This window comes from Physeter macrocephalus, unplaced genomic scaffold, assembly GCF_002837175.3.
Source record: "Physeter macrocephalus isolate SW-GA unplaced genomic scaffold, ASM283717v5 random_42, whole genome shotgun sequence".
Classification (NCBI taxonomy): domain Eukaryota; kingdom Metazoa; phylum Chordata; class Mammalia; order Artiodactyla; family Physeteridae; genus Physeter; species Physeter macrocephalus.
This window is the reverse complement of record NW_021145328.1, coordinates 1-102,491: the sequence shown is the minus strand read 5'-3', so window position 1 is coordinate 102,491 and position 102,491 is coordinate 1. Positions and strand designations below refer to the sequence as shown.

The 102,491-nt window shown below is 52.2% G+C and overlaps 2 protein-coding genes across 2 annotated transcripts; one reads left to right on the top strand and one right to left on the bottom strand.

Moving 5' to 3' along the window:
• Positions 1–23,860: 23,860 nt before the first annotated feature.
• Positions 23,861–85,270, top strand: ZCCHC24 (zinc finger CCHC-type containing 24). The gene is made up of 4 exons (XM_007126332.4): positions 23,861–24,193; positions 36,539–36,739; positions 74,486–74,650; positions 82,609–85,270. The coding sequence occupies exons 1-4, from the start codon at positions 23,948–23,950 to the stop codon at positions 82,720–82,722; spliced, it is 726 nt and encodes a 241-aa protein (XP_007126394.2). The 5' UTR covers positions 23,861–23,947; the 3' UTR covers positions 82,723–85,270.
• Positions 85,271–92,601: 7,331 nt separating this feature from the next.
• On the bottom strand, positions 92,602–101,883 carry LOC102979394 (peptidyl-prolyl cis-trans isomerase F, mitochondrial). The gene is made up of 5 exons (XM_028483533.2): positions 101,795–101,883; positions 101,190–101,326; positions 100,576–100,651; positions 98,769–98,895; positions 92,602–93,099 (listed from the first exon to the last, which is right to left on the bottom strand). The coding sequence occupies exons 1-5, from the start codon at positions 101,881–101,883 to the stop codon at positions 93,085–93,087; spliced, it is 444 nt and encodes a 147-aa protein (XP_028339334.2). The 3' UTR covers positions 92,602–93,084.
• Positions 101,884–102,491: the final 608 nt, after the last annotated feature.

Below are 102,491 nucleotides of genomic sequence, written 5' to 3'. Positions count from 1 at the left end.
TTTATTGGAGTATAGTTGATTTACAATGTTGTGTTAGTTTCTGCTATACAGCAAAGTGAATCGGTTATACATATACATATATCCACTCTTCTTTATATTCTATTCCCATATAGGTCATTACAGAGTATTGAGTAATGTTCCCTGTGCTATACAGTAGGTTCTTATTAGTTATCCATTTTATATATAGTAGTGTGTATATGTCAATCCCAATCTCCCAGTTTATCCTTCCTCCTTTCTTTCCCCCTCTATATATTTTAGTTGAGTAGATTCTTCAAGGCGTTCTAGGTTCCAGCTAGCATTATCTAGCATTTATTGTTTCTATGGATTTAAAAAATAAAGTTTCTATTTAGTATTCATGTCTCCTTAGGCTCCTCTTAGGTATGACAATTTCTCAAACTTTTCATGTTTTTTAAAATTATCTTTACAATTTTGAGAAATACTGTTCAGGTACTTTGTAGAATGTCCTTCAACTGGAATTTTTCTGATGATTTTCTAGTGATTAGACTTGGGTTATGTGTTCTTGAGAGAAAGACTACAGAGGCACAGCACCATTCTCATCATATTATATCAAGAGGACATGATACCAACATGGCTTATCACCGATGATATTAACTTTGATCACCTGATGGAGGTACTGATTGTCAGGTTTCTCCCTTCTAAAGTGACTCTTTTCACCAGTTCCCCATACTGTAATCTTCAGAAGGAAGTCACTATGCACAACCCATATTTAAGGACTGGGATGTTATGTTCTACCTCCTTGAGGGCAGAGTATCTACGTAAATTATTTGGAATTCTTCTGTACAGGAGATTTGACTAGTCTCCTCTGCTTATTTATTTAATCATTATTTATATCAGTATGGGCATTTATTTTATACTTTGAGTTATAAATCAATACTACTTTATTTAGTTGCTCAAATTGTTCCAACTTTGGCTGTTAGGAGCTTTTCCAGTTGGTGCCCTTGTCCTTGGACACGCCCTCACCATTGAGTGTGCATTATGTATGTGCGAGCACTTTCTTACTTTTCCATCCCAGGCTTGTTTGTATATTTCCTAACCCAGTTCTAGAACCAGCCATTTTTCCAAGGAGTCCTGGTTCCTTTTATTGGAGAGAGGTATTAGAAACCAAGATCTGGGTGCTGGGTATGTTCATTGATATTGGGATGTTGTAGCTTCTAGACTTGCTCAGCTGACAGAACAAAAATTGTATGTGTGTACACTAAACCATATATATATACATATCTATAAATAGTTCTATATGTAACCATCTGTATGGTATCTATACTAAGTTAAATATAAATTCATACTGTTACCTCCCACTCTAATCCATTAAGAAATGGATCATCCTAGCCTCTTCTTACTTGTTTGTAACCTCCCACTCAAACGGTGAGAAACCAGTCTCCATGCATTTACCACATTATTCACTTCTACTGCACATGTATAGCAGTATCAGAACTGTTAACCTGTAGACTCATGGGAAAGAATTAGAGTGCAGCTAGAATATAGTGATTATGTACAATTTCTTTTGCCTTTAGTCTTGTTTCATTTCCAAAGTTACTTAGGTCAGCAACTTCTCCCCACCCGCCTCCCACCCTGGCCCCTTTCAATCAGGCTCATTTATACGTTTGCAATAGAGTTAGATTGTTTTGTCACATTATACATTCCATCCTGGGGTCTGATGACCTCCTAAGTGATTTTTAAAAAATTTTGCATATGTTAAGTTTCACTGTGCTATAAAGTTCTATGGGTTTTGACAAATGCACCATTACAGTAACATACAAGACAGTTTCAAACTCCTTAAAAAAATCCCCAGTGGTTTACCAATTCAACCCTCCCCTGCTTCCTGGCAATCACTGGCAATTACTTTCTCTATAGCTTTGCCTTTTTTAGAATGTCATATATTTGGAATCATACAGTATGTAGCCTTTTCAGACTGGCTTCTTCCCCCTAGCAACATGCATTTAAGATTCACCCGTGTGGAAATTCCCTGGCACTACAGTGGTTAGGACTTCATGCGTTCACTGCCGAGGGCCCGGGTTCAATACCTGGCCTGGGAACTAAGATCCCACAAGCTGCACAGTGTGGCCAAAAAAAAAAAATTTATCCATGCCTTTTCACAATTTCATAGCTCATTTCTTTTTATCATTGAATAATATTCAATTGTATGGATATACAATTTTGTGTGCTTGTTTATCCATTCGCCTATAGAAGGGCATCTTAGTTGCTTCAAGTTTTGGGCAATTATGAATAAAGCTGCTATAAACACTTGTGTGAGGGTTTTTGATGTAAGTTTTCAAATCAGTTGGATAATAAACAGACTTTTAATCGATCATTCCTCTTTTTGGCTTCACCTTCACACCCACTTCCAGAGGAAAGGGATGTCTTCTGTTTCTAAGCCTTTGAGGGGTTCTGCAATGTAGATGGACTTGCTTCTTGGCTTCCTACCTGCCCGTTTGTGATTCCGCTCCCTCTGGTCTGCTAAGTCATTTACACTCTCCCGTCAGCTTTCCACCCTGGAAAATTATGTTGCATAATCCCCTCTCCTTGTCCTATTATTTTTGTGGGTTTATATCTTGACCCTTTTATTGTCATTTTAGTGGGATGGAGTGAACGCTAATGTCAATGTTCAACCCACCAGTTTCGGCCAGAAGTATCCCCCCTTCTTTTCTCAGAGGCAGAGATTTGATCTCCCTGGAGATGTAAAGTCAGAGCTGCTGTGACTCCAGTCCTGTGAGAAGACCCTCTGCTGCCAAACTCTCTCCCGGTGCCCGTTCAATCAGGGCCTCAGTCCCAACCCCCTGCCCTTAACGATCCCGACCTCAGGGTTTTGAAGGCCCGAACCTGTCGGGAAGGGAGGAGAAATGGCTCAACATTCTGAGCTGGAGGCCTCAGAGCAAGGTCATGTGTATCGGATATGGCTCAGCCTGGGAAGATGACACAAATGGCGGGGCAGGAGGAAAGGGCAAAGAGAGCGAGACCCCATGAACAGACTGGAACCCAAACATTTTCTAGTCCCTGTTTGGTACGTCCACCCTCACCTCCCTAACAAACAATGTCTTGCAGCAAACCTTCAGGGGGACGTGACAGAGGTGATGAAGCCACCAAAGAAAGGAAGTCAGGGTTACAGTGAAGAAATTACATACTTGGTCATTGAACAGTCACCTACCTCCGCCCAGCCTCTGATATCCTTCGCCCTGATCTCTTTTCACAGAGTGACTTCTTCCTCGGTGATTCCATCCCCTCAGAGCCCTCGCTCACAGCCAGGATCCTAAGGCCTCCCCACGTCATAGCTCTAGCCACAGTCCCCTTCCCGAACTCCAGCTGAGTCGAGATGCCTTGCCGTGGACGTACCATGGCTATCATAGCCATGTATACCCTGTGCCATGCTTTCTCTCTTCCCATCAGAGCCCATCATCTGTTTTGGGTTTCCTAAAGGTTCCTCCAAGTTTCTGGTTCACTTCTATATCTTCTTCTTATTTCTGAAAACTGTGATGTATTTATTTCGTAGCTTTTAAATATCTTTGCAATAGTTTTTTAGGTCTTCGGGTGAAGGGCTATGTGACATGAAACTTGAAAGAACAGTTATCTCCTTTGCTGGAGTTCATTTTTGAAGGGTCCCATGGTATTCCTTCAGCCCCGAAATCATCCTAAGATGGGTGAAAGTCTGCCTTCTTTGGAAAAAGATGTTTCCCAACCTCTTATGAGAGCACAGTTCAGGGTCTCACAAGCACTCGGAAGTTTTTCTTACTTTATTTTATCTTTCATTCTTTCTCCTACATCATCTCTTATCTTTCAGAGGGGTTAAGAACAGCTTCTCAGCTCTCTGGTTTCCCTTTCGGAAAATGCACTGGAGGTTTTGTTACCGTGGGAAGAATGGGATGAAAATCTGGTTCCTGGGATGACTCCATAACTATTTAACCAATTACCAGGGGTTTATACAATGTTCTCACTGTCCCCAGGCCAGTGTCAGTAAAGCTTTACTGCCTATGGGTAGAGCCCAGACGCCTCATCCTGTAATGAAAACCATTCAACATTTGTGGCATTTCCCTTATCTTGGAGCTGAAAAGAGTCAGTAGAGGTTAAGAGTATGGGCTCTGCATTCAGACCGCCTGGGTTCCCATCTGACTCTGCCACATACTTACTGTGTGACCTTGGGAAAGTTACTCAACCCCTCTGTGCCTCAGTTTCCTTCTCTGCAAAGTGGTGAGTGATGGTAATACTAGCATGTGCCTCATAGAGTTTTTGAGAAGACTAAATGAATTTACAAGTGAAAAGGGCTCAGAACAGTGCCTGGTGCTGAGAAAGAGCTGTCAGCTCCTATTATTACCTCCCTGCATCCCAAGATAGACCCTCTCCAATCAGTCTGGACAACGCCCTCTTCCCCTCCCCGATTCTGAACTTCTGTTCACTAGTGTATTCAAGGGCACAGAATAAATTCTCTTTCTTCTCTTTTCTCTCTCTCTCCTTCTTCTTTTCCTTCTTCTATTATCAATGATACCTATGATTTATTGACCATTTGCTACAGGCTAGCTACTTTTCAAGTGTTATTTTTTCAGAACTCACAATAACCCTGAAAGGCTCCTATTTTATGGATAAGAAAACTGAGCCTTAGAGAGGAAAAGTAAGTGCCTCATCCACTTAGATGCTAAGTGGCAGAGATGTGAGTTTAACTGCGTCCATCTCCTCCGTCTCCCACGGCAGGTTGTCTCTCCCTGCCTCATTATCAAACGTTCACTGTCCATCACCCCAATCTGCAAGGCCATGCTTGAGGTTATCCACATTGTGAATCACATCGCTCACCATGCTTTCAGTTGCAAGTAATAGAAAACCAGCTCCAGGCGGCTTAAACTAGAAAGGGAATGTGTTGTTCACAAAAATGAAATGTCTAGAGGGAAAGCAGACTTCAAGCACGGTGGATCCAACAGCCCATCAGTGTTCCCAAGGACCCACTTTTCATTGTCCTGCCCTGCCTTCTTCCATGTCTTGGTCTCATCCTAACACTGGCTCCCATGGAGGCTCAGGATGGCTGTCAGCAACAATCCAGGTGCCTTAAGCTAGATCCCTTCTCCCAGCCCCACCCCCGGCCCCAGATTCTGAGATGAGAATGTGAGAATAAGTAGTTTATTTGGGAAGATATCCCAGGAAACACTAGTAGGAAAATGTGAAACTGAGACAGAGAAGGGAAATAGTCCATAAAAGGTTATCAAGAAAATTATCTTTGGAAAACTAGAGTGCAAACCGACTGAGGAATTTTGGGGAACCATGTATCAGAGTTATCTCACCGAGTGGACCAGCTACTCTGGCCTGTCCTGGGAGCAGGCAGAGGGGGCTCCAGCAGCCAGCAAAAGCTTCTGGCTGAAAAAAGAGAAATCAAGAGCTGGCAATGGGAAATGGGACAGGAGATACGGGGAGGGCATGGAGTGCACCTGTTACATTGGGTGTGTGCTTCTTCAGTCATGCCCACGGGGACAGGGAGGGATCCTTCCCACACAGCCATCACGTGGTAGTCCTGGGCTGCCCTCCAGTTTGTCCTGCTGAGGTCCCGTGCCCACACCTGAACCAAAACCTGTGTCTGGGGGAATACTCTGCCCTGGTTGCCTTCATCTTCAGTTCCTGCCTGCCTAGTAACCCAGCACTCTGGCAAGAGATTGGCTGTCATGCTGATTGGCTGAGGCAAACCAAGGCCTCTTCCCAGTGCTGGGGGTAGGGTCAGTCCCACCAGAGCTGCATGGCAGCTGTTTTGGAACGCTGGGAGAGTGGGAAAGATGCTGGGAAGCAAACGGCAATGTTCATCACAGAAGTATTCCCTAGAACAAAAGGAATGGAATGGAAATAAAGCTCGGAGGAGGAGGAGTACTACTTGAGTTCAGGGCTGGTAGAGGACTTTGAAAGTCACATAGCCTAACCCACGGGCGTGGCTGCAATTGCCTCCTTGTCTCTCCTCCATGGTGACATTCAAGCTCAGCTGGTTCACCTCTAACCATGAGGAGCCCACTCACTCACAGAGTAACCCATATTCGTTCACGAGATATCTCCAACCACTAGAAGTCTCTCGTCCCATCGGGTGGGAATCTTCCTTTCTCTGTCGTCTCTGGTGTTTCCAGGACACATCTGCTACTTCTGCCCTAAATCTGAGCCCTACAGGGACGTGTAGGCAGTGATTGCATTTCCCTTAAGACTTCCCTGGAACAAAGTGACCACTTCCAGGTCTGTCACCTCAGAGACGGTGACCACAGAAGGGCTCCAACATCTGGAGTCGGGGGCTGGGGGAGGCCCTGCAGGCAGGCATCTTGGGGCTGGTGGAGCATCAGATGAGTTTCTTTCCTGGAAGCATCAGCCCGTCTCCCGGTCAGCCACAGTTTACTGCTCAGAAACAAATGGCCTCAGTCACAGGGAGGTGCCCCAGTTCCCTCACGGATGTGTTTATTTGGAGGATGTGGCTTCCCAGACACACACATACTCCGCCTGCCTTCCGCCCCTGCAGCTCCCACAGGAGCTTCGACGTGCCTAGCGACGGCCACATGCTCTGTGACTATCGTTCCTGAGGTCTGGGCTTCTTCCATCTGGCCGCGCACATCCAGGCTCCACACCCAGCCCCGGCCCTGACCCCCCGCACCATCTCAGAGGTCTGCAAAGGGTGAGGCAGTCCACGACAACGGGAGGAGTCTGAGCTGGAGTCAGAAGCCCTGCAAGGAATCCTGCTCCACCATGATGGGTGACTTTGCCTTTCAGAGCCACGGTTTCCCTTATCTGAAAAGCAGGGAAAGGAACTCATTTGCAGAGGTGCTCTTGGCATGTGAAAGTACTGAGCATGTGCTAGGTTCTTACCAGGCATGTGTATTAGGGTGCTTTATTGGTGAAGGCTTCCCTGGATGCTCCTCTGATTATCAGAATCTGTTGAGATGGTTCCCAATGCCTTGTTCTAGTGACTTTGCAGCTTTGAAGGCACCAGATGATAAATCTTCTATCATGGAAATACTCCTCAATTCCTACCTTCCTCCAAGATGCTCTCACATATTGATCATGTAGGCTAGTGGTCTTATCTGCTCTTAATCTCTAACTTTTATGGACCCTATAGAGGACCTTGTAGTTCTGGATCCCTTCCTCTTCTTGGGAGCCATGCCAACCCCATTCACATGTCTATAGAGGGAGCACCTTGCTGGATTATTACCCATCCTCTGGGTTTCCACTGACCTCAGGACCTTCCCATGACCTAAACTCGACCAAACAGAATTCTTCTCTGAGATTCTTTTTTTTTTTTTAATATATTTATTTTTGGCTGCTCCGGGTCTTCTCTGCTGCGTGCGGGCGTTCTCTAGTTGAGGCGAGCGGGGGCTACTCTTCATTGCGGTGCGCGGGCTTCTCACTGCAGCGGCTTCTCTTTGTTGCGGAGCACGGGCTCTAGGCGCACAGGCTTCAGTAGTTGTGGCATGCGGGCTCAGTAGCTGTGGCTCGTGGGCTCTAAAGCTCAGGCTCAGTGGTTGTGGCACACGGGCTTAGTTGCTCCGCGGCATGTGGGATCTTCCCAGTCCGGGGCTCGAGCCCGTGTCCCCTGCACCGGCAGGCGAACTCTTAGCTACTGTGCCACCAGGGAAGTCCTTTCTCTGAGATTCTTCAGGTTGGAAGCAGACGAATCCTTCCTTCTCCAAGGTGTGTAGATCTGGAGCTGCTTGCAGCCACATGGAAAACACCAGCTTGCAGTGAGGAAGCAAAGCCGACACATAGAAACAGAACAAAAGTGATCTTCAGCCCTGTCTGTCCTACTGCGTAGTGGTGCAGACCATCCTTAAGATACAGGAGAAACGGCCCATTTCCCCCAGGCTCTTCTGAGGTACAGCTGATTGGACTGTGGGTGAACATCTTTGACCTGGGGGAATCAGTCCAGAAGCTGGATTCAGTCCTATCAGATTGTGTCTCCTAGAATTGGAGCATGTCGTGTGGGGGTCAGATATTAGCCAGAGCTGAGCTCTTCAGGGGTAGAGCTTTCAGGAGCAGTCATGAGGATTCGTACATAAATAGAGACGAAGAGCATCCCCCGGGGGCTGAGGAGCCTGGAGCAGAGACAGGAGGGAGGCTGGGAGAGTGGCTGCTTTAGTTCCAGACAACTTTCCCTTCCTGTTTTCACACCTTGTGAGTCCTGCACTGCCTGACCTCAGGCATCACGAGCTATTCCTGCATTTACCGGGCAAATCTTCCCCTTTGCTAGAGCTACTTTGAAAGGGCTCCTGTTCCATGGCCCCAGCTCCCCTTCTTTCAACACAGCCCAAGATGGAGGCAACACACCAGAGTCTGTTCACCCCTAGGGGGCGCTGGAGAACGGGTCCCTACAGGACTTGAAAATTTACACTGGGTCTTTTTTTTTAATTGAGGTGTAATTCACGTACACAAATTCATCCTTTTAAAGTGTACAATTTAGTGTTTTCTGGTGTATTCACAGAGTTGTGCATCTATCACCACTATCTGATTCCAGAGCATTTGCATCACCGCAAGAAGAAACCCCATACCCATTAGCAATCATTCCTGATTCTCCCCACTCTTTCCCCAGTCCCTGGCAACCCCTAAACTGCTTTCTCCCTACATGTAGAATCCCCTGTTCTAGACATTTCATATAAGATGGGATCATACAAAATGAATTCTTTTGTGTATGGCTTTTTTCACTTAGCAGAGTGTTTTCAAGGTTTATGCTGTAGCATGTATCAGTACTTCATTCCATTTTATGGCTGAATAATATTCACTTTTAAAAAATTCATTCATCAGTTGATGGACATTTTAGTTGTTTCCACCTTTTGCCTCTTGTGAGTAGAGCTACTATTAACATGTATGTACAAGTATTTGTCTGAGTACCTGTTTTCAACACTTTGGGGTATATACCTAGGAGTGGAATTTCTCGGTCCATGTGTTAATTCTACGTTTGACTCTTTGAGAAAATGTTTTCTACAGCAGCTGCACCATTTTACATTCCCACCACCAACTTCTCCATATCCTCACCAACACTTGCTATTTTCATTTTTTTAAAAAAAGAAATAGCCATCTTAGTGTCTGTGAAGTGGTATTTCATTGTGGTTTTAATTTGCATTTCCCTAATGACTAATTAATGATATTGAGAATCTTCTCATGTGCTTAATGGCCATTTGTATATCTTCTTTGGAGAAATATGTATTCAGATCCTTTGCCCATTTTGGAAAAAAAAAAGGTTGTCTTTTAATTAACGAGTTGTAATAGTTCTTTATATATCCTGAATACAAATTCCTTATTAGATAATATGACTTGCAAAGATTTTCTCCCATTCTGTTGGTTGTCCTTTCACTTTATTTACTTATTTTTAAAATTTTACTTTGTGCCCTTTTTTTTTTTTTAAGATGTTGGGGGTAGGAGTTTATTAATTAATTTATTTATTTACAAATTCCTTATTAGATAATATGACTTGCAAAGATTTTCTCCCATTCTGTTGGTTGTCCTTTCACTTTATTTACTTATTTTTAAAATTTTACTTTGTGCCCTTTTTTTTTTTTTAAGATGTTGGGGGTAGGAGTTTATTAATTAATTTATTTATTTATGCTGTCTGTGTTGGGTCTTCGTTTCTGTGCGAGGGCTTTCTCTAGTTGCGGCGACCTGGGGCCACTCTTCATCGCGGTGCGCGGGCCTCTCACTGTCACAGCCTCTCTTGTTGCGGAGCACAGGCTCCAGACGCGCAGCCTCAGTAGTTGTGGCTCACGGGCTTTGTTGCTCCGCGGCATGTGGGATCTTCCCAGACCAGGGCTCGAACCCGCGTCCCCTGCATTAGCAGGCAGATTCTCAACCACTGCGCCACCAGGGAAGCCCCTTTGTGCCCTTTAAAGCACAAAATAATTTAATTTTGATGAAGTCCAATTTATCTATTTTTTTCTTTTGTTGCTTATACTTTTGGTGGCATATCTAAGATATACTCAGCATAAGTTCAGGTTCTCTCCATCTGTGGAGTTCTGAGGTTTGCAAATGTCTTTTCTGTTACTCGTATCTTAAACAAGTCTAACTGTCTCAGATTACAAATTCCCAGGGGCAGTGACCAACTCTGAAAAACAAGTCCACACTGTGAAATTAATTAAAGCTTTAATGGTGATCATGATAATGACCCAGGGGTCAGTGAGTCCTCCCTTGAGTCTGACCTCTTATTCAAGAACCAATCCATTTCCCCTTCACAGGTTCTGAGGAGGACTGATGTGAAGGCTCCAGAGAAAGGGGAGCCCCTCGGACACAGCGAAGGGGTCAGGAGTGGCTGACCTGCTTGGAGCCTGCCCACTGGGAGCAAGACTTTCCACTAAGCCTGGCTTTCCACCAAGCCAAGGGCAGGGTTTGCTCTGGGATGATGGCGGGGCCTGGGAGTTGGCTGGGTCTCTCTCACTCCGAGAGAGAAAACTGTGCCTCCTGGGCCAATCAAGTCAGCTGTGGCTAAGGGGAGTCACGGATGAGAAAGGCAGACGCAGCGACCTGAGGAGGGTGGCTGCTTGGGCCCTGGTCTGCAGAGGCATCTCTGTGGGCTCTAGCTGTTTTAGGTCGGCCGACTTGGAGCCGACCCCTGTGGGAAGCTTGTGCCTGGGGCATCTTCCTAGGCCGTGCCACAGCAAACCAACCATGAACAAGGCACACTCTGCCAGCGGACATGGACCACAGCTGACCCGCCTCAGATTCCGGGCTGCCCACATCCGTGGGCTTTGGCAGAACTCACTAGCACATTGCGATCTGGAGTCATCTAGAGGACTCCTACCGTGTGCCTGTGTCAGGACCTCAGCACCGGGCCTGGCACACTGCGTGTGGGTGTTTGGGTTGAGAGTCCAATATCCCTGCTAAGCTCAGAGGCCCTGGGAAGAGCCACCATCAGCTCTTGCCTGGATCACTATGGTGGTTTCTAACCAGTGTCTATGCTTCCACAGTCACTTGATTCTAGTGAGAGTCGGATCTTGTCACTCCACTCAGAACCCTCCAGTGCCTCTGCATGTCGCACCCAATAAAAGCCACGATCCTTACAATGACCCACAAGGCTCTGCATGGGACCCCGTTTCCTCTCGAAACCTTATCACTGTTTACCCTCCTTCTTGCTCTCCTGGGTCCTACTCTGTGTCCCTTGAACATGGCCAGCCTAGTCCCACCTTGAAGCCTTTGAACCTCCTGTTTCCTCTCCCTGGAATGCATTTCCTTCTGATATCCCAAAGTTTTACCCCCTCATTTCATTCAGGTCCTCGCTTGTCACCTCCTCAGAGGGACTGACCCTGACTACCCCATGGAAAACTTCGACAGCTAACTTTTCTTATTCTCCTTTCCTCCTTTATTTTTTTTCTCCTTAGCACTTACGCTTTCTAACGTACTATTTATTTTAACTGCTTACCTGTGGTGATGGTTAATTCTGGGTGTCTGTTTGACTGGGCACCCAGATACCTGGTCATACATTATTCTGGGTGCGTCTTTGAGGGTGCTTCTGGATGAGATGACCATCCAGAAGCACCCGCCATAGGCTGAATTAAGCAGATTGCCCTCCTCCTTCGTCCAGTCCACTGAAGTCCTGAATAGAACGAAAAGCTGAGTTAGAAAGAATTCTCTCTCTCCATCTGACCATTTTCTAGCTGGGACGTTGGTCTTCTCCTGCCTTCGGACTCAGACTGCGACCAGAACTTACATCATAGGTTCTCCTGGTTCTTAGATCTTTGGATTTAGACTGGAATTGGATCATCAACTCTCCTGGGTCTCCAGCTTGACATACAGATTTGGGACTTTTCAGTCTCCATAACCATGGGAGCCAGTTCCTTACAATAAACTTCTCTCTATATGTAGATATAGATGATACACATATAGATGATATAGATATAGATATCTCCCATAGTTCTGTTATTAGTGTAATACAGACTAATACACTTGTCTACTGTCTAAATCCCTCCACTAAACTGTTAGCTTGCTGAGAGTAAAGATTTTTGTTTGTTTTGTTGACTGTTTATCCCCAGTGCCTAGAACAGTGCCTGCACAGAGCAGGTGCTTAGTAAAGTCTTGGTGAATGAATAGCTCCTCTCTGGTCTCATGCTTGCTGGCACCCCACCCTCACCCCAGTCTATGCCCTACATTGTAGCCAAGGCGTCCTGTCAGAAGCACATACTCAATGATGCCATTTCCTCCACCAAGAATTTAGTGGCCTCAGACTATGTGATTGTGTGAGGTTCGCCAGCATCTCTTACCAGTCCAGGCCAGTCCAGAGAAGGCTGATGATGGATGAATCCACACTGGAAAATTTCTGGGCGAGTGAGGTACCAGGCCCATGAGACCAGTGGGATGCTGACAAGAGTGATTGACAAGATGCACCAAGACATGTAAGGTGGGTGGGGGAAAGGAGAAAAAAATGGGAGTAAGTGGAAGGAGAGGAGTTATGGTTAAAGAGAGATGCTTGTGTTTTCCATGTCAGAAGTAAGATGGTGCCAAGTGACACGGCCAGAATATGGCCAGGGGAAGCGTGAGGGTCGCAGTGCAGTGGAAGTGATGGTCTCTGGAGATGAGGCAGACAAGGAACTAAGAAGGCAGGGTGGTGATGGGTCACAGATAATTTGTTGTTCACTTTTGAAAGTGAAAGGAGGCATTATTAATTTACAATCCACACAGGAATGCCCGGCAGGAGACGACTTTCATGAGCAAACTGAAATGTAGAGTCCTCCTAATGTTTAGCCACTTGGGCTGATGGCAGGCCTCAGGATGGAGAAGAAAAATCAGTACCCTGGTATGATATCATTAGGGACCGATGGGACGTGCAGGCCGTTGAGGGTAGAGTGGGGGAACGTGGCATGGCCCATGCCAAGAAGCTCACTGAGTGGGGGCTTTACAAGAGGTGGGGAAGCCTGGGTGGGAAGCTTTCCTGGGGATGGTGGAGAACACAGACCCCACCTCCAGACCTGGTGGGCGGTTTTAAACTCCAGGATGAGATTTGCTCAACCTTGTACACAAGTCACACTTTGGGGGGACTTTCCCAAGCATTTTTTTCTTTCAGTCTCATAACTTTCTTGTGAGTTATCTCTTGTGCTTCCTGTTTTCAGAAAGTGAAACCCATGCAGAGTGTGATTTAGGTGATTGACCCAAGGCAAATTGAGGAAAGCCCTGAAGTAGGGTTGCCAGATAAGATACAGGAGGACACGGAGTTAAATTCGAATTTCAGATGAACAACGAATATTTTTTTTTAGTATAAGTATGTCCCAAATATTGCATGGGACATACTTACACTAAAAAAAATTATTGTTTATTTGAAATTCAAATTTCTCTCGGCAAACTTGTTTGTTTGTTGTTTGTTGTATTTTGCTAAATCTGGCAAATCAGGAGTAAGGGGAGTAGGTCTGAGTGGCTATATGCATCCGAGAGCCTTGTTATTGGCTCAGGAGGCTGGGAGGGCAGGGCTGAGCAAGGCTGAGAGAAGCATGTCAGCTAGAGGAGGCAGGACTATGAGGAAAAGGGGTTCAAAACTGGCCGAGGCAGCCTATGGACAGAAGGACCAATGGGCTAAGGAAGAAGACGTTTCTGCTCATAGCTACGGACACATGCTCAAGATCAGATGGAACCTCAGAGCCCATAAAGGATGCTCACAACTACTTGTTTTAACTGCATCCTCTCAGCCCTGGGAAGTAGGCACAGCACAGATCCCTATGTCCAAAGCACTGACAAGGAAGCTGAGGTTCAGGGAGCTTTCGTTCAGGTTCTGGAGTCAGGGCCCACAAAGGAAGGGGCCTTAGGGAAAGGCACTAGCTCACACAGGGTGGGTGGGGCAAGCCCTAACACCCACCCAGCAGGCCCTGGGGAGCATGGTGTTTTCCTCCCAGTAAGGGGGCAGCTGCGGCACAGTGGAAAGGGGATCTGCCTGAGAGGGCCATCGCTGGGGAGGAAGGGAGAGGCAGGGAGAAGAAAAATGACCAAAGCTCAGGATCTACTAGTAAATGATTAGCCTTCACCAGAACACAGAAACTGTGGACCATTATTATAAAATAATGAAATGAAATAAAATACAGCAAAAACAAAATACAAGAAAGCAACATAAAATAATGAAACTAAAAGGGATAAAGATGCCAAACCCTCTGGTAAAGGTCCAAGAGAGCTGGAATTCCTACAGGCCCAGGCATGAGGTAGGCTCAAGGGCAAAACCTTTGGCTACAGACTGGGGAGCCCAGGGCAGCAGGGGACAGTGGTGTCAGGTGGCCAGGGCTGCACGCCTCACTCTACTCACTCCCTCAGTGACCTTATGGCATCTCTTATCTCTTCGGGCCTCACTTTCTGCTGACGGGCTCAGGGAGAACATCAAGCTAGTTTCCAATTGTTAGGAGACATGGAGTACTGCTCCCACATGCTGGGGTCAGTGCATTCACTTGCCAACATGAATTGATGCCCTACTGTGTGCCAGGCAGTATGCCGTGTGCTGGGCAAAGTCCCTGTGTACATCCTGGTGTGTGCGTGTGCGGGGCTGGAGTCGGGGGAGACCCACAATAAATAAATGAACAAATAAATGAGTAGGGAGGCAACGTTTGAGTTGAAGCCTGAATGATCTGTGCAGCCAGGTAAATATTTGGGGCTGAATGGTCCAGGCAGTGGAGATGGCTAGTGCAAATACCCTAAGGGGTAAACAAGCTGAGGGTCATAGAAGAGTAAGAAGAAGGCCAGTGGCCAGGAAGAGAGTGGGGGAAATGAGAGAGAGGGCAGATTCTGCAGCGCTTGTGGACAGGGTCAGGGCTCTGGGCTTTTTCCGAGTGTGGTGGAAGCTATTGGAGAATTTTGAACAGCAGTGTAATAGCAGCTGATAGATGTTTTAAACAGTGGCTTAAGAAATACATGTTACATGAGGAGGGGGAAGGGTAAGCTGGGACGAAGTGAGAGAGTGGCATGGACATATATACACTACCAAATGTAAAATAGATAGCTAGTGGGAAGCAGCCGCATAGCACAGGGAGATCAGCTCGGTGCTTTGTGACCACCTAGAGGGGTGGGATAGGGAGGGTGGGAGGGAGACGCAAGAGGGTGGGGATATGAGGATATATGTATACATATGGCTGATTCACTTTTTTATACAGCAGAAACTAACACAACATTGTAAAGCAACTATACTCTAATAAAGATGTTAAAAAAAAAAAACAAAAACGAAATACATGTTGAGGACATTGTGCTAAGTGAAATAAGCCAGGCTCGGGAGGACAGATGCTACATGCTACCACTTATACGAGGCAGCTAACATAGATTCATCGAAGCAGAGAGTAGAATGATGGTTGCCAGGGGCTGGGAGGAGGTATTGGTTAAAGGATACAAAGTTTCAGGTATACAAGATATGTCCTAGAGATCTACTGCACAGCTTAGTGGCTATAGTTAACAATATTGCATTGTTCACTCAAAAATTTGCTAAGAGGGTAGACCCTAGCAAAGGGTAGAGGGCTCTTCTTTTTAAATTTAATTTTATTTATTTTTGGCTGAGTTGGGTCTTTGTTGCTGGGCGCGGGCTTTCTTTAGTGCAGCGAGCGGGGGCTACTCATCGTTGCGGTGCGCGGGCTTCTCGTTGCGGTGGCTTCTCTTGTTGCGGAGCACGGGCTCTAGGCGCAAGGGCTTCGGTAGTTGTGGCTCGCGGGCTCTAGAGCACAGGCTCCATAGTTGTGGCGCACGGGCTTAGTTGCTCTGCGGCATGTGGGATCTTCCCGGACCAGGGCTCGAACCTGTGTCCCCGGGCTTGGCAGGCGGATTCTTAACCACTGCGCCACCAGGGAAGTCCCTAAGTGTTCTTATCACAAGAAAAAGAAAAAAGAAAAAGAAAGAAATACGTATCATGTATTTCTGGTTATATCATGACCAGGTACACCAGGTATGTATACCAGTGTATGTTTTTTATGAATGGAACAAAAGTATCAAAAAACAATATTTTGTGCAATGTTTCAATAACAGCAAAAGATAATCAAATAATTAGGATGTGATGAGTTTTATGTATTTATTACCTGTGTTTTATTATGTTATTTAATTGTAATATTAAACAATTTAATTTTTAGTAATGACTGTGTTTGACAACTGGCTGACAGAATCCCTAAACATCGAACAGTTGGCTCTGGTGAGCCGGTGTAAGCTGGTCTCTGCACACCACTGCCTAGGAGTCTTCTGGGCTCTGACAGTCTGAAGGTCCAAGGTTAGAAGGAGCTAGGAGCCCGCTGAGGCCACTGAAGGTGGGCACTGAGCCCACCCCCGACTCCTCAGCCCCACGAGGCGTCTTGGCCTGAATCACAGTCTCTGGAAGGAGAGAGAGGAAGGAGCGCAGGAGAGAAGGACTCCAACCAGGCAGGCAAGTGGCAGGAAAGGCTGGCGGCATCAGTGTTATTGTGGGAGCTGTTTTTCTCTGTCTTATCAATGGCAGAGACCAAGGAGAACAATACCCCTGACTAAATATCACTTCATGAGCCAACAGGAAAACCCCCCAAGCGTGGGTCAGATGAGTTGGCTGATCTGGGTGGGCCTGGAATCCTTTCCCAGCCCTGAGCTCTCAGGGTCTGCCTGCGTCTGCTTTCCGTATTCCAGTGTGCTGATTACACACGCTGACTCCTCTCAGCCTCTTGTTTTTTGAAATGGAGAGAACCGCCAGGTCCTGGAGACTTGGGAAGGAGTAGCTGCCTGTCCCTCATTGTGCAGACCATGGCAGAGCAAGGCCAGACTTCCGGCTCCTTGGCTTCGTGTGTCCTGCATGAACACCACCCATTCTCCCTGTTGGCCTCACTTTGGGAGCCGTGTAGGCACTGAGAATATCACCTCCCTTCAGCGGATTTGGAAATGGAGGTCAGGGAGGTCAGGGAGCCTGCCAGAGTGTCAGGAGAACTAACGGCGCACATGTTTGGCAAAATAAAAAAGTCTGAAATCAAGTGTTGGGGAGAGTGTGGACCCATAGGACCTCTTCTGCTGGAAAACATTTAGCAATATCATGTAAAGGTGAACACTGACGGATCCTGCAATGCAGCAGATGCACATACACCAGAGATACTCTTGCAAAGGTAGGTCAGGAAGAGTCTCGCCTGCACTGTTCCAAGAGCCATCAACAGGAGAATGGTTGAGTAAACTGTACTGTAGTCACGCAATGGAATAGAGTACAGCCATCTGAATGAATGGGTGACAGTGGCATTCCTCAATATGATTACCATTTAGCAGTACTATATTAGGTAAAATAAGCAAGTCACAAAGATTTCCACCAGTATGATATTCTTTAAATAAAGTTAAACAACAAATCAAATCTATATATTTTTAGAATACATATACATATATGAGACAAAACTCTATAAGTAGGAAAGCAAGGGAATGATTCTAGACGCTGATTATCTCTGATTGGGGGAACCTGGGGGATTGGCTAAGGGTCGACCTCATAGGTAGATAGAAGGTATTGTCAAGGTGCGAGTTTTTGCTCTGACCGGCTTGTTCATAGGGACTTATTACATTAATAAACCAACAATTAAATAAAAAATAATATTACGGAGTGGGGATTATGGTTAACACCCTCTGTGCGTAGGCTGAGGAAGAAGGGGAAGGTTGGCGCTGGAAATCAGAAGACTTGGCTGCCGCCACCACATAGTTTTTCAGGCGGACAACTCAAAAACCACAGACGCAGAAGCCAGGTGATTTTCCTCTTCTAGGTGGCAGTTTTCCTATCGGTAAAATGAGGTTTGGGGACCAGATCATCTCTGAGCCCCTCTCTTAGCCGAGCTAGAGCAGGCTCTGTTGCTGTAACAAACAATCCCCCACCCACACCTCCTTCTCAGAGGCTGAACACCAGAAGGTTTGTTTCTAGCCCCCAACACAGTCTGAGAGGTCCTCCTCGTCAGCTGTCCTGCGATGTGGATACAGGGATCTGGCCTCTTCTGTCCTGGAATCTTTCACTTCCCACCAGCAGAATGGGAGAGAGAAAATATGGAGAACCCTCACCGACACTTGCCGCCTCACCAGAGACACGCTGTTTCTTCTCACCTTCCTGTCACTGAGAACAAGTCCCATGGCCCCAGCCCAACTGCGAAGGAGGCTGGGAAAAGGAGGGAGGGCACGTATGCTCAGGGAACGGTGACTTTCCCTGCCAAAGACCCCTGAATTTCTGCAATCCTCTGAGCCTCTGAGCCATTCCAGGCCAGATTTGACAGTCTCCTGTCTCTGAGTCTACAAACCACAAAGGCTTTCTGAGTTTATTCGTTCATTCCTTAAGTAAACAGTGGGGCTGCTCTGATGCAGCACTGGGTCAGGCAAAGGAGCTCATAAGCCAGTCAGTGGTGGTGCTGTGAGGAAGGGGGTGAGAGGGGAGGACTGACCTTCTCACGGTATTATGATGTCATAATACCATGCAAACACTGATAGTCAAGAATAAAACAGAAAACATCTAGTGGGTGTGTGTGAGGGTGGAGGTGGGGGTCGTGGTTACAAAAGGCTTCTTGGAGAAAGTCATTTTTTCGACAGTCTTGAAGGGTAAGAGGAGTCTGCTGGGAAGGCTAAAAGAGGGGCTCTTCCTGGTAGGGGAACAGCATGTGCAAACGCATGGAGGCGAGGAAGGCCTTGCAAGAGTGGGGACAGGGCAGTGGTTTCATTTGGTCAGAGGGCAGGGCACACGTGTGGTGTAGGGGTTGGAGGGTAGGTTGAAACTACAATTAAGGTGGAAAGGTGATCGGGAGTCAGAGGTCAAAAGGGCCTTGAATGTTGTGCCCAGTGAGTGTTTGGACCTTATCCACTGGGCAACCATGGAAAGATTCTAAGGAGGCAAGGAAGGCCAAAGGTCACTGGAGGGGCCATTTCAACCCCTCCCAAAGTCTCCATTAGCCAGTTTCCCTTCCATCCTTTGATGTGGACAAGACTTTTCCCAAGACAATGTACAGAGCTCTGCACACTCAACTCTGAGTGAGTGTCTTAACCCCCATCTTCCAAACAGAGGCTCCACAAGCCTAAATACATACAAATCAAAGAGCCACTCCCCCTTGTGCCCCACAAGAGGACACGCTCACATTTCAATCACTGGTCCCGAGTGACCAGGCATCTTCCTTCTAGCCCTGAAGGCCCGCGGTCTCTCCACGGGGTTGGGGTGGCTAACAGACTATTGGTAAAATGTACACGGCTTGTTTTCTAAAGAAAAGTGGATGTGGAATTGGAAGGAGAGGAGGAAAGTCACTGCTGCCATGGTCCCTATGTGAGGAAGGCCCCATCTCTGCCCCACCACTTTTCTGAAGGCCGTTCCTTGGGGAGCAGGGAGTCTGCTAGACCTGCCCCTATGACTTCCAGGGATCGGAGGTGCAGGGTCGTCTGCCAGCTTGCCCCAGACTGAGAACCCTAGGCGTCCTATATCCAAGCCGGAGCTCCTCACGCCCACTTCAAGGAATCTAGCCTTGAAACTGAACAAGCACTCTCTGAAGGCCTCCTAGGGGCCAGGGCTGTCAGGTGCCCAGTGCTTTCCTGCGTCTTGGGATTCAAGCAACCATGGAAAGATTTTACACACGAGGAAACTGCAGCAGAGGATACTTGCCACTGTCACACAGTGAGGAAGGGGGCAGACTCCAAAGGCCTAGGCACTTTGCGCTGCTCTGAACCTGTATGCAGTGGCCGGCTGAGTTCACGGTTCATGGCTCTCCCCACCTTGTGTGGTTCTCTTCTGGTCAAGAGTCTGTGAGGGGGGCCTGGAGTGGTCAGGCTGTCTCTGTGGTTTTCCCTTTGGAGCACTGCACAAAGATATCTGGGGTTGGTAGGTGCCAAAATCTAGTTAGCATTTACTAAGTCCTATGCCCTGGCAACAAGGGGGCTGCATCCACGGGAAGAAGGGGTACCGCAAGCCCACTGGGGTTGAGGGTAGCCTCTTTCTAATTCTGCACAAAGTCCTCATATAGGTCAGAGAGTTCTTTGGGAGGCTGGATATAAGGGATGGCAAATCGTTTTCGCCTTCTGGGCCAACTGCACCCTTAGTGGCGACGCAGAGTGCTGTGTGGAGGTGGAGTCTGGCATCCCGTCTGGGAAGGAGTTCTGCGCTCAGTGATTTCTGTCCCGGGTTGGGGGATGGGGCAATGGCGTGTGCAGGGAGAGTATTTGCCATTTTGCTATCACTGCTGTAAACTGACACCTTCTGTGTCAACACACAGCGCAAAGGAGCCCAGGGCTCAGCCCTGGCCCAGAGGAGAGGCAAACGTCAGTCTTCCCAGTATGTATCTGCTGTTTTAATTCCTGACGCATGGCATGCAGGCAGGTTCAAGAGGGTTAGGGGTTCCTTTGCATTACAAATCACCACGAGATATTTTTTAGTGAAATAAGCAGCAAAAATTTGCACAGGATTGTGAAGTCCCATCTTCTTCTGCTCATCTCTGCCGGCCTTTCAAGCCCAAATTGAAGGCTGATTCCCCCCACCCCATGAAGACCCCTGCTTGCTCTTCTTTCCAAAGTTTCTCCTGCTCTGAGCTCAAAGCTCTTGGTCTGAAACTCCACCAAACACCTATCAGAACTGTTGCCTGGGCAACTTTAGCTGCAGACACTTCCCTACATATTCCCTCCTCCTCCAACCACCAGTCCAGGAAAGTTGAATGCTCTTACTGCTCTTACTGAAATTATTAATACCACACTTCCTTCCCGCATGATGGCTTACTCCCAGCTAGCAAAGCACCTTCCTGTTTGCATCCTCATTTGACCCCATCAGTCACTAACTGAGAAAATTGAGGTTTACAGAGAGGGCCGAGACTTGCCCAAAGCCACCGGCCCAGGTTTCTTTTCTCCAAACCCTGTCTTCTCTCCATTGTCCCATTCTGGAGACCACAGGGTGGATGGAGTCCCCAGAAAGGGCAGGGGACAGGGATCCAAACCTCACCTGAGAGTTCCCTCCTACCTGTGGTTCTGAGGATAGTGTATAGGCCAGAGTGGCCATACAGGAGACTGCCAGACCAGGGCCAAGGAAGGGAGAGCTAGATGTAGATTGGATTAGGAGCAGGTGGCTTAGACATCAGGCTTCCTGGGTGACCCTGGGCCACTCCCTTTCCTTCTCTGGGTCATGGTGCGTCCTCCTCTGTAACGTGAAGGCTTGAGATAGGACCTCTGACATTTTGAAAGCAAGGCTTCTTAATGTGTACACGATGGGGAGTGGGGAGGCACAAAGTCTGGGCCTGGACCAGTCTTCTTATCCTGAGACCCAGGCCTCAGATACCCATCTGGTCACCCTCACCCATCACCTCCTATCCCACGGGACGTGCTGTCTCAGGGACCTGAGGGGCTGGTGAGGGACCCAATCAGCTGCTATCCAGGCAAACTGCCTGTCAGTTTGCTCAAATTTATTGATCACTAACTGGATACAGAGCCCATGTGTCAAGCAGGTGTGCTGTGGGCAAGGGGAGGGGGAAAAGTACAAAAGCAAAGAAACCATTCCGGTTTCAAAGGGGAGCATACTTTGGCCATCTCTCCATCCAACCATTGACCTAGCAAACATTTTTGGATCATCTGCTATCTATGTACCAGGCCCTGCGTAGGAACTATGGGGCAGGGATAAGGTGGGTTTGGGGTGAAAGGGCCAGTGGTCACCAGGTAGGATAAGCAACCTCACGGCATCACTCTTAAGGACAGGGAACCCCAGACCAGGTATCAGACTCATAGTCTCAGGCTGAGAACGATGGCAGAAGGGTTTTATGTGGCTAGCACTTTGGTTCTCCACATGCCCCATCACTACCTGTCTATTGCCTTATACCTAGTGGTACCTGCTTGGCCCCTAAAGCAATTTGAATTTGCAACCCATACTAGGGAAAAATATCAGCACTTCAACACAACAGGACTGGCCTCGTCCAGAAGGAGAGTTGGGGCCAAAGACAGAGAGTTCTGGGCTGGTGCTGGGAGCCTTGGGGTCTCCTCTGGGCTCCCCAACTTCCTGTGCAGTTGGAGGATGTCCCCTCTCTGACCAATTTTCTCTGTAAAATTTAGGGAAAGTCTAGATCGGTGGTTCCAAATCCTATCCAGCCCCCCACCTCGGAACCTTAAAGATAGTATCGGAGTTCCAGAGATGACCTCAAATGTTTCCAAAAGTAAATGGCTATAACATTTATTCCTAACAAGTGTGTACCTTCTCTTTAAACAAATAGGTTTAAAATATAAACAGTACTGTAGAGATGTGTCTCAGATGAATAAAAATATTAAGATATGATTGGTGTGTGCGCTATCATTTGTCCTAATAATCACAAATTGTTTGATAGACAAAATCTTTGAAAACCTGATCAAATGAGACAGAAGACAATCCAAGGGGTACTTGCTTGGTGACATGGTTGGAAAGGGTAGCACTTGGTCATCATTGAAGTCCTTTCCAGGTCCAAAAGAATCCACAGATGTGTGCCGATGCCAGTCGTGGGAGAAATCCTCATGGCGGGGATGGCAGAGAGCTGACCCTTATGGAATATCTTCTGATTACTAAACTCAAACTGGTAAGCTCACAAACATCCCCAGAGGTAGGACAGTGACCCTCCCCATCTTACAGAAGAGAAAACAGGTTTATTCGCAGAGGTTAGGCGCCACGCCAAGGCCACTCATCTGGAAGGTGGCCGAGTTGGCACTTGAACGCCGGGGGGAATGGCTCCAGAGCCAGGTTTGAGATTGGAGAGGCGACTCCGGCTCCCTCCGGGCGCCTCGCCGCTAGGTCCCTGGCGCTGGCGCAGTGCAGGTGCCCGAAGACTACGCCAGTCTGAGAGGGTGAAGTCCCCCTGGAGCTTCGGGGTGTGTTGGGCGCAGGCGGAGGCTGGGGCGGGGGCTCCCCTCAGGCATACTTGGACTAGCTGGGCCGTCCTGGGGCGGTGAGTGGCAGTCGTCTTCCCCAGATCCCCCAGACCCATCTAGGGTCCTGGCGACCCGCAGAGGCACCGGGGCGGCCTGGGGCCGGGGGTCCGGGCTGAGGAAAAGGACGAGAAGTGAGGCGGACCCAGAGCAGAAATAGGAGAAGAGAGAGGGGGAGGGTGAACGAGGGAAGGGGGCGGGGAGTCCTTCCTGGGACAGGAACCCAGGCCCCCCTTGGCTGAGCCGACCTGCAAAGCGATTCTGCAGATGGAAGGAATTAAGTGGGAGGGGGAGGGTCCTTCGATGATAGCGAGGAGAGGGAGGGAGATGTGTGTGTGTGTGTGTGTGCGCGCGCGCGCGTGTCTCTGGGCCTGAGAGGGGAAGGAGAGAGAGACGCATCAGACTAGACGAAAGTAGGAAAGATGAGAGGCAGAGACAGAGACAGAGTCGGAGACAGATCCATAGAGAAAGACGACGAGACCGACAGACAGATGATGGACACAGGAGATGTTAGTCTGAGAGAAAGGATAGAGTATGTGGAAGGTAGGAAAATAGGGGAAAAAAACAGTGAAAATGAAATAATTGGAAAAGATTTGTAAAGAAAGAGAGACAGAAGAGAGCTGAGAGCAAAGCGAGACGGGATTGATCAGGCCCGGGCAGCACTGAGCTCCTGTAGGGTGGGGGAGCTGGGCTGGCCTCACGGAGGGGGCGGGGCCTGAGAGGGGGCCGCCCATGGGCGGGCCCGCACCGTGTTACATATGTAGATGAGCTCTCTTTCCCCGCTCACCCCGCCCCCATCACTCTATATTCAATGAGACAGCCAATGGAGAGCGAGGACCGCTCCAGGAGGGGGGGGCCTCGGAGAACCCCACCCGGGGAGCGGCCGCTGAAGGGGTCAGAATTGAGGCAGATAGCGGTTCGTGGGGCGGGGCGGGAGGCTCGGAGGGGGCGGGGCCAAAAGTTTCCTGCCCAACTTTCGCTGCCTCCTTCCTCCGCCCGCGCGCTCTGCGGCTGCAGTTGGGGGGAGGCGGCGGCGGCGGCGGCGGCGGCTGTGGGCTGAGCGCGGGGTGCAGGCGATCGCCGTCGGGGCTCGGGCGGCGGCAGTGGGCGCAGGCTCCCCGGTGCCCGCCCCTCCGCTCCGGGGGGGCACGAGCGGGCGGCCGGGGGGGGGGGCCGGCACCGCCGCCGCAAAATGAGCCTGCTGTCGGCCATCGACACGAGCGCCGCCTCGGTGTACCAGCCGGCCCAGCTGCTCAACTGGGTCTACCTGTCGCTGCAGGACACTCACCAGGCGAGCGCCTTCGATGCCTTCCGGCCCGAGCCGCCCGCCGGCGCCGCGCCCCCAGAGCTGGCCTTCGGCAAGGGCCGCCCAGAGCAGCTGGGCTCGCCCCTGCACTCCAGCTATCTCAACAGCTTCTTCCAGCTGCAGCGCGGAGAGGTGGGTGCCCCTGCGCGCCCCCGCCCTTAGACGACCGTGCCGGACCTTTTCGTATCTGCCCGGCTCTTCCTGGCCTGGCCCCGGCCCGGCTCCGTATTGCCCGGCCCTGCTTGGCTTGGCTTCGCTCAGCTCTGCCAAACTCGCCGCCCGAAGTCCCCGGGGCGCCGGGAGCGCGTCACCTCCCCTCTGAGCCCGGCCCGGAGCTGCTCAGGCGCGGGCGGGGCCCTCCTGCCCTCTCTCCCAGCCCGGGGCGCCCTGCTCCAAGGGGACTGGGGGGGCCCGACTGGGAGGGTGGGTTCCGGATTCTCTCCAGACAGCCGGGGCGCGGCCTGTGCAGGGAGCCCCTTCCAAGTGTCCTTCCCACGCCCAACCCCATCCCCCTCTCGGCCACCGCTGGCTGGGACGGAGAGTGTGGATTCTGCTCCGAGTTTCTCTGGAGGGGCCTAAAATCTTTTCTCCACCGACTTCGGCGGTTCCCGATCCGAAGGGCACCCTGGAGAGCAGTGACTAGCCCGGAGAATTTTTCTGCTCTTCTCACACTGGGACCCCCACATACATCCTCCAGCCGCTCGCCCTCCCCCAGCCACATAGGAAGTGGTTTTTGAGGGCCTGACCCCACAGACTGCGCTGTCCCCCGCCCTCCCAGCCTGGAAGGAAATGAAAGGGAAATCCTCTTGAGCTCTTGGGAGGGGGGCTAGATAGGGGGAGAGGTTCCAGCTGCCCAGTGCCTTCTCCAGAAACCTGGGCCGGCTGCCGTAGCAAAGTCTGCCTGTTGGGTGGATTCAGTTACAGAATCCGAGGGGCAGTGCATCTTCCCCCAGTTAGATAAATACACAGATTGCCGGGACCTCCCAGCCCCTTTGAGAGGTCTTCAGAGCCTTCCCGAATACCACCCTCTCTGGCTTCAGCTGGACTCCTCCCGGGCCCCACTCCCACTTACTCCTGCCTCATTTGGGAACTGCAGACACCCTTCTGTGGCCTTCACTCACTCTCCTTCTGGCAGCTCTCTCTGCAAAAGTGCAGGGGGAAGGGGCAGGGGAGAGGACACACACGAGGGGCACTTTCCTTCTAGACCTGGGCACACCAATTAGTTTCGGGAGAGTCAGAATACTTGACAGTTTGTGGGAGAAGGCCTGTGTATACACCAGTGTGCTGGGGATGGAGGTGGGGAAGACAGAGGGTCGCCCTTTCTGGCCCCATAATGTTCCCCTCTGCCATTATTGACTAGGGGAGACATGGACATGTAAATCGCTGGCCTGAGGCCTAGAGATGGGCCAATGGCAGGCCAGCAGAGAGAAGGGCTGGATGACCTGTGTTGGGCTAGTCAAGCATAGCTGGGGGAGATGAGTCTGGAAAGCACTCTTTGGTGCCAGGCGAGAGCATTTGTATGCCAGAGCTCTTTGTAAACTGTAAAGCACTCTCTCCACATGAGGAATTGTTCTTGGCTGGGAATCTTTCTTTCTTGTAAGAGACTTTGCCGCCTCTTCAGGGAATGGCTTCTGTGACCAGGGGCTTTGCAGGACGGTGCCTGGGTCTTGTCAGTTGTTTGTTCTCTTACCAAACATTTGTTGAGCTCCGTGTGGCCCCCTGGGGATTCCGCCAGAGTCTCGTGGGGGCCCCAGGTTAGAAGACAGACCCATGTGAAGGGTGGGTGGTTTCATGGGGGTCCTGTGGGATCCCAAAGGCAGGAGGGTGACCATGACTCACACACAGGTCAAGTGAGAGTCCCCTAATCAGCCTCTACTGACTTCCCTCTGCTCCCACCCTGTGGTGGCCTTGTTCCACCATGTGGGTCTCTGCTAAGATGGCCTGGGAGTTTGGGGCCATCAGGAGTCCCCTGTGAGGGTAGGCTGTTGTGCCTCCTCTTGGAAATTTCTGGCATCCAGGATCCCATCCAAGTCTCAGTGAGACCTGCCTTCTGTCACTTCACTGCTGTTTACCTCGATGTCCTCATGAAGAGGAACATTCCTTTGCTGGGGCCACTGTAGAAGGAGCTGGCAAAGGTTATCTAGAGCAGCGGTGGAAGAAAGTCTCTCATGATCTGACTTTGGAGGAACCCTCGTCTCTGGGCCTCAGTTTACCTATCTGTAAAATGTAGTCTCTGCTCTCCCCCAGGGTGATGTGTATGGGATTTGAGAGCTGTACAGGAGAGGATGTGCCTACAGACAGGCTGGGTTAGGGAGGCAAGAGGGGCTTCTTCTATGCTCATGGGCCAGTGGCTTCCTTGCAGGGGCTGGAGGGCTGTGCCTGTTGACTTCCGGAAGACTCTCTTGGCTTCAGACTCATTTGCTCTCACCCCCCACCCGCTTTGCCTCCTAAACCCTCTTGAAGCCCCAGCTGTGCTCCTGGGGACAGGCCTTTCCTGTGTCCAGGGCTTAGCTGGTGACCTAATATGGCTCCAAAATAGCAACTGGTTGAGAGAACAAGAAAAAATACCCCCCACCTGAATGCCACCAAGGGGCTTGTTGGACAGGAAGCAAGTCGTGTGTGGGCTGGAGGGGACTCTACGAAGGGACCCAGGGGCCCAGGAGCGTCGCCATTCTGTGCAAAGCCTGGCAGGCCTGATGGCAGTGCCTGCGGATGTGACTTGCATGCTGACCGCTGACCACGGCCTGTCTGCACCGGTCCCTGTGCCAAGGGCCCACCCCCTCCTGCACCACCCCAGGCTGCTCCCACCACAATAGCAAAACACCATGAATGCAGCTGGGCTTTGGGCGGGGGGAGGTGTGAGGACATGGGGGCACAGAAGCCCATTGTGCCCCGGAACCTCAGCTCTGGAAGCTGAAGATAAGCCAAGGGTTCTGAGTGGAACACTGGCCCTCCGGAGAGGGAGATGGCAGAGTTCATGGGCAAAGTGCAGGAGCAGACACCAGGATGCGACTTGGATGCTTGTGGGGGCTCCTTGGCTTCTCAGTTTGTGGTAAGGCTGCCAGGCCAAAGCACACACAGGTACTCTGCGCAGTTTTTTAAAAGGCCTCTGGGTCTAGAAACCGGGCCCTGTGAAGCCCTGTTTCAACCCCTGATCTGTGGCAACAACTATATGTCTTTGGAGGGAAACTTGTGAGGCCCTTGGCTGAGCCCTTCCTGTCTCTCTCCAAGTATCCGAGGAAGCCAGATCTTAGAGGGAGTGGGGGGTGGGTGGCATGGAGGGGGGGTCTTCCCTGCCAGGCTTTGTTTGGAATTTAAATTCACAGCAGTGTGGGGACTGTGGGACTCCACCTCCAGAGAAGTAGAGTTACCCCATGTTGAGCATTAGCTCTCAGGAACCTCAGAGGGATGCCGAGAGCCCCTCCCAGGTAGTCCCTGGACCCCCTCAAAGGAGACGGAGCTGTCCCACTCCAGGTCAGATGCTTAAGGCAACTGTTTTCTTTCCCTCTTCCTCCAGGGCCAGATGTGGCTTGAAGATGTGGCCCTACTGTCAAGTGATACTTTGTGGAGGTTGGGGGAAGGGCTTTGGGGTCAAATACATTTGGGAAACATAGCATACTGTCCTTCCCTTGGAAACACACCATGCTAACACAGTAAAGGCTCTGAGAAGTCCTGCAGTACAAAACCTGCTAACCTTTCTTCTTCAACCCAACATTTTGCATACCTCTTTGACTGGATTACATTTTTGGCACAGAACACATGCCAGTGTTCTTCTGAACATCTCCAGGCTCAGAGAATGCTCTGTCAAAGCAGACCTCTTTCTTCAAACCGTAGGAGGCTCTTCCTGGAGCTGTTAACCCAGTTGCCCTCCTGGGTCCCAGTACTATCTTCTGTAGCACTGAGGACACCCTCTTCTTTGCAGCTCTGGTCTCACTGGAGATTTGAGAACAGCAGCAAAGGTCTCATGAGGCTTACCAGACAGGGCTTCAGGCTCCGGAACACACAGGGCTGTTAGAACCCATAGAGGGGGGTGACCACAGTGTCCTGCTTTAAAAGGTTGCCACGTATTAGGGACAGTGCTCTCCCCAGGTGCAGCTGAGCTGAGAGACTACCTGGAAGTGTAGAACAAAGCCACATATCTGCTCGAGGGTGGGAGTTTGCCTCGCTGGGGCTGAGTGGGCTTCAGGAACTGAAATTTGTTCCCAGCAGCCTCTGTGGTCTGTGTGGGGTGGTGGGGGGCAGCCCCAGGGCCTGGGAGGAATGGCCATTCCAACCCAGCTGGGAGCTTGGGAGGATGCCCAGCTCCCTCTGGCCAGCCCTGGAAAGCTGAGCTCTGAGTCAGGCAAGGGGGACCATCGTTCGAGGGCCTGTTGGCTGAGGTAGTCTGACCCTCCCTCCAACAAATTAAGTTGACTGGGCGGGCCTAGACTCAGAGGGGAGACCACACCTCGTGGGCCATCTGAGTCAGGTGGGAGGGAGGAAAGCAGGCAGCATTAGTAATAAGGAATTAGCAGCGGCAGAGAGCCAGGCACCGTCAGCACCAAGAGAAGGGCCCTGTGGAGAAGACGGGCCCTGAGTAGCGTCTCTTACTCTTGGTGATGCTTTATTCCTGGCATCTGTTTCTTCGTGGCTCCCATTTTACAGAAGAGAAAACAGGCCTGGCAAGTCACCCAGCAAGACAGTGGCAGAGCTAGCTCTAGCAGTCTTCTCCAACCGAACTACAGTCATGTCTGTGGCTCGTCCAGCTGGTGCAGTTGGCTTTCGCCTGGATCATTCACTGGAGGCCAGTGCAGGGCAAGCAGTAACCAGGGTGTTCTGTCAAGCCTCAGTGTCTTGGATGTTTTGTCCCCGATCTCAAACCTTCTGAGGAGTGATAGGCATTGGTCATGGGTTCTGGGTTTCCTGTCATGTCCTTGCTCCAGGTTGGGGCTCTGTGGGACGTGAGTCCAAGGGTGGCCTGGCTTGGGAGAGGCAAAGGAGATGGACACTGGGCACTTCCTAGCACTCCTGTCTCATAGCATCCACTGTGTGGCACAAACCCATTGTGCAGATGGGGAAACTAAGGCTCTTCAAGAGGAGGAAGATAGAGTTAGGGACATCTCAGGATGTTTGGTCTGTCATGTATGTGTGTGTGTGCACATGTGTGTATGTGTGTATGGTGGTGATGTATAATCTTTTTTTAAAAATTTGTTTGTTTTTGGCTGTGTCAGGTCTTAGTTGCGGCACGCGGGATCTTTTGTTGCAGTGTGCGGGCTCCTCGTTGTGGCCCTCGGGCTTCTCTCTAGTTGTGGCGCACAGGCTTCTCTCTAGTCGTGGTGCGTGGGCTCAGTAGTTGTGGCACGTGAGGGCTTAGTTGCCCCATGGCATGTGAGATCTTAGTTCCCTGACCAGGGATCAAACCCGCGTCCCCTACATTGGAAGGCAGATTCTTAACCACCGGACCACCAGGGAAGTCATAGGTGTTGTCTAATCTTTATTCTGTCCTTCTCTGGCCATCCTGGTCCACTTGAGGTTTCTGAAAACACCAAGCACTCCCATTCCTCTAAGCTTTTGCACTTGCTGTTGCTTCTACTGCTTCTAATGCTATTGACTGTCCCTGTATAACTGACAGATTCCAACTTACTTCTTTATGGCACCAGTGCATGTCTCTTCTCTGAAGGCTTTACCTGGCTGTCATGGGGAGCACACCTCCCTCCAGCTTCCGTGTCCCATGACAGATGAGTGGTACATCCTTCTGGTAAAGCATGTCTTTTTTGTTTGTTTGTTTGTTTGTTTTTTGTTTTTTGTTTTTCGGTATGCAGGCCTCTCACTGTTGTGGCCTCTCCCGTTGCGGAGCGCAGGCTCCGGACGCACAGGCTCAGCGGCCACGGCTCACGGGCACAGCCGCTCCGCGGCATGTGGGATCTTCCCGGACCGGGGCACGACCCCGTGTCCCCTGCATTGGCAGGCGGACTCTCAACCACTGCACCACCAGGGAAGCCCAGCATGTCTTAATAATCGGTATTTCTGTGAAATATGTATCATATGTGTCTGTCTCCATAGCTACATTTCAACACTCTGAGAATAGGAATCCTGTCTTTTTCCACTTCGTAATCACAGCATCTAACGCTTAGTCAGTGCCTGGGACAGACTAGGTGCTCAGTTAACATTCACTAGGTGGATGGGTGGATGGATGACTTGGACTCTTTCCTCCTCTTCCTTCCCCAGACTTGTGACTATTGTGAATGCTTTCCTCAGTCTCTTAGCCTCTTATTTTATCGCACAGAAGAAATGTTTATGGATTGCTTGATAAATTTTAAAGAGCTGACTTGGGAGTCATGAAACCCTATCCCTAGAGATAGGGTCCCAGCAGAAGCTTAGGTGTGCTAACAGTTCTTGACCTTCTTTGGCTATGGACCTCTTTGAGAATCTGAAAGCAGCCCGAATTCCTCTCCTCGGTGCCATGCACATAGCACACAAGTACGTGCACACGCAGAACTCGCATTTGCATGTAATTTCAAGGGGATCATGTCAACAGTGGATCCCAAATCCAGGCCCCCTACTGTAGAAGCTGCAAGCCTCAGTGGTACCCCAGACTGGCTAAATCTTAGGGACCTCTAGTCCTCGAGTTCTTGGATCCATGCTTTCTGCTTTGATTTAGTGAATATATTCTAGAAGCGAGAGGCAGCCTGGTCCCCTGTGCTTATGCTCTAGCTGGGCAGCAGGCACATGGTTGTGAAACGTGAACACCTACCAAGTGAGTAGTGACCTGGGGGGAAGCAGGAGGGACTGAGTGGGGACGGGGAGCCTCCCCGGTGTCTGTTCTGCTCTGTCCTGCTGCCACTGTGCTCCTGTATCCCCTGGTCCTTTCTTTCCCCATTTCTCTCTCCCAACTCCCCCTACCAAGAAGAACACAGCCTGCTTATTTAAATCTGAATCTCCCATCAAGCTCTGGCTGTGTCCAGGGAATTGTGTTTTGCATGCCCCGGGCGAATGGGCCTCTAGAAGGCAACGGTGACCTTGGGGGTCCCGAGTGGGGGGATTGCCACCTCCGTCACGGTCGACCCTGCCACCTTCTTGGCCCACAGGTCAGCTTTGGACCTTGGAAACAGGAGCAGACCTGGGGTCTGACTGTGGCTAGGGAAACCCTCGGTCAGGTGTGGCTTCACTTTCCCATCGGCCAGCTCCAGCCTTGACAATGGCTGTCTCCTTCTGTCCCTGAGCCCAGCCCACATCCGCCCCTGCTTGAGTGTATAGGATGTGTTTGTGTTTGACCCTGCGGACCGGAGCCCCAGATAGACCCCAGCGGGTAGGAGAAGTGCAGATCTCTTTGGAGAAGGGGTAGACTCATTTGTGAGATGAATGGTTTCTTGTCCCAAAGAGAGGAGTGCGGGTGTGTATGTGTGTGCATGTGTGTGTGCGCGTGCGCGTGTCTGTGTGTGTGTATGGGGGTGGCTTTGGGGGATAAGAAAGCAGTTGTTCAGCTGATGAAAGAGCCCCCACAGAGCTGAGGACTAGGACCAGAGAATTCCTCCTCCAGGGCCGTCTCAGGCCCAGGCGCAGCAGGACTCAGCATTTCCTTAGGACAGACCTCCTTGGACACTGCCCGCTGCCACTGCCATGATCTTCCCTGCTGTGCTGCTTCCGCCTCTGCCTGCTGTCCCTCTTCTCTTCTTGCACCTATCGCTTCTCCCTCTGGGCTGCCCTCGGAAGCTTCTGCCCACCTGCCCTAACTCCTGCCTCTCCCCTCCCACTGTGCCCTGTTTCTGTCCTGGGGGGGCAGCCAAGGGGGAGCACATCTTGTCAGGTTGAGTCAGCCCTGGAAATCTCCGCTTGTGTATCCCAAACCCCTCAACAGAACCACCAACCCCGGGGCCCAAGCCCCTCAAGCAGCCCAGAGAAGCTGGTGCCTCATCTTGCCAGGGCTGAGCGGCTTGGCGATGCGATGTCACAGGGCCTCTGTGCCAAGGAGGATGGTCCACGCCAGGTGTTTTACTCTGGATCCCCTTCCTGTAGGGGAAGCCAAGCCTTGGAGGCCATTCGGGGGCTGAAATACAACAGGCCAACAGATCTGGGTGTGACTCTCCTCTCAGCCACGTGCTGGCTGTGTTTCCTTGGGCAAGTTACTCAGCCTCGCTGAGCCTCATTTTCCAGTTCTATAAAATAGGACCAATAAGGCCCATCCAAAGTGTTCTTGCCAGGGATGAGACTAAGAAAGGGAAAGGATCCAGTCAAGTATCTAACACAAGTAGGATGAGAATAAACTGTAGTATCTTCCCATCTAACTTTCTCCAACAGCCAAGCCAGAACCTTGGAGGAGTTCCAGCCATGGACAGGAATCTGATGCTTTGTTCCCCACATGTGGCATTAGGATCCCACGCTTCCTACTAGCTTCTGGGGTCACTGACCCAGGGAGGAAGGAGGGGTGGTTTCTTCCCCCAGCCTGGTGATTTGGGCCCAGATAACCCAGAGCCACACACTAGTGGGGCTGCCCTCAACCACTGCCCAGAGCAGCTAAATCTGAGGTGAAATCACCCTCCGACTTAGTCCATGGGAACTCAGAGACACTGGCCTAAATACCTCAAGGTGTTGGGGCCTCCATACCCTCGTCTGTCAAGTGGAGCTCCCCTCCCGCCTGTGATTATTACACACAGGACAGTCATGGGCGAAGGGAACGCAGAAACAGTCTGGTCTCTGGGGCAACGGAGGGTTGCAGAATCTTTGCCTTCGGGGATATCCAGCCTTGTGGAGAGATGAGGCGGTATCACCGTGTAAAGAGATTAGGGAGAGACATCAGAGCCCCTTCAGGCAAGGACAGGGGAGTCGCAGGGTGGTCCCCACCCCAGCCTACAGCACAGGGCTCTGGCCGGGAGGTCGGGAGGCCCCTGGAGGGGGCTGGAGACCCTGTGGCCAGTGGGGCCTCAGTAGCACCTGAACCTGTGCTTCTCACACCATCCCTTGGCGCCCATGCCTGAGCAAGAAGAAGGGGTGGGTTCAAGGCCACACCGCTAGAGTTAGAGCCATGGCCATGAGCCCGGTCCTGCAGGGGTTTGGACCCAGAGTGGGCATCCCGGGGGGGACAGCAAGTGCAGGCCTGGAGGGAAAAGAGCGGTTGCTGGTGGGACACTAAGGGGAGCAGCCTCGTTGTTGCAGAGTTAGGGGCTGACTGATGAAAGGGAGTCCTGCCCAGCCTTGCCCTCCAGCTACAGACGGCAGGACTTGGGAGAGATGGTGCCCTCGTGGATGAAGTGCCCTCTGTGGACCAGGCTCTGGGGACATCTTTCAGTACCTGGAGTCTGGACCTTGAAGAAGCAGGCTGGCAGGGGTCATCAAGTTTGCCCTCCTTCCCTGGTCCATGTTACATTTTACACATGGGAAACCCAAAAGGCCAGGGCCCCGGCTCCACAGACAGAGGGAGGGAGCTCTGTGCGTCCTGGCCTCTGCTCTGGCCAGTCCCCACAGGCCGTGGTAATGTCCGAGAGACCAACTTGCCTTTCACCTCCATGGCCCGAGCTCCTCGGAGCTTCGGAGAGGAAACAGCTTGCTGCCCCACCTGCCCGTCCAGCCGGCCGGCAAGCAGGACTCCTGGCCCTTAGGCCTGGCTGTGTGCTCTGGTCTGTGCCCCCGGGCCTCGCTGGGCCTCAGTTTCTCCATTGTTACTTGAGAGTGAGGTTGGGCCAGTTGACTGTTCCGCCTTTCGTCCTTTCGTGGTGTCGTCTTGAATGGTGGCTGGGGGAAGGGAGCTGGAGCGCCCGTGAGGGCCAGGCCAGAGCACACTGGTCGGCGATGAGGGGAGCTCTGGCCTCACTTCTCTGACCCGCAGCTGCCTGTGTGACCCCCCTGAGGGGCAAAGCTGTGCCCCATCTGAGGCTATGGGGGGGATGTCAAGCTGCCGGGGAGAGGACAGCTTGCTCGGAGGCCTCTGGCTGCCCAGGGATACCCACGGGGCCACCCGTGGGCAGGGGTGTGTGGCCACAAGATGGGGGAGAGGTTTCTTCAGGGTGTAATTAGTGCTCTTCTGGCACCCACCGAACTTCCCCTTCCTCTTGACAAGTTGCTGCCAAAACAGCCCTGATTCCTGTGGACTTGCTTAAATCTTATCCAGAAAAAAAAAAAAAAAAAAAAAGAAAAGAAAAGAGAAAAAAAATAAGAGGGTTGTTATTTGTGAAACTGCATTTCCCAGCCGTGAGGGTGAGTCACACCATTTGGAGCTTCAAGTTTCTTGTTTGGATGAACTTTTCTCTGGGAGGCTGGGGCGATACTGCCCTCCTCCAGACCAGTTCTGGTGGGGAGAGGTCTAGAGACAAGCTAAGGAGAGACCTTGATAGTTGGAAAGTCCAGGTGCTCCCAAGGCCAGGTAGGGCTGGACAGGTTGTACCTGAGCTGCCCCAGGGGAGCTTTAAAATGCAGACTTGGGCTTCGGGGAGTTAGTGTTTAACAGGGACAGAGTTTCAGTTTGGAATAATGAAAAATTTCTGGAGATGGATTCTGGTGAGGGTTGTACAATAAAGGATGTGAATGTACTTAACGCCACTGAACTGCACACTTAAAAATTGTTAAAAGGGTAGGTTTTATGTAATGTATATTTTACTGCAATGAAACAATGCAGTAGATTTTGGGCCCTCATTCCTAGGTGGCTGCTTTGGTAGGTCTGAGGTGGGGCCCAGAAAACTGTATTTGTTAAAAGTGTCCCAGGCCGTTCCATACAAGGTTGGACACACTCATCTAATCTGTAAAATGGGGACAGTGACTCATAGGGCTGTGGTGAGCGTCAGCTATCTTAACACGTGTAAAGTTTCCAGCACCAGGGACATTAAATTGCTCAGTATATGTTACTATTATCATCTAATCCCACTTCCTTTGGGACCTTCCCCACATCCTTTAAGGTTGTCCAGTCTTGGCTTGCATACCTCCAGGGATGGGGGACCCTCTGCCTTTCAGGATGGACCATCTGGGGCTATCTAAGAGCTGGAGAGTTGCCCTCAGACTGGATGCAGGTTTGTGTGGGGTCTTCCACAGTAGCCCTGGGCAGTGGTAGAGCAGAGATGGTCATTAGGACCCTTTGAGTTCAATGCCCAGTCACTGCAAACTGACTGTGTGTTGGGCCTGGCTGCCCTGGATGTGGTGTCTCTGTCTTTCCTTCCAGATCCCAGGCTGTGGTCCAAACCTACATGGGAGAGAACAGAGGCCCAGAGAGGGAAAGGGCTGGCCCAGGGTCACATAGCAGGGTGTCCGGGGAGCCAAGAAGAGTGAGGGCTGTGTCCTCTAGGGAGGAGTGCCAGACCCCCAGAGGCGTACATGTGTGAGGGGTGGGATCTGTCCTGGTTGGGCGAGGGGTGTCTGATCCCCTGGGGCCAGCTCTCAGCTCACCTCCCTCCCTTCGCACACTGAGGGGACACAGAAAGCACTGTCCCTACCCTGGGCTCCTCTGTCCCATCTTTGTAAGGGAGCCTGAGGCAACTTCCTCTCGGTGGCTCTCCTCCCCTGTGAGCCTGGGGACCCCCAAGAACAAGGCTGTGTTGTCTGTCCAACAAGGCTCCCCAGGGTCTGTAGTTCACTGCTGGGGTTCTTGGGCACCTTAGCTGGGGCCAGGTGTGCCCGAGCCCCGTGCCCAGGTATGTCATCAGCCTCCTGGGGAAGCTGCCTCTTTCCAGCCTTGGCCTGGCCCCAGGAGAGGGGCCCACGGCCATTCCCTGCCAGCCTCACCACGGGCCCCACCTTTGCTAAATTCCAGTGTGCCCGGCCGCCCAGAGCCCGTGACTCCTATAAATAGAAGCTGTATACACCAGGAGGGGGCCTGGGCCGCGTCTGCTTTGAAGCCAGGCAAGACATCTGGTTCCTGTCAACCGGAGGTGGGAGAGGTGAGAGAGGTGGGCCACTTCCTCCCCGGGCTTCCAGAGAGCTGGCCTGGGCCGGGACGAGGGCTCCCCGGAACACAGTGTGCACAGGCCCGGGGTTGCAGGAGACCAGGCAAAGTGCTGGACTTCAGTCTCCTCTTCTGTACGTTGGAAACAGTGCTGCGAGCTGATGTCTCAAGTCACCCCACTAGGACGTGGCAGAGCCCCGGCTCTGACAGGTTGCTTTCTGCCGTATGTCTCGCCCCGGACAGTGTGTAGAGAACTAATGACCATCGTCCTCACCATCACCATATACTGAGTGCTTCCTCAGCGCCCGGCAGGAAATAAAGGGCTTTACATTCCTGGCCCTCACGTTAGCCTCATAGAAACCCTCGGAGGTAGCTATCGTTATTCCCATTTACCGGATGGGGCCACTGAGGCCCCGAGTGGTTAACTGGCTTGTCCTTGGGTGTGCGACCAGAGGTAGGACTTGAATGCAGCCTCCAGGAAGCTGGAGCCCGCAGGCGGCTGAGGGTCACTGTGAATTCGTGTGCGTGCGCGCGTGTGCGTGTGTGTGTACGGGCCTGTGGAGGTTCCCAGGAGGCCAGAGGGGCGCAAGGGGCCAGGCCTCCAGAGCCCTCACGGCCTCTGTCCCCTGCAGGCGCTGAGCAGTAACGTGTACAAGAGCGCCTCGCCCTACGGCTCCCTCAACAACATCGCCGACGGCCTCAGCTCCCTCACCGAGCACTTCTCCGAGCTGACCCTCACCTCTGAGACCCGCAAGCCCAGCAAGCGGCCCCCGCCCAACTACCTGTGCCACCTGTGCTTCAACAAAGGGCACTACATCAAGGACTGCCCCCAGGTAAGGCAGCCCGGCCCCGGTGGGGCTCAGGGCCCCTGCTGACCTGTGGCCCGGCCTCCGTGGGTACAGCAGGTGGAGCAGTCCCCCCAGGGCCCCTTCGGCGAGCGCCTGGCCCCGGGGCTGCTGGTCGCCACCTTTTTGTCCCCTCTGGTTTTTCTGAGGCAGGCTGGCTGGTATGGACGGGACAGAGCCCCCAGCTCGGTGCTGCACTGGCCGGTCAGCAATCTGGGTGGGGGAACCCCAGAATGAGGTTCTGGGCCTTCGAGTCCCCCCAGTCGTCCTGCCGAGGTGGGTCCTGTTGCGGTGGGGCGGGAGGGGGCCAGCAGCGTCCGCACGGCTCTCCGGAGAGCCCGCCGCCTCCCGCTCACGGGGAAGGAATGTGGGCTCTGGGCCAGGGATCCAGATGTGCGCCCCCCTCCCCCAGGCCCCGCCTCTGCCTCCTCTGCAGCCTGCTCCCTTGAGGGGGAGGGGGCGCCCTGCCCGCGCCCTGTGGCCCTGTGCCCCCGGGATAGGTCTAGGTGAAGGTCTCGGGCACCGTGGGCTGGGGGTCGCTCCTTTGGGGTGGGAGGGGCGTTGGGAGACCGAGGCATTCAGGAGCAGCCCCGTCTCTCACCCGGTGCTTTGCCACGACAGGGTGGGGGTCCGGGGGGCAGGCCCCACTCACCAGGCGACCCTGACTCTCTGACCGACATGGCTTTGGAATCCTGGGGAGAGAGAGGTTAAGAGTTGCGCTAAATACCATGCGAGATTATCAGTGATTTTTTTCCCCTATTGTTTTTTCATACTTTCCACTGTTTTTAGAACGTGGTACTACTTTTATTTTATACGTGTAATGGAAATGGAATCCTGGAAACTCAGAAAATCTGTGTAGTCTTGCCCTCCAGATGTTGGCAGCCGAGGGTGTGGCTGGGCAGGGCTGGGTCCCTCCAGGACCAGCGGGAGGTTGAGGTGCGACCGCCAATCACCGCTCTTCTCAGAAATGACCGTGCCATGCCTCAGGTCCTGGCTACTTCAAGTACGGCCGGCCACAGCTGCATCAGTGTCGCCCCAGAGCTTGTTAGAAATGCAGAATCTCAGGCCCAGCCCAGAACTGTGTTCTAGTAAGATCCCCGGTGATTCAGCCGGTGACCTCAGCCCTCCCCCCAGCCCTGGCCAAGAGAGGCCCACCCACCCCGGACCCACTGATGGGCTGCCCTCCAGATCCACACTCCCCTGTGCCCTGTCTACCCTCAGTATACACAGTAAGCAAGGGGCCCTTTGCATGAGGAGATCCTGGCAGAGGGTGAGGATCTGGTTGGCGCTCAGAGAGGTGCCCATGGCTCCCCCAGTGAGCCTTCCCCAGCTGAGCCGCCAGCACAGGGGTGGTCGGCTCTCAGGCACTCTGCCTACAGGGCAGAGCAGAACTCCACCAGGTTTAAGGAGGAGACAGGCAGTGTGCTAAGTGTTCTGCAAGCATTTCATTCAACGCTCACTTCTGCCCGGGGTGCTAAGTGCTTTTAATAGCCTCCTGTTACGGGATGCTTTGTGTGAGTGAAGGTCTCACACTGGACCATCAAGCCAGTCAGTGGGGGAGTGGAGATTTCAACCCCACAGGCAGGTGACGCTCAGACATAAGCAGGGGCTCTCAGGGGCTCTGAAGAAGTGTGCTCGTGCTGGGCAGACAGCCTGGGAAAGCTTCCAGGAGGAGAGGGGCTTGAGTGGGGCTGGCAGGTTGATGGGACAAGGGTGACCAGTATCCAAAGGCAACAGATGATGAGTCAGAGGTGGAGGGATGGCGAAGGTGTGTGTGTATTTGCGCACGCGCTGCTCTCTCCCAGACGGGGCCAGAGCTCTTCCCAATGTGAGGGGTAGGAGGGTCCCTCTCCTAGGTGCCTCACTTTCTAGCACTGTGCTAACCACGGCCCTTCCTTTATATGGGTTACACAGTGTGTTCACTTATCTTGTGCAGGGCTCTTAGTTCTGTGGCCGAAGTAGGAGCAATGGCCCCATTTTACAGATGGAGAAACAGAGTCTCAGAAAGGTGACGTGCTGAGGAGAGGGCAAAACCCTGGTCTTGGGCCCTCTGTGCTCTTTGTTTCCTTGAGCATCCACACCGCTCCAGGCTGAGACTTCCATGGCCTGTGGAGCCTGTTTCTCCCCTGAGCTGGTAGAGTCCCTCTGCTGGCCCCATCTCAAACTTGATGCTATCCGGGATTCCTGCAGACCCAAGGATCTCCCTTCACTCTTCATGAGGGTCACCGTCTGTAAAACGAGGCTAGTGAGAAGACTAACACAGAGGACTGCTGTGAGGCCTCAATGAAGTAATGCATGAAAAGTGCTTAGCACAATGCCTGGCACACAGTAAGCACTCAGTAACTGTTGGCCAGCATTATTTTTGTCTCCCTTGCATCACAATGCAGAGTGAACATACTTAGATAAGTATTTTAGCAGGCTGGAATATGATTGGATGCTCCTCACCCCTCACCTGTCCACAGGCCCCAGGGACATGTGCTGGGCTAGATTCATCTCTGCCAGCCCAGGTACCATACAGTACAGCAGGTGCTTAGTACAAGTCTTCCTGAATGAAGGAACAGGTGGAAATCTTTGTTTCAAATGAACTATTATGTAAGAGCTCAGCATTTATAATATTTAAAAGTGAAATGCTTATTTTTGGTAACAGCTTTAATGAGTTATAATTCAACCATTTACAATATACAAGTTGATGATTCTTAGTATATTCACACAGCTGTGCAACCATCACCACAATCAATTAAAGAACATTTTTGTCACCTCAAAAAGAAACCTCATACTCTTTAGCTATCACCCTCTGAACCCCCATCTCCTAACAACCACGAATCTACTTTCAGTCTCTGTAGATTTCCCTCTTCTGGACATTTCATATAAATAGATTCATATAATATGTGGTCTTTTGTCACCGGATTCTTTCACTTAGCATATTGTTTTCAAGGTTCATCCATGTAATAACATTTATCAGTTCCATGATTCGGGAAGTATTCCATCCTGTTTTATTTTCTGGAAGAGTTTGTGGAGAATTAATATAAATTCTTCTTTAAATGGTTGGTGGAATTCACCTGTGAAGCCATCTGAGCTTGGGCTTTCTTTTGTGAGTAGATGTTTTTTATTACTAATTGAATCTCTTTATTTGTTATGGGTCTATTCTGATTTTCTATTTCTTCTTGAGTCAGTTTCTGTAGCTTGTGTATTTCTAGAATTTGTCCATTTCATCTAAATTATCTAATTTATTGGCATACAGTTGTTCATCATATTCTCTTATAATCCTTTTCATTTTGTTTTATAATGTCCCCCTCTTTCACTTCTGATTCTTATAATTTGAGTCTTCTCTCCTTTTTTTATTGGTCATTCTAGCTATAGGTTTGTCAACCATGTTGAACTTTTTAAAGAACCAACTTTTGGTTTAGTGGATTTCCTCTATTGTTTTTCTATTCTTATTTCCTTACTTTCTACTCTAATCTTTTTAAAAATTGTGGCAATATACATATAACATAAAATTTGCTATTTTAACCATGTTTCAATGTACACAGTTCAGTGGCATTAAGTACGTTCACATTGTTGTGCAACCATCAGCATCGTCCATCCCCAGAACTCTTTTTATCTTGCAAAACTGAAACTCTGTACCCATTAAGCAATAATTCCCTCCCCTTCCCTCCCCAACCCCTGGCAACTATTATTATACTTTCTGTCTCTAAGAATTTCACTACTCTAGGTACCTCATATAAATGGAATCATACAGTATTTATCCTTTTGTGACTGGCTTATTTCACTTAGCATAACGTCCTCAAGGTTCACTCACGTTATAGCATGTGTCAGAATTTCCTTCCTTTTTGAAAGCTAAATAATATTCCATTGTGTGTGTGTATCTGTGTGTCTGTGTGTATGCCTCATTTTGTTTATCCATTTATTCATCAATGGACAACTGGATTGTTTCTACCTTTTGGCTATCGTGAATAATGCTGCTATGAACATGGGTGTACAAAATATCTCTTTGAGTCCTGCTTTCAATTCTTCACTCTAATCTTTATTATTTCCTTTCTTTAGCTTGCTTTATGTTTAGTTTGCTCTTCTTTTTCTAGTGTCTTGAGGTGGAAGTTTAGGATACTGATTGTACATCTTTTTTTAAAAAAATTAAATGTGGGTGTTTATAGCTATAAATTTTCCTCTGAGCTGCATCCCATAAGTTTGGTATGTTGTATTTTCATTTTCATTTATCACAGGGTATTTCCTGATTTCCCTTGTGATTTCTTCTTGGGCCCACTGGTTATTTAGGAGTATGTTGTTTAATTCCACATATTTGTGAGTTCCTCAGGTATCTTTTTTTTTAATGATTTCTAGTTTTATTCCATTGTGGTTGGAAAACATACTTTGTATTATTTCAGTGCTTCTAAATTAATTGTGGTTTGTTTCATAGCCTAGAATTTGGGCTGTCCTGGAGAATGGTTCATGTGCACTTGAGAAGAAAGTATTCTGCTATTGTTGGGTGGAGAATTCTATAGATATCTGTTAGGTCTAGTTGGTTTATAGTGTTGTTCATGTCTTCTGACTTCTTGTTGATGTTCTGCCTAGTTCTATTGTAAATTATTGTAAATAGGGTTATTGAAATCTGTATTATTGTTGAAGTGACGATATTTTCTTCAGTTCTGTCGGGTTTTGCTACATGTATTTTGATGCTCTGTTACTAGGCACATATATGTTTATAACTGCTGTATTTTCCTGATGGAGTGATCCTTTTACCATTATAAAATGTCCCTCTTTATCTCTACCAACATTTTTTGTTTTAAAGTCTGTTTTGTCTGATATTAGTGTAGCCTGCTTTCTTATGGCTGCTGTTTACCTGATATAGCTCTTTCCATCCTTTTACTTTCAGTTCATTCATAGCTTTGGATCTAAACTGTGTCTCCTGTAGACAGCATATAGTTAGAGCTTGTTTTACTTTTTTTTGTGTGTGTGTGTGTGTGTGTGTGTGTGTGTGTGTGTGTGAGCCGCTCCGCGGCATGTGGGATCTTCCCGGACCGGGGCACGAACCCGTGTCCCCTGCATCGGCAGGCGGACTCTCAACCACTGCGCCACCAGGGAAGCTCTTGTTTTACTTTTTATCCAGTCTGACAATCCCTGCTTTTTGTGTGGGTTGCTTAATCCATTCACGTTATTAATAATGCTATTCTTAATGCTCTTTTCATATATGATATTATTAATATAGTTGGATTTAGGTCTGCCATTTAACTTTTTGATTTTGAAATTGCTCGTATCTTTTTTGTCCCTCTGTTCCTCCTTCACTGCTGCCTTTTGCATTAAGTGATAATTTTCTCATGTAACATTTTAACTTCTTTAATTATTTTTTCTCCATTTTTAAAAGCTATTTCCTTAATGGTTGCTCCAGGGCTTATACCTCTTAACTCATCAGAATGTGCTTCAGATTTATACTAACTTAACTCCAGTGAGAAATGTTACTTAACTACAATGTAGAAATGTAACTCCTTTGTAGCTCTATACTTTTTTCCTTGTTCTTGTGGCATTATTGTTTACATATTACATCTATGTATGTTACAAATTCAACAATACTTGTTATAATTATTACTTTAGTTAGCTTTATGTGTTTTAGAGAAGCTGGGAGAAAAAATGAGAGCAATTACATATCCATCATAGCTTATGTCATATTGGCCTTCTTATTTCGCATTTCCAATTCTTATCATTTGTTCCTGCGGATTCAAGTTACCACTTGGTGTTCTTTCCTTAGACCAAGACAGATTTTCTCCTACCCACCTCCTTTGTGCTATTATTGGCAAATGTACTACATTTCTATGTTACAGGACAAGTAATACAATTATATACATATTGTTTTATAAATTGCTTTTTAAATCAGCTTAGAGAAGAAAAGAAATATGCACTTATACTGTCTTTTACAATTACATAATCACCTTATCAGTGCTCCTTGTTTTTTTCATGTGTATTCGCATTACTCTCTGAGGTCCCTTACTTTCAACCTGAAGAACTTCCTTTAGTATTTCTTGAAAGATTGGTGTGCTAGCAATGAATTCTCTGTTTTTGTTTACCTGAGAATGTCTTTACCTCACTTTCATTTTTTAAAGATTTCTTTGTTGGGTATAAAATTCTTGGCTGACAGATATTTTTTAATTTGAACACATTAAATATGTTATCCCACTGCCCTCTGGCCTCCATTGTTTCTGATGAGAAGCCAGTTAATATTATTGGAAATCCATCGTAAGTGACATGCCATTTTTCTCTTGCTGCTTTCAAGATTTTCTCCTTGTTTTAGCTTTCAGCAGTTTTACTATGATGTGTCCATTTTTGGATCTCTTCATCTTTATCATACTTGGTGTCTGTTGAGCTGCTTGGATGTGTTGATTAAAATTTTAAATCAGATTTGGGAAGTTTTCAGCCATTATTTCTTTGAATAACTTTTCTACTCCTTTCTCTCCTCTCCTTTTGTGGAATGACTTTTAAATGGTCTAATGCTTTTAAAATCTTAAATGGTCTAACTGGGGGTGGAATGTGCAGAACACTAGGCCAGTCCTGCCTGGGTCCTGAAGCTGCCCATGGAGCCCCAGGCTCTGAAGAAGGTAGCAGTGAAAATGTGGTTAAAGCATTCACTGCCAACAGCCTGGGTAGTGGGATACAGGAACCAGAAGTTGGTAACCTGTTAATTGATTCTTTTCCAACCTTAAGGGTGGAGAGAGGTGTCCCAAGTTCAGCTCATCAGACTGATGAGGCTTCTCATAGGTACCAGGTGCAGTGCAAGGGGATTGGGCACTACAGGAAGAGGGGTAGCCCCAAAAGCAGAGGCAGAAAGTGCTGGAGACAAGTTCCCAGTGTTGGTGAAAGGCAGCCCCTCTTTGTGGAGTGAAGCTGTGCCTGGGCCAGGGTCTCTCTCCAACCAATGTCAGCACTGGCCCAAGAAGACTGGGACTCAAGAATGTCTACCATTCAGCTCTTGACAAATCTGTCCCTGTTGCTGTCCCCACACAGTGTGCCAGGTGTCAATTCAAGGGTAATAATAATATGAACAACAATAATGATAGTCTCTCAGCATTGAGTTTACCACTGAGCTTAGTGTGTAATATGCATTAGCTCATTTAATTGTCTCAAAAACTCTATCAGGTCAATTGCCAGATGATAAAACCGAGGCCCAGAGAAGTTGGGTGTCTTGCCTAAGGTCACACAGCTAATGAACAGCAAAGCTGGAATTGGAACTCAGGCCTTCCTGATTCTAGAGCCCATGCTTTTTAAATTAGATTCTACCATCAGCTTTAGCGTCCAGACTTTGATCTCCACCATCATTCTCAGAAAGGGTTCTTTAAAAAATGGGTTGCTGGAAATAAAGAGGGACAAAGACAATGTGGGCAAAAGCCATATCAAGCCTGGTCTGGCCAAGTCATTGTGTCTTGTTAGAATCGACCGCTGGTCAAGCCCCAGGGTTTCTGTTGCCCCAGTGCAGTCAAGGAGGCCAGGGGTGGCTGAGGCTGCCAGCTCTGGTGACTGCAGAAATCCCAGGTGGCTGTAGGGACATCATGGGTGCTCTCTGTTAGGCCTGCCTGCAGGGTCACCTGTGTGTCTCATGTTGGCTTCTGCACACTGATGTGGCAGGACCTGTTCCACGTCAGCCACGCTTGCCTGCGTGGGTATGTGTGTTTGTGGTGGGACCTTGGCTCAGTGCCACATCCGTGCCCAGGACACACAATCTTCCAGGGTAGAGCTGGGCCCAGCACTCAGTACAATTGCCCAGCCTTTCCTGAGCTCCTACTGTGTGTCAGGCCTGTGCTAGATAAAGCTCTACCTTCGTCCTCAGTGGAACAGAGTGGACAACAGAAACGCTGTTGATCATTTAGGGTGACCAGGGCTATGGTTAAGGTTTGCAGTGAGATACCAGCTCTGCCTGGGGGTTCATGGGAGACCTCAGAGAGGAGGAGTCTGAGTCTGGAGTGGGGAAGGTTTCCAAGCAAGCGTGTAAATAGTGGGAATTTGCCTTCCGGGAACCCCGAGCCCTTGGCGAAGGCTCTAGCACTCTGGGTGCCTGAGGGGAGGGGTGGGAGATGTGGCTGCAGCAGGTGGTGAAAGACCTGTGTGCCAGGCTGCACAAACTTGGACTTTATCTGGAGGGCAAGAAGAAGCCATCCAAGGCTTTTAGGTGATATGCTCAGATTGGCATTTTGAAAGATCACGCTGGTGGCAGTTGGGAGGCCCGGCTGGAAGAGGCAAAAGACTGCAGACGAAACCAGTCTAGGAACGTGGATAGATGATCAGACCAGATATAAGGCAAGGGCAAGCAAAGGTTGGAGGTGAGGGGACAAATTCCAGACATGATGAGAAAGTAGCATCTGTGGGGCATAGTGACCAGGCAGGTGAGGGGGAGAGGGGTAAAGTGTCAGGGAGGGCTACCAGATCGCTGAAGTGGCCACCTGGGCCAGTGGGGTGCCACTACCTGGTATAAAAATACACCTGCCTGGGCTTCCCTGGTGGCACAGTGGTTGAGACTCTGCCTGCTAATGCAGGGGACACGGGTTCGAGCCCTGGTCTGGGAAGATCCCACATGCCGCGGAGCAACTGGGCCCGGGAGCCACAACTACTGAGCCTGCGCTTCTGGAGCCTGTGCTCCTCAACAAGAGATGCCGCGATAGTGAGAGGCCCGCGCACCGCGATGAAGAGTGGCCCCCGCTTGCCACAACTAGAGAAAGCCCTCGCACAGAAACGAAGACCCAACACAGTCAAAAGAAGTAAAATAAATAAATAAATAAATAAAAGAAATGCATTTCCATAAAAAAAAAAATACACCTGCCTGAGAAGATAGACTCCTCTTCATCTAATCATTCAGCAAACATTTATTGAACACTACTATGTGCCAAGCACGTAGTAGGCGTTTGAGGATGCCACAGTGAACAGACCAGGAAAGCGTCCCACTCTCTTGGAGCTTATGTTCCAGTGGGCGAAGTCAGACAATAAGCACAAATCAATAAGAAAAGAAGGAGCTATGACATGGCAAGGAGTGCTCTGCAGAATATGAGTGCTTTGACCTAGAGTGCCAGGCCGACTTCTCTGGGAGAAACAGCAGGCACGCTGACGGCCCACTATTCTTTCAGGGGCCCACAAAAATGTTGTAATTTTCATTTATTTTAAAACCAGAAGAAAAAAATGAAAGTAATAATAATGAGTATATAATAATGAATCCAGCCTGGGTAATATTTATCTTTATACCAACACAGTCATAAAATAGAATTTTTAATCACTTTTTATGGAGGAGGGGGCCCACAAGTGTCTTCATGTGGCCTTGAAGAGTGTCTGGGCCTGCTTTAGGTCAGGTGACCATTGCAGGCCTCTCTGATGGATGATAGAATGTGAAAACCCCACATACTACCTTTCTCTGAAGCTCAGACAGGGTTGAGGGTCCGTATGACAACAGTAAGGACCCTGATGTTAGTGAAGGGACATCTTGTTAAGGTCAAAGGAAACAGCTTCAAATTTATAACCCCCAAACCAGAGTTCAAGTTCCAGCTCTACTATTTACCAGCTGTGCAACCTTGGATAAGTCACTTAACCTCTCTGGGCCACCTTTCCTCATCTCCAAAACATGTCTGCTATTTGGGGCCAGTGCAGGGCTCCCTGCCTTGATGGCCCACTCAGCACCTCTTTAGGGATGGAGACTGGGGTACAGATGGGGGACACTTTCCCTAAGCCCTTTGTCACCCTTCATGGTGCTCAGGCCCAGCCACACCCAGCTGGCAGCCATCCATCAGGCGCTGAGCTGGGAGCAGGAATTCTCTAAGCCCTCAGCCTCCACCACTCCCAAGATATTCTTGCGGGGGCTGGTTGCTCCTTTGAGGGAGGTCTGAGGGGGTGTCATCACCTGTGTCTCCTGTGTCCAGCTAAGGACCGGGCACCGTCAGGGGTCTGGGGAAGGTCTGAGCCCAGGGGAGCTGCCATTCCTGAGTCAGCATGCCCAGGGCTGCTAATGAAATCCAGATGTCAGACGGAAAACAATCATCGCCCCCACCCATCTGGCAGCTCGGGTTTCTTGGAGATTGCAAAAGAAGAAGAAAAATAGAGCAGTGAGAGAATCCAATCCTAGAACAGCTGAAACCTTAGAGGTGGGATGTGAATAGTTTCACGGTCTTGCTGGGGGAGGGGCAAGAGGCAGGGGGAAAGTGAAGGCTGGCCCAGGTCTCCCCCACCCCGTCCCCAACCCAGTCTCTGCAGCCCCTGGACCCCAGCTCTTGCACCTCTACCCAGGCCAGAGCAGGCTGGTCCCTGTGGGGTGTCCAAAGGAGGCAGGAAGGGCCATGGCCCTCGGCCCATGTCTGGCCTCTGCCTGGGGTTTCCAACCCCTTATTGTGGCCCTGACCTCCCTGCAGGCCTGGGTTTCCTATGGGGCCACAGTGGCTGAGCCTGGGGAGGGGACAGGCAGAGAGGGACTGAGGGTATGCAGGATTTCCTGTGCAGAACCTCTGGGCAGGGACCATTGATGAGTTCAGAGACATCCATATACTGATGGGGAAACCGAGGTTTTCTCACAGCTCTGGCCAGGACTACAAGCTATGAAAGATTAATAGAAGGAGGAAGGGAAGGAGAGAGGGAAAAAAAAGGAAGAAAGGAAGGGTGGGAGGGGGAGAGAAGGAAGGAGGAGAGGACAAACAGTGTCATTTTATGATTCCGGTGAGGAAGGACTGGGCCCAGGGCAGGTGGCCTGCATTGTATGTAACAAGTATCATTGCGGGGGCTTGCTCCGAATCTTGAGGTCTGGGCTCTGATATTCCAGTGCTCAGCACAGAACCTGGGATGTCCTGAGCGCTTGGAGGATATTAGCTGGGACGGGTGTTGATGGGGATGGTGTAGTGGCTGCTAGTTGGTGTCGGTGCTGGTTTTCACGTGGTCCCCCCAAACCCTATGTAGTGACCTCGGTCTTTCCTCCCTCCCCTTCCGAGGCCCTCACTTTGTGGCATGGTGGTTCCAAGCATAGCCCTTAAGCCAACCCGCCTGCGTTCAACCCCCAGCACTGCCTTGGACTAGCTGTGTTAATGACCATCATTACTGTTATGCCTCAGCTCAGCTGTTCCAAACTGGTTTGAGAAGTTCTAGAGGTCTAAGAAAGTGTTTCAGGATGGTGGGGTCATCAGAGAGGGCTCTGACCCTCCCGTCCCACCCTCATCCCACAGGATGGGCTGCCTCTGGGATGGGCTGCCTCTGGGATGGGCTGCAGGAAGGCCGTGTGATGAGGCTGGGCTTTCTCAGGAGCCTTGGGATGGGGGCTGGGATAGGCTCTGATGACTTTGGGTCATGTAGGTTGGCTTGGGGGATGAGAAGTTAGGAACTGGGTCCCGGAAGCTCCACTCTACCCAGGGTGGGTGCTTTGGGATGAGGGACGATGGGCCATGGCTGGAAGGTGTCAAGTGCCACCAGTGGGCTGTCAGCTCCCCTCTGGCCAGGCAGAGGGACGGACCCGCCAAGTGCTTGCCCGGGCAGAGACAAGTGGGAGCAGCTGTTGGGAGGATGGAGGGACGGGGCGTGGGGCTCGTGTGGCAGTCACTTTTACATCCTTCCTGCTGCCCCAAGCCTGGCAAGAAAGAGTCTGAGAGGGCCAGTTTCACATCCTCAGCTGCCAGTTCTTCTTTTAAATGGACCACAGGTGGTGACTCAGGGCCCCCAGGAATCTCGCCATGTCAGTTGGCTTCACCTTCTGAATCCTCTGTCTCTGGTCTCTGAGGGACAGGGATGTTGGCAGAGCCTGGGAGCCAGAACCTGTCCCTGGTCCTTTAGCCACCTGCAAGGCCTAGTAGATGGAGGGCTGGAGCAGAGCAATTGCATCCTTGGGCTGAATAGCTCTCAGGTGTCACCTCCTCCAAGCAGCCTTCTCTGATTTCCCCTTTCCTCCAAGCTCAAAGGGACCACCCTCCCGAGTCTCAGTGAGCTGGGCTCAGAGCTCACTTCTGCCCTTCCCCAGCTGTATCTTTGTGTATGTTGCACAACATCACCCAGGCATCTGTGAAATGGGCTCACCCACTTCTTGTGGGAAATGTGTGGGCAAAGCAGCTGATACTGTACTTGGCATCCCACAAGCGCTCAGTCAATGGCAGCTCTTGTTAGTATTACTCTCTAGGTTGCTGGGCCTCCGCGAGCCTTATCTGCCCTCATTTATAAAGGGAGGCTCACGAGCCTGGCTTTATGGGTTTGATGTGAGGTGGGTGAGAGGCAGCCTGGGATGCCATGGGCCCTGAAGCCTCTTTTTTCTTTTTCCTGCCCCACCCCGGCCAGGCCATTTAACCACACACTCAGGTGCACCGCACACCCGGGGCCCTCCAGCTTCCGTGCCTCAGCTCATGCCGTCCCCTCCAGCCTGCAGTGCCTTTCATTAACCTCTTTTTCCCACCCCCCTTTCAGAGCCCAGCTTGAACTCATCTCCCTGGAGATGCCTTCCACAGCCATTCCAGGCCCACCAGCTCTCCTCTGGAGCTCCACTTTCCATGATCTGCACCCCTATCCCAGGACCTGATTCTAAGGCCTTTGATGGCTTCTCACCTGTTGTGCCTCCCCACCTTGTCCCCAGACGACAGGTGATACCCCCTCATTGTGTGGCTCTGTGCCATGCCCTGGTCCTGGAGTGTGGCCTCAGCCTGGGCCCCAGGAGGTGGTCTTGGCTACTTGCCGTTTGAGTTCTGCTGAGACTCTCACACCCCAGGGCTTTGCCTGGGCTGTGCCCTCAGCTGGTGGTTCACTCTCGTTTCTCCATCTTCTCCTCCACGCTCAGCCCAAATGTGCCCTCTCCCGTGGAGCGGCCTCCTGTGCCCCCCGCCTTACTCCTACCCTGCCTTGCTGAGCCCTGCCTAGCCTGGGGCCAATCCTCACACAACCATCTCTCCACTTCCCGGGTGCCTACCCCAGGTAGGATCTGTGTCTGCTTGGCTGGCAAGAGGTCATGGGCTTTGGGGTCAAAAGCCTCGAGCTCTTATCCCAAGCCTATGGCTCAGTAGTTGTTCAACTTTGGCCAAGTTGACCCTGGCCCTGAGCCTTCACGCCCCCTGAGTGCATGAAATAGGGTCAGCCATTAAGCCCATCAATCAGGGCTTCTGTGACATCCAGAAACAATGGGACAGGCAAACCCATTTTGAAAACTATAAAGTTGTACTGTTTGCCCCACTGCCCAGTGAGCAGCCAAGCACAGGCCCTGAATACAGCAGGCGCTCCCAAAATGTGTACTGAATTGATTAGAGGTGAGCAAGTGGGTTTCTAGGGTGGGTGTGAGCCCGGAGGTTGCCGTGGCTCCTGCCCTCATCTGCTGGGGGGTCTTGGAGGCACACCTTGATGGCAGCAGTTTCCCTTCGCACCACATCTGGGTGGCCCCTCAGGATGGAGCCTGTACCCCATGGCTTGTCTGGGGTGAGAGGTGGCTCAGTCTCTGGGTTCCATGACTTGGTACCATCGACCTGGCCTGCCTTTAAGATCTGGGCTTCCTTCCTCTCACCCCTGCCCCACATCTAAGGTTTGGGCTGCAGAGAAATCAGGCAGCAGATAGAGGGCAGTTACACCCATGGAGCAGGGTGGGGAACCTGGAGAAATGCGCCCCCCCTCATGCCTGGCCTGCAGAGCACCTCCATCTCATTATCTCATAGAATGCTCACTCTAGCCTGGGCGTGTCTGCGGTCCATCTGTCCACCTTCTTCTCCCACTTCATCTTTCCCTCCCTTCCTTCTTTTATTTTGTAATGAAGTGTCGTGGAGAGGTTAAGCAACCTGCCCTTGGTCCCACAGTTGATTAGGATCAGGCCAAGTCTGTCTGATCCCAGGACCCAGCCTTTTCCACTGTCTTCTCTATCCTTGAGAACAGCCCCATCCACCAGGACACACTGTGCATCTGCTGTGCTCTGACCCAGGCAGAAATCAGGCTGCAGGAGGGGGCGTGCCTCCTGGCTTCCTCTCTGCCTTGCATCTGCACTTTGTGCGGGAGGTGAGTGTCTCTCATCCCACAGGTTAAGGAGAGGCGTGTCCTCAAGCACGATAACAAGGGGTAAAAGCAAACACAAGCCCAAACTCCCCTCCACCACACGCCCGCTGCCCCTGCTCCTTGGTGGGGAGTGTGAAGCTTAAACAGGGCCGTGGTCTCCTCCCCCGACAGGCCTTCTGAACCCTCCCATTCACCGGTGCCTCCCTCCTGTGTGTTCCCAAAGGACCCTCGCACAACCAGCTTAGTGTCTTTGTCTTCTCTTTTGACTCTGATCTGGGGCAGGGTCAGGGTGCGGGGAGTGGGCAGGAAGTCCATGAAATCACTAGCACAGTGCCTGGCACATGAAAGTGCTGCTGATTCTGTACTGTGCCCCCAGCATCTGCCATGGCACCTGCTGCAGAGCCGGGCCATCATATGGAGATGGTATTAACAGTACGGTAGCTGACACTTACAGGGAGAGTTCTCTATGTCCCAGGCTCTGCTCTAAGCACTTTACACATATTGACTCATTTAATCCTCACACCAGCCTTCTGTAGGCTCTTATTATCCCCATTGTACAGAGGAGGAAACAGGCACAGAGGCAGTATGTGACTTGCTCAGGGTCACACAGATCAGATCCAATCCCAAGCATTCTTGCTTCAGAGGCTGTGAGGGAGGAAGGGAGAAATAAACAAGGCTCAGCCGGGAGGTGGGAAAGGAAAGGAAGGCAGGGAGTGAACGTTGGCTGAGCAACCTCCGTGTACCAGAGACCATGCTGAGTCCTGGCACATCATCCATGTCCTCAGAGATTTCAATTCTCCCAGTGTCACACGGGAGCCAAGGGCAGGGCTAGGATTTAAGCCCAGCAAGCCTGGCTGTACAGCCTGGCTGATTCCTAACCTTCTGGTCCACCAACCGAGGCCACTAAGAGCCAGATCAGTAGCCAGCGCAGTTCAGTGAGGGCCCCCCGGGGACCCCCAGGAAGCCTCAGAGCACAGGAGCTGTCTGGCCTCTGCCTCCAGGCCCACACAGTTGAGTGGAAGGCAAGATAGGGAGTTGCTGGGTCAGGCCACTCATTGCCAAGGTGTGTGTGGTTCTGACCAGCCCCGGAGGAAGAGTTTAGAGGAGGCACTGTAGCCAGGTGGGTGACCTTGAACAAGCCCCTTGCCCTTGCTACACCTCAGTTTCCCCTTCTGTGCAGTGAACCCAGCGACATGCATCCTGTCTGCCCCTCAGGGCTGCTTTGTGGCTCTCACGAGCTAACAGAGCTGGAAATGAATTGCAAACCAAGCCAGACAAAAGTGAAGGGTTCCTAGGAATAAAAAAATTTTATTTATGAACATCTAAAGGCTTGCTTCTCAAAGTGTGGTCCGTGGACCAGCAGCAGCATGCAGAGCTTATCAGAAATGCAGGACCTTGGGCCCCATCCCAGACCTGCTGAATCAGAATTGGCATTTTCACAAGCTCCCAGGTGATTTGTGGGCATATTATAATTTGGGAAACACTGGTCTAAGGACCATCTGGGTTCCCACCTCCCCATTCCTTGAGACTGCCTTTTGGGTTTTCTTTCCGTAGCCTGGTAGGGGTTCTTAGCTGGAAATGCCCCATCTCGTTAGAGGAAACAGGCTGGCCCAGCAAGACCCCTGCCCTGCTGGACTGCTTAGGAGCTGTGAGCATATCTGATTAAAACTGCAATCAGGAAGAGGCTGTGAGCCTCTGCTGCTCTGGCGGGCTCTGAGGAGTGCCACCCCCATCATTTGTTTGGGAGGTCAGCTCCCACAGGAATCCACAAGCCAGGCAGACCTGCTACAGGGACCGGGGAGAGGGGCACCCTCAGCTGAGGTGCAGGAGGACTGGGGATTTCCTCTGAGCAAGTAAAGGGCATTTGTGCCCAGACAGGCTCCATCTTCATGCAGGAGGGCAAAGGGCTAACACTGCAGCTGGAATGTTTCAGGTTAGACAAAAGAAAGAACTTCCTAATTGATTGAGAACAATCTGGCTAAGGCTGCTGAGGGCTCGCATTCCCTTAAATGTGTGGCCATGTTGGGTGAGGTCAAGAGGCAGAGGCAGAGGCAGAAAGGATTCCCAGAAGTTCTCTGTCCAGCTTCTGCCTTGAGACCATTTTCACTTAGAGAGGTCAAGGAACTTATCTACGGCCACTCAGCATGCTAATGCAGCAGGGACTCCTGGCCTCTTACTCCCCATTCCTGGAACCTTCCTTCATTACTGGCCTCCCTGGAGGCTGGGGATTGACCTTGATGACCTCCACAGTACTCCTCCAGCCCCCCTGGAAACCACCTGGAGGACTTCAAGCATGAGGGTAGGGGGAAGGGAGGGGCTGGCTTTGTGAGCCTAGCAGTTTCTGTCCTGGCCTGCTTGGTCCTCAAGACCACTGGGGATGCCCCTGGAGCAGGAGGACTCTAAGGCAGACACAGAGAGTTGGGCACAGGGTCCCTGGAGCCCAAAAGGTCCAGGTGGAGGTAGAGCACGTCCTGAAGGGCCTGACTTTGGTGTAGAGGCTAGAGACCACTGCTGTATGTTCTGGGGCCAGCTACTTGCATTCTCTGTTTCCCTGTCTGTGATAAGGTGGTGAGGTTTACCAGATCAGTGCTTCTCAACTGGGGCTTCAGAGTAGAATCATCTGGGGATTTTTTTTTTTTTAGTTTGGTGTTGGACATTCTGATTCAGTAGATCCAGGGTTGGCCTAGCCATGGGCATGTTTTCATCTCTCCAGGTGATTCTGATACACCTTTGCCCACGTCTGAAGTGGAGCTCAGGCAGGTATGGGGGAGGGCCCCTGCAGGTGAGTAAAACCATCTTTGTCCTTCTGAGGTCCTGGGGATGCAAGATTAGAAGGTTCCATGAGATGGAAATGAACATTCCAGGAGTTCCTGCTTCCGACACTGTACGAAGTTCAATCCCAGATTTCTTAGATCCTGTGATTACCAAATTTTATTATTCTAGGAAACGAGGCTTCCCACATGGGATGATACTGACACTTGGTTGTTCGGAGTTTGTCAAGAGTCTGAGGTTCCTGTAATCATTCCATATCTAAATGGTGGGATTCTGAACTCTCCCACGTTTTCTGTTTCAACATGCTGTTATTCTTGTTCTTTGAAATGAAGATTCTCCATGTCTATGGTTCTAACACATTATTATTCTGAATTTTAGAGATTAAGAATCTAAGCTATTATGGTACTAACATTTTAAAAAATTCTAAATTCAGCAACTCTGTGATCCGTCATTCCATCCGGGCTGTTGGCCGCCAAGACCCAGAGCCTGGCCTTTGTCTCCCCCAGACAAGGTGGTGATTGTGTAAGCTTGGATATGTGCCCCCTCCCCTGCTTGGCCTGGATGGCCTCTCTGGGGGGAAGAGCAGGGGTGGGGAGAGCAGAGACCCCACAGAGCTCTCTCTGCTCTAGCTCTTGCTCTGTCACTCTCAATAGAGGAGTGGAAGGTAGAGCAAGAATGAGGGGCGTGTTTGACCACACAGCAGGAAGGGCTACGGGTTAGGTATGTTGCAGCATCTCTTGTTGGCTCAGTGCATTGGCCCTATCTCACAGCAGAGTGGTCAGTTCCCAGAAGGTCAGCTGTGACTCAGACATTAGAGGTTATTGCATCCAAAGCATCTCCTCTAAACCCACACACACCCTGACTCCAGATGGGAAAACTGAGGCCCAGAAATAGGAGGTGACTTGCCTGGCAGAGCTGATGCCCAAACCCAGGCCTCCTCACTAAGCATCCAGCTACTGCACGTGTCTTCCATCCCGTCCTTCTAAGGCCTTGCTTTTTGCACAGAATCATCAACCTGCTATAGCAGCCAGTCAACTTTTGGGTCCCCCTGAAGGGACAGGGACCAGTCTTGTGACTCAGTATCCCACATTCACAGCCTGTAGCCTGGTGGATTTCACCAGGCCCAAGAGCAGCTCTCCCTGCCCCACGTGACCTCCCCTGGCTGTTTCCTGCCGGCCAGACCACACCGTCTTCTGTTTCATTGCCCCAGGACTGGTGCCACACGCGCCAGCACACGGAGGCTCAGAGACCAGGAAGAAGAGGGGGAGCTAGGAACAGGCAGGTGTAGGTTGGGGCTGCCACTCACTCCCTGTGTGACCTTGAGAAAGTCCCTTCTCCTCTCTGGGCCCGTGCGTTGCAACTCCCAGTTACTGTAAGGATTACACGAGACCCTCTATGGGAAAGCCTGATGTACTAGGAAGGGGCAGAGGCCAGCCTCACCCACCGCCAGTTCTTCACGCTCAGCAAAGAGCCAGGCTCCGAACAGCAACTTGTGTTTGTTGAGGGAGACTGAGTGGGTTTATTTATATTCACTGAGAGGATGAAATTTGGGATTCCAGAGACTTTCCTGGATTTTCAGAAAGTTGGCAACATAGAGGGGAAAGAGTATAAAGGCCTGGGGCATGTGAAATTTTAGACAAGTGTCCATATAATGCTGAGGAAGGCGATGAGGTCTACCATTTACTGAGTTCCAACTATGTGCCAGGCACTTTGCATTCATGAGCTCATGAACTCTTCTCAACTCCCCACCCGATAGATACCATGATTCCCACTTGAGCGATGGGAAACCGAGGCTCAGGGAGGTTTAGAAACCTCCTTAAGCTTTTGCTGCCAGTAATGGCAGAGCCAGGATTCAAACCCAGGTCTCAGAGCTGCACAGCCAGAGCTCTTTCACTTTGCACTTGGCTGGCTGAGAGGATGTGGGGTCATGGGATAGACAGTGGCCAGGGACTAGAAAGACATTTTCCAGGAGAGATGAGTGGTTGCATTTTTCTCTTCCTTCACATGATTCTCCCAGTTTTCCACGCAGTTATTTTGATGGATTGGAGAAATCCAGAGCTGCCTGTGGTTGCCCAGCCCTGGACCTCCCCGACATCTCCCTGGCCCACTGCAGCTTGTAGAGTTGGGTGCAGAGCAAGGGGCTCTGTGCAGCCACACGCATGGCACACATACCCGGAGCTCCAAGCGTGCGCACTGCACACACACCCCTCTCCAGTATGCGGTGCACACGCCCACACATAGGCTCTGGCGCTGCTGGGCCCCAGGGGTCTGCCAGGTTGATGGGAAGCTCAGTGAACACGCCTCCCTTGGGTCCCAGACAGGTTTAAGGAGCCTCTGCTACCCCCTTGACCACCTGCTTCCCTGTCAGTTGACTTAAAATGGAGCTGGCAGCTCATCTTAAGGTGCGTGCCCCGGAGAAACACCTGTGCATGTCATTCCTTTGTCGTTCCTTTGGGCGCTACGTGAGCACCTGCAGTCTGCAGACACGTGCCCGCCCAGGCTCCGTTCAGGGCCCAAGCTCACTGCCCTTTTGTGGGCAGAATAAGAAGGCTTTGCTCCATGGCTTCCACATGACAGTCTCCCACACCGTTCCTTCCACTCCCGCGATTCTGACCTTATGGGCTGCTGGGAGTGAGGCAGGGGTGGGAGAGATGGGCCAGGACCCATAGGAGCACATGTGGGTGGGCTTCAGGGACTGGAGATGCTGGGCTTCCGGGGGGCTTGTCTTGGGTCCCTGAACTGAGTACTGCCCTGGTGTCACCCCTGGGGAGGAGACGTGCCCTCTTGGGGACGCGGCTGGTGTCAGGTGGCATGGTGTTCCTCTGGGGTTGAGAGACCCTCTCAGGGAGCATGGCCGGGTCCCAGGGCTGAGAAGGTGCTGGGAGAGCTTCTGGAAGTGCCCTCCACTCCTCCCTGTCTGCATCGGCCTCAGGCTTTCCCCTAGCGCTGGACTTGGATCGGGGACATCTGAGCTCTGTCCTGCCCCTCATGGGCTGTGTGATGCTGGAGGTCCCCTCACCTGCCCCGGAGACCCTGCTAATCACCTGCTGTGCACACTGAGAGGCTGGACCACGGAGAGCTCAGGGCACCTTTCCCTCCGACTCCAGCTTCTTCCCCTTCCTCCTGAGTTTTATCCCTCTTTAAGACTCAACACTTCTTCCATTAACTCTTCCTTCTGGGCTCTGAAGAATCGTTCCAGGGCCTAGCAGGCAACTCGAGACTGTGGGCAAGCCTTGAACCTGAGCGCTCATGGCCCAGAGTTTCTAGCTTGCCCCTTCCTGTAATGAGAGCTTTTTGCTTACCTGCAGGGGAGTGTGTGTGTGTGTGTGTGTGTGTGTGTGTGTGCGTGTGTGTGTGTATGTGTGTGTGTGTGTGTGTGTGTATAATTGCAGCACCACACCAGGGTATCTGGCTCCCCCTCCACATCAGCCCTGTGGTGGCCCCTCCCCCTGGGGACAGCTTGTACAGGCTCAGGTGACAGGTTTATGGGCAACTCCTGACTTCTGAGGGCAGGCCCCTGGGAAGGAGCTGGGCAGGTAGTTATGATGAGGCTGTTGCATCCATCACTGCTGCCTGCTGCCCAGTCCACCTTCCGTCCATCACCTCCCCCTGCCCTGCCCTCCCCCAGTTAGAGCCAGGGCTGTCACCAGCAGAGGGGGGGACCCTGACCCAGCCCTCACAGCCAGGCAGGATGGCTGAGGCTTGACCCCTGGCTCGCCCTCCCCCAGGGCCACCCCAAGTCCTGTGGATGGTCCCTCCTGTCTGTCTCCGGAGTCCCTGCACCTTTCTCCTCTCTGCCACCCCTCCCCAGACTACACCATCGCCTCTCACTAGCCATGTGGCTGCAGCCCCCAAGGTGTCCTCATGTTCCACCTGCCCTGCCCCCATTCAATCTATTCTCTAAACCCAGCCAGAGACTTCTTGAAACGCCAGGCTAACCTTGCCACCGCTGATTTTAAATCTTTCCCTGACTTCCCGTGACTCCCACGCTAAAATCCAACCCGGCAGCGTGGTCCCAGGGCCGGTGTGGGCTGGCCTCTCCTGGCCTCTAATCCTTAAGCCCTCCATGCTTCCTGCCATCCCAGCCCTTTGCTCAAGCTGCCCGGTCCACGTGGATCCCTCTCCACTTTATCTTCACCTGGCTCTTCCTGTACTTCCCGGGGCCTCCTCCCCAGCCACCCTGGCCACATGCCCCCAAAACACAGGGCTCTGCTCTCCCAGAGCACATCTCTCGGTGTGTAGATGGATGTTCAAGTGTGTTACTTTTATGTGTTCATTTAGCATGTATTTATGGAGCACCTACGGTGTGCCAGGCACTGCCCCAGGCACTGGGGACAGTGCATAGGGAACAGGAAAGACGAGGGAAGAATACAGCTCACGCGGTGTGAGACGACCTACGGTAAAGACATAGATGCAGACGGATGCGCTGTGGTGTTAGGTTGTGTTCAGGAGGCTTGTTTGGGACAGCCTCCCTGAGGCAGCAGCCACTTAGATGAAGCAGGGAACAAACAGTGTGGAGATCTGGGGGAAGGGCACTCCGGCCGAGGGAACAGTAAGAGCAAAGGCCCTGAGACGAGGCAAGGATGTGCTTGGCCTGTCTGAGGAAGAGCAGGAGTGCCAGAGTGGCCCCCCTGACAGCTCCGGCTCGGTGGGAGCGCTGGTTGGGAGGACGGAGGATGAGGCACAGGGGTGAGCACATCCCCAGCGCTGCTCTCCCTTCTCCCGCCTCCTCCCCCAGCTGGGCAGCCCTGCCCTGGGGGACACAGATGGGTGCTTGTCTTCAGGGTCCCCCTCCCCTCTCACTGCCCCTCGGAACACTCGGCGGCAGGGACAGGAAGTGTCGGCCCTTGCCTCCCAGCTGCCCGGGTGGGACGCCACTGAGCCGGCCAGCCTGCCCGAGGAGGGACAGAGGCCCTATTGAGCCCACTCTCTGGACCGGCAGGGACAATAGCCACACTGAGGACCAGGAACATCGCCGGCGTGCTTGTTCAGGAAGTCACCAGCCTGCTGCCTGCCCCCCTCCCCATACCTCCCAGCCCTCCTGACTTTCTCCTCTAGCTACTTATTTCAGGATGATGGTCATGTCTAAAACGATCACTTTGTCCTTTACCTCCTCCCCAGAGGCTCCCTGCTCCGCGCCAGACCCATGCTGGGCCTGAGGATGAGAGAGGAATCCTGCATGGTCTCTGTCCCTGGGGAGGGGGCTGGGAGAAGGCAACAGGCACACAGACTGAGTGGGGTGCCTCAGTGCTTCCTACAGAGATGCACAAAGTACAGCGGGCAAACTTGGTCCCAGGGGCATGTCTGCCAGGAAGGCTGGCTGGAAGAGGAGTGTTTCTGAAACCATGTGGCACAGGCGGGGCAAGACTGGCATCTGTTACGGGCCCAGAGGTGGAAAGAAGCAGTGATTTCTGCCTTAGGGCAAGCCAAGGCTCATGCCACGCCAGACTCAACCACTGTCTGCTTCTTCAGCCTGTGTGCCGTCTGCTGGTGGAACATTTGCGCTGGAAGGATCTCTGGGGATCGCCTAGGCCTGGAATGCCAACACAAATCATGTGTGTCCGTCACCCCCAGCCCACGGCCATGGCGAGGCAGATAGCACCAAAATTACATTATTCTTGCCTATCAAGCTAGGATGCTACTACAGCATCTTTCTTAACAAAGTGCTCTGATAGCAAGTAATTGGATACGCAAGATGAAGCATTTGCCTTTCCTTTCATGTTCTCATTGACAGATGGGGAAACTGAGACCCAGGCAGCGAAGGGGCTTGTCCCAGGTCACAGAGCACGTTGGTGGCAGCATGCTGGGGCTGGGGTAGGGGTGGGGTGTGTTAAGAAACACCCACCTTGGAATGTAAATTGGTGCAGCCACTGTGGAAAACAGTATGGGGTTTTCTCAAAAAACTAAAACTAGAGCTATTATTGATATATGACCCGGCAATTTCTATCCTGGGTATATACCTGAAAAAAAACAAAAACACTAATTCGAAAAGATACGTGCAATCCAATGTTCATAGCAGCATTATTTACAATTGCCAAGGTATGGAAGCAACCTAAGTGTCCATCACCAGATGAGTGGATAGAGAAGATATGGTTTTATACACGCGCACACACACACACACACACACACACACACGCATACGTACAATGGAATACTACTCAGCCATTTCATAAGAATGAAATTTTGCCATTTGCAGCGACATGGATGGACTTGGAGGTCATTATGCTAAGTGAAATAAGTCAGACAGAGAAAGACAAATACAGTATGATATCACTTATAAGTGGAATCTAAAAAATACAACACACTAGTAAATATAACAAGAAAGAAGCAGACTTGCAGATAGAACAAACTGGTGGTTATCAGTGGGGGGAGGGGCAAAATAGGGGTTGTGGGGTGGAAGGTACAAACTATTGGGTGTAAGATAGGCTCAAGGATGTATTGTACAACTTGGGGAATATAGCCAATATTTTGTAATAATTGTAAAGGGAAAGTAACCTTTAAAATTTGTATAAAAATTTTAAAAAAAAAGAAACACCCACCTTACAGTTTAAGTTGTGAAACCTCGGAGGCTGGGACAGACCCCACAGTAGTGTTTCCCTCTCTGAAGACGGGATCCCCGTCAGTCGTCTCTGTCGTAGCATCCCGTTCCTGCATAGCTTTCATCACGGCTATAATTATTTGAATGAGATACTTGGCGTTTTTCCTTTCCCACCTGACTGTAAGTTCGTGGGGTCCGGCGTTACATCTGTCTTGTTAACCGCTCTGCTCTGGTGCCTCATAGATAGTGCGTGCTCAGTGCATATGTGCTGAGGGCGTGAGTGGCAGAGCTGGTGGCAGGCGGGGTAAATGCACCCAGTAACTGTCCCCGTCTCTTCCCCACTCCACGGCTGGCTGCTTGGCCCCCACTGGCCTGCAGAGGACAAGCAGGCCCCTGGGGGCAACGTGGGCCAAGGCACCAAGCTGGTCAGATCCGTGCCAGTACGCAGTAAGCAGCTAGCCCAGGCGGGGTGGTACCTGAGCTTCCTGTGGGGAAACCGAGGCCCGGGGAGCCACAGTAATACAGGAGTCTTGCCCACTGAGCGGGAGCTGGGCTGGCCGGTGCCTCCGGACTTCTCGCCTGGCTCCTGGGCACCCCACCTGGCCACCGGCCCCCAGGTCTGTAGTTCCGGGGCTGACTTTTCCTGACAGCTGGGCCCCTTGGGAGCTATGTGTGCCGGGGCCAAAGCAAACAGTGGTGGTGGAGGGGGTGCGGGCGGGGGAGGACTGCAGGGCCCCAATTCCTTTGCTTTCCTGAACAGTCGGGGGCCAGAGCCCCCGAGCAGCCAGGCCCCCTGCTCCCTCCATTGTTCCTTGTGATGCTTTCCAGATGCCGAGGAGTCACAGGCTTGGGGCTGGGCCAGGAGAGCCAGGCCAGCCCTCCCCCAGCACCCCACCACCACCACCACCACCACCAGTTCCACTTTTAAAGGGATGGCCCTTCTCCTCACCTTGGGCCGTTGTCCTGCTAAGCCTAGCAGCCTCACTGTCCTGCATCCAGACCAACTGCTGGGGTGAGGAGCCCTGGGCTCCATTCCCAGCTCTGACCCTAACTTCCTGTATGGCTTGGGCTGGTTACTTGCCTTCTCTATGCCTCTGTTTCCTGGGCTGTAGAATGGGCATGAGGGAAGGGGGCAGTGTGGAAAAGACAGTATGTGATTGACTCTCCTACTTTAACAGACTGTTATCAGTATCACCTAAAGCAATGGTTCCCAAAGTGGGTCCCTGGGCCTGCTAGCAGCCTCAGCATCACTCAGGAACTTGTAGAAATGCAGATTCTTATGCCCACCCCAGACCTATTGATTCCAGAACTCTAGGGATGGGGCCAGCAGCCTATGTGATAACGATCCCCGCAGATGGTTCTGATGCATGCTCAAGAGTGAGTAATAACCTGTGCTCCAGAATTAAGAGCTTGGGCATCTGGAGTCAGAAAGATGGAATGTGGACTTCGCAGCTCTGTGGCTTTGGAAGTGAGCCTTGGTTTCCTGGTAAGGAAAATGGATGGATATTGCTATACTGTGTGTGGTGGGGTTACTGTGCTGATTAAATGAGACAGATAGCCCACAGCTTGGTCAGCCCAGCTCCCACACCAGAGCTCTTCTGGGACAAACGCTCCTTGAGGGCAGGTCCCGTGCCTGCCTGGCTCACGCCGCCGTCAGCACTTTAAAGGAGCTGCCTCAGAACCCTGACAAAGGGGCATGTGTGCACTGCTTCCCCTCACAGGAGTGTAGTGGGCCCTAGTGCTGCCGGGGTCTGGGCACAGAGTGCACGAGATGAGCCGCAGAGGGGGCCGAGAACAGAGTGGTCCCTGCAAGCAGGAGCAGTCAAGGAAGGCTTCCGGGGGAAGTGCAGCTTCCACGGGATTTTGTTGGGAGATGAGGTATGCCAGTTAGTGGGACTGGCGTGCAAAGGTGGTGTGAGAACAAGCACCACCAGCCGGCCCCCCTCCTGTAATGGGCACATTCCTCTCCCCTCCCTTCTCGGCACACGAGCAGGTTTATTGTTACGTGGGGCTGCCCACAGACAAGGGCGAGGACACCCCGGAAGGTGGGAGCTGGGGACCGTAGCAGAGGTGCTGTGGTGCTGTGGGAGTGAGCCAGACCTGGGTTTGCATCCCAGCTCTGCTGCTGTGTGACCTCAGGCAAATCTCCCAACCTCTCTGTACCTTGGATTCCTCATCTGTAGGGGTTGTAGGGAGGATGGAATGGCTGGTGAAGGTAACACTGCACGTGGCAGGAGCTGTAAGGGTTTTACAGCTGTGCCCAGGGAGGGCAGTGGACCATCTGGGGCTGTACAGCACGGCTCCGTCCTCCTGACTGCTACAGAGCCCGCTGTGCTGAGCACCCCTGCTCTTGGAGACAGTGGGGAAGGGATGGTTTTGCACACTTTTCCTGCCCCTGGGTGAAAAAGCAAGGTCAACTGCAGCCTGGGCTGTGTGGGTGGGAAGTGCCTGGCTTCCTCGCCGTGACCCCCTAGAAAAGTCACAGAAGGGCAGCTCTTCCTCTGCCAGGCCCCAACCCTGAAGGGGAGAACATGGGTAGATTTGTGCCATGGTCTGCTGCCCTGCAGTGACCGTGAGAGGTACACGTATGCCTGTACGCACACAAACACACATGCATTTACAGACATGTGCACCCTCCTCCCCAAGGCCCATTCTCTGAGTTTCAGTACCGGCCAACACCGTGGAACCACGGTAAAAGCTGGCAGACGCCTGGGCTGGCCTCCAGGAGCCTCTTAACCCCTGCTCTGCCCAATCACAGTTGCCACAGACGACCTTGAAACCAGTCCACAGTCTTCTGGCCCTCACTCGGCAATGAGGGAATTGGATGACAGCCAGGTTGACTGGGATCAAAGGCCTGCCGCTTACTTGCTTTGTGACTTTGGACAGGTGACTTAACCTCTCTGGGCCTCTGTTTCCTCATCTGGAAACAGGGTCACAATGAAGCCACCTACAAGTCAGGCACATGGCCGGTGTGGCACTCAGTGGACACTCTGATGAAAGTTCTCAGAGGTGGACAGCTTGCTTCTCTTTCTACCCCCTGTGACCAGATGAGGAGACGGAGGCCCAGGGAGAGGAGCAATTGATGTGAGGACAGAGCCGAGGCTGGAAGTTGGGCCTGCAGCTTCTCACCAGGCAGCCGTGGGAGCCTCAGCCCCAGCTCCTGCCAGAGTGGCCCCAAACTGCTGACTTCAGCGTTTCATCAGCCAGGGCAGATCAGATTTCTGTTCTGGCACTTAGCCACCCTCCACACCCTTCCCCCATCACTATTTTTGAGCTGAGTTCCCCTGTCCTCTCCTTCCAGGGCTGTGACCCTCACACCCAAAGCATCACTGTAGGCTTACCCACCGCCTTCCTGCCCCCAGTCCTGCCCCCAGGACTGGTGCAGAGCCTCCCTCCAGCCAGATGGAGCTGGGCTGGTTACAGCCACATCCAGCCGGGTCATGTCTGGCCAGGCCTCGCCAGGGATGGCCTCAGACGCAGAGCCAGGGACCAGACAGTCTGTGGAAATGGCGCGGCCTGAGGCAGCCCTCCAGAGTGCTCAGCTCAGCCCAGGAGGGGCGTCCTGAGAGTGAGCCAGCCCCAGCATTGCTACCTCCTGCTTGCGTGACCCCGACTCCGGCCCACACACCTCACCCATCACCGGCACTGCCCATACCACTGTCCCCTCTAGCTGTCGATGTGTTCTGAGCCCTACCCAGGGTGCTCCGAGGAGATGTAGGGGGCCCTGCGCGGCCCCAGCACACTCAGAGACTACTGGGAAACAAGACGGAAGAAACAGCAGTTTTCAAAAGTTCTTTACATTCAGGATGAAATCTCTGGCATGCTGGATCATCCCTGGCATGCTGGAGGCCGGGTCAGGGCGGGACATGACCCACAGCCAAGTGAGTGGTGCAGACCACAAAGTCCCCTGGGAATTTGGGGAGCCAGGGCCCTCTCTGGGGGAAGCAGTGGGAGGGCTCTCAGCTAGCGCTCGAGCCTGGGACTCAGAGTGGCGTGAGCACCCTGAGGAGGGCAGTTAACCCTGTCTGGGATGGGGGAGGCCAGAGGGGGTGGCCTTGGAGCTTGGCCCTGGATACATGAGCGTTCACCAGGTGGAGAAATGTCTGGGGTGGAGGGGACAGCAAGAGCCAAGGCATGGGGGCAGAGCGGGGCATGTCATTTGCAGGAAATGATTTTGTTGTCTTTGTTGGAGCATGAGTTTTGTAGGAGGGAGCAGGAACGATGAAGGTGAGGTCAGCTGGGGAAGGGTCCGAAAGCCTTGAGTGTTTTACCTTCGTCCTCCGAGTCTGGGGAGCCTGAAGTGGCCATTAAAGTACCTGGGGGAGACTCAGCCTGGCTGGACCTGGGTTGTGGCCACGGCTGGGGAGGGGCACAGTCAGAAGAAAGGGTTTGTTGGGTGAACAGGCCACCCAAACAGGGATGCGCAGGGACCTGGGAACCCGCTCAGGAGAACAAATGGTTTTCAGGGCTGCGTCCAGCTCTCGGCCAACCGCATGGTGGTTGCAGATCTTCCGTCCACCGCTTCCACTCCCTACGGCGGTGGCAGGACGAGCGATAGCTGTCTCCCTCCGCAGTCACAGGAGGGGAGGAAAACCCAGGCCTTTTGCAAGCGCTCTGATTCGGATGTTTTCCACCCCTTTGGACGGGCCCCCCCCTTCCCCTCCCGCCCCTGAGCTCTGATCCGTGCGGTTTGCTAATGGAGGAAAGCCAGAAGCAGGAAACAGATAGCTTAGGGAGTGGCTGTTCATGTGATTACAAAGTCTCTGCTTTCCAAAAAGTTTTGCCTGAGAGCAATCCCAATTGCCTGGCCTTGGGGTGGGATTTGGAGAGAGGGGTTCCTGTGGCGGGGAGGGGCTCCTAGGGGCACAGTGCCCGGAGGCCTGTGGGGGTGCCAGGGGCCTCCACACCGCTCTGGGCCCTGGAGGGGCTTCTTGGCCTCTGTCGGGGCGTCCCTCCTGTATCTGTTTTCTCCTTCCCTTTTGGTTCGTTTCCCCCCTTCCTCTCTCCCCTCGTCTGTCACTCCTCACCCTCCCACCACCCGCCCCCCCCCGCCCTCCCGTCTTCTCAGTCTCCTGGCTCCCTACCCCTGACTCCTGACTGTGCTCTGCCCCTGCCTCCCAGCCTCCCTGTCTTCTCCTCTCCATCTCAGCCCTTTCCCTGTCTCCACACTTCCACTCCATGCCCCCTCCCCAGGGTTTTCCTGAGACCTTTTCCTGGCACTGTGAAAGCGTCATTGTTCCCCTGCACTTGGACAAACCCTAGTGTTGTGGAATCAGGATGGCATTTTTGCGGTGGCTTTGGGCTGGGAACGGGCCCGGGAGGGGCGATGAGGAGGCTGGGCCTTCTGGGCTCATGCTGGGCCGAGGCAGGAGCCCAGAAAAGGGGAGGGGGCCTGGGGGAGGGGGCCTGGACGCCTGTGCTCAGACAAGGGGGCCCTTGAGGCTCCGGAGGAAACCCAGGGGGACCTCTTGCCGCGTCCTTCCTCCCTCCCAGCAGCCTGCAGGCCACAGGGTCCAGCCCACCTGTCCCTCTGATCGCCTGCTTCCTCTGGGGCCTCCGCCGAGCCCGCAGCTGCCGGGACCAGGCTGCAGAGGCTGAAGCAGCCCTCCTGCCCACCTCCCCGGGCCATGTGTGCGGACACGTGAGTGTGGAGGTCTTTGGAGGGTTGCTAAAGCAGTGTCACAGGGCGCAGGGGAAAGAGAAGCATGGGTCTGGGCACTGAACAGGCTTAAGCTTGGATCCTGGCTCCAAAGCGGGCCCCACCGCTTGCTATACTAATTCTGTGACTTTGGGCAAGTGCTGCCCCTGTCCCCAGCCTCAGTTTCCTCATCTGTCAGTAGGGTTCAGAGTGCTGATTTCACAGGGCTGTTGCATTGATTAGAGATCATTTCACGTGTCCTGCATTGGCCCCATGCCTGTCACCTAGGAGGACTGGGTGAAGTCCAGTGGGTGGACTGGGTGGGTCCAAGAGTGTTTCTGCCGGTGTGAGTCTGACTTGGGCCGGAGCCTGAAAATGTGTGTCTGAGGGTGTCTGTGACAGGTGTGGACCACGCTTGGTAAAAGGGTCACACAGGGCTGATCCCTTTGGAAGGCCCCAGACTGTGAGAGCATTCCTCATCTGTCTTGCTTATTTCCATATTCCTGGAATGTTCCACAGAGCCCATTGCAGAGCGGGTGCTCAATAAATGTTAGTTGAATGAACGAATAATTGCAGTGGTAGCCAAGGGTCGGAGCTCAGAGGTGGAGTCGTGGTCCGAGGAGCAGGATTGTTCTCTTTTTCCCACAACCATTTCAGGAGCGGTTGTGCATGAGGTGGGAGGTGTTGCTGTGGTGTCCGCGGACCGGGTTCAAGTCTTGGCTCCACGGCTGTGGGGCCCTGCACAGGTTGCTTGGCCTCTCTGGGCCTCTGTTTGCTCTCCCATAAAATGGAAGAGCTTTGGAGTGACAGGTTGGCAAGTGACTGGCCCATAGTAGGTGCTCATGAAATGTTAGCGCCCCAGCTCCTACACTTGGCAGATGAAGTTCCAGGTTGGGCCTGGGAGAGCCAGGGCTGAGCCCCGGCCTCTGACCGCAGCCCCTGTTTACTCCCCATGGGTCCAGGCTTGAGGGGAGAGACAGCACAGAAGGTAAGGGGGTACCTGTGGGCCTGAGGAAGGGGGGCTCAAGAGAGGAGGGTCTGGGAGAGGGGCACTGCCTCCTCCAGGGAGAGCCCCCAGCCCTTAGAAAGGGTCCCCAGAACCCTCTTGGGCCTTCCAGGAAGGGCCAGCAAGGACGCACAAAGAGTCCTGGGCCCTTCATTCTCTGTCTTCATCTATGGAAAGGGCATCTCAAACCCAGGGCTCTTTCCCTTTCGACTCTAGGCCAGGATCACCTCAGCCACCTGGCCACAGGAGAGCATGCAGACAGGGCACAGGGACCCAGCAAGGAGTCCATCTGTTCCTTGTTTCCTCCCTTGCTTCTCTTGGCTCGGCCAGTGCCTCTCAGCTGGACGCAGTGTGGGGTCAGCCTAGTGTTCCCTGGCAGAGAGCGGGAACGTGAGGGCGGCTGCCAGGCTGTCCTATGGGCCTCAGGGAGGAAAGTGAGCCTGCCCAGTGGTCATTCGAGAGATGGGGAAACTGAGGCCCAGAGAGGGGAAGGGATGCCCCCAGGGCCACCCAGCATGCCCAGGGCCTGTGACAGTAGCAACACTTTGCTGTTTCTCACCATGCTGGCTGGGTGGGTTCCTCATCTTAATGTCATCTTCGCACACTGCGGGGCAATTGAGAGGATGGGCCTGAGTCAGCGGCCTGGGTTCAAGTCCAGACTCTACCACCTGCTGGAAGTATAGCCTTGGGTGAGTTACTTAACCTCTTCATGCCTCGGTGTTCTCATCTGAAACCTGAGACTAAGCATACTTGACTCATAAGGTAATTGTACAAAGGGGATCTGGCTCTGACAAGACACCCAAAGAGTATGGCTATTACTGTGTCCCAGAGCTTGGCCAGGCACAGGCAAGCAGAGATGGTGTGGCCAGGGCTGGGGCTGAGGCCTGCAGCTGGGTCCCATAGCCGAAACCGTGATCCAGAGAGCAGAGGCTGTGCGTCCCGGGGCAGAAGCCAGTGTGGAGTCATGATGTACAGGGCGTGGCCTCAGGTCCTCAGCACCCCACCTCACTGCCCCTTCCTGGGCCAGGGTCCCTGGGATGCTCTCCTTCAAGCTACCAAAGATGACAATGTCCTCTCCCTGCAAAAAAGACTCAGTCTAGGGACTTCCCTGGTGGTGCAGTGGTTAAGAATCTGCCTGCCAATGCAGGGGACACGGGTTCAATCCCCGGATCAGGAAGATCCCAATCCCACATGCCGTGGAGCAACTAAGTCCGTACGCCACAACTACTGAGCCTGCGCTCTAGAGCCCACAAGCCACAACTACTGAGCCCACGTGCCACAACTACTGAAGCCCACACACCCAAAGCCCAAGCTCCGCAACAAGAGAAGCCACTGCAATGAGAAGCCCGCGCACCGCAACGAAGAGTAGCCCCCGCTCGATGCAACTAGAGAAAGCCTGCGCGCAGCAACGAAGACCCAACGCAACCAAATAAAAAAAAATAATAATAAAAAAAAATAGACAGTCTTAAAGCGGCCAAGAGGAAAACAAACTTCACTCTGAAGCCTGACTCACTCCTGGTGGGACTTCAGGAAGCAGGGGCAGGGAAATTGATGGGCACCGTGACCAGCCAGACTCTTATGTCATGTGATAGGTGTGGATACTTCCAGCTGTCCTCAAAATTGAGGGAGCAAATGGGATCCAGGGGGTGGGAAGTCCACTCCATGGCGGGGGTGGGGGGAGGGCAGCTCTACGGACATGAACGTGGTCCAACAGAACCAGCAGCCAGAGGTTGGCCATTGCCTGGCACCCAGGCCCCAGGGGACAAGTATGGACAGAGCTGCCATCTCTGTCTGGTTCCCACCACCTTGGAAAAGCACAGGGCTCCCCCTTGTGGGCAGGAGGGGCCTGCAGGCCAGGGAGTCGGCTGATGGACCATCATAATTTTCTCCATCGAAGTCATACCTACTCATTCAAGACAATGCATTAATTAGAGCAGAGCATCCTGTCTCCTGGAGGCAACCTCTGCACACTTCTGACTGATCTCCTGCCGGCCCTTTCCTTGCACATTTTTTCTTTTTACAGTTTTACTCTGGGAGCAGTCTATATTCAATTGCTTATCCTACTTTCTTTTAAAAATGTTTTCCAAACCCCTTTTTAAAAACCTCATAAATATTTTAATGGCTTTGTTGTCATTTGTCCAATGGGTGTAACGTCATTTAGGGAACCAAGGCGTTAGTTTTTTTCCAGCCTGTGGCTATCATAAACAACGCTGTGATGGATATCCTTAAACATCCTTGTGGTCTGCACCTCTGATCTTTTGTTTCCTTAGGATGGTCGCCCAGATATAGATTTGCTGGGAGGGAAGGAATGGAACTTTTAAAGTTTGAAACCTTACCACCAAGTTGCACTGTAGAAATGCAGTAGGAAATGTACTTGTTCAAGCCCACCCCCAGCAGCGTCTGAGAGTGTTCCCTCTCCACACCTGCCTGGTTGGCCTTCACCAGCAACAAGAGTTGGGAGGATTACAGAGCTGAAGTGCCCTCAGAGTTACCTGGTCCAGTTGCCTGGCCAGGGCAAAAGTCCCCTTGGCAATGTCCCTGATAGCTGTTCGCACAGTCTGTGCTTGCATACCCCTAGTGAAAGGGAGCTCACTACCTAGTGTCCAGCCACGAGAAATCTTATGAGCCTTTGGGAAGAAAACACTGAGCCGTCCTGAAAAAGTGCCCAGGTAGTGTCAGAATCCTCTACATCTCTCCCCAAGCTGCTGGCTTGCCCGGATGTCTCCTCCCACTCCCCGCCCAGCTTTGCCCTGGTTGCTCCCTGGCACAAGACCTCCTTCCCCCCACCATGCCAGCCACCATCTCTCACTCCCCAGGCTCCCCTCCATGGTGATTCTAGCCTGATCTGGAGGTCAGAGGACCTCACCCCTCGTCTCAGCTCAGTCCCTGATTTGCTACGTGTCCTTGAGCAAGTCCCCTGGCCTCTTTGGTCCCCAGAGGGCCTGTCTGTACTAAGAGGGCTGGTTTCTGAGCCCCACTGAGCTTTGCCTGAGCTCCTGGCAGATGTGATTTCCCAGAGGGCTATGTGGCAGGGACCCGGGTCAGGAGAGCCCAGTCAGGCCCGGCCTGCTTCCCAGCCGGGGAGGACAATGGTCGCTGCAGGGCCATTGGTAGTCACCGTCTGCTTCATGCTGACGTTTATGAGAAGCGGCCATGCCTTTCTGGGAGGAGAGGCAGGGGGAAAGTGTGGGTGGCAGAGAAGCCTTCTTTCTGTCAAAACTTCCTACTCCCTTTGGCCCTGCCCTTGTCTGTAAGCGTAACAGTGGTGGGACTGAGCCCTCCCGGGAAGCTGGTGCTCACTGCCTGCTGGCCTGCCTTCCCTCCATCCACTGCCTCTCTGCCCCTGCCCCACAGGCATCTCTCCCCTCTGACCCATAGGAAGGCAAAGCCACTGGGCTAGGCTGAGCTGGAGGCCCTGGGGCCCGGGATATTTCTTTTCCTGAGCACAGGCCTCTGCTTCATGGTGGGGACACACTTGGGGGTGACAGACAGAAAGGGTGTAGCCTTGTGGGAAAGCCTGCTGGGCCTGGCCTACTGCCCCTCACATACTAGAAACTCTTTGGCACGTGCCTCCCCTTCCCCGTGCCTCAGTTTCACCATCTGTTAAGTGGGTGATGATATCCCCTGCCCCACAGGGTTACGGGGAGAGTTGAATGGGAGCCTGACAGGCCGTGGAGCCGTAGCACAAAGCCTAGCGCACAGGCGGTCCTTCGTAAAAGTCTGTTCTCTTCGCTCTTCCCTTTGTCCTCTGCCAGCAGCATCCACAGAGCTTCCACAGCCTTCCTCTACCTTTCTTGGCTCCCCCTGAGGATTCCAGAAGGTGAAGACACCTAATGCTGTTCTTATTTTGCTCGCCACCCCCCACCCCCCGGCAACACAGGGGTGGTGAGCCCACCCTCTACTCAGGCTGGCCTCCCATCTTTGGGACTTTCCTCTTACAGTTTATGCCCATCGGTCTCAGCCCCAGCCTCTGTATCACCTGGAACACACCTGCTCCCTCTCCCTGCACAAGCCCCAGAAGCGAATGCTACTGAAATCACTAATGCTTACTGAGCATTTGCAACGTCCACCCACCGAGCTAAGACCTTCATCTGCGCGAATGCATCAGATCCCTCCAACAGCGCTGGGAAAGCTGGCCCGTGATCATCATCCTGGGTTCCTGTGGAAACCAAGTCACAGAGAGGTTGCATAGCTTGCGGAAGGTCCCCCAGATAGTCACAGGCAGGCCACAGGAATGCCATCGCTGGCATCTGGCCCTGAAGTCCAAGATCTGAGCCACCTCTCATGTGGTGGGGTGTCAGAGCTGGGCCCTCCCAGTGCCTGGCCTGACAGCAGTGTGGGAACGGTGTGCTGAAGATGTTTGACACTGCAGGAGCCTGGAGCCCCTGTCCCTGCCCAGAAGCTCCCAGTCCTTGATGGAAGGCTCCAGAAAGGCCAGTTTTCTAATTACATGGTGTGGTGATGCTTTCCGACTCACCCCCTTGCTCTTCTCTCATCTTCCTGCTTCTCCCTTTGGTGCACATTGCTGTATCTTCTTTATTTGTGTACCTCTCCTTCCTGTTCATTTCTGAAGCAGAGACTTTTTGGGAACTGAATTGTCAGCCTTGCCCCAATCCTCACCCTTCACTCTGCTGAGTGTCCCGAGATGCCTTGACCCCTGACCTTGGCCCCAGCTGTGTGAGGCCAGGTGCCGGGTCCCATCAGTCTCTGAACCAGCAGGCCTGCAGAACCAGATCCCAGAGTGGGTCTGGCTGGTGATGGCCCCCACATTTCCCACTTCGACCAAGGAGTCTCAAATCCTACCATTAGTGAGGCACCACATGCCTATCCCTTGTCCCCCTCTAAAATGTAAGTGCCTTTAAGAACAGGGACCAGGAAACTGAGTTCATCTAGTACTTTATTTCAGGATTACTGCAGAACGGAGGCTGTGTAAGTTGTGGGTACCAGGAACCAGGTAGAAAAATGTGCCACCAGAAGTGGTTGGGTCACTGCACACCCCCTATCTTGAGACCAACGTAACTCGAAGTGCCTTCAGAGTCATAGGTGGCCTGTCTACTGCAAGATGACTGGACCCTGGGCCCTGGCTGCACGCCGAGTGCTCCCCTTGGCATAACTAGCCTCTCTCATGGACCTGACCAGTGCCGAGAGCCAGCCCCGCCTTGGAGCTCGGTCTTCTCCCCAGGATATCATGGCTTCCAGGAAGGCCAATAAGGATCCGAAAGACATTAGGCAGTGGGCCCAAAAGACCAGGGCGGCGTTGTTGTCACTTTCTAAGTTTAGATTTACACATTCAGCATGTACGTCCATTTTTAGGGTTTTGTCTGGAATTCTAGTAGGCTGTCACCAAGTGGTGGTAATGGCGGCTGGGCAAAAAAGACATGATTACCGAAGGAAGAAATTATTATTTTATATACCACTATTGTTCTATGTTATTAAATAATAATAATTACTACTCCTGTTAGATTTGCCAGGCATTGTTCTAATTGTTTTACCTCACTTAATCCTCAGAACAGTCTTTCGTGGTAGTTCCTATCATTAGTCTTGTGAAGTGACTCGCCCAGGATCACAGAGCTAGGATTTGGATCCAGAGTCTGGTGTTCTTAACCTTTATGCGCTACTTCAGAAACAGGCAAATACCCAGGGAAACATTACTATGGAAACAGACCATCTCATAGACCAGTACTTCTTAACCTTAATGGCGTATGAATTCTCTGGGGCTCCTGTGAAAATGCAGATTCTGATTCAGTGGATCTAAGATGGGGCCTGAGATTCTGCATTTCTAATGAGCTCCCAGTCAATGCGGAGGATGCCAGTCTAGGAGTGACTGATAGTCACAGTGTAGTGCCTGCGTTTAAGCCGGCCTCAAACTCAAATCCTGTGAGTGCTAAGTAGGTGACATAATGCAGGGCGCAGTTGGTGGGAACAGAGGTGACACGAAGAAGGCATTGCAGTCAGTCTGATGGGGCGGCCACTCCTTAACCTCAGCTGACAATCACCAGCAAGAATTCTGGACCAATGTGGTCATGTTTCTATGTGAAATCTCGCACTTTCAAATAATGGGGCAACAAATTCAACTTTCTAAAACACTAGGCAGCTTGTACATGAATGTTCATAGTAGCATTATTCATAATAGCCAAAAATTAGAAACAACCCAGTGTCTTTCCTCTGATGAATGAGTAAATAAAATATGGCATGACCATATAATGGGATATTATTCAACACCAAAAAGGAATGACATACTGATACATGCTGCAATGTGGATGAACATTAAAAACACTACAGTGAGTGAAAGAAGCCAGGCACAAAAGGGCAATTATTGTATGAGATGTCAAGAATAGGGAAATCTATAGAAAGAGAAAGTAAATTAGTGGTTGCCTGGGGCTGGGTATGGTGAGGAAGTGGGGGGTTGGATGGTGAGTGACTGTTAATGAATACAGAGTTTCTTTGGGGGAGTAATGAAAAATGTTCTAAAATTAGACTGTAGTGATGGTTGTATAACTGGGAATATACTAAAACCCATTGAACTGTACACATTAAATAGGTGAAATGTCAGGTATGTGAACCATATCTCAATAAAGCTGCTTTAAAAAAAAAATACCATGTAGGAGAGAGCTAGTTTCTTTAATATATAAAGTGCAGTTACAGATCAACAAGAAAAATACCAAACCCCAGCAGAAAAAAAGTTACAAAGTATATGAACTAACAGTTCACAAAGGAAACACAAGTGGTTCTTAAATGCAAAAATTCTCTCTTGCTCATAATACATGTCGTACAAGTCAAAGCTACTCTGAGATTTTCTACCTCTTAGGTTGGCAATGATGAAAACTCTGTTAGGGAGGAGACGGGACATTAAGTTGGTACACCTGCAGCTGGAGGGGTGGAGGCGGGTAGTGGCAATTGTCATCTTTAAAAATGAGAATTGTACATACCCATCGACCCAGCAATTTCACTTCTAGGAATTTATTCAACAAATGTACTGTCACATGTGAAAAATTATATATGTTCATACACACATATATGCAAAGTTATTCATAGTAGCATTGCTTGTAATAGAAGAGTGGAAACAATCTAGACATTTGCAGTAGTGATGGGAAAGCACTACGAACCTTGCATAGATTTGAATACTGTGCAACCCTCAAACACAATACAGCAGCTCTGTTTTTACTGATCTGGTAGAAAATATTATATATATGTCTGAGATATATTATTAAGTGAAAAAGGGAAGATGTAGAACCAAGTATATAATCTGTCTCCATACGAGTGAGGGAAAAGAAAGGATGCACGTACATATGTATATGGTGTATATGTTTGTAAATGGAGAGCCCATCTTTGGGGTGGTCTAAAGGAAATTCAGATAGCCGCCAGGTAAGGCTGCAGGTGGCTGGGAGCAGGGGTGAGGGGAGACACACTTTCGCTGCCTACAAGATTGTATTCTGCCTGCGTTGTCTCTTCAGTAGCCATTTAAACCATACCACCCAGGGCCAGAGAGCACCTGTGTGAGGTCATGTGACCACCAGCTGCCCCTTCATGACAGCAGAGTTAAAGAAGTAGTTCCTAGCCACCATCGAGGACTTTGCTCCCTTAAATCTAAAAGAGATGTGCACCACTCACCACCTCCTCTGTTCTCTGTCCCCACACGAGTCTCCCAGCCTTGGGATTCCCATGTGTGCTCTGAGGGTGACTCTGGTGTTCTCTGGACTGGGGACAAAAGGTGTCCGGCACATGGGGACACAGGGCATGAAGGCTGAAGAGGGAAACCATGAGGACCCCTGTGGGGCCTCATTTTGGCCTGTTGGACCCTAATCCCTGTGTTTGCTTCCTGTCCTCTAGGCACGCCCCAAAGGCGAGGGTCTGACCCCGTACCAGGGCAAAAAGCGCTGCTTCGGCGAGTACAAGTGTCCCAAGTGCAAGAGAAAATGGATGAGCGGGAACTCCTGGGCCAATATGGGGCAGGAGTGCATCAAGTGCCACATCAACGTGTACCCACACAAGCAGGTGAGCCGGGCGAGGGGTGGGGGAGCGGGGAGCAGACGAGGCTTAAGGACCAGGGGAGGGGACCTTTTCCCTTAGTGACCCTCAGTTTGCTCCTTCATTCGATGGGGATGAGACCAGATCTATCCAAGTTAGCCCTTTCTTTCCTGGTCTCATAGGAAGTGGGGGGGAGAGGGCCTGTTTCTCCAGGAAGGGAAGGAAGATAAAGGGGCAACTGTACGAAGACTCTGAGACCACAGACCCCAGTGAATTTTGAAAGTAACGAACTGCAACCGTGACACAAAGAGGGACGCTCAGGCAGCAGGATTCTGTAGAAAAGTGCATTTTCTTGGTTCTTCGCCCAGTTGGCGCACGTTTACAAGGTGGCTACTGGGTGCCAGATACTGTGCAACGGGGCTGGTGGCCAAGGGCCGGCCTGCCCTGCTGGGAGGGGATTGAGGCAGCTCGTCCCAGGCAGCACTCACTTACTGCAGGCTGCAGAGAGGAGGCGGCATTTACTCTGGGGCCTGAAGCAGGGGAGGAAGCTAGACCTGTCACTAGAGGGAGGATGGCCATCCTAGGAAGAGGGTACAGCAAGCGCTAATGCCCTGAGGCTGTCGGACTTGAGATGCTCAAGGCTGAAAGCTCAGTGAAGGAACAGGAGAGTGGAGTGGCAGGAATGGGAGAGCTAAATGGAGCAGTCACCAGAGGAATTTGGGGGGCCCTATAAGGAAGCCCCCAGCAACAGGGCTTTCGGCTTCATTTTGAGATGATTGCTCTGGTTGTGGGTAGAGACTGGCCTAGAGGGGCTGGGAGACTGGGGAGACCAGCAGGAAAGCCATGGCCATAGTGCCGGGCGAACCGAAGGAGGTCTGAACTAAGGTGGTGGCTCTGGACCTGGGTCCAACACAGAGCATCACGGGATCGATTGTGAAAGGTGAGGGGGGGCCAGGAATCCAGGAGAACAATCACACTCTGGCTCGAGCTCCTGAGTGGATGGAGGTGGTCGTTACCAAGGTGGGCAGCCTGGGCTGGGGGCAGCTGGGATGGGACATAGGTGTTCTAGATAAAGGCAAGAGATCTCTGATACATGCTACATTTGAGATGTTCCTGAAAATCCAGGTCAAGATGTCAAGAGGGCAGTTGGGTTTGTTATTCTGAAGCTCGTTTGAGAAGTCAAGGTGGTTCACCGGTAATTGGGTACCATTGGCCTAAAGGTATTTAGGGAATGATGAGATTTCCTGAAGAATGTGGGCAAAGTAGAGAAGGGATTCCCCAGACCATGTGTTGTGGAATCCCAGCATTCGGAGGTCAGATGGAGGAGAAGCATCCAGCGAGGAGGAGGACCAAGGACCGTGGAGTCCTGGAGGTGGGAGGGTGGCACAGGTGGTGGCTGGTGCTGAGATGTCAGGTGTAAAGACCATGGAGAAGGACCCTTGAGGTTTGGTAATAAGGAAGGGGGGATGTTAATTCACAGCGGATCTGTTGGCCAGGGCAGTGTCCGTGGTGGCGGAGGTTCCCTGGGCCAGGCCGCAGAGGAAATACCTTCACTGTCCACTTTTGCAAAGGGCATTGATTGTGGAGAGAAGCAGAGAAATGGGACGGTAGCTAGAGTAGGGACGGTGGCGTTGAGATGGGTGTTCTGAAGATGGGAGAGCCTGGAGCACATTATAGGCAAATGAGAATGACCCAGAAGAAAGCAAAAGGCTGATGATAAGGGGACAAGAGGGAGATGCCTTATTATCAGCCCAGGAGGGAGGGAGGTGGGGGATGATTGGGGAGGGTCACGGGTTTGATGGGGCAGAGAAGGGGGACCTCACTTCCAGGGCTTCTGTTTTCCCAGTGAAATGGGACACGAGGTTTTCAGCTAAAAGTCAGAGCGAGGAGGGGTGTGGTGGGCTTTGGGGAAGGACAAGGGAGGAAGCAAACCTACCAGAGAAACATAGCCAGACTGGCAAGCAGCATCCCAGCCCAGCGGAAGCTTCGAGATCATAACTGTCACCCAAGCCGTCAGCCCAGTTCTGCGACTTGGCCAGTACCGTTCACTGCCCAGGTGTGGACCAGAGATGGCGTTACAGGGGTTCGGGGACAGAGGTGTGCCAGAGGAGTGTTTCAGAGGGAAGAGGTCAAAGAGTCAGGTGTGATGTTGGAAGAGGAGTGTGGTCCTGGGCTGTGAGCTAGACGGCTGGGAAGGGAGAGAGGCGGGGCCAGGACTGGGGGGAGTGCGGGAGCCGAGAGCTGGACAGAGAGCAGGTTTCTGAAGACCAAGTCCAGGCTGTGGCTGAGGGGATGGTGGGAGACACGGTCACTGCTGGTGAGGTAGTTGGGGTACGAGGAGCGGGGGTGGGGCGAGCCTTCCCTGTGGAAGCTGAGTCACCAGGAAGGATGGCAGGAGCAGGGGGCAGAGGAGCCACAGGGAAAGGGAGGCAGGAGGGTGGGGGAGGATCCCCTGAGGCAGTGATGTCAGGCTGGGCTCCGAGGGGCAGTGGAGGGTCAGCAGACGAAGGGGGCTGGCGTGGGAGTGGCGGAGAGGGGAGGGTGCGCTTCTGGTGAGGGAACAGCATGTGCGGAGTGGAGAGGACAGGGCCGAGCCGAGCACTGGAGGAGCTGAGGGGTGAAGCAGAGTGCGGAGGGAGGGGCTGGGCTGCCTTGGGCTGGCTCAGAGGCTATGGCACGGAATTTGGTCTTTATCCTACTAGGAGCATCTGGGAGTTCTCCAAGAGGACTCTTGTGGTTGAAACATTTTGTGATTTTATGACCCTCGTGCAGGCCTCCTTTGCCTCTGTTTGCAGACTCTCCATCCTCCCGCCCCCAAGGCTTTCCATGGTTCCCATCACCCACACTGTCGCACACAGGCAAATAGATGGGAAGCTGGCCATGCAGCCCAGTGGACAAGGGGCTCCTTAGTGCAGGGGGCCTGGCCCACACCCTAATGGCACCAAGGGAGACACCAAGGCCCTGGAGCGCCAAGACAGGCTTGATGACCCAGTGTCTGGGCACAGGGCACGTGATATGCACATCGTGTTGTAGGAGGACGTCGGGGCTGGGGCTGAAGGCGGGCAGTGTAAAGGAGCCACGGCATCCTGGATCCTGAAGTCTTCCTGGCAATTCCTGAGCAGGTCTGGAACCCGAGCTCAAAAGCACCTCCCCAAATGTCTGACTGTCAGCACACTCGCCCTGGCTGAACTCTGCTCTCCCAGGGCCCTTGTGCGTGGCCCGTGCTGTCAGAGGGGTTCCTACTTTCTCTCACTGGACACACTTTGTTGACGGCTGCTCGCCAGGTGTGTGCAGGCTCTGAAGGAAGACGAAGGTCAGGGGGCTGCCTGGCTTTCCAGGAGCTTCCTCTCCAGCCCAAGGGACAGGATTCCATCAGACAGGGTTAGCAACTGGCGTTCAGAGAACTCCTGTTCTGAGTCGCAGGTGTGGTCACCCTCCGGGTGCCGTTTGCTGAGTCCCTGCACACCCTTCACGTGTGCTCTGCCCTCAGACCAGGTGTCCTGTTCGCTGGGAGGGAACGTGCAGTCCTGAGAAGCCACGTGGCCTTTCCAGGGCCCCCACGTGGAAGCGGTGCCTTGGCGTTGAACTTGCACCTGTGTCTGGAGCCCGGCCCTGAGGCCAGGCAGGCCTCCGTTGGTGTCCCAGCTCGCGCCCCCTGAACTGGGCGGGCTGGAGCAAAGCGCTGGGCTGGGCTCCGAGCACAGGAGAGAGGAGGGGTGCTGTAGGTGCGTCTCAGTCACCGGAGACTCTGGCAGGAATTGGGAAAATTGTGACAGCAGTGTGCGGTGGCCAGGCACTCCTCTGCGTATTTTATACCTTCATCCTCTCAGCCACCCCATGAGGTCAGCTCTATTGTCTCCCCATTTTACAAAAGAGGAAACTAAGGCAAAGGGCATAAGTGACTTACCCAAGGTCAGTAGAGAAGCTGGAACTCATGAAGAGGGATCAAGTTTGGGGCTGGAGGAGAACATGGAGCCTGGAGGGGACAGATGAGTGGCCTGGGGGAAGCGGGCCCAGGGGGAACAGCAAGGGCAGGTCAGGGTGGCTGGCTGGGGACGGGAGCTGGGAATGGGCCAGCTCCTGCAGGGGCTCAGATGTATGGTGCTTGGGGCTGTGCTGGGGATCTGGGAGGCTCAGTCCTATGACTCTCACACCTCTGTGACCTAATCAGAGAGGCAGGGCCCAGGCCATGCACCCAAGTCCACCGGGACCCAACTCCCTGCTGTGGCTCCAGCCTCCTTGGCCGCACCCCTGTATTGCCCTAGCACCCCTTCCATGATGCCAGGCCCATACCGCCATTCCCCAGGCTGGCAGTGGCCTCTCCTGCTTCGTCTCCGTCCTGCGAAGCTCAGTCCAAGCGCAGCCTCCCTGACCATCACCTCCCCGTCTCCACACTCAGGATCAGAGTCTCCCAGGCCCAGTGAGGAAGAATCTTCCAAGTGCGTGTGGCTCTGCTCTTCCTTCTCCTCGTCATTCAGCCCTTGTTTGTTGAGCACCTACTGTGTGCAGCGGGGAGACTGAGGTCCAGAGAGGAGATGGGACTTGAGCAAGGTCACTCAGCCAGTCAGGGGGGCCTGGGACCGGGTCTCCCCTTGCCTCACCCCCCAATCTCCTGTCACAGGGCTCTTCTCCCTCAGGGAAGTGGCAAGCTGGGCTGAGGGAAGGGCGGGGCGGGTGGCCCTGCCAGGCTCCCCAGCAATCAGGAGCCTTTGAAGAGATGAGAGGAGGGGCTCAGAGCCTCTCTCCCCCCATACTCTCCCTGCCCCCGACGGTGGAGAGGGGTTGCTTTATTTCTCCTGCCCCCTGAGCTCTGACCTGTGTGGTATCCATCTCCTGAGAACTCTCCACTTCCCCTCCCCTCCCTCCCCTACCACATCTGTTTCCCGTCAGTCTCCAGCTGCGGCTCCCCCCTACCAGCCCTGCCCCCCATGAGAAGAAAACACTAATGGGCTTTGCCTCACTGCGGGGGGTGGGGATGGCCCTGGGGTGATCAATCCCAGCTGCTGACTTGTTTTTCCCTCTGCAGAGGGGAGTCGCCTTGACAGCTTCCCCAGCTCCTCCACCCAGTGCCTGGGCAGGGCTGAGCCAGGACCCGTGGAGGGAAGGGGCACTGACAGGGTCATGGTCAAGGAGCAGGGATGGCCAGGATGTTGCAAGTGCATTTCCACAGGGATTCAGCTGGTTCCCCTGTTCTCAGCCTGCTCCCTCTACATAATAATAATAGCAATAATACATGATATTAATACTGATCAACACTGCTCTTTATGTACCAGGCACTGTTCTAAAAACTTTGCATATATTAACTTATTTACTCTTCACAACAACCCTATCAAGTAGGTACCCTTATTAGCGCATTGTGTAGAGGAGAAAACTTGAGGCACAGAGAGGTTAAGTGACTTGCAAGAGGTCACACAGCAATTACAGAGTCTTACAGAGCTCTTTATGGTTAGAAACTACCTTAAGACAGTCATCTCATTTACTTCTCTCCCTATGACACGTACAGCAAATGTTATTAAACCACCCCCCCCGCGACACAAGTTACAGAAGGGTAAGTTAAGGTTCTAAAGGAGAAAGTTCTCTCCCAACAGCCCTTGGCAGGTAGGTAAAGCTGCAGGCCTCTGGCAAGGCCTTTAATGTCTTGGAGCCTTGGTTTCCTCATCTGTAATATATGAGGATGATAATATGCCCCTCACAGGACGTTAGGTTGTATGATTTATGTGGTCATGCTTTGCAAAGTGTAAACCACAGGGAGCAAGGGTGGTGTCGGGCCTGCTTGATCTGGTCTCTCCGGACCCACTTGGAAGACGGGTTCGGGGGGGTGCTTGGGCCAGCATGAAGAGTATGGGAGGGGAGCTGGACATCAGGTTGGGTTTGGTCTGGGGGAGGGAAGACTCCAGAGCTGCTCACATAGGACCTATGGGGGCCAGCAGAGAGTCTGCATGGCCCCTGTGTGGCTGGGATCACTGGGATGGGCGTACAGGGACCCAGACTTCAGCCCAAGATCATGAAGTGCTTCTTACAGTGCAGGCAATGGGCTGAGCCAGTGAGCTCAGCCGCCAGAGAGCTCTCCAGAGCCGGGGTGTGCAGGCCATGCCCTGGGATACCGTAGGTGTGCATCAAGATGTCTGGAGGGCAGGGGATGTGACCTTCCCAGGTCTTTCAGCTTGGAATTGTGGCTTCAACTTTCAGTGGCCCTCTACCAGCTGGTATTCCCCTCCTATTAGTAATAATAATAAACAGCATTAATAACTTTTATGTGCTACGCACTTTCTGTTTGTGATCTTCCTTGAGTTGTAACAACAGCCTCTTGAGAAAAGTGTTACTGACATCTCCTTTTACAGATGAAGAAGTGGAGGATCAGAGAGGTCAGGTGGCTTGCCCAAGGTCACACAGCTCATAGGTAGTTTGAGCCCAGGTCTGACATGAAGCTAAACTCTTTCTCCTTTCCCCTGGCCCGGAAAGCCAGTCATTGAAAGCTTATTGAGATGAAGCCAAGGCTCCTGCCCTATTTCCATGTCTTCCCAGTGTGGCTTTAGGCCTGGAAGCACAGGGATGGGCTTTATGACCCTGGATCAGAACCCTGCCCACCCACAGTCCATACACTCACTTTCTAGAGCCCTCTGACTCATCCATTCTCTGCTCTGAGTGTCAGCTTCAGGCCAGGCACTGCATACTCAGGCAGAGAAGTTGGTGCGCTACTTTTGAGCAGTTTGCAGCCTGCCCAGGGGGTAGCGCTCAAGCTCAGCTTCCCTCCAGGACCATTCTGGGTCCTGGTCACTGGCACCAAGGCTCCCTTGGCCCACACCGGCCTGCAGTTCCTGCCCCCTGTCCTCGGCTAGTGGCTCCCAGCTGGCCCTGATCACCTTCCTTTGAGTCCCCCCGAGTCCATGTAGAGGACCTGCTACAGGTAGGGGTTCTGGGCCGGGGCTACGGCTGCCAGCCAAGAAACAGTCTGCCTCGGGAGGTGTGCCTAATAACCTCCGTACATTTTCCAGAGAAACAAGCTTGCTTTTGAGAGCCAGGATGCGAGGTACAGAGGAAGCAGGGAAGCCCCCTGTGGAACAGAAATGTGCTTGTACGTGCCAAACGCCACTCAGTTTACAAGCATCTAGACATCTGACTCCGCCCTGTAAACGAGCTGCAACAACGGCCCTCTTTACAGATGTGGAAACCGAGGCTCTCTGAGGCCACACCGTGAGCCTCAGAGGTCTGGCAAGTCACCTCCCTTCTCTGGACCTCAGTTTCCCTGTTCAGAAACACCTAGCCACTCCACTAATGGGGCAGGCACTGTGGCAGGCCCTGGGATGTGGGATGAATCAGAACACTGGCTGCTGACGTCGCAGAGCTAAGGGCTCACTTAGCCGAAGCCTGAAACACTGTGACCCCGTCCAGGTTAAACTCCCCTTGAGTCTTGAGGCTGCAGGAGCAGGTGTGGTGGTGACAAGTGGCCTGGGAAGAAGCAGTGGATGCTGGGAATCAGGAGATGCAGCTTGGGTCTCCCTTGCGCTGGGCCTCAGTTTCTGCATCTGGATGATGTCTGTGCCCGCCTGTGCTGCCTCTGTCTTGGGGATTCGTGAGCTTCAGGTGGTGGCTGCTCAGAGAGTACTGGCGGGGGTGGAGTTGGGGGGCAAAGTGGCATCTAGACCTGGGGCTCTGTGTGCAAGACCTCCTCCCAAAGCGCTGGCCCCAGACCGAGGCCTCAGCCTATGCCTCTCAGGATGCAGGACGCAGGACACTCGTGTTGCCTGCAGCAGGCGAGAAGCAGGAAGGGTCCTGGGCGCTTTGGGAAACAACCTCTGATTACAGACGCCTGCGCTCTCTCTCTGGGCCCTCCCTGTCTGTCTCCCTCCTGCTGTCTGTCTGTCTGTCTCGAGCACTCTCTGCCTCTCTCCGCATCTGCCTCACTCTCCCTGCTCCTCTGGTATTTCTGTCTTTCCGCCCCCTCCTCCCCACCCTTGGGCCCGCTTCCTCCTTCCTCTCTGCAGAGACCCCTGGAGAAGCCCGATGGCCTGGACGTGTCCGACCAGAGCAAGGAGCACCCCCAGCACCTGTGCGAGAAGTGCAAGGTGCTGGGCTACTATTGCCGGCGCGTGCAATGACCCGGCCACCTGCTGGGCCCCGCCGCCCTCCTGCCAGCCAGAGAAGACGCCACCCCCCTGCGTGTCCCCTGTGTGCGCGCGGGGGCATCCTCGCAGGCTTACAGGTCTAGGGGGTGGGCTCTTGGCTCATGTATGTTGACAGACAGTGTTACTGACGTAGCTGCGCCCCCAGAAGGCCAGGTCTCTGCGACTCTCTACGGGGGGCCCTGGGTCTGTGTGGAGGGGATAGGGCAAGCAGAGGTCAGCGCACAGGACCACACAGAGCCCTTGGTGTCCCCGCAGGCTCTCCTCTGAGACTCTCTTTGGGGTGAGCAGCCTTGTATTGGCCACGAGTGCACTAAATTTACTGTGAATCCCAGAGCCTGCAGGGGACTGTCTCCCCAAGACCGGCCAGGCTGCCTTTTCCCACCCAGAACCTTCCAGTTTGCCCTGTGTGAAAAGCCACTCTTAGAAAGCCCTAATTTTCTGTCTAAGTCAGCACTCACGGCAAGCTGACACCTGTTCTCGCAGCTGCTGGGGAGCGGGCATCTCTGCCCCCTGCCACTTTGAGCCCCAAACCTGACTGCCTCTGCCGTCACTGGTATTGCACCCGGGCGCCGCACCCTGCCCCCCCCCACCCCGATAGACCCAGAGGTCAGGCACGGGGAGGCACTGAATGTTGGACAGTGTTCCAAGGTGTGACCTGGGGCACATCAGGCAATGCCTCCCCCCTCTCCCAGCACATACTACCCCCACTTGCTTGGATTTTGTCAGCCCCATTCCCTTCCCCTCTCCCTCCCCTCCCACCCACGCTAGGGGGCCACCCCCTGATGGAGGCTACAGGACCCAGCAGGGAAGCCACTCTGGCTGGAAGGACACAGGCCTGGCAGATCAAAGACCCCGGTTTTAACGCTGGCCTCACCACTGACACAGTGAGGAGCCTGGGAAGGATTCTCATCTCTCTGCTTCGTTACTAGTTAAGTGAGAGAATGACAGCAGAGAGCCGAGAGACCCATTTCTGTTCTGATGTTCTGGGATTCAGCCTGGCTGTGTGCCGTCTCCTGGAGCAGAAAGGTTTATTTGGACAGTATCCCCAGGTCCCGTACCCCCAGTATCATCCGTCAGTCGGTCACTTAAGAAGTCATGCAGAGGGATCCCGGTCCTCCCCTGTCGCCCCTGCAGGCCCAGCCCTGCCTGTTGTCCCTTACCCTGCAAACGTGAAGGAGAGGGTTTCCCCCACCCCAAGACAAGCTACAGAACCTCTCGTTTGCAAAGTGGGGACAATGATTCCTACCTCCCGAGGCGGGGGGAGGCCTCTTGGCGCTCACACTGGTCAGGGCGACGTTGTCCTGGCTAGCGGGGGGATCGCCTTCCTCTTCGCTCTCTCCCCAGTGAGAAGTCCTATTTTTATTGTCGTATCACCCCTCCTTTCTCCCAGGGGAACCGGCTGTCAGAGCTGGGTCACTTGATTTTGCCCCAACATTATGCCTCTGGAAAAAAAAAAAAAATCAGACCACGAAATGGGCCTGAAATTCAGTGTTTACCACGGCTCAAGGACACCCAACCCGTGTCCAGTTGCCTTTTGTTTTCAAATGAAAATGCTTTGTACAACTGAGGAGTTACAGCAAAGTGTTAATCAGGGGTCCAGGGAGTGAGTCGAAGAGATGGAGTGAGTGCATTTGCAGCCACAGGGCTGCAGGGTAGATTTGGGCGGGGGCGGGGGGGCATGCCCTCTGAGCATTTAAGAAGGGTGTATTTGCTCCAGCCTGAGCCCCGTAGCGGCCTCCCTCCGGCCTGCCCCTGACTGTGAACACGCTCACCGCCCACTGAGGAATCCCTCCCAGCCGCTCCCTGCCTGCTCCACGGTGTCAAGGTGAGCCAGAGTCACCCTGTTCCAGGGCTCTCTGTCCGCAAGGAGAAGCTGTTACTGTCAGTCATCCTAGTGCCCTGCTAACGAGAACATTCTCAGTGGTGGGCAGTGTGCTGGTCTCCGCTGCGAGGACCAGGTCCCAACCCTTCCAGGGACCTGGCTCCACAGGGGGACCTTGGCCTCAGGTACCTGGGCTGCAGTCGTGGGGGAAGCCCACACCCTATAGAAAGAACCCAGGCTCCAGACCCCTGGAGGCCAGGGCCTTCCACAGGCCAAGAGGAGAAGGGATATCACCCCAAAGTGACCTTTGCAGTGGGTTTGTCCAGCTGGCAGCCATTGCCCCAGCCATCTGTGCAGAGCTGGCCACTGCAGGGGCTGGGCCCTCCCTATGAGGCAGCCCTTCCACACCGCCCCCTCCTGCACTGTTTGGCTGAATTTGGGAGCTCTGTGTGCTCAGCGAAAGCCACTGCTGTCCGGGCTGGTGCTGTGAGAATCAAGTGCTCAGAGGGCCTGGGCACCCAGGAGACAAGAAAGTGTGTGGTTTTAGTACGTTCAAAGGGACAATCGCTTGCAGTTAGGAGATCTAGCGATCCAGTTGGGAGAGAACGGTGTTTACCCCATATGAAGTATTCAATAGTTCTACTTGTGAATTTGTATTTATTTTGAGTTATACTTGACACAGAATTCCTTTTTTTTTTTTAAAGAAAAAATACTATGTGTGTATTTTGAAACAAAAATTCATGGATGTTAAAATTTCTGCACGGTTTCCAATTTTTCTCACAACACTGAATTTGTTACCTTCTCCCGAAAAATCTTCCCGGTGATTTTTGTCTGTATATATTTGAGGGCTTTTTTTAAAAAAAAAAGAAAAAGAAAAGAAAAATACGATTGCCTGATTTTTGAGATTAAAGTAAACAAAAAGAGAGGCATTTTCAAAACTTCAGAGCTTTCAGGAGGGCAATAGAATATCAAATGAAGATTTCTGGAAGTATTTTTTGCAAACCTTCTTGTTGAGCTGCAAGAAAATATTTATGGTGAGAACTTTTCTCTTTTTCCTGTTGGTTTTTTTTGCGGGGGGGGGGTTGATTTTTTACTATGCTTTGGTCTGTAAAAAGTCTGCAACTGAATTACATTAAGAAGGAAATATTGTCTACATAGATTATTATATGAAGTTGGTACATAATTCTGATGAGGAAAAAAAACTTTGCAATTCTTGAAGCCATATTATTGTTATTCTCTGTTGTCTTCCCTGGATAAAAATATCAGTATTAAGTAGCCAGCATATTATTCAAGTGCTTAGACTTATTAATATGTTCTTGTCCTGTATTTATACATATGTGTATTTGGGAAAGTACTGCCTTTTTTTAAGGGAAGCTATTATTAGATACTTAGTGAGAAAGGGAATGGTGAGCCCGTCGAGCCTCTTCAGCTGAGGATAACACAGCATTATAATCCATTCTCTTGCACCTTCTTATTATTATCTTGTTACTATGGTTATTAAACTTGTGGGGGGCAGGAGTGTGCCTGGGGAGGAGAGGGCATGTGACTAACTAGCCCCCATGGTCGGCCAGCTCCAAAGATGGTCTCCTTGGCCTGGTCCAGGGCTCCCGGTCAGCAGGGCGCAAGGATGGAAGAGGAAGCAGGAGGCGGACTTCTCCAGCCACCCGCTTTGGAGCTTTGCCATCTGAGCCATGCCTCGGTGCCCTATGCTCTTTGAACTTGGATTTGTCACCCAGAGCCCTTACACCTGCCCTCCAACATCTAATGGACTTGAATCTACTCTAAACGAATATTTAATCCAGCATCACTACATCGTAGCCCAGTGCGACAACTAACCCTGGAGTTTGGGAGGCGTCCGGCCTTCGGGGGAGTTCATCGCTCTCTGTTGCCAACCTCACCGTTCGACCTCCTCCACTCCTGTGTGGTGACCCTGTCCGTGTCTGTATCTGTTAATACGTGTGTGTGTCCAGCTAAAAAGACAAACAGAACCCGTGGGCCAGCTCGGAGGGTGCGTGGAGAAGCCTCCCAACCTCTCCCGGGGGCCGCCCTCGGGATGGCATTCCGTTGTGTGCCTTATTCCTGGAGAATCTGTATACGGCCTACCTATAGAAATATAGCCTTTTCATGCTGTATTAAAAGAACTTTTAAAAGCAAGAGAGGCTCCTGGGTGTCCTTGTTTACACGGAGCATTGGCAGGGAGCTGAATGTTTTCACAGATTCGGGGGTGCTGAGCTGGGTAGGGGCGGCTTGGGGCTGCCCTTCCGCTCTCCCACGTCTGGAATGTCTTGTCCTTGCCCTGCCTCCACCCAGCCCCCCTGTCCCCAAACGGACACTCTCTCCGGGGCGAGGGCCCTCCCCAAGCGGGGCCCCAGACTGGGCAAGATTGTCGGCACATTAGGTCACAGTTAGCTCTGCGATGGGACTGCTGGTGACCATATATAGGAGTGAATCTTCCTTGGAGACAGCAGCCTTAGGCCTCGCAGCTGCAGCTGCCACTTGGCCCTCTCGCCAAGACAGGGATTTGGGCCTCAGACGCTGGGCATCTCACAGTGAGCAAGCTCAAGTGTCCCGGGCCTCTTGGAGAGTCCCCTGGAGAGGGAACAGAGGGCCCTTCTTCTGAGCAAGGACCGGTCTGGGCTGTCTCAAGGTGGGGCTCTTGACCGGGGCCGCAGACGGGAAGTCACGGCTCACAGGGCCTGGAGCCACGGCGAAGCAGGCCTGAAGGAGCCACCTGCATACGGAGCCCTGCAGCTCAGGATCAGCGCACTTGTGGTTCTCAACCTGGCTGCTCACCAGAATCGCCTACGGGAGCCTTGGTCCATCCCAGAGATGCTTGAGAAACCGGCCTGGGTGTCCTCAGGTTCTTAAAGTCCCTGATCGGTCCAGTGTGCACGGCTGAGAAGCACCAGGCTTTGAAACGGTCCTCAGGGTCCTGTGGGGTGGATGGGATGGCCGTGAGGAGGCCGTGGGCAGGGGGCGTCCAGCTCACTGGAGGGCATCCCATCCTCGGCTTCAGCCAATTGCTACCATCTAAGAATACACCACCTGGGGTGGGGTGGAGAGTGGTGGGGGGACTAGGCTGTTATGTGAAACTCTCTGATTTTTAAACTTTGGCAACTAGTTTATTAAATAGCCAAACTACGTGTCTGTGGACCAGCCCATGTCTCCATGCATGCCCCTGAGACGGAGCAGAGAAAACAAGGTAAGTCCTTGGCATCAGGGATCATGGATGGGGGAAGGGCAGCGAACAGGCAGGAACAGAGGCTCCCAACTGAAGGAGCAGGACCCCTTGTCTTATTTGGGGTGCACAGCGAATCCTGGAAGCCATCAAGCCCTTTCCTGCTTATTGGCACAAAGGAAGAATTCACCTCCGGGTGCCTGGCCTCAGGCTGCATGAAATGGCGGGCAGGGCCAGAGTTGGCCTGAGCGCAGGTGGGTGTCAGTGCAGCCAAGCAGTGAGCAGAGAGGGGGCCCAGCCCAGCACAGTGGGCGGGGGAGAGAATAATCACTCCCATGAGGGCCTCTCCACCCACAGCCCAGGGAGGGCTGCGCTCCTGGTACAGGTCTGAGGACACGGAGCCCGTCTGTCTCGTCGGCCTGTGCCCCACAGTGACGGTTTCCAGATCAGCCCTGCCTCCCCTGGCTGGGCGACCCTGGGCAGAGTCCCTGGCCTCTCTGAGCCCCGGCTTCCGCCGGGATACCATGCGCATAAGCCGGCCCAGTGAACACAAGGCCCAGCACACAGCTTGGCACCTGGCTGGTGGTGGCAGGCCAGGGGCTGTGGATCTCTTGTTCCCACTGTCTGTGGCTCCGGCCAGAGGTCACCCAGGGAGTCCGAGGGGGTGCCAGGCCGCCAACCCAGGAACCTGGTTCACTTGCTCACTGGCTGAGTACCCCCTGTGCTAGGGCTGAGGTGTCAAGGTTAACGTTCGATTTTCTGCCCTTGTGTGTCGTGTGCATGCACCCGTATTTGTTTTGTTTTGTTTTCCGTGGAAAGAAAACAAACCCAAGGCAAACACAGCCTGCATTTCGACATCTGCAGCCGTGGAGACCAGTAATTCCCCTGGACAGGATCTCCGGTTGGACCTAATGTCCACGTCCACGGGCAGCCGGCAGCGGCTGAGAGCAGAGAGAGCGGAGTCCACCGCAGAAAGGGGTGTCGGGGGACCCAGAGGGGAGGGCCCAGCTCTGGGCCCACCCCTGCCTGCCCGCCTCGAAGCTGGGGTCCTCCGCCACCCTAACCCCACATTTGAGGCCTCCAGAGGCGGGGGCCCCCCTGAGGTCACCCAGTGGGAGGAGCAGGACTTGAACCCTGAGTTCTTACCTCCCAGTGCCGTGTGTGGTTCAGAGGCAGAGCTGGGGCTCGGCCCCGGGCAGCATGCTATGCCCACAGTTGCAAAGGTGGGGCAAGGAGTGGGGGCCCCAGGGGCGGCGGTTGTCTGGGGCGACAGGCAGCTCCAGCCCGTGAAGGCCTTGGTGTAAGGAACCAGGCACGGGGAGGGGAGACTGGCCAGTGCCTCAGATCTGGGGTGCGGGGCGGGGAGGCATGTGGGCTTAACCACCACTCCCTCTCCCACCTCAGCACCAAAACCCCTGGGGACTCAAGGGCCCCTCGTGGGGCCCAGACAAGGCTCCTAGCACCACCAGCGTGTTGGAACGTGTCCTTATCTGTGAGCTGGAGCAATCGGGACACACTGCAGGCTGCCGCGGACGCCGGGCTGCCGCGGGGGCTCTGTGCTGGCTGCTCTCCTCTCCCCGGCTCCTGCTGCCATCGGCCTTCTGCCCTGGGCCCTGGCCACAGGCCCGTCTCTCCTGTCCCTCTGGCCTCGTGTGTGTGCTTCTAACAGTCCCGGCAGGAGCCAGGGCAGAGACCAATATGGCGGGTGGGGAAACTGAGGTCCAGGGAAGGCCCTAATGCCCCAGACTGGCAGACGGGTCCTCCACTGCACCCTCCCATCTCCACGCTCTGTGCTTTTTCTGATCCCTACAAGAGACTCCAAGTAGATTCCCACCAGTGCGCTCAGGCCTTCAGCAAAGCACTAGGGGTGTCTCCTCGGGGCCTGGGTGGGGAGTCAGGCCCCTGCCTGCCCTCAAACAGCTGGACCCTGGCTCCCCACAAGCTCCCCAAGGTCAGGCATCCAAACGCCACCCCAGAGGCTCCCTGGCCCGCCTCCCACATGGTGTTGAGAGAGGAGACACTTTCTACTTGTGTGTGTTCCGCTCCCGGGCAGGAGACGAGCTCAAGGGAGCCAGGCCAGGGAGGTGCGCGGGGGCAAGGTAGCGGAGGGGGCCTCCAGACCCGTCCCCGCACACTCCCAGCACCCCACCGTCCGTGCGTCTGCAGTGCCGTTGTGGCCTGGTGCACCGCAGGGTTAAATGTGGAATAAATGAGTGAGATCTGGCCAACGTCCAGTGTGCCAGCTGCTGTGCTCTGTGATCCACATACATCATCATTCTTGATCTTCACCACGACCCTGTGAGCTGGGTGCTGGGATGAGTACCATTTCACAGAGAGGGAAGCCGAGGTTCAGAGAGGTTGAGTGACTTGTCCAAGATCATACAGCTAGAGAAGCAGAGCCCTTCCCTGATCCCCCTCCCAGCACCACTTCCCACCCCTCACCCCCCAGTGTCAGGTCCAGGGCCTAGTCCCTGCCTCTGGCAGCTGTGCCACCCGCCCAAGACAGCCAGGCGGTGGGGCTGGCTTGCCCTCAGCCCCCAATTCCCTGGGCCCCTCACACCTGCCCAGCCGAGCCCACCAGCTTTCCTATGGTAGCCCAGAACCAATAACCACCTAGTGCAGGCTCCATGGTGGTTACTGCGGGCTTGTGCAGAAGCTAGAACTCAAGCCAAGCCCCCCAGCACAGCCCCCAACTCCCTTCCACCTCTATCCTTGAAAACTTCCCAGGGGGTCCCTTTCCCAGTTGCAGGGGGAGCCCAGCTCCTACCTCCACTGCCTCCAGGGCGAGCCAGGCCGGCCACCTGTGCCTTCTCTCCCTGGAGCTCGGCCCTCCCCCGCTAGAGCCCTGTATTCAGGCCTGTCCCCCTTCCACATCCTCCCTCTTGGTCCAGGAAAGGAAGGGGATCTTTCTCCCACCCGAGCCCTCCACCCTGGGAGCTGAACAGCATCCTCCTCTACCACCTGCTCAACATCCCCCCTCCCTCTCTGGTCACTCCTGGAGGTCAGGGCTCAGCCTCCACCGCCCCTCCACACCCAGCTTCTGTAGCCTGTGGGGCAATTGGGGGTCCAAGTCCTGCCTCGTTCATCCAGGATCATGGCACCTGCCGTGACCTCCATCTCGGCCTCCCCACTCTCATCCTGGCAAGGGCTCTGGGGTCAGATGGACTGGACACTGAACTGCAGCTTCACTACTTATCAGCTGTCATCCTGAGCTGAGAAAGTCGCCTCCCCCACTGAGCCCCGGGTTCCTCCCTTGTACAATGGGAATGGTATTGCCTGCCCACCACCTGAGGGTCACTGTCACGATTAAACACCTGGGACATGCTTAAGAACTTTTAGCTACTGCACTGTTCATGGAGGGGTGCCAGTCCCCTGGGCCTGTGCTGCCTCTGAAACACTGCCCCCCAGCTCCTGTGCCCTCCCCCTCCCCCTGCCATGATTCTCTCTCTGCCCCTGCCTCCTACTTATCAGGCCCTTGAGCCACGCATGCTGGAAACTTCATCCCAACCAGGTGGCAGGAGATGAGGAGCCTGCGCCTTGCCCCCAGGAAGGGCCTTTGATCTGTCTGGTCCTTGGCCTGTAGGCCTTTCCCCCTCCCTCTCCAGGCATCCACATCGTGTTAGTTCAGCTCTGACTAGGTTTCTGCCTGAGTTTCCCTCTTGTGCTGCAGCAAGGGACCTTTGCCTAGCATATAACTGGTCCTCCTCTCCCTGGTAACCTGACCCAGCCCCGCCCCGCGGTGGAGACTGCTTCAAACAGTTTGGCTCAGATCTCTCTCCTTGATATCCTTGCCAGCTCAAATTCCCCCAGCTTTCCTCTCGCAGGAATCGGCTGGTCCCTTGCTGCCCTCTGGTGGCTAAATCTGAGAACTGCGACTTCCTGCTGGCGGCAAGCCTGCATAGGGGACAAAAGGGGAATTTTTTTTTTTTTTTTTGGCTCCCAAACCTGAAATGAGTCCTGATCTCCCCAGCACAGTGCTATCCAGGCCTCATGCACCTTTACTTGAGTAAAACTGTCAAGTGGTAATATCTGGGTTTTCCTTCTTGATTATAAAAATAACACATGTACAATGTGAAATGGAAACAACACAAAAATAGGAAGTAGGATGTGAAAATTCTCAGTAGACGAAACTCCCCCAGAGACACCACTGTCCAGAGTTTGGCCATATCCTTCCCTAGTCTTTTTGTTTGTAAAAATAAATTTGTGTTTAATGTATACACACACACACACACACACACACACACACACACACACACACACACACACACTAACCTAACAGGATTATACTTGACATGCCGTTCTGTAACCTGCTTTGTTCTCATTATCATCTTTCCCTGTTAGCACAGAAATCTGTCTCATTGGACTAACAGCTAATTGTACTCTTTTGTTAGGTAATGTATTTATCAATTCCCTATTGAAGAGTATGGGCATTCTTGTTTTTAAAAGTCAATTCTCTTTGTTTTTTTTTCTTAACCACCTTTCTGTTTGGTGCAGTAGGAAGATCTGGGGTCAGGAGAGCTAGGGTCTGACTTAACAAGTCTCAGGCCACTACCTTTGATCACATCCCTGTTCACCCCCCCTCCCCAGGCCTCAGTTTCCCCACCTACCCACTGGGGCAATGGGCTCCACCTAGAATCCTTCACTCCGACAATTCCTCTGATCTGTGATTCCACACTGGGTTGACAGAGCCTATGAGCTGCCCTGATGTCATTCACGAAGTTTGGGGGCTGGTGCAGGGAGGGGACCTGAGAGCCCCAAAACCTCTTTTAGGCCTAGGGCCTGGTGAGCACTTTGACAATTGTGGGGAGGAACAGCTGAAGAAAGCTCCAGAACTCTCCATAAAGGAACCGATTTTACTTTACATTTTATTTTTTGAAATAGAGTTCAAGCCTATGGTCACCTTGAAAACAAAAAATAAATTGGACTGAATCAAAATTTAAAACAGTGCTTCAAAGGACACCCTTAAGAAAGTAAAAAGACAACTCACACAATGAGAGAAAATATTTGCAAGTCCGATATCTGATAAAGGACTTTTATCTAAAATAAATAAAGAGCTCTTACAACTCAACAATAAAAATACAAATAACCCCACTTAAAAACAGGCAAAAATCTGAATAGACATTTCTTCAAAGAAGAGCATCTTCTCATGTGTCCATAAACACATGAGAAGATGCTCAACATCATTAATCATTTAGGGTTTGCAAATCAAAACCTAAATGAGATACTGCTTTGATGTCAAGAATCAAAAAGATAGATAGGGACTTTCTGGCAGTCTGGTGGTTAAGACCTCACCCTTCCATTGCAGGGGGCGCAGGTTCAATCCCTGGTCGGTGAACTAAGATTCCGCATGCTACACAGCGTGGCCAAAAAAAAAAGGAAAAAAAAGGTTAGATAATAACAAGTGCTGGTGAGGCCATGGAGAAATTGTAATGATTATACATTGCTGGTGAGAAGGTAAAATTTTGTAGCCACTTTGGAAAACAGTTTGATGTTCCTCAAAATGGTAAATGTGAAGTTGGCATTTAACCCAGCAATTCTTACACTCTATGTAAAGTGGTACAATATTATTTTCAGGTAATCTGTGATAAGTTAAACTATATATTGTAAATCTTAGAGAAACCACAAAAAATATAAAATGAAGAATTAAATCTAATAAGTCACTACTGGAGGTAGAATGAAATCATTTGGGAGGAAAAAACTCAATCCAAAAGAAGGTAAGAAGGGAATAGAAACCATATGGGATAAAGAGAAAATAAATAGCAAGGTGGTCAATTTAAATCTAACTATATTGATAATTAAGTTAAATATACGTGGCCTATACGTTTAATTGAATGGCAGAGTTTGTCAGATTGTTTAAGAAAGCAATGCCACCACCTACGAGTCCGTCTTTTAGCTCTAAATCCTCCCTTCGTTGCCCTGTTTGTGATACTGTAACAGTTCTCTCTTACCACCTGGAATTATATTAAGCTTTATCAATAGAGGGCACTGGAGAGACACTTTGTTCACAGAGTTCTTGTTTCCCTTTAGTAGGTTAACCCATGTTATGGTTAATTAATTAATTAATTAATTTTGGCTGCGTTGGGTCTTTGTTGTGCACGGGCTTTCTCCATTTGCGGCGAGCGGGGGCCACTCCTCACTGCAGTGCGTGGGCCTCTCACCACGGTGGCCTCTCCTGTTGCGGAGCACCAGCTCCAGGCACGTGGGCCTCAGCAGCCGTGGCACGCGGGCTCAGTAGTTGTGGCACACGGACCCAGTTGCTCCGCACCATGTGGGATCCTCCAGGACCAGGGCTCGAACCCGCGTCCCCTGCGTTGGCAGGCGGATTCTCAACCACTGCGCCACCGGGGAAGCCCGGTTAATAATTTTTAATAATGAACTTTCCCTGTTAGAATTACTCTGTTGTTTCTGTATCCTGTCTGGACCCTGATCAATAAAGAACTGACACAGGCAGTGGTCCTAGGAGATAACCCCACAAAGATGGGATTTCTAGATTTGTTTGGCTGTGCCCTTGGGCTTGAAGGCAGGGCTGAACTACCTGCCAATTGGAAGTGGGATGATGGTAATTTTTGTCATGTGGTTAAGTGACGAGAGAAGCATGTGCCTTGGGAGGCCAGGTGGCTGTACACTTGACAGTTATGGCAGTATCAATGACCATAAGGACTATAGTGTGGGGTGAATTATTTTGAGCATGCTTGATTGTTTACCAAAAGAAAATGACAGACTCATGTCTTTTAATTCTCAGTTTACATTAAGGTCTGAGAACCAGAAAGCTTCCATGACACCTCTAAAACATCTCTCACTTCTTGTAGACCCTAGACTGATAATCATTTAAAATCAAACAAAAATTTAATTGTGTAGCTTGCTGAATTACAACATCATTTGAATTCACAGTCTCACTAAGTTTTTCGTGTGAAAGGGCATCAGTGGGAAAGAATGGGATCCTGAAATTCATAATGGAGACATCTGTTTGGGTCCAAATGAAACTAACAACTTGAATCCTGCAGTCACTCCATTCCTCCCTTGCCTGTGCAAGTAGCTTGCCCTTCTGTGTCTGAGAAGAACAGACTTCTTTGTCTAAAAACACTGTGATAACTTCACCTGGGACAGGTGCTTTGAAAGGCAATGCCCAAGGCCCACCAAACCACTTCCACAACGAGGTCAAATCTCAGCATTTTCCAGAGGGACAGGACTCCAGAAAAACAGCTTACACACCCAAAGAATTCTGAGAATTTACTAACACATATTTTTAAGGAGATTTATTGAGATATTGTTCACGTGTCATACAACTCACCCACTTAAAGTATATAATTCAATGTTTTTTTAGTATATTCACAGATATATGCAACCATCAGAACACTCAGCATGGAACCAAGACTTTCTCTATCCACCCTGTTCCAGTGGACCTTGGACATGGATCTGACTTGTGGCCTCCAGAAGCTATTCATTGAGAAATGTTCTCCAGTCTGGGCCCACAAAAGCCAGACCCTCCTCCTGATGAGAAATGAAGAACCGAGGGCTACACCATGGGAACTCCTCCCCTGAAAGGCCTCTCCATCGGCTGAGGCTTTGGGAAGCAGCTATGGAAAAGCACAGCTTCCCACCAGCCCCCACAAAGCTTGGGCTGTACAGGGTGCCCTACCCACCACCCAAGAGTTATCAGCCAGACTCCTCAAGTGAAGCATCTTTTACAAGTGGCGAAGCATCCAGCAACAAATGTTTCAGCAAGCCAACAATGACTCGAGTGGTCTGGTGGTCTCCCTTTTCAATCTCGCCCCTTCTGGCCTACACTCAAGTTCTTAAACTTTAGCTGAATTATTATTATTTGGAAATTCAGATTCCTAGATCCCACCCTCAGAGACTGGTATTCAACAGGTCTCAGCCACGGCCTAGGAATCTGCATGCTTTCCCAACACCCCATGATTCCTAGGAGAAGCATTGCTTTAGGCCTTAGCAGACCTTGGAAACATTTACTGACATTCCTCTTCATGGAGCAACAGTCTATAAAGCCCAGAAGTGTGATAAATTCTCCCACGTCTTCATACATGCTCCACGAAAGAAGTCAGACACAAAAAGTAAATCTTGTAGGATTCCATTTATACAAAGTTCTAGAACAGGCAAAATTAATCTACAGTGATAGAATCAGTGGCTTCCTGGGAACAGGCACAGAGGTATCTTTCTGGAGAGATGGAAATGTTCTATAACTTAATTTGGTGGTGGTTACTCGGTGTATGAATTTGTCAAGTGATTGATCTGCTCACTTAAAATGTGTGAATTTTATTGTATGTAAATTATACCTCAGTGAAGTCATTTTGGAAAGCGATCATGTGTTGTCTCATAAAAATGCTATTTCAGATATTTAAACACATTGTGAATTTACATGGCGTCACACATGATTCCATCTGTGAGAGCACGTGTATGACTCACTGCTTCCTTCATGCATTAGGCACCGTGTACCAGCAACAAGTCAATATCCTATCTGTATATTACACAGGCTCCTGCTTTATGTAGTAAGACCAGGCTCAGGTCCTTGTGCAAGAGTACTGGGAAAAGAACTGCAGGGAACAGCCTCACCTTCAGGAAACTGTTTTTAGGAAATTCCTGCATTCTTTCTTCCGCTAGCCCACACTAGACTCCTCTGCATGGACGGGGACACACACACACACGCACACACACACACATACGCACACGCACCCACGCGCACACACACACACACACACGCACACACATGTGCTTCCTCCTCATTGGAAAGGAAATGCTCTGTGAACTAAACACATGCCCCACATGTTCTGTGACCCTGAGACCCCTCAGAAGTCACCAGGGGGCCAGTGGGCCACACCTCAAGGAGCTGACCCTCACACTTGTCAACAGCACCACTGCCTCCCTAGAGCCCCCAGAGGTCAAGAGGAAACGCCACAGGGACCAAAATCATGGCTTTGACCTCAGAAATCAGAAGAGCTCTGACTGCGTGTGATCTGAGGACAAAGGGGTCTGTGCATCCCGAAAGGCCTCCAACAGAAAACCCTCTGGACTGGCAGGTCCGGGGTTCTAGCCCCTGCCCTGCCAACTGACTCACGGGGTCACCTTGGGCAACCATGTCCCCTCTTGGGGCCTCAGTTTACCCGTCTGTAAAATGTTGGTTGGAAGGGTTGAGCAACAACCCATTATTATTTGGCTTAGGATCCCATTCTTCAAATGAAATCCCTTTTAGAAAACAGAGGGTATCGATGATTGAAAGGGGGTTCAGGGGCCCATGCCTGAGGACCTCCAAGGCTCTTGAGAACTGTTTGAAAACTGTTAGGCCGGCTGAGTTCCCAACCCATTAAGCTGAACTGACTTCACGGAAACTCTCCAGGACTCCAATGACCCAACTCCAGCCATGACCCCAGAGTAACTACATCTACCTGTGACCTCACATAACCCAGGGAACCCCATATTCCAGATGACCCAAGTCCAGCCACTGTGACCTCAGAATGCCTTCAAGGACCTGTGACCACACATCATCAGACTCAGGGGACTCCAATGTGAGGCAATGCTAATTACACTGTGATTCTTCTGTTATTCACTGTGCCTCCCTTGGCTGTTTAAGGAAATTTTTAGCCCTCCCCCCACCCCCCAATCTGCTCTCCCTGTGAATTCAGAAACACCTGTAACTTAACTCCAAATTTAAACGGCACATCGAGGGTAGTAAAGTCCACATCTAGCCCGAGATAATCACAGCTCCTCCTCCTCTAAGACCCAGACACACAGGAAATATTGTCCTCGTCACTCCAGAGACTTATTAAGACCACGTGCCAGGGCCCGTGCTGTGCACTTTACACAGATCACGTCTGACCCTCATCACCCTGTGAGGTGGGCACTGTTACCCCATTACACAGCTGAGCAAAACTGAGGCTCTGTCACCCAGAGGCGGCACCTGGGCTCTGATGGGCTGTGAACGCTAAGACAGTTTGTCTGAGTCCATTTCCTTGTCTGTTAAACAGGAGGATGAGAATACCCTCATAGGTTGCTGGGGGGATTGAGAGTCCACGGAAAGGCCCTCCGTGGAGCGCTGAGTGACAGTGGTAACAATAAACGTCAGCTCCAAATACTTGTTACAGACACTGCTTCCTAAAGCACAGACCCCAGTCTTTTATAGAAAACAGGATTTATTTTCACATTTAAGGTGAACACAAAGAAATGTTCCAGAAGTATACTGTGTATATAATCAGTAGATATAATTTATAAGACACACAGAAGAAATCAAAGCCCACCAGGGAATACACACTGACTTCCTTCCAGAGCACATGGCACTTACAAGGCATTTCTGTTTTCAACTTGGGAATTCACATTGACTAGGCACAGCTCGCAGTGGGTCTGTCCCCAGGTTCAGCTGATTCTACCCCCATGGACTCTCCCCAAACACAAGAACAGCAAACCAATGGGATTCACAGTGACTGGGATAAAAGGTCTCAGCCGTGGGACCTTCACAAACGCCCAGACTGTGCTCCAAAGGCCAAGCTCGTGGCCTGTGCCACCAATTTCAGGTCACACCACAGCCTGGAGTAGTTAGTGCCACAGCTCCAGCTCCAGGGAGTCTTGCTAAATTATTCCGATTAGGAAGACGACGTTAAACAGCTATTACAGCCCTTTACAGCAACCGGCTTTCCCCCTTGGTCAAAGAAAAGGCAGAAACTGCCTTCAAAGCTAACCCATCACCACCCTCAACATCCAAGGCACAGGTGAACTTGGGCCGGGAGATCACAGGAGATGCCAGACGAGGAGCAGTGACACAGTGTCTGTGATGGGGGTCCAGAAACAGGGCACTGGGGAAGATCAGGCACTGGGGAAGCAGCCTGGTGGGTCCTGTGAGGTCTGACATTCCTGAGAGGCCTTCCTGAAGCACATAGAAGGTGGAACGAGCACAGGCAACTCCAAGGGGCCCCTGCGCTGGGAGCCCGAGGCGGCCGCCTGGGTGAGTCAACTCACTGTTGCCAGCAGCTGCCACTGGCCTAGAACCCTGGCCATGGCGGGTTAGCTCACCTGGCCACAGTCCGTGATGACAATCTTCTTGGATGTCTTCCCACTCTTGGAGCCAAGAGATTCTATTTTCTTCACTACATCCATGCCCTCTTTGACATGACCAAACACAACATGTTTGCCATCCAGCCTGGGAGGAGAGGTGAGCCAGGTAAGCAGAAACGAGGGTGGTGCAGTGTCACCCAGGGTCACAGCCCCTTGGTCATGGGACTATTTACCAAAAACAGCAGTTCTGAAAGGAACCCACACCGAAAAGCTGGCCCCACCTCTCACAGCTCGGGTATCGAGCCGTGCTGAGCCCCCCAGAACACATCAGATGACGGCTCCCTCCCAGGCTATGTTCTGCCTCACCTGCTGTGTGACCTCACCCAAGGCCACTTAACATGAATCCTGGGAACCTCACCTACAAAAAGTGAGTTATTCTCGTTTTGCACAGGGAGATAAAGGGATATTGAACTACTCTGAAGAAATAAGAGGTCTGGCATGGACTTGAGGATATGGGGAGGGGGAAGGGTAAGCTGGGACAAAGTGAGAGAGTGGCATGGACATATATACACTACCACATGTAAAGTAGATAGCTAGTGGGAAGCAGCTGCATCGCACAGGGAGATCAGCTAGGTGGTTTGTGACCACCTAGAGGGGTGGGATAGGGAGGGTGGGAGGGAGGGAGACACAAGAAGGAAGAGATATGGGAACATATGTATATGTATAACTGATTCACTTTGTTGTAAAGCAGAAACTAACACACCATTGTAAAGCAATTATACTCCAATAAAGATGTTAAAAAAAAAAAAAGAAGAGGTCTGTGTAAATGGAACTATCTTAACAGTCATAAATTCTGAGGTGAGAGCCAAGATAATACGTGTGGTGAACCTATGCGAGTTCCAAGCAGCTCTCAATCTGAGACAGTCCCAAGAATCTAAAAGGAAGTTTAGTTCAGGGCCAGCAAGGCCAAAACTGGTTATACCTCAGGATCCACCAGGGGTTCCACGGAAGGAGGGCAGGCAGAGCCAGCAACAACCTGCCCACCCTGACATCCATGTCCCTCTGGCTCGGAGGGTAGAGACCACTAGAATCCCCCACTACCCAGGTCTCCCTAAAGTCCTTGGAAATGGGCTTTATTTAGTCTTAGCTCCAGGCCAGCTGCTGTCCCCTCACCTCCCTGAGATGCCTCAGGGCTAGGACACAGGGGACTTTGGTGGGCAGAGAAACTTAATAGGTAGTGGAAAATCTACCTGGGAAACATCCCGAAAATACAAGAGCATTGGGAAAGAGGGCTCTAAGGGGCTGGTAACTATTTGCAGGCCCATGCTAATGCCTGATGAGAAATCCGGTGTGATATCCAAACGTCTCCTGCAGCATTTTCCAAGGTACATTCCAAGGTCAAGTAAGCCAGGGAAATAGCGGGTTAAACCAAGAACACAGGTTTCTGCCACAGGCCACCTTGAGGCCTAATATGTTCCGCAGCATTTCACAAATATATTTGCTAAAAGAATCCTTTCGCTTGCGCGCGCGCGTGCGTGTGCGTGTGTGTGTGTGTGTGTGTGTGTGTGTCCGCACATGCGCACAAAACACACTGAGAAAACTCCAGCTGACAGCAACAATGGGAAGCTTAATAAAGACAGTTACAAGAATAACCCAAATTCTCCCTCAATCCTTTCACAAACTTTCTCCTTCTCTCATACAGACACACAGCCTGGGTGAGGGCTACTGTCCCAGAGCAGAGTCCAGCCTCAAACTAGCTTCCCCCTCCAGCTGCAAGGCCACCCCATCTTCCCAGAGGGCCTGGGGCCAGGAGCAAGCAACTCACCAGTCTGTCTTTATGGTGCAGATGAAGAACTGGGAGCCGTTAGTGTTGGGGCCTGCATTTGCCATGGACAGGACACCTGCAAACACAAGCAGGATGACCAGGCTGCCCCAGGAGGCATCTCACATGGGAGTCACTCAGATGAGCAGATGGGGAAAACCACATCAAGGATGCTTGAGCCAGAAGATCCTGGGGCTCAGAAGAGGGAACCAGGGCCCAGAGGACGCAGCTCCCCAGGGCCTGTCCGCCTCTGCCGCCACAGGAGAAAAGGGCCTCGTGGAAGCTCTCAGTGGTAGAGCTGGAGCGGGACCCCAGCCCTGAACTCTAGACTTTCCCACATCGCGCCTTGGGTCTGACACAACGCTGGGGTTTTGCTTAAAGGCTCTCTCCCCCAGGTTCTCAAAGGGACGTTTGGTTTTGAAACTGAGAGCTCAGAATGAAAAAGCTCTAGGAAAACCCAACAAGCCCGCCCAGAGCATTGAAGGAAGGAAGGAGCAACATCAGATATGGAGCCATCATATGGAGCAATCAGGTTGCAGCCTCCAGGCCTGCTGGGATGGCAGAGGCAGGGTCACAGCTCGGGGCACGTGGCCCCGGGACTGGCGACCTGCACTCACCTGGCCCCTTGTGCTTCAGTTTGAAGTTCTCGTCAGGAAAGCGGCTCCCGTAGATGGACCTCCCCCCTGTGCCGTTGTGGTTGGTGAAGTCACCGGCCTGCGAGCACAGAGCATCGGCTGAGATGTCGCCACCAGAGCTGGCAGAGGGGTGCTACTCCAGCGCTAGGATGCAGCCCTCAGCCCGCCCAGGGCCCACCCAGCCGGAAGCCCTCAGGCAAACAGGTCAAAAAACATCCAATGATAGAAGGACTAATACAATACTAAGGAAAATAAGCAACAAGAAGATAAAGCTTAGATATTTTCTGCCACAATAACTACCCTGGTTTCTGAATGATTCATTTTTGTCTGAGCGAGTTTTTAAATGATCCTTAAAAAAATCTCGGCCATTCCAAGATGCTTCTTAGTGACCTAGAATTTTCTACCCACAACTCTTGGAGGGTAAATAGGGAGAAAACCAGGAACCCTCATTCCCAAGTGTGGTCTGTCGGGAGTGGCAGCAGCCAGCACAGAGCCGGTTCCCTACACTGAGTCCCCCTCCCTGTCCCAGTACCTCCCCTTCACCACGCCCAGGACAGAGCCCACCCAGGGCTGGCGTCTTTCCTCACAGCTCGCCTGAGGCTTCCATGGGAGCCAGGGCCAGAAGAGCCCAGGGGCTGCCAGCTGCAGCAGAGCCCCAGCCCCCAACCATGGTCATGTTGCTGTTTTCCTGAGATGGGATCCTCAGGCGACACGGGTGACCTGACCTGCCCGGCTGAAGCATCCCCAAATGCCAGTGTGTCCCCAGAGAGGGATGATTCAAAACTCTGGCCTGGGCGTCCCGTGCTACCATCCCATGCCTCTGAGAGCCCTCCAGCTTTGGAGTCTCTGCCCTTGCCTGCTGTGGTTCCGAGGAAGACCCTAGCCAGGCTGGGACATCCACTTCAGCTCCTGCTTCATCCACAGCCTCGGGCAGAGCTGGGAGCCTCCACAGCTGAGAGCCACGGGGGTGGGGCCAGGCCTGTCTCACAGCCACAGCCCTCACCCCTCCCTGAATTTGTCACATTCAACCCACTGCCACCACGATGTGATGACAGACACCAGGTCAGGGTGGAGGGAAGGGGGGAGGAGAATTCCAGACTGAAAGGACTTCAAAGAGGTCATGACATCCATGCCCCTGCCTCTAGGTCTGCTGGCCTCAGACACCAGCCCCTGTCTTAGCAGGGTCTGACCTCCCACAGGACAGACAACCCCCAGCATAGCTCAGGTCCTGGCCCCAGGGGAAGTTCTTGCTTTCAACACCTACCTGCAAAACATCTGACACAG

What these genes read in the sequence shown, in the direction of transcription:
- LOC102979394 (XM_028483533.2), bottom strand. Translation starts at nt 101,883, where the DNA reads ATGACCATGGTTGGGGGCTGGGGCTCTGCTGCAGCTGGCAGCCCCTGG. An exon ending in ATGGAAGCCTCAGGCGAGCT is followed by an intron (nt 101,327 to 101,794) that starts GTGAGGAAAGAC and finishes CCCCTCTGCCAG; the next exon opens with CTCTGGTGGCGACATCTCAG. An exon ending in ACTGAAGCACAAGGGGCCAG is followed by an intron (nt 100,652 to 101,189) that starts GTGAGTGCAGGT and finishes TTGTGTTTGCAG; the next exon opens with GTGTCCTGTCCATGGCAAAT.
- ZCCHC24 (XM_007126332.4), top strand. Translation starts at nt 23,948, where the DNA reads ATGAGCCTGCTGTCGGCCATCGACACGAGCGCCGCCTCGGTGTACCAG. An exon ending in TCCAGCTGCAGCGCGGAGAG is followed by an intron (nt 24,194 to 36,538) that starts GTGGGTGCCCCT and finishes TGTCCCCTGCAG; the next exon opens with GCGCTGAGCAGTAACGTGTA. An exon ending in ACGTGTACCCACACAAGCAG is followed by an intron (nt 74,651 to 82,608) that starts GTGAGCCGGGCG and finishes TCCTCTCTGCAG; the next exon opens with AGACCCCTGGAGAAGCCCGA.